Source organism: Polistes fuscatus, unplaced genomic scaffold, assembly GCF_010416935.1.
Source record: "Polistes fuscatus isolate 324 unplaced genomic scaffold, CU_Pfus_HIC Scaffold3, whole genome shotgun sequence".
Classification (NCBI taxonomy): Eukaryota; Metazoa; Arthropoda; class Insecta; order Hymenoptera; family Vespidae; genus Polistes; species Polistes fuscatus.
Genome location: NW_025113107.1, coordinates 11,457,440 through 11,579,335, shown reverse-complemented (window position 1 = coordinate 11,579,335; position 121,896 = coordinate 11,457,440). Strand labels below are relative to the sequence as shown.

Below are 121,896 nucleotides of genomic sequence, written 5' to 3'. Positions count from 1 at the left end.
ATTTGCTAACGAGTATTTATAGAAATTCAACTATCTCTTAATTTTATCATAAAATTAACTAGTCAAATGTGGAAAATATTTTCAATATATAAGTAAGCTTATAAACTAAAGCAATTCTCTAAGTTTTAATATTTATTGTTTTAATAAAATAGAAAGCACTAATGTTTAATAACAATTTTAGCAATATATATATATATAATTGATTGTATTTTAGATTCTTATATGTTTTTGCAGAAAAGTATTGAAATAATCAAATATCGTAAACAAAACAATAATCTTTATTTATTTGTAAGAAAACAACAGAAAATGAAAAATTGTTTGTCTCTATTATTTTTATCGACAAAGTATTAAATAATTAATTAAATATGATACTTTTTGGACAAGTATTTTTAAATGTAATTGGATTATTTGTCAAATTGCTTTTGAATCCAAAAAATTTGATAAAAACAATAGAATAATTACTATTATTAAAATATATAGTAGTAGTTTTGTGTAAATTTAAACATACACTCGCACAAGCAGAACAATACTACAGTTTTCATAACATATAAATACTAAAATTTCAATGTCTAAAACTTACAAATATGGTTCTTGCACTTTTGAAATAAATAATTTTTTTTTAATATAAAATTATGAACATATTAAAATACTTTTATTATACGAAAATATTTTTCACGTTATATTTTTCATAAAAAATATATTTGTATATAGAAAAATGTAATTGTTACTGTTATTAGAAAGTATATATATTTGAAATAAATAGTATATTAATAGATATTTTATAATCGATGAAAAAATAAAAGCGTCGAGCTAATTACAAGGATTACGATAGTGTTCTATTTTTAAACATATGTATATATAAAAGATGTAATTGAAGATTATATATATCAAGCAACTGTGGAGATACTAATATTCTGATAAAACTCTATGATGATAATCTACATATCATATCCAATAAAGTAAACCAAAGTGCAATATTCCATATTTGAAGATACAAATAAGTTCGTTTACAATATTAATTATGCGCACGATGTTATAAATATTCATAAAGATGACACAAATAGGTGAAACAACAATGCAGATAACAAAATATCTGATTCAATGAAGTTATCACGTGCTATGCAAGAAATGATGTGACTAGAAGGAATGTATGTTTATTCAACTTTGAAGCGTTTACTGAATTCTTCTTGTTGTTTTTCCCTCCATTCTTTCTTTGGTTTCATTCTTTTAAGTTGACCGTCCCTGATAATAAAATAAAAAACATACATTTTTATCTGTAAACTAAAACTTTTTTCTTCTACAATTAAAAATTAATTCATATTTTAATTGTAATTTTAATTTTATTTTACCATTGTAAATCAACAAGTCCACCTTGTCTTGCTATAACTGATTTTACTCTATTCGCAAAATCGATGCCAGTTTCTCCTTCATTTCTATACATTGGAGGTAAATACCAAACCTCGCAAACTATAGCCCAACTAGACATCATCATATATAAGTATTGTAACATTGAATAACGACTGCTATTCCAAAATGCATCACCGAATCGTGGATCGTACTATATAAAAAAGAAAATTCATGATAAAAATATTTAACATTTCCAAAAATGTCTATGAGTACATGCACATACATACAAATAAATTTATGCATTACCTTGATCGCAACGGGATAAATGACCCCACCTACTTCAAAACTACCTTTTTTGAATTGCATAACGGAAGTATTATTAATACATGTTCCTTCAGGAAAGATTAATATTGGCGGATTTGTGGGATCTGATACGTGTTCTTTTAATCTAAATATAATGTAACATAGCATATTAATTAATTAGATTATAATAAGAAAAATTATAAAAAGTAATGGAAGTATGTATATATTATTGTTTTACCTTCTTGCAACTGCTTCTCTATCTTTAACTTCGGAACGTTCAAACCATATATGCGGAGAAGCACGAGCAAGCGCTCTTTGTAAAACACCTAAGAATCCACCATGCCTCTGACCTATCTATTAGTCAGATTAATTAATAATAAAACTAATTATATTATAATAATTAATTATAACATTTAAAAAAGAAAAATCAATTATCGAAGTAAATGAACAAAAACATAAAACAATTGTTACAAAAGAACTAATTGTTATGTATCTAAACAATTTTAAATGAATTCAATATGATTAATACATAATTTAATAAATATTATTAATATATTATTTATGAACTAAATGTCTATACAAATAAAATGAACATATGATGAATGATTAAACGTACCAAGGAATAGCAATTATCACACATAAGTACAAGTACATCAATAGGAGACGTGTGATTAGCAACACAAATGCCTCTGACTGGTCGATTTTCTGGATGGTGGTATGTAATGACTGCAGATAAAGCACTGGATAATACGGCAAAGCACATTACGGAGACTTTGTAGTTCAGCCATCGTTTGAAGCTACCCTCTGGAACGTAGCCCACTACTGCTGTGCACAATGTCAGCCACATCACCTGTAAACCACAAGCTTTGCACCTGAGAAACGATGAATCCCTCTGAATAGTTGCTGTGTAGATACTACCTGTAAAGCAAAGTTACAGGATACTGTTACCTGTAACACTTACGAATTTATAATGACTTTGACAAGGTAAATTAGATATATCTTGAAAAGATTTGTACTCACAAATGGAATCTCTAGTAGTCAAATTTGAACAATTTGTTAAAAAAATAATGATTATGCTAAATAGGCAACGACAAATTATTCATTATTATAATAATAATATGTTGCCATTTATGTGCATAAATTATAAGTAAAAAAATTATTTTATATTAATTACTAATAAATAAAATATTTAGTGACAATATTCTGAATTATATTTTTACATTTACTATTTATTCTTAAATTTGCAATTCGATGTATTTAATTACGTTATATTACCTAATTAAAATTTCTTTGCATGCATAAGATACAAACGTTGACAATGGAGGTATGATTTAGCTACCTCCAGACTGTTTATTATGATCATTTCTCCAAATCGAAACATAAATCTAAATGTAATATGAAGTGTCTGATTATTTGTCCAACGCTTTTGAATATCTGTTTGGTAAGAATCCAAAGAAATATGTTGCATGGACAAAGTATAGTACCTACGAAACTTCATTATTAGTGAAGTTCAATCTTTGATATACATATAGCAAAAACGTTTAAAAAATTATAGTGTATGCAATCGTATAAATTGAACACTTTTATATAAAAATCTAATACTCGATCTATAATAAAATAATATAGAGAAAGAGAGAGAGAGAAAAAGAGAAAGAGAATTCATAATTATAATCTCATTATATAAATTTATACACAACTGAAATGTCATCATTTCATACCTGTAATAATAGCGATAATATTGCTTAGATTAAAAATGTATACAGTATTTTAGATCAATTTTCTGAAATATACACATTATTTCTTTTATATGTTATCATAAACATTATAAGGAATGAAAATATCAAATATATTGAACTTACTCCTATGCAACAGATAAGTATTCTCAAAGGTAGAAGAAAACAATATCGCATAAAAAATCCAAACACCCATATTACTGTTAATTTCCAAGATATAAACTCGTAATGCCTATTTGTTCGTGTGAGAAGATTCCAATTCTGGAAATATAAGGAAATGATAGATAAGCAATAGGTCATAGATATGAGAATTATCATCTTTAATTTTGTATAGGTATGAGAAAATATTAAAAAAAAAAAAAGAAAAGAAAAAGAGTTTACCTTTAGTTCTTCCGCTTCAAAACGTGAAGTTACTTCATCTTCGATAATGGCTTCTACTCCGGCTCTGATGTAATCTAAGCAAATCGCTGGTTCAAATGCTTTTTTGAGAGTTTCAAAAGAATTGCGTCGTATAAGAGTATTCTATATATATATATAAATATTTTCTTATGTTATACATTGCGACTCTTATTTTTTATTTTAATTGTTTATCGTGTAAATATAATAATAATAAAAAAGGAAAGCAATTTACCTCCTTACTACTATCTACTATATCCTTTGAAATTTCTTCAGTTTTCTCATTTGTATATTCATCTGTATGATTCTTATTATTTTGCATCTCTGGTTCTGGTAATAAAATCAAATCAGTTGATCTAGCTATGACTTGATTATTACTAACAATTCCATTTTGCATTTGACATTCCTTGTCCACAGAATGTTTGTCCAATTTTTTCTTCATATTTCTTGAAATAGATTCATATTCATCCTCCTCCTCCGAGGTATTATTTTTATTTCTTTCTTTTTCTATATTTTGTCTACCGAACTGAAATCAATTACAACAATAATTATTTGTTTGTATATTTGTTATATCAAATATTAATAAAAATAATAAAATGTGAAAAAGAGACAAGTAAAAAGGAGTCAAAGTATCTAACAACAAATAGATATTAATAAATAAAATAAATATTAATAATTAGAACAAAAATTTAATTACGATTTGAAAAAAAGTATTTGCTCTAATTTTTTTATTTAGTATTTTTTATCCAATTTCTCTATATGTGATTTAACACCAAAGGAAAATCATGTTTGCACACCAATACAGTATAAGCCATATCCATTTAAAATAAACCCACGAACAGTATTACCGTTATATTTCAAAGTAACCTTTGTTCATCACGTGGTAATGCAGATAGGTAAACTATGAAATATGATACATTGGATTTTCCTTTGAAGCGTGAATTAAAAATACAATTTCTAAGGCGTCCAATAAATGAAATTTAATCAATCTACATATTATCATTTTCCATGAAAGAAATAAACAACCAAATTTTTGTAATTTGTATAATTATCTTATAAACAGACTCAGTTGATTGGCACAATAATGCTTATCAATAGATTAAAAAAAAAAAAAAACAAAGAAAGGAAAAAGAAAGAAGTTAGCCTTGAGACAAGTTTTATCACTTTTTATTCCTTTTCTTTTCTCTTATTATTTATCATTAGAATATTATTATAATTCATCTTAAAAAAAAGAGACAATTAATAAAAGACGATTAGTTCCCGCTTAAAAATTGGACAATATCATTTAGTCATCTATTTTTAAAAACAGCTCGTTCCTTATACACGTGTTTCGCTGGAATATATTAATTATAAGTATATACATTTAGTATACTTATATATATATATATATATATATACATACGTACTTCTTTACCAACAACAAATTTTTTATAGAACTGTTTTCCTATGAATAAACATTGTTTTTGCAATTCAATCAATGTACCTATTTACATTGGTAAATTACATACTATTATTTCTTCAAATACGAATATAACATTTAAATATGAGTAAATGTATTTGTTATTCAAATCAAACTGACATAATGGTATTCTGCATTTTTTACTTTTGAAATATATTTTTTTTTTCTTTTATATGTCATAAATAAATGTCTACCAAACGGATAAAGAAAAAAACAAAGTTAACTTAAATAAATATTCAAGATAATCGCGTCTTCGTGAAATCAAAGTTTATCATTACGAATAAAAAATAAATCTTTCAATTGTTGAAACACGCGATGTGATTTCATAAGAGATATCGAAACTTACTAGAATAAGAAAATGACTAAATCTAACGATTTTTTGTTTATTATTTTATATGCAATTTAAAATAAGATTTTAAAAAAAGGACTAATATATGGAGTATTTGTTACAACAAATAAAAAATACAGATGATAAGCGTTAGTCAAGATTTAATTAAACAGTACTGGTAGTACTGATAACAGTATTACATATCAAGATAATAAAAGACATGATTACTTTTAAATTAAAAATAATAGGATATTTAATGTATCATTATTTCGAGATATAATTAAAATCGATTTACTATTTTAGATCATAAATTGTTTGATATGTTAAATTTTATGTACGTTTTCTAAAAAAGTTTTTCTTGCAATCGGTATAAACTTCGAAATATTTAAGTATGCAAATGAAATTACATATAGACATGATTGCGTACAAAATGTTTCTACAATCGGTGATAATTGAAGGTAAAGAATTATCATTTATAAAAAATTAAACAAAAAGTATTAATTATATAATCATAAAAATATAAACTAAAATATAGTGCATTCATTAACAACAATATGAATATTTTATTAGCTTTTATATTATATATTTTAACAGTTAAATAGCGCGATATTTAAAATAATATTAAATTATGTATTCATGATGCAGATTTGATTGATTTAGATATAAATAAAAATTGTAACATTTAAATATATCGATGTATTATCTAAATAAATAATATTTTTAAAAATATTTTAATATTAATACAGTTTTGTGAAATTCTTTCAATTGAGGTAAATGTATAAATCATGTTATAGTTATTTTTAGGTTAAATATGACGTTATATCTAAGATCACTTGAAAGAATGTACATCATTATTATGGGAGAGTATCATTAAATTTATTTATATTCAAGGTTAACGAAAAGAGAAAAACCCGCTTCTATACGTATTTCAAGATTTCTTGCTGAAGAATCACGAGAGACAAAAAAACAAACATAACCTTAGTAAGAAAAAAAAAAGAAGAATCGCGTGATATAAGATAATTATCTTTGATCGAACAGTGTAGTAGATCGATATTATTAACATAAAACTCGATATAAAATTAGTTAAGTTTCAAGATTCAAATTGGCTCACGTTAGAAACTTACTATTTAAAACATGATTCCTCTATTTTTACTAGTTGACTTACCTCAAAAAGTGCTAATAATAGTTTGATATATATTCTTCGAACACCGAGTGATTTGCCGATTGATGCCAGAAATATAATAGCAAGTAAAAACATAATGAACGGCGTCAACAGCAAAGAAAACGCGAATGAAATTACCACCCAGGGGAACGCCATTTTCCTAACTGTCGAGCACTGTCTAGAATTAAAGTTTTGCGGAGCTTATCTTCGTACATTAAACCGTTGGAAAGGGAAGTCAATACTCTAGATTGTAAACCCTAAGTTAGACAGGTTCTTTTAAAACAGGATTCTGCTCCATCTATCGAGTGATGATAAGAAATAAGTACTTAATAATGATTATCGATATTTTCATATTAATCTTATCTGTTTATCTGATGTTTAATATTCTCACACATTGTGGATGGTATAATTTTAAATTAATCTTATCTCAGTTCTCGTACATTTAAAAAAAATATATATATTATAAATTTCATTTTGTAAAGTTATGCAAATGTTTCATCATTAAGCAAAACTATTTATTATCACTATCATAATTGTCATTTTTATCATACTTTCAATATCATTTACCTATACGTACATTTGAAAATTTATTTGCAAAAAAACTTTCAGAAAACTTTTCAGATCAATGCTCTATTTTTAAATAATTATTTGAAACTTCATTAAGGATCTATAAAGTAAATAAAAAATGATATTAATTTAATATATATTATTTACACAGTACTAGTTTAACGCATACAAAATTTTCCTGCTGCGTAGACAAATGTAGGTTTATAAAATGTAAAATAGCTGAGAGACTTACGTTCCTCATTTAAAAGATTAAGAAATGCTGATTCATGTATTCCATTAATAATGTGTTCATGATAATAGAAAAGGAATTACAAAAGCTGTAAAATAGTGAAACTAATAATATTGAATCTATGAAATGTTTGAAAAATAAACTTCCAAACATATAACATTCACAATCAATAATTTGTCAAGAATTTGAATTAATAGTTATTAAATGTACATGTGTGTATAACATTATTTTAATATTTGCCAATAATAACAAAATTCATTTAATCGCTAGTGTTATCAGCTTGATTATCATCTTCTCCAACGCTTACTGAAGCACTCTCGGAATTAGATTCTTCATCAGAATCTTTAAGTACTTTCCCTTTAATATTTTTCTTCGGCCTCATAGTTTCGAAGTCCGAACCTTCTTCGTCAGAAGAATAAATATTTGATGCAGCTAAAGCAAAAGAAAAAAATTACAATATTTATTAAAACATACACACATTGTAATATAATGCACAAAATATGTTAAAAAGATATATACCTTTAGAAGTAGCAGCAACTCCTTTTTTATATTTATTTTTAATAGCTGCAAGAGAAATAGCCCCTTCATCTTCAGAAGCGTCATCGTGATAAGCATCGGCACCATATCCGGTCGAAGCTCTTAATGTGCTTCGACCTCCACTGGCAGATTTTTTCGTCTTACTCTGAACACGCATGGCCATTCTTAATTTCTCCTCTTCTTTCTGAAATTTATAATTAATTATTTATTATTTATATCGAGATATATAAAACAAAATTAACGATAAATTAACATAAAAAATAAAAATGAAAACATTTCATCCTGACCTTAATCATTTCATATCTATTTTGATCTGGATTCATTCCCACTTGAGAAAGAACTTTAATACCAGACGTTTTTTGTGATCTGTCTGCTAAGGACATAGTCATTTTTCTATGTGTAAAGGACTCAGTTGAATGAGGACGGAAAGTTAATTTTGTCCTAAACACTGCTTGTCCTTGTAGGCCAGTACCTTGTCGTATGTAAAGGTGATTATGATCACCTTGTAGGGGCTGCTTATATACATCAAATATTTCAGACCCCAAATGCAATGACATACTGCCATCTGACCATTTAACAAACCTAGCATTACTTTCATGCGCAACTCTTCCACTATCATTGAATACTTCTTTCCATCTTATTGTATTTTCAACTTTGAGTTTTAATCGTGCTCTACCTTCCTCATCTAAAGTTTCTTCCTCGTCAATCTCATCTTCATAAGTGTCATGATCAAATGGTCTAGTTTCTACTGATAAGAAATTAGGAAGCTTGACAAAATGTATTTCTCTTCCTAAATCTGTTGATATTTTAGGAATTTCCACATCGATTCTCGTTTCTGGCGGTGGTTCTGGTTCATCTTCTTTATCTTTCTCATCCTACAATAAGAATGTATAAAATATAGTTTATGACAATTACAAAATAATATTACATAGTATATATACGTCTATGATCGTAAAGAATATTCAATGAAATAAGTTTGTAATCATACATCTTCGATAATAGGTTGATGACTTGGTCCTTCCCCACCACTATCAGATCTTCCTCTACTAACACTTCTACTCCTACTTCTGCTACGGCTTTTACTTCGACTTCTACTTCGACTTTCACGTTTTTCTTTATCTCCAGTTTCTCTTTTTTCTTTCTCATCATCTGTACTAATATCACTTGCATCGCCAAACAAAGCATCTGCTGTTGGAGCTACGCTATCATCTTTATCTTTTTCTACATCTTCATTTTCAGAATCTGAACCTATTACAACTTTATGCTTTTTCGTAGTTTTTGTTTCTTCTGATTCATTAGATTTGCGTTTTTTAGATTCTTCTAAATCACTGTCATCAGATTTTGCACTTTCTTCGTTACCTAAAAGAGACAAGAGAGATAAATCAATATGACAAATAGAAACATATACTTTTGTGTTTTACTAACCAGCTGCAGTAAAAGATTTATCAGATTCATTATCACTTCTATCTTCCTTAGGGCTTTGAGACTTTCTGGAATCTAATATCTTCGACTCATTTTCTTCATCAGACTTTCTACTTTCTTCCGATTTTCTACTTTCTTCAGACTTTCTACTTCCTTCTGATTTTCTACTTCCATCTGATTTTCTGCTTCCGTCTGATTTTCTACTTCCATCTGACTTTCTGCTTCCATCTGACTTTCTACTTCCATCTGATTTTCTGCTTCCATCTGATTTTCTACTTCCATCTGATTTTCTGCTTCCATCTGATTTTCTACTTCCATCTGATTTTCTGCTTGCATCTGATTTTCTGCTTCCATCTGACTTTCTGCTTTCATCTGATTTTCTGCTTGCATCTGATTTCCTGCTATCATCTGACTTTCTGCTTACATCTGATCTTCTACTTCTATCTGATCTCTTACTCGCATCAGATCTTATACTCACATCCGACTTTCTACTTACATTAGATTTTCTACTTGCATCTGACTTTCTACTTGCATCCGACCTCCTGCTCACATCTGACCTTCTACTTTCATCCGATCTCTTGCTTACATCTGACCTTCTACTTGCATCGGATCTCGCTGACCTTACACTTGATCTTGATGATACAGAAGCGTTGTCAGAATCTGAACCTATTACAACAATTACAATTATATTCAGTAGTGTTTATTATACAGTAATATTTTATTTTAGTAAGTTATGAAAGTAAACGTATATACAAAATAATATAGTCTGAATACAGGTTTAATATTATATATTAATAAATTAACATATACAACATATTTATTTATACAACGATTATTGTGTAAACATAAATTTTATTTATTAGTTCTAATCAAATTCTTAAAATTGAAATACGTACCGGAATCTCCGCTCGAATCTCTTAAATTTTCCTGTATTGGTGACATATTTAATAAATAAACGCACTATAACCAAACAATTAAATTTCTAAATAGAAATAAATCACGAAAATATAGATAATATTATTAGAACTTTCAATCAATCATCTTTTCTATACATTATTTTATCAAATACTCTTAAAATGTTTAATTTAAATCTAAGAATTATTGAAATTAAAATAAACATCTACTACAAAAGTATTTACTGTTAGCTTTCACGCAGGAAACTGTAGGGTTTTTATTTTTTACTGATCTGATTTGTTAACAAGAAATATTTAAGCGATTAATGGTCACATGGTCAAGGAATATCAATATTTCATTTAGGAGAATCTTTTCAATGATGTGATATACTTCGTATTTATAAGTAATATCAAATGATACATAGACTAATATTTCTTAAGTATAGTCTCTCATACAAATATTTTATTCAATAAATCAATTTTTTTCATATTCCATTAAAATTGTCCGTATTATTGACAAAAGGTATATCACAAAAATATAAGCAAAAATAGGATAGAGTTGAAAGTTTAATTGTTGGTATCACTGATATTTGAATTGAAAGTTCATCGAAATTAGTAGAAGTAACTTTTTATTTGTTTTTGCACTTACAAGATGTACTTTAACAAGATACAACAACGTTCTAACCGAAAATATAAGAAATAATTAATGATAGTAAAACTCTAAATACAAGTACTTATCTGATAATAATTAATTTATAATTAAACCAGACAAAAAAAAGTCTATTGTAACTAATAGTTTAGTATCGATTATTGCCGAGGTCAACGATAAGTTAAAATCTAGTAACTTTCTGATGGTGTGCTTTTGTGCTTCCGCTTCAAAGCATTAGATTTGTAAATATTAGCAATGGTTGGATATTTACGTGGTTACATAGGAATGGTTTAATATTACTAATAGTTACTTGCTGGTGAGAGTAGGAAGTATTCGAGGATAGTACAGAAACATTATAGGAGAGACGTCAGTAACAAAATGTCGTCCTCTGTTGAACTTAATCCAAGACCCGTTCGGGTATCTCCTTTAATAAAGGTACATGAAAATAATTTTAATATCTGTGTTAACATACATTTTAGACGAGTAATAAATATATATCTTCATATAGTAACATATTACAATTTATTTTCTTATTACGTATTAATTGATAAAATTAATTTTCATTCAAAAATTGTATTTTATTATATAACTTTTATTTTATGATTGAAAAATTAAACAACAATACATTATTATTTGAAATTAATATTTCATTGTTTACAGTTTGTTCGAAATTCGTATGTCATTTGTTTTCTAACCTTTATATAATTGTTTTTAATAGTTCTATGCAATATTGATTTGAATTTATCTCTTTCTAATTGACATCTATGTTTTTCATTTTAAATAAAAATTAATTATGAATAAATAGAAGATATATAGAATAATCTGATAAAAAAAAACATGTATCTTAAAGGGATTACTATTGCATTGTTCTTAATCTTATCTGAATTTTTTTAACAATTTATTTGTATATATTTAAATATATATTGAATAAAAGAAGAGTTTTAATATCTGTGAATTTAATATTATATTCAGTTTTCACGATGGACATTTCTTACTGTGGGAATATTATATGGAGCTTATTTTCAACGTAAATTTAGTAGAATAGAAAATGCTCGTAGAGAGAAAGAAGAAAGAGAGAGACCAGCACGAGAAGCAAGAGAAGCAGTTGAAAGAGCGATGAAATTAGAAGGTAATTGTTCTTTATTATTTTACATAACTAATTATAATGATTTATATTTAAAAATATATAATTTTATTGGAACAAAATAAATTGTCATTTTAAAAAGTGCTTTCTAACATATACAATTTATGTATAATCTATACTTGATATATTGATATTACTAACTCTATTTATTTTTCTCTTTTCAGCTGAAAAGAAGATGATAGAAGACCTCCTAAAAACAAATAAGTAATTCTATGTATACTTACTAGTGTATTATTAATGGAAACTGTTTTCATGTAAATAATAATAATAAAAATATTATAATATTCAATATTCACCTATGTATTGCTCATTAAATTATCTTAATACATTAATAGGAAATCTTGTTTTGAAAGATGTAAAAAATTTACTTAATTATTGCGAGGAAAAGTTTTCTTTTTTATGGAAAAAATATATATATATATATAATTTATTTTATAAAAAATTATACGTATGTTATAATAATAGTTTTTATTAAATTTTTTAAGACACAGCATTGTATTTTATCATTTACATTAAGTACAATTTGATTTTTTCAAGTCATTAAGTTTAAAATTGATATTTTATTTAAGAAAATCTTAATGAATTAATATAGGTGAAGACTTTTTCTTTGTAAGATTTATTTCATATATGTATATTTTTGTATAAATTTACTGTTCAATTGTTTTATTAAATGTTAATTAAACTGTCATGAGAAAGAAATGATATTTGAAAATATTAATAATTTAAATTAGGTATAAAAATATTTTTAAAAATAAAAGAAAAGAAAATTCTATTAATTTCATTGGAAAACATTCATATAACGAGAAAAAAAAAATCGCCCGAACAGGGACTCGAACCCTGGACCCTCAGATTAAAAGTCTGATGCTCTACCGACTGAGCTATCCAGGCGCTTATACAGCCTGGCGAAATATAGGTACGTAAGCTAGAATTTTATTTATTAATTAAAAATCAATACAGTAATATTTACATTTAGCATCGAAAACATATACAAAATAATACTACTATATTTTTAAAAAGAATAACTTGTTTCCGGCTTATTTAAATTAATATACCAAAAATAAGTGAAAGAAAAAGGATAATACAATCACGATCTTTATTTAGGAATGCACTTTAATCATAAAATATATGTATAATAAGAATTATAATTATTTACAATAATATTTGTCTGTACAAATAAAAATAATTTTATCATTGTGGAATGGTTATAGGAGTAAAACTATGTAGAAATTAAAAGAAATATTAATGAAACAGACAACATTTAACAATATATTCTAACAATATAATATACTTGGATATTCACAGAATTTATGTCGAGACATACAATATTTTTTGTTCTTTATAATGATTAATTATTTATTGTCTTAAATGCTTTCAGAGATTTTTGTTCCCATTAATCTTTTTCCAGAATCTCATTTCTATTTTTAAGATTCTATCAATGTTGTCTTGTTGTCTTTAGTAATCAGCTGAAGAAGACTACCATTGGCAGGACGATCTTTATTTTGAGACCATTTCCAAAACAAGCTATTAATGATAAAAAAATATATTTATTAATAAATAATTTAATAATTTATTAATTTATAAAATATGTATATATTACAATATTTATTGTATATGTTATACATACTCTGATACAAATTCAAGAGGTGTCCATGTACTTTTGTCAGCCTTAGGCATCCACTTTCTATTCATTGGGGTGTCCAAAGTAACAGGTAAAATAGCGGATACAATAGAATCTTGAGGTAAACCACTGTCCTTAGAAGCTAAGGATTTGGTCAATTGATGGACTGCTGCCTTAGCCATCCCGTAACCAATCATACCTAAATATTTACATAATGGGATTTTCTCAGTCATTTGTTAAAAGAATTAGAAGGAATTCTATTTAAAGAATTTTTTAAAGACCTGGGGTTCCTTCTAATGCAGCTTTAGCACCAGTCAATGCAAGAAATCCTCCTGTCTTCAAATAATGAGATGCAATTTCAGCCGCAATAGCTGAACTCCAAACACTTTGTTTCCACATAAGATCATTATTTTTGATAAAATCTGAACTAGAAGCATTTCCTCCAGCCCATCCACCGGCTACGCAAATTACCCCATCTACTTTTTCTTCATTCAAAATCTTTTTCAGTTCTGATAGGATATCACTTTCCTAAATAATATATATAGAAATTATATTAATATCATTATTTCATATAAAAAATTAATAATAAAATTAAAATTAGATTTTTCAAAATTCACCTGCTCTTCCCAGTTTCTAGTAGCTTTTAGAACAATGTTAGCATCTGCATCTTCATTCGGTTTCATATCAATAGATCCAACCCACTGAAAAAAATATTTTATATTTTTTATAATTAAACAATTTAATATAAAATAAATCAAATACAAAATAATCAGATAAATAGCAAAAAATAAGATGGTTCTAATTTATTTTATTTAAACAAATTATAACAATTGTTATTAATATATATTAGCATATATTTAAATAAATTAGTATATATTTAAAAATAATAAATAATAATTATTGTTAAAAGATTAATAATATTAAATATTATATATAAAATATAAAACATATGGAAAATATACTGTCTCATACATATACATTTACACGAAAGGAATTGTTCCGATCTATAAGATAACATGCACAGATACGTGTTGCGCATCTTATCAATATACGTAAGTTTCATCCATTAGAAAAAGGATATCATAAAAAAAAAAGAATTTTCAAATCTTACTTCAAATGTTTTAGAATTTTGAGAATAAATTTGATTGATAAATAAATATCTACAATAAAAAAAGTGATTATTTATTTCGCAAGTGTTTTTTTAATATTATTTATCTATAAAAAACATAATTCATTAAAAGATATCCTCGGAAATAAGATTTTACGATGTCTTTTATAAGCTTTCGAATATTTTTTTATTACAATATTGCAACAAGTCATTCTTCATTAGAAGGAAATGCGTATTAGCCTCCGTAAACAAGGTTATCCTTTAACACAATTTCTGTGTCCTTGCGTAACTTTCCTTCATGTTTTTATAAGTAGTATGTTACGTGCCATAAACTTATCATATATAAAAAAAAAAAAAGAAGTAGAAAATGACAAATACTTCAGAGGAAAAAAAATAAAATCATCGGAATTCTTTTTCTTACGGTATTATTTAAATATATTAATAAAATTTCAATTTCCCGCGAAATTGTTTTCTTATCAATAAATCAGTTTAAATCAAGATTTCGATTAATATTTCGCAAAATCAAAAACAAGTTACTTATTAAACTCATACATTTAATCATTTTCATAAAAAGAAAAAGTAAAAGATAATATTAATTACATTATTTTTTATCTTTTATTTGAAATTATTCGAAATATGTTTAATATACTTCTGATTACTTTATGTTTAATTAACTTTTTTATTATTTTTTTTTTTCGAATTATAATATTGTATTGAAATATTTGTATGCTTACCCAATTCTTTGATTTAAATTGGGAAACACAAACAGAACCGAGTGCACCCTTTCCACCGTAAACGATAACACGTCCCAATACCGTTGCCATTGTTCACAAAAGATGCATAAATTCAGCGATTCGTGAGAATGGTCCGGGATTCAGCGATCGACTACGAAAGAATACGAATAAGAACGAACCTGACTTTCGGAAAATGTCGTGAGATTGCTAGATTGCCGGTTCTCGACATAGAATAAAATACTAGATGATCATTCGAGAAGATATTTTGGATTACATTATATTGTAGTAACATCTTAAAGGCCGACACGAAACATCATTTCATTCGTTAGAATAAGAAACCAAAACAATACAAACGATTAATTTAATTATTTTTTTTAGGTTATAATAAACTTAATTTATATTATAATTACAATTTACATACAGTTTTTATAAAAGATTAAGTATATAAATATATATATATATGCGTGTATATATATAGTATATATTAATTTTGACATCAAAATCATTTGAATAATGTTTATGAAATTCTTTAACTAGCGATTGGTCAATTTTTTTCACGATGATATCACTATCTGTAATTTGAAAATAATGAATTTAAACAATGATAATTATAAATATTGAGAATTTATAAAAGATAAGAATTTTATTGCAATGATGTTTAGTAAATATTATAAATATTTGTAATTATTATTTTTAGAGAATATATCTCATTATTTTAAATTGTATTTTTCCCGCGCTGAAAACATTAATCGTGGCAACGCCGCATGTGCAGAAAGAGAGGCCGTGCCCGTAATGTTCTCCGGGAGCGTAGGCTAGTGTGACGTCACGGTAGCCTAGTTGGGTTAGGTTTTACGCTGGAAATTCTAACGAAAAATTTTTGTTTGACGATTGATGTTTTCCTCGTCGCATTTAACGAACTGAACGACGTAACGAGCTGACGTAGTGGCGACCGGTGATCGTGTTTTATAAGTCGTGCGATCGCGAAACCCCGCGCTGTCGACGTATATGAAATTTTAAACGGAAAATGAGTCGACATGAAGGTATGTACGTGTGTGCTACCTTCTGACTAGCAAGTCAGCTTGGTCCTCCTCGTGCATCCAATCTAATATAATAATAGTAGACAAGATTTTCATATCTGATGGCATAATAAATATTCACGATAAATTTATATCGCATTCAGGGATAATAAGATGATTTTTTTTCATGTTAAATGTTTCTCTGAAACGTTTCTCTTTGAGTTCAAGACGGATCGTCCTAATGTCAGTGCCAGATGGCAGCACTGACACAAAAATTCACTCGAATTTTTGCCAATTTAGATTACACTTTTTTACCTATTAAATCGAATTCTTTTTAATATGGGCAATATTATTCATGTTTTCCAATTTAAAACGATCATTAATTGATGCTTAATGACAAATGATAAGTTGTCAGAATGCATTACCAGCTGATTACTTCCAGATCAGTTTTTATTCTCAGTCTCTTTTATCCCCTCGCTCACCCCCTCTTCATTCTTGAAGACAGATAATTTTACTCTTTTCAAACATATTGACATTATTTCTTCTTATTTCCGACATTTATCTATATTTTAGATCTTTTATTTATTGATACTAGCTTAGAGAAATTTTGTTAATGGTCTTTGTTGATTGTGTCTCAATGACATAATATTTGTTACAAATGTATTGAATAATTTTCTTATATATATATAAACTTATTTACATTTGCTAACGTAATTTTTGTAGATAATGACTTTGAATAAAATTTTGACTTTGGTGTTCTTAGTATGAAGATTTGGATCATAATAACTTTTGCATAACAAGATGTTCTTGTATAGATGCACATATACATGATATATAAATAACATTGATATTATCATGTCTTTTCTATATCGTATCTATTATATATATGTATACATATATATGTATATATTTATCTATTTACTTTTTGTAGTATATCATGATGCATAGAAAAATTAAAGTTCTAAAGAGTAATTGCATAATTAGTATTTGTATTTATATTTGCGTATGTTCTTTTTTTATATTTCTTTTTTATAAATATAAATATTTTTAATTTTTTATTAATTTCATTATAGGGGTAAGCTGTGACTCCTGCTTAAAGGGTAATTTTCGGGGTCGCAGATATAAGTGCCTCGTATGCTACGATTATGATTTATGTGCTACCTGCTATGAAGGTGGTGCAAGTACTACACGCCACCTTACCGATCATCCTATGCAGTGTATTCTTACAAGATCTGATTTTGGTTAGTGACTAATTTTTTATATAATAAATAGTAAAATAAATAGTGACTGTATTTTAATATAATTATTATTTTGCAGAATTATATTACGGTGGAGAAGGTGTCAGTGTAGAACAACCTCAATCTTTAACTTGTCCTTATTGCACAAGAATGGGTTTTACAGAAGCTACTTTGCAAGAACACGTTGCTGCAGATCATCCAGACACTTCATTTGAAGTTGTGCGTATATTTTAAGAAATATTGATTATTATAATAAAAATATTTTGTACTGTAGAAACTTTAAGATTGTTTTAAGACTATTCTTTTAATATCTTTGATATTCTGTATCTTAGGTTTGTCCAGTTTGTGCAGCCTTACCAGGTGGTGATCCAAATAATGTAACAGATGATTTTGCTGGTCATTTGACATTAGAACATCGTAGTGGGCCAAGAGATCTCATTTCTCTTTTGGATGAGCCAGCTACAAGTCGGCATGGAGTTAGACGAATACCACACCCAGCTAGAGGTGTAGGAGGGCAACGTCCGCGCAGGTATACAAAAATACCGTCTTTAATAATAAGGGATGATTATACAATTGTTGAATTATTTTTAACACTTAAGATTTGTGAACAGGAAAACATCCTTCTGCATTATGTTTCTCCTCCATCAGCATGATTTTTCATGAAATATGATACTATTAACCTTTAGTGGTTGTAAAATCTTTTTTATTTATGAATAGAACGTCCAATTATGTATGGTCGAAATAATTTTCTCTTGTATAACGATACTGTTTACTATCCTATCTAAAGTTTATCTTTTGTCTATATTTCAAAGGTTTATGTTCAAAGATACTAGAACGTGTTCCAATACAATCAAATAAATTTCGTAGATTTTTAACAACAATAATAAGAATGCGTTTCAAGAAAGATTTTAGAATACGAATATAATGGTAAAAGTGTTCTGCTGGGAATCCTATTCCAACGTAAGACTATAACGGTGAAAGTACTTTTGTAGGAATTTTCGTGACCTTTACCACTAAGGCTTAATAATCTTTCAGTGTTAAGGCACATTATCATCCTATTGTAGATAATGTTCATTGGAATGTCATTGGACCTTCAGGTCCAACATGCATTTCAGTTCGTCTGGGGGCTTAAGTCCAAGTAGTCGAGAGGGTATAGATCCAATAGCAGAATTGTTATCGCAACTGTCGGGAGTTCGTCGAACTGGTAGTGGAACTGGACAGAGTTCTTCTGCACCATCTCAGCTACAGCAGTTGCAAATGCAGTTACAATTGGAACGGCAGCAAGTTAGAGTATGTATAGTTTCCTAAGCTTGTGTCTCTTGAATGATATATTTTTGCGACAGTTTTTATGTTCGATAAAAATTGTTTTTCTTTTCTTTTTATAAGCATATTAGTTAATTTAAGTTGAATATAGTGATAATTAAATAAATCGAAAATAATAATTAACACTTTATCGAACAGATACTTCGCTCAACAAATATAATAATGTATCTAATATATATTAATGTGTAGTGTATTTACATTTTATCATTTAATTTCAATGAAAACAAATCTAATCTAAGGTTTCAAATTATTTGTGTTTTGCCGCCTAAAATTTACAATGTGAAGTCACATCAATGTCACTTTTAACAATATAAAGGCTTAGTTGAGCGAAGTGTTAGGAGAAAGTGTTAAGAGAATAGCTAATTAGTAAAAATATTTGGAAGTTATAAAATATTTATATCAAACACGTATTTTTTATTTATTAAAAGTTATCAATTTTGCAAACAAACTGAACACATTGTGGGACGACTAAATTTTATCTGCTGAATGTTTGAGTTTTAGAAGTTATATTGGCTGTTTACTGAGAATAGAAATTCAACATAAAATACTTCAATGATTTTTTACATTTTCCAAAATATTTTGTTTGATAAAAAAACGTTTGTACAAAATTGTAAGGTAGAATCTGTAAATAACGCGCAATCGACGTGCAATGTGTTAATACGCGTACTTCGAGTCAATCAAAACAAGATGATGTAGAATGGTGTAAACAATCAAATAAGAGTACGTCAGAAAAGTATCTATATAATATTATCTGTGCACTTGAGCGGAAACATTTTTCACCGCACAAAAAATACGTTAATATTGATTAGTGAAATATAAAATACGTAAAATTTGTAATTGCTTTATGTGGATAATAATTGTGTTAATGATAATATCTTTAATGTTAATATCATGTACATTTTAGGCTGCTAGGCAACAGTTGGAACGGTTGCCCAGGAGACAGACACAGGTTATTGGTACAGTTAGTGGAGGTGGTGGTACAAGTGGTGGTCACTCTACTACTATGGCAAGTGTAGTGGCAAGCAGTACAAGTAGTAACAATAATGCAACCAATGCGGCCAACTCATCTGTTGTTTCATCTACCAACTCACAGAACTCAATGTTTTTGTTGCCTAGGTAATTGCCATAAATTATTTTCTTTTTATTCTTTTTTGTAGTTTTTTAAAAATTTCATATATATATCTGTTTAATTTGTACAGATGCATTACAACTACACTATCTGATTCGCAATTGCAAAATATTGAACGCGAGAGTGCAAACAGAAGCCTCTTCGTACGTGAAATTACGCTTGGGACGCTTTCGCAAACATTGCCAGATTTGCTACAGCAACAACTGTCTATTGCACAGACCCCGATATCAAGTGCAACTACTGCCACGACAAGTCCTGAGACACCAAATGCTTCCACGATTTCCACGAAAAAATTAAATGTAACTCAAGAAACAAAACGAGATCAGACATCAAGTAAACATGTAACGCCACCGCCTGTGCAGCCACAACAACAATCGCACATTGTCCAAGCTGCAACTGGTAGTGTAGTAGGAACAGGTCTGCAAACTCAAGCATTATCTACAAATTCTACTAGTATCACGTCGCAGAATCAACCTATGGTTCAAACGTTGATGCATACTGTACTACCCCAACCACTGGTAAGTCCTCCTTAAGTATATGGATAAAAATTCTGGAATTTAATTTTCGAAAATGTTTTATTTATTTATTAATGAAATAAAGATTGTGCTGATGTAAACAATATGTAATTAATGATTAGAAGAATATATATTGTAGTTTCAGATGTCTGATTATTTAAAGCGAGTATATATTTATATATATATATATATATATATATATATACATATATATATAAAGATACATTGAAAAAATCTAAAATGATTATTAATTTACTTTCGATATCGATTAATGAACTTATAAAATACGAATTTTAGATAATAATGTTATTAAATAGGTACTGCAGCAGCCACTGCCTCCACCAATTAGGAATACCGGTACTGGGACCATCAGAGAACCCATAGCAAGCCCAGCACCTGCATATATGAGAGGTGGAGTGGGTCCGGTTGGTGTTACAGGTCCTTCACGTAGAAAGCCAGTTAGAGCTGTAGATGGAAGAAACCAATCTACGGAACCTCCACCCCCGCACTAACCCCTCCTTAGCCTATACCCATCCACCCAGATTCCTCACAGGACCCTCTAGCACTAGTCCTAGCACTGTTTAGAACACCTCATCATTATTGTTATTATTATTATAATATTATATATTAATAATTATTCAAATGTCCCCTCTCTCTCTCCTGGTCCTCTTTGCCCTTCTATTTTCCAAACTCTAATCTCGTTACCTTTTACCATTATGTGACATGGAACAAGGGCAAGGGCTAATTTCATTGTTGTATGCAGAAAATGTATATAACTTCTTGCAGTTATGCTCGGGATATGATTTCTTTGTTTAATTTCCTTTTTTTCGATTACAGCAAGTCTTGCCACGTTCTTTTAAATAACTAAATGAATTTATCAATAATTTAATTTCATTCAAATTAATGGATTCCTTTTTGAAAAACAACAACAGTATATGTTTAACGGTTTCGTATATAATGAAATGATGGATCTTTAAAACATCAGCGGAAGAATATTTGGTACCCGATTATTTGAAAATTACGATACCATGCGTGTCATATTATTTAAAAATTACGATACCATGCGTGTCATATTATTTAAAAATTACGATACCATGCGTGTCATATTATTTAATTATTTCATTGCTTCTTATGAAAGTAGCAAAAATAAGTTTTGGGTCAATTAAAACACAATTGACTATTATTTTCGAGTAGTAATATGTTTATCTACTATTTACTCAAAAAGATACAATATATTTATAAAATATTCATAATCAATATGCCTGGGTTGGTCCGTGATACTACTAATTTTTTAATTTATCATTTTCCGCTCCTTTCTCCTTACGTAATTTATCTGTAAAGAGAAAGAATTTGTGTCAATATTAATATACTAATCACTGCTCATATATTAGGTTGTTCATTTAGTTATACATTATTTCTTTTGCGATTTTTAATACTAACTATATGTTTAAATTTAGTGTTACGTCTTACTGTAAAACTTGAAATAAATTAATTTAGGTTTCAATGAAATTATAGTTTTCAATAAAAAAAAAAAAAAATACACACACAATGTATTTTGCATATATCATTAATTAAGTCACAATCACAAGATTAAATTTTTCATATTTACGTGTGTTATCGCTAATAAACAATAATTCAAAGTTTGTATCTCTGTGCGCGTAAGGCATGTTAAAATAGTTTCATGATGTTTTCAGTAGCATCAAGGTTGAGTTTCATTGACCAGCCCATCTAAAAGAAAAAAGGAGAAAAAACTTAAAAAAAAAAAAGAATAAATAAATAAATAATAAAAAACCAAAAAGCTTAAAATCTTTTTTCGCTAAAAATGAATAAAATTCATTCTAATATCAAATATCAAGATTATCATAGAAGGATTATGAAAAATATTGCTATTGAAAATCAGATCGGCACATATATTTATTAAAAATATAATAAGAAAGATTGTAAGCAGTTCAACATATTTTTTATTTCTTTATTGAATCGTAGTAATTACGTAAGTACATACATACATACAATCGTTATGTCAATATTGACCCCCCTTCCTCTAAAGCATGCCCTTGTTCTTGAACTTCTAATCACTCCATTTTAAGCTATACTTCATATAATGATAATAATGATAATGATTAATTAAGAATAGTAACGATTATAGTACTGTTTGTACGCGTGTATTATGTCGAAGCCAAGGAAAATAACGAAATAGGGGCAATAATTTATTGCTTTTTCTAGAAGAAAGATACGGCAACAATAAAAACAAAAATAACAAAAATAAACAAAAAATATCGAAAGGATTTTTCATGATTATGTCTAAAAAAGAAAAAAAAATATGAGTTAATAATACAGAAATATTCTATATGTGCTTATTCCAATATTCGATTTAATAGGACTGTGTTAAAATTGCTAAATCAGAATTTACATAAGACGTATATAATTATGCAAATGCATTCGATACAAGTTTACAAAAGAAATATTATAAATAGAATCAAACGATGCTTCTATTATTGAGCAATTAATGATATGTCGATGATTGGCCCCCTCCTCTTACCTCTCAATCCTAGTTTTTACGCATGTTTTATTTGTTTCTTTCTTTTCTTTTAATTTTTTCTTATAATAACCCTTTACCTTACAATAAGTTTGCCGTTATTATTATTTTTTATTTTATAATTTTATTTGAGTGCAAGAAATGTGGATAAAAATTTAAAAACAGGAAACGCAAATAGAAAAAAAGAAAAAAATCTATACAGTAAAAAAAAATTGAATATAAGGAACTTTAACAAGGAAGAAAACAAAATTAAGAAATAAAAAATAAATGCATACATGTATATGTGCGCATATATGTGTGATGTATTTACGTAAATGTATGTATAAATATATTAAAACATTAACAAACGCATACGAGCGTGCGTAAGTTTGTGAACAAAAAAAGAGAAAAAAAAGTAATGAAAAAACTAGTAAAATATGTAGTATGTGATTTGATTTTTCCTTATACTTTGTCTAGTACCTTTTTAAACACTAATTATCTCTCTTATCTATCTGTCTAATGTAATATTGTTTAAAAATAACTTTTCAATGTTCGATGCACTTAGAATAGCTGTTTAAAGGATTACGCCTAAAAATTTATGCTTTTTTCTTTTTTATTCCCCCTAACCGTACCGCAATAATTTCTTTTCTTTATCTATTTCTTGTAGTTGTTATCCATATAGAAAAGTTATATTTATTCAAAAAAAAAAGAAGAAAAAAAGAAGAAAAAAAAAGAAAAGAAAAACTTCACATTCTGTGTTTAAAATGCAAATTACACGCCTATGTAAAAGTACAGTAGATTTACAATAATAGAAAGATAGAAAAGAGTTGCGTACTGAATTTATCTATGAACAATAACAATGGGAGAAAAAAAAATATCAAGGATTATTATCCTATGAGCTAATGTTTTCATACAATTAGCTAAAAACAAAATAACAAAATAACGCTGATGTATTTAAGGATAAATCAAAGAAAGAATATACGTATATATAAACCGGTCAAGTAATATAGAATGTGGCTCATCAAAATGAGATTCAATTTGAAATCGAGTATATATATTATGATAAAACTGATTAATTAAAACTAACGTGATGAGGCTTATCGTTAGAACGAAGCAAGACTTTTTTGTAACGATTTGATACACCAAACAAGAGTTGGTCCAAAGATGTTAATGACATATAGACGGAATTACATATATATTATTTTTCGCAAATTATAATAGATATCTATAATATTTTTATTTTCTTTTGGTTTTTTTTTATTTCCAGTATTATGTGTTAGTAAAAGATATGTATCCTGTAGCATACGAGTGAATTCCTCACATTTTAAGATTAGAAAGAGATAGAGAGAGAGAAAGACAGAGTGAGAGAGAGAGAGAGAGTGAGAGTGAGAGTGAGAGTGAAAGTGAGAGTGAGAGTGAGAGTGAGAGTGAGAGTGAGAGAGTAGAGTGAGAGAGTGAGAAAGAAAGAGAGTGAATACATGTGAGGTTCGAAGTAATTTTCGTTCGAGTAGGAAAAAGAAAAAAAAGAAAAAAAGAAAAAAAAAACACACAAATAAGAAAAAGAAAATAAGATTCTTTCCCTTGTTATCCCTGTCACTCATAAGCCCCGAAGACTATCCCATTCCTATTCAGTTTCTACCTGCTAATGAAATTAATAGTAAGATTATTGTATAACTCTCAATGCAATTAAGTTCCCAATTATTTGACGTAAATATGAAATGAACGATATATATATATATATATGTACATGTATGTATATATCCATATATATATACGCTACTTACTTGAAGAAATAACACGATTGCTTCGATATATCATTACCACAGATTTCTACAGTTACAGTTTTGTTCGTTGCAGCTTTGAGAGTCATTCGTTTTACCAATTAACCTTTGGCTTGCCGTACATACAAATTGGGATACAACTGGAAGCAACCGGGAAAAATAGTTACATGCATAAATACATAAATACATAAATACATACAATACTACAATACATACATACATAAATACATAAATAATACTTTTTATCATACGTGGCGAATTTAAAAAAAAAAAATAAAATAAAATAAACATATTTTATTAACGTTCCCGAAAATACTTTACGTGAATTCTACAACGAATTTCTAGAAGATCGAAATTCGAGTAGCGTCCAATTACATTTATAGCCTCGAGAAAGAACGTAATCTTGATGAATATGTTCGAGGTATGTGTTTTCGTTTTCTCCGATAAAAAGTAAAACACTTTGGAAAATTTTGGAAAAGAAAAAAAAAGCTTAAAAAAAAGAAGTAAGAAAAGAAATTAAACAAACAAATAAATAAATAATAAACAAACTAGAAAGATGAGATAAATTTCCTTCGATTACACGACTTCTATCTGGATTTAACTTGTACTTCTTCAAGCGACAATGCCTATCGCATACACTTGCATAAATATGTGTACATGTTCGAAGACTTCTCTAACGTTTTTATGCGTGTATATGTGCAAAGTGCATAGAAACAAGTGCATAATACCTATATTCTTTGACTAGTAACAAAAAGATTGATGGAATAATACTATAAGAGACAAAGTAAGAGATATACAGCTTTTTTTGGCTTTTAACACCTCAATAATTAATTTGTTTTTAAGCGAAAATAAATTTCTTTAAAAATAAGAGTGAGTGAATAAAAAAAAAGGAAGAAAAAGAGAGAGAGAGAAAGAGTGAATGAGAAGGGACAACAATAAGTGCAGCGAGTACTATTTATTGTATACAACACAGTGACATACTTTCAAGTATTTGTTCAATGCAAATACTTCTTTTTATTAAATGACGTCCACATGAACGTAAAATGCACCTTTACTGTTATTTAGTATGCATTCAAGAAGGTTTTGATCGAACATATTGCGAATGTTACGTGTACGTGCGTGCGTGGCGTGCATGCGTGTATATGTGTGTGTGTGTTTGTATGTGTGTACACATACCAGAAATGAGTTTGTAAACAAATAAAAACAATATGATGATCGAGAGAGAAGATCCATAATTGTGACACATACAACTCGACGTAAAGAGATGAAATTATTTTATCTTTTATGGAGATTTAACAATTTTTCTTAACATTATCGCACGAAAAGCTGTTCCTTATTTTCTTATCTATTTTTGAATCTTGATTTAAAGGCTTGTATCTCTAGATAGTGAATAACTACTGCGGATAAAGGCCATTTGTAATATATATATATATACATACATACATACGTACGTACATATATATAAGTGATACATCGATGATTTCAATCGATGTTGTGTGTATATGTTGCGTAATAAGTCACAGTTATAAAAGAACAAAAAAATCATGTAATGAAAAGAAACCTTTACTTTTACGATCACGATACGTCTTCATATTATTGAAATACATATTTTATATCCTCGTGAAAGAAAGAATAATTAATTGAGTATGTCTTGTAGTATTTTTTCATACGAACAAATTATAAATCTCACATAACTAACATAAAATGATTGATGATCGTGATCGCCAATCGTTGTTCCAATTGTCTCTTTCATTTCCTTCGAACAACGTGCGAACGTAAGGATTCTTTTTACGAATAAACTCTTTGCATAAAGAAGATAAAATAAAAGAATAAAAAAAAAACGATATTTGATTAGATTGTAAATGAAGATATTTGGAAGAAGATACTACGTGCAGTCACTGGGAAATTCTAAGTGATTGAAGTGTATCGTGTTATGTAAAATGAAATTGATTTTTGAGAGTGTTTTTAAATTACGTCGAGTTACGAAAATCGGTTTAACGTGTTTTTTGTCGATTTTTACTTGAAATAATTTTCACGATATAAAAGAACTCGAAGAAAAGAGGATGGGGGTAAATTTGTTGTTGTTCTTGTTGGATATTCTTTTTATTTTTCAATGCTTTCCGCTTTTCTTTCGATTCGTATTTTCGAGGCGAAATGAGAATACTTTGAAAACTTCGAAACTTGTGAATCCGTATTGATTTATTTTTTAGTGGATTTATATATTTTATGCTTTTGGTTTTTTTTCTAAATTTCTAAACAGAATTATAATCGAAAGTTACGTACGTATACATATATATAATAAATAAAAGAAATGTGAAAGTATGCGAACTATGAAGAAGATACTGTGGGTGATCAAGAAGTTTATTGTGGAATGGTGTTTAACGAACATTATTATTAAAAGTACTAATAGAGAATTCAAATGAAATCTTATACATAATAAGTATTAAACTGTACATTGTGTTTGATTGTACTTTGTGTTATATGCCTCTGATGCTGAATATAATGGAAATTCAATCGGTGCACGTGTCATTATTGGTTTTACCATATTTTGATTACATTTATGTAGATTACTTGTTTAATGAATATCTTTTTCGTTTTATCATTATGAGTTGTGGAACCACCGAATATCCTCAGTTTTGACGATCAGATTTAATCCTTTGCCTCATTGATTCATTTTCAAGTGTATTGTAATAACCGTCTGAAATACATTTCAACTAAAATTCGAATTTAAGAACCTTGCAAAGTAACAATTATTATTGTACATAATTAATAAAATTACTTACTCGCATATATTATATATATTCTTGTTTTAAAATTAGCGGGAAAAAAAATAACAAGTTATAAAGAGAAATAAAATATTGCGTTAATTAATTTTTATTTATATTAAATGCCGATATATATATACGTTTTTAAAGAATTTCATTTTATAAAAATAGTATTTTAAATAAGAATGTTAACATTAAAGCGCGCGAAACATTTAAGAAAACAAATTTAATTGTTTGAATATATTGCGAAATTCGATATCTCGTAGAGCGCCATCTTGAATCACGTGATTTGAATCGAATGATAAGACGAAGCAGATCGTCTTTGACTACGGTGTTGTCTGTTTCAGAGTGATTCTAACCTAAAAACTAGTCATGGCTGATACAGATCAAGATTTAGGAGATCGTGGTGATGGTGATAATGTTAAAAACGACAAGTTATTTACTTTGAAGAAATGGAATGCCGTGGCTATGTGGAGTTGGGATGTCGAATGTGACACATGTGCCATTTGTCGAGTACAGGTTATGGGTGAGTGTATTTTTTTTTTAAATTTTTACTTCTTTCATTTTAGATTATTATATTAAAATATTATTAACAATTATGTTTTAATAACTATTAGTATAACAATTATAGATTTTCCTTTTCAATTTTTGTTTCTTTTCATGTGTCAATTACACATTCAAATACGGTCTTAAATTACAATTAGAATAAAGAATATGAAATGTTTTACTGTTCATTAATCATTTACTTTATGTTGTGTGGTAGTTTCATAGAAAATACATTTTGAAAATACATGTAATTGTTTGTATAGGTAAAATCAAGTTATTTGTACTGTCGATGGATAATTATTGAGCTTTAGAATAGAAAATGACAGCGTTATACTTTTACCTTTTTGACAGAAGCAGATTGGAGTCGTGTTGGGTAAATTATATTAATATTACTGATGTTTATTATTTACATATTATATTGAATATTATTATACTTCGCACTAAACATAGTGATGCTTTATGTATACCTATTTCTACCACAGCGGATCAAATGACTCATCTTCAAAAACTGATATATTTTATGATATATATATATAGCAAAAAATATAACATTTATGTGATAATAATTCTTGACTCAATAGATAGCACTATAACTTGTAAAAAATGGTACCAAAAATTTCATAATTGATCATTTGACTGGTCATAGTATATGTAGTGTTAAAATCATAATTGTAATATATGTAGCTATTTATATATAAATTATTTTGTTAAATTTTGTCTAATAATATGAAATATTTACTCTAGTAACTGAAATATTATTTTAGGTATTGATGGAATTATTTTATAAGGAAAAGGAAGTCATAGAAAAGATTAAATATGTAAAGAAATATTTTTCATTATCTATTAATTGTTTCAATATTTTGTACAAACTTAACATGAGTATTAAATTATCAAAAATCATTTTATTTACTTTTTGTTACGGTTAATGATAATAAGGAATCATTTTTTAATAGTTATTTCAACAAGTATAACATTTTTTGTTCCTAAAATACAAAGTTTTTTACATAATGTTCATGTGGCAAATAATTGTGAGGTACAATAGTATTCTGCTCAAATGAGATTCTTTTTAATTAGGACTCACATTGTTATAAATGTACATTGGAATAATTAAAAAATTAAGCACCCTGATCATCTTATAAAGATGAAATGTATTCAAACTCATGATTATGTATAATAGACTTTGCGTCATTTATATTAGCATAGCAATTATTCTAAAATATCAATTTTAATAAGATCAATAATAATCTACTTAAAACGGTTTTTTGCACCAATTTTTTTTTTTTAATTTTAATTATTATTTGAATTTCTGTTACTATTTCATCTACTTTTTTTTCTTTACAAACTAAAGATATATACATATATATATATATATATATATCTTTCATATATATATATTTGCTATATATTTGCTATTCCTTTAATTCTATTTTATATTTTAATTCTTATATACATATGTTTGCTTATATAAGCTAACGGCTATGTACAATGTTGGTAACTCGCATTAATGGAGCACCATAAGGATACATTGATTTGATTTGAGAATTTATTGCCATTAAATGAGACAATTCGTCCTTCCATGAGTACTTATTTTAAAATTATTATTTGTGCATTTGCATAGAATGCATAATATAGATATACTTCTGTAATGTATATCATTTATCAAATGCTTCAAGAGCATTTCTGCATTCATAGAAAATTTCTATTCTAAATATATTTAAATAAATCGTAAAATAACTATCTTGAGGTAGACCTTGCAACACTATAAAGTAATAAAAACAAATACTATATACCTAGTCAACAGCAGATTTCTTTCACGCCACTTTACGCATGTTACAAATTTCTAACTAATCGACTTGTTCGAAAACAATAGACTGCTCATTTACTTAAAATGAATATGTTCGCTAGTAACGAGAACAAATCTTCAATAATTAAAATAATGAATTAATCTTACAATGATTAACAAAAAAATGTTCAAGTCGAAGGGCGTGCACTTAGTGCCAGCTCCTTCGATTACTCGTATCTAATTAATGACAATTAATTAAGAGTAATTATCAGAAGAATTATAAGAGAGAAAGAGAGAGAGAGAGAAAAAAAAAATAGAAAAAGAGAAAAAGAGAAAGAGAGAGCAATCACGCTTCATCTCAAGAAGAATTATTCTAAGATCATTTACCTCATGCTTAAGCTTGGATCGCTATTGCGCGATAGTTGTTTGTCGATAGCTTATTCATTCTAAATTGATCATCAATAAAAAAAAAGGAATAATAATAGATAATATAAAACGGATAAGAAACTTACAAAAAAAGAAATTAGAAAGAAGAAGAAAAAAAAAACAATTAGACACCCATTGGGGTTGGTTTCAAGTTAGCTACAGCGCTCATTCTTCTCACTGGTCCTGCAAATCTCTTTTCAATTTCTTCGAGTGACCTACCACGTGTTTCTGGTACCCATATATAAACGAAAAATACACCGAGCGCACAAATGATACCGAAGAACCAGAATGTTCCGTGTGCGCCGGTCAATTCTTTGAAGTCTTCATAAGTTTTCGTAACTACGAATGTACACGTCCAGTTGAAGGCCGTGGCGATACTAGCTGCTGTACCACGAATTCTGGCTGGTAGGATTTCACCCATCATTAACCATGGGATTGGACCAAATCCTAATGAGAAACCGATCACGTAAATGATCATGCTCAGCAATGGTATCCATCCGAAATTGGATACGTCAGTATCACCCATTTTTACATAGAAGTAAAAACCAAGAGTGAAAAGTGTTATGGACATAGATATCCCACTGGCATATAGAAGCATTTTTCTGCCAAGCTTATCGATCACCACTGCAGCGATGAAAGTTGATAAAAAGTTGACGATACCAACGATTATGGTCGAGATATTTTCATCGATTGTGCTACCGGCATCCTGTGTATAGAAAAAAAAGAATATTAGTAGATACATATCTCATGGTTATAAAAAAAAAAACTAATAATACAAGGGACATATGATCGATTAGATACGAACCTTGAAGATTTGAACGGTGTAAAAGATAACAGCGTTGATACCAGACATCTGTTGGAAAAACATCAGACCCAATGAAATCAAAATGGGTTTGATGTGGCTTGGTTTAAGTAATTCTGATAATCCATTTTGCATATCTTTCTCGCTTTCTACATGTAATTCTTCGATCATTGTCAATTCTTCGGTAATATCTGCATTTTTACCGCGTAGCCATTGGAGAGATTTGCGTGCGCGTTTCGTTTTACCCTTTGAGATGTACCATCTTGGAGTTTCGGGAATCAAGAACATCAATAGGAGGAATGGTACTGGAAAAATACTACCGAGCAGCGCAAGATATCTCCAATTTAAATACATGCCGGCTATGAAACATGTTAGAATACCTAAAAGAACAATTCAAATAAATAATGTTAAAAGAATTAATTTTCCATTTATGTAAGATCAGAACGTGTTGCGTTAAATTTATTATTTATTTAATTAAATTTATTTATTAAACTTACCGGTGTTACCAAAGACCGTAGGCAATAAACCTAACGATCCACGAACTTCAGGTTGTATCGTTTCACCCAGGTAAACCGGAAGTGATAGGGTAGTTATTCCTACACAAAAACCGCAAATAGCACGTCCGGCAAGTATCATAGGAATATTTTGAGCCAAACCGATGAGAACCCAAGCTGAAAAGAAAGAGCAAATAGAATATTAATTATACTTTAATGTATTTAGTGTGGAAATAAACCGAACGTTGTTATTACGTGACAAATGTCGTGATAATTGACGTAACGTATTTAAAAATACAACGTACTTTATTATGCATGAATACAGTTAAAGTGGGGGATGGGGAGGAGGGTAGGAGGAAAAAATGTGATATAATAACAGTTAGAAAGAAAAAAAAATCTTTACATTAATTAACGGATGAACGGATAGATATTACGTTATTTCAAATTCTACGCGATATGCTGTTTGTTTGCCAAAGTGCCACATCTTTTAAATGATCGTAAGCATAACTTTGCAGATTTATTACGCATATTAAATGTCTCTGCACGTGGGAGCGATAATGTTAACTATATATACGCACGTAAACGAGAACTCGTTCGAATCATTATAAATATACTAAATTGTTTAATCTTTTCATTTCAAGGCCTTTCGTAGCCGAACGTAAATCTTGTCATATTAATAAACAAGAAAAAAAATTATATTAATACAAAAAAAAATAAAAATAAAATAAAATAGAATAATAGAAACGAGATAGGGGCGAATTTTTTTATGATTTCTTTTTCTGACAAAGAAACAACTTATTTACTTTGTTGATTAAGTGGCGACAAATCTCGAGAAAGTATCAAGGTTTCTAATCGATATCTATCACGGGTTTATAAACAAATATTTAATTAAGTCTTAATTTAAATATTTAATTAAGTAAGCGAGGTTAAAAAAACAATACGATAATGACTCTGTTTTGTAATCATAAATTTAATGAAATGATTTAATTATTCGCGACAGTGTGCCGAAGAGAAATAATTCATCGATGTGCGAGTTTTATCATTGATGAAATTTTTAAAGTATTATATTATACAAATCATAATATATATATACGTAACGAATGTTTGTTCTTTTTAAACATCTTATTTCACAGCGCGGAAATAAGGTTGTAATCCTCTATAACACAATTATTTCCGGGTTCAGGATAAACAAATTTTTCAAAAAAAAAAATACGAAAATATTAAAGAATATAATGCAATTCGAAATATTTACCTACGATAAACGGCACAGCAGTTCCAAGAATAGTATTTCTTCTTCCTAAATATTCAATGAATGGGCCACCAGCTATACCTCCGATAAGTGCACTCAGAGGCATGATCGATCCAATCCACATACCCTGTAAAATGTCAATGACAAATATTGATTAGTTATATTCGTGTTTGAAAATACCGAGATCGTTTATTTAAAATGGTCATTCACATTATAATATGAGCATTCAGATCGTACCACACATAAGAAATATTTGTGCGTTAGATTTGTCGTGCGGTGTAAGTAAAGTAGTCACGTACGCACGTGAGATGACGAAGAGTATAGGATCCAATCATTATATCGTCCTTCGAATTTAAATGAAGCCGAAAGAAGAGGGGTCAAGGAAGCAATCCCTTGAGATTATTTATTACGAGTCATTGCCATTCTTAATTCGATTCTTTTTAAAATTAAAAAAGGAAACACGATGATTTTGAAGCTCGAAGTGAGATAAAATAATTCGAAAGTGTCATCAAACAATCCATCGGGTTGACTAATAAGTAATATCAGAATACTTGATAAATTATATTTAAATTAATAATCCTAGTATTTTGTATTAAAAATATTTAAATAAATAAGTCTATTGCATTTGGTATCGAAATAAAAATTTAGCATAGTTATATAATTATATAATTAGTATAGTTATATATATCTTTAAATAATGTTTAATATTTTTTAAATTGATTAATTATTAAAAAGTTTGATATTATATTTATTATAAGAAGTCAAGTCAATAATTTATTTCGACGGATAATCGCGAACACGCAAAAAACCATTTGTGATTGTAAAAGACGTGAGCGTAGAAGTTAACTCGTGGTGTCATTGTTCATTGCAAATAGTCATCATCGGCTTTGGCGTGTCCATCGATTTGACCAATCCGGTTGGACATAAGCGAGGTTCAACATTCGTTCGACCAATCGAATTGTAATCAGGCCATCGCGCCCCTGACCACGCACCAATGACGCACTTAAGGTTAAATTTTTAATCATCTATTGACCTTTCTAATATTGAAGATTATACGTATTATACCTTTTGGAGTTCTCTATAAGGTTCTCCAAGCGTAACAAATCATTCGTCTCGTTAATAATCTTGAAGAAAATTATATCGATATATATTGAGTTGACCAATAAGTAATATTGAAAAAATTACACTCTTGTCTAAAAAAAAAATGTCACTCTTGTTTATTTAAATATTAAATACTATGTGAAGTGTTTCAGTAAACAAACTACTTAACTATTATGAAATAATAAAGAGATATTTTTGTAATAAAACAATACTATTAACGATAAGATATTAAAATATATTTTTATTTAAACATATTCTGCTTTTATTTAGATATAAAATGAGAAAAACGTCTTAATAAAAAAAAAGTAAAATATATTATTATTTATTTAGTTATCAAATACCAAAGATATTCATTAAAAAATATTAGTATTATTTACTATAATATATTAAATTAAATTGGTCAACCCAATATAATCAATATATATTGCTCGTAATCGTAACTCATCAGTATCGAATTTAGAATGATTCCCGATTGCACCACACGTTTCGTCTGGAATAGATTGCTTAGGTATAAATCGATCAATTCCGTATCAGTAAACGCAAGTGTTGCTTACGTTAAACAAATTAACAAACAGTAGTTTTAATTTTATTAAGAGAAAATGTATGAGTAAACCGAATTCTTTTTTTTTTTTTTTTTAATTAATACTCAATCTTTCACTACTCTAGCGTCAAACTTTTTATTTTAAAAATTTTTACGTTTCTGGTTTACTTTATTCTTCTTGGAACGATTAAATTTAAATTGATCACGGTTATCGGTACTTGATATTCGAACTCATAAAATGCGTATGTACTCATATTAACTTCAAATTCTTGTTAAATTAATTTTCCACGATCCATTATTAGAGTATTATCATTAAAAAAATGTTGTAATCAGGGAAATATCCGAGAGCATGCGAACCGGTGATATATATTCGGCAACCTTGAGTGTTGGACATTTACGAACGTAGGATAATGCTTAATGTAAGTTGTATTTCGAAGAAAAATATGTTATTAAAAAAGTCTTTATCGCAGCACGTACGTTTAGAAATATTTTTTTATATGAAGTTATTTTTTCTTCCCCATCTCCCTCTTTACATTTTTTATGTTCCTTGGAATAATACAATTTTTAACGTTTTCTAAGAGCTTCTGTTTATAAAAGAATAATGACAAATTAGCTACTATGATTGTTCTACATCCATACATTAATCGTTCAATGTATAATACGTACTTGTTGAGATAGATTGATAATTGTAACAATAATCGAATGAAATGACTATGTAATAATAAAAAAAGAAAAGAAAATAATATTAGTACTCACCATTTGTTTGGTAACCTCAAAGTTTGTATCAGTTGCATTGCTTTGCATAGAAACAAGGGCTGGCGACGTATAGGAAGAGGCAAAACCCACAACGAGGGAACCCAATGAAAGTGTTAAGGCTGCCAATACCTTTAAAAACACAAATGAAATAATATTTATTTTGTTCTATATATGAATCATTCATATCCACACACATACACACACATACACAGACGACACAAATGCATATACACGGGGGGTGTACACTAACGTTTCTGTCGGTTTTATTTTTTCTTTTTGTTACTTCATTTTGATTTATTTCTGCTCTTTTTAGACTCGCGATCGTTGACGGTACGATCGATGAAGACAAAACACTAAGAAACACATTAGAAAGTAAATTGTTCATAATACTTCGTAACTTCCTTCTCGCGTATATAACTGACGATTATAATGATCATCTTAGGATGTTGCAAACGATAAGTTCCTTTTATCAATCTCGAGATCATCATCAACATTATAATCATCACTATTATCATTTCCTACATTTCCTATTCTCTCGTACCTGAGTAAAACATGCCTTAGGCGCTGGTTTGTTTCCCGGCACTTCTATATTGATATGAGTATCTGCTCGCATTAAAATCTTCATGATTATGGTTATTAGATTTCTCTTCCAGGTTTTCAACAACGTTTCAAAACCGATTCAAAATCGGAAAATTATAATAAGTCGACTTGTTAAATAAATACACTCTCGTATTTTCTTATTTGCAGTTGTAATAATAATAGTAATAATAATAATAATAAAAAGATAGTAAAAACAATAATAATATTATTAAAAAAATTTAAGTGACACAAAAATATATCCCCGAATGTAAATCGTTAACACACTTTAGACGAAATGAAAACTTGTTGAAGTTTGTCGGTGATTCAAAAGAATGAAGTTAGAATTTTACTACTATTCGAACGGAAGTTATCGGTGTCAACGGTATAATATAAGCTATTGACACTCATGGATTGCCGGGTGGTTCTCCTCGTTTATATAGAGGCAATATGCTCTCATGGGGGGGCAACCCATCCCTTCTCTTTTACAATAAGTCACTGCAAGGTCTGTCGCGTTCTGTTCGCGATGTTTAACAAGTTAGACGTAAGTATAAGTATGTACTCGTTAAAATTAACTTGATTCACGATTTATACAATCATTCGTTTGAATCGTCCTTAACGTAGGATCATCATCATTTTTTTCGCTTTTTTTCTTTCTTTTTCCTCTTTTCTTTTTTTTATTGTTTCTTTTTTTTGTGATTGAAAATGTGGAAGTGGAAGTATTCTATCGTTCTAACGATAAATGTCACGTATAGAGTTTAGTTATTAAAAACTTTTTTTTTTCGAAAAACCTGTTTTCTTTCGAGATTTATGTATAGTTGTAAATAGTAGTAATAGTAGTGGTAGTAATTCTTTGAATTCAATTTTACCGACAGTCAAACTTTCGTATACGCAAATAAGTAAGTAACTAGTTTCTTACGTGGAATAATTCAATGAATGTTATTTCGAAAACAAGGATAAGGTTGTTTCCTTCGAATTTTTTTACTTTCGCTTTCAATATTCATACCGTTCAATCTTACTACTTTAAGAATAGTATTCAAAGAGATCACTGTTACATAATTATTTAATAAAATAATTTCTATTCGTATAATTGTAAACTCGCGATACAATACACAAAATAGGATAATAATTAACTTTCTATTGTATCTTGAAATTTTTAACAAAACTATAAACGAAATTATCGATAAGATTTATCATCAGTTTATTTTTTTTTTTTTCTTTTCTATTTTATCTTATTCTTTTGTTCTTTTTTTTAATCAATTGATTTGTTTAATCGTTGAGGATTTTCCAAGTAAAAAAAGAAGCGATTATTGATTTGACATGTGTATGGCATATTTAAAAAAGATATCTTGAGAATTATCATTATACTGTTCAAGCAAGGTCAGCAGCGGTAACACAAGGTGATATTACAAACGACGAGTCGTTTTGTCGAGAGACAGTGCTTCTTTTCTTAAAATTTTCATTGTATCATCTAGTTATTACAAGAATAGACATAACATGTGTGCAAAAGTACACTAACGGAATAATTGTAATTAAGTGATTAAAATAGACAAATGTAAAAAACAGTTGTACACTTCTTTTTTTTTTTCTTTCTTTTCTCTCCAACAAATTATCTATCTTTTTTACGTATGTCAATTTCTTTTTTCTTTTTTATAATTATTTTTTCGTCCTTTCTACTCTATACATACTTTTATTAACCGTTAAATAGAACACGAATCAAATTAAGATAAGAAAAAAAAAGATAAAACGTTTATATATATATACACGGATAACGAAAAATCTTGTTCATTTATTTTCGTGCAATATTTCGCCTAATTATATCTTTTTTCCTTTTTCTTAAATTGATTTTGATTTATTAATTGTTTATCGTAATTTTTGTTCCATGAACTTTAGTGTTTGCGGTAACCTCGTGTGTCGGTCTATCTAAGCGAGAAGTTGAATGAGTAAATGAAAAAATGGATCAAGGATTGCGGCCATCCTTGAAACTTTGACGTTGAATAGTATGAGATCGCTAAAGGATTAATGGGATATTATTTCAAAGACAACAAACATGCCGCGAAAACTATGGAAACGACTACGTTCTTGGTACAATTTGCAAATATTTATTGTTAGTGGGGAATATGTAAAATATTTCATCTTCTTTTCTTTTTTTAAACCGAATGACCGTGATATATAAGATCCATAAAATGTTAATTTAAAAGCATTAACATTGTAGGAAATTCCTAACTCTCTTCTGAGACGTATGTATCATTGGCGGACCACGTTAACGTTCGTACTACTTGAAGTTATTCGATTTTTCTCTTCGTATTTAGCTCGTATCAAATTATCTATGTATGTTTTTTTTTTTATAATTATTATTATTATAATTTTTCTTTTTTATGTTTGTCCAGTTGTACATAGAATGAAAATTAATTGAAAAAAAACTCGAACATTTATAACGATCGGTCTTATTAATTTAATAACATTTTCACTTCGAACAGCGCTGAACAAAAATATCAGTTGGCTCAAATTTTATACAACATTTTTCGTAAATCTTTAAAAAGTACGTTTTTTTTTATTTATTTATTTTTCTTAATGTATATATATCGAGTAAAAAATTTGTGTATATGTTATTAATCATTAAGAGATTAATTAGGTGTATAATAACAAAAATAAAGCTTTAATAATTAAAAATAATTTTTTTTTAAGCTAGAAATGGAACTTTATATATGCTTCCTATTATTTTTTTTTTAGTTTATACCGACGTAAGTTTCGTAATTTACAATATATTAATATTTTAGGCTCGGTAGATTAAATAAATAAATTAAATATAGAATTTTTTCTTTTAAAGATTTACTCTAACGAGTATGCTATAAAAATAATATAATTTCTGCTAATAATTTTGTTCAGCACTGTTTATACGCCATCAAATAGTGGACACTCGCAATGAGATACGAAGAACACATGTATACATATACGTCATCGAAATATTGACGATCAAATACGAATATCATATCAAGCATCATAATTCATAAGCGTTTAGTACGTCAGCACCAAACACATTAATTCATAAGTGCACCGGAGCAGAAAGGTTAATAGTACATTAATCAGTAAACCGTTATCAATATTTTAATTTGCACACACGTATTTTTTTATACATATATATCGTTATATCATTAACAAAGAAACCCCCTCTCCCAAAATGAATTTATAATTTTATTTAAAAAAGAAGAGAAAAAAGAAAAGAGAAAACTAATTAATTAACGAATTTATAATATTGAAGAAAATTGACATTTGCGTATATATGGTAACTATATTTAGGTATATATAGTTTGTATTGTAGATTCAATCTGTTATTTGTGGTGTACGGAATACGTAAAAAGATACTTTACGCGAAGGCTTCTTGTAACGAGAAAGCTTTATCTTGATTAAATAAAATCCTATTATAAAACTTAGTAGTTCGATCTTATTACTTATTTCTTATATTCATTTCATGCGAGATTAAACAAAAAAATAATATATTATTTTACAATTGCGAATATGAGTGGTGAAAAAATAACGCGATATTGTACGATAAAGAATTTTGTTGTGTGTCTCCATTTAACATATTTATAAATTGTATTGAAATTTTCTACAATCATTACATATATAATTATGATAATTACATAATTTAATATACATATATTGGAATGCCCGATAAGTTCGTATCAATTTGCAAATCTTCACTTTAAAACTGAATCATCTCTTGAACTCAGCTCTGATCATTCACCCATAATAATCACATACCAGAACAAAACCTATCCTATATAAAAAATCACCAACTCTGTGCAATGGAAGTACAAATTGGATGATCTTTAAAGAAATCTTAGAATCCAAATTGAACTGTAATATTCCGCTTAAGACCTCTTTTCAAATAGAAAAAGTAGTTAATAATTTAACAGATGCTATACAAGAAACAGCCTGGGCGTCTACATCTCAAAATGTTTTATCCAGAAAAATCCCGTCATATCCTAGCAATATTTTGCATAAAAAAAAATTAAAAAGGCAAGCTAATGCTAGGTGGCAGAAAAATAAAGCAAGTAGTAATAAAAGACTACTAAACAAATTAACTAAAGATGTTAAGCATAGCATACGGGATCACAACAATGCAGAATTTGAAAGATACCTGACATCACTTTCACCTCACGAAGATACTAACTACTTTCATTCAAATTTATTCCAATAATTTCCAAATTTTCAATTCTTTTCGAGATAATGCTTTTCTCTAATCACTTTATAATGAACAAATTCTTAAGTAGTATATTTTTTGTTCAACGAACATTACCAAAAATATCAAATAAATATAAATATCGATTAGGCTTTTATTCTTTTTTAAAAGAAAATGTTAAATTTCATTTATGTCCTTAATAATTTTGTTTCTTTATCTTTTTTTTAAACGAGGTTAAGTCTAAAAGTTCGTTATCTTCTGAAGGAGAAACTAATGATAACATGAAACATGAACTAATCGGAACAATAGTGTGATTAATCATAAATAATATTTTTTTCCCGCAATAAAAAAAATGCTTAAATCATTTCTACTTAAAAAAAAAAATAAAAAATAAAACTATACATATATCAGAATAATTTAAATATTACGTAACATTAACAGTTCTATTTATTTGGTCAGTATTTTTACATAATAAATGATCAGTATATATAAATATTTTTGTTAATATAAATAATAACTTTAAAGTATTTTAAATAGATGGTCAGTAGATGGATAGATAAATAGATATTTATTTAATTTATAGCCTATTGACCCAATAAATGGACTTGATTACAATTGGCCAGTTTTTATAATAAGGGCAAAGTTGATTTAGGGTTATCTATTGATACAAAATATATACGAATAATCTATGCTCAAATATTATAACAGAATAATATTTTATAATACTATCTACTGATATCTCTGATTACACATATTGATAACAAAAAAATATTGGATAATATTAATTATCTATTTTTTAAATGAAATAATTTAATATATAAAATATTTAAATATAACTCTGATCATTATTAATATATCCATCGCTATTTTATTATAAATATTTGATTAATAATGTTACAAAATACAGACGAAATAAATAGCAGACTAAGAATAACGTGCACACCATTATACACAAACTTACCTGTCTGATAAATCGTTTCGGTGATAAATCTTGATCCTTTTGAAATTGTGATGGGGGTAAACGTTCGACTTCTTGCGTCGCATCTTTATCCTTTTCTTCCTGATTGATACTCATTAGCCCTTTTATCGTAGGCTCGTGAAGATCCTTGGCTAGCAACGGATCTAATTGTTTGTAATCAACGTCGAGACCCTTGTTTAAAGGATCATAAATCCTTGAACCAGCAAGGGTTTTCTGCGATTGTTGATTGTTGAAAAGTTGGTGATTGTTTCTTAAATTTTCGACATAATAATGATTGGTTGATGCGCTGTTGCTACCGCTCGGTGATTGTTTCTTCTCCACGAGAAGGGCTGTTTGACTGTTGAAAGGACTTACGTTTGTTGCGAGAGTTGCGTTCGAAGCACAATCTAATGTTATGCCTGAACTTGTTGTTGAAGATCTCGCGATAGACGGGACTCTCGTATAGTAATTTGGTAAAACACTCCGCTCCTATGAAATATACAAAAAACAAAAAATATAATCGATTAAATTTGTAGTTTTAATTAATAGAAATGATAGGATTATAACAAAAATGCTAATGACGAATCTCGATAACAGTGGCATGTTTCTCATAATAGAAGATTCATAGATATTTGTTTAGACATTATGGTCAATTTATAAATTCGTGCTATTTATTGCAATAATTTAAAATTCTGAATTGTTAACAAACAAAGTGTCTACAAGGAATAATATAATTGTGTGTAATTGTATAGTCATTTGAGTGATAATAATTTAAAAGAAAATTATACTCTTTTCTAAAATTTAATAATGTTGAATTGTCGTGTAATATTATTCCTATCTTTTTTTTTTTTTCATTTTGACGAGATTACAGTTAAAATCTTTTTATCATGCACAGATATACTCGTAGGATTAATATTGGCCATATTCAAATTAATTTCATTGATTTTATTACGCATATCAGGAATGAAAGAATTATTATTATTTGTGTACCGATGTAGTTAAAACTGGAAAGAACTAGAAGAAATTGATCGTACTGGACGGTACTGGACTTGAACTTTTTCCTTCATTTTGTGATAAATTCTCATGCTTAACAGTTTATATGATGTAAACAGATTTATATAAAATTGGACATTACATAACAATGGACGTAAAAAAAAAGAAAAAATATCTTTACGAAATATGAATACCCTCACGAAAAAAAATACAAAAAAGACTTAAGATCTCATAAATTTGCTCAAATATATATTTTCCTTTTTTTTTCTTTTATGAAAAAAAAGAAAGAAAAAAAAACAAATATTAAATTAGTATAATAAGAACGTGACAATAAGAACATGCCGTGAAATATACATTTTTTTAACAATATTATTACCCTCAATGTTTCTATTTAAAAAAAGATTATTTAAAACATTTTTGTTTGTTTGAATGATTCACAATCTTTAAAGTAAAGTCCAAATAAATTTAACAATAAAACAATAAAATTTAACAATAAGGAACAATATGAAGTATTCAAATACCTTTCTAACGTTTTCCTAAATGTTCAGATTCCAGATAACAGGAAATCCAAAATTAGATGTTTTCGAAACACTTTTCAATCAAATCTTTTTTTCCTTTTTGAATGATTCACAATTTTTGTTTCAATGGAATTTAATTACCTTGAATTTGTTTTTATTACACGACGAGAGAACTTTTTACTTTAAAGAAAGAAACTAAGGAAAGAGGATTGAATTTTGGGTGTGCATTCAATGAGCAAGTACTTTGTTGAGGGGTTGGATGGTCAATGTTTCAGTATTTATATACTAGAGCTTTATCAAGAATTTTATTATAAAAGAGGGAAATAAGAGACAAAATGAAATAGAAAAAGAAAGAAAAACAAAGTGGGGAGAAGAAATTGATGTCCATTATCAACTACTAACATGCAATGACGAAGAATAAATGCTTACTTTTTAAGATTAGATGACTTTTAGCCCGGCTATCGATAACCTTTTAACGATCTTTGTAATTAAACTTTGAATCTTATACTTTCGCAAATTGTTTGTTCTCGTATTTTCTGTTTCTTATTATTAAACATGGGCTATAGATTCTAGTAATTAATTTATGAAAATTCGTCACGTTGTTAATACCCCAAAATTTTGAAGAATAAGTTTCAAAGCATAAACTTGAGAAGACTAACAGTGATTAGTTAGAAATTATAGTTTATATAACATAATATGACGAGTGTAAAGAATTTAGGACTTTTCAAATTTTTCTTAAAAAAAAAAAAAAAAAAAAATGTGTCAGACAAATTTTTCTTAATCAGGGTTATCCGATTTCAAAAGGAAAATATTGAATTAATTTTTTTTCTTATTTGTATTTAGTAAAAGTTTTCCACATTCTTTCGAGGTTAACATGTTTTGTAAGATTTTTTTTTTTTTTAATGCTGATATATTCCAAGTGAAAAAGCAAGAAAAATTTGTCAGGAAAATGTTTTTATTCCTAATCCCAAAAAAAAGAGAAAAAATAATTAGAGTATAGAAAGTTAATCACGCAGAGAGGAGCAAAGTGATCACGTGGATTACACATTGCCACAATTGTGTTTATTTCTTGATAGATTTCTCGAAAGTAATAAGATATAGATGTCAATATGGCTGCTCTTTTATATCGGCCCATTTATTCATTTGATGCTATGAAATATATGTATAACGACAATAACGAGCTTTTTTTTTTCTTTTTATTATGAAAAGATGATAATTTTATTCTTACACGATATATCTATAGAACGTTTATAATCAAATCTATTGCATCGGCGAAGAAAGAAAAAGAAAAAAAATAATCTTTCTTATATAAACTTAATCGTTAATTTCAAAACTATGTCGCATAAATTATTTAATTATCATTTGTAATAATAATTGACATCGTTAAACGCTATTTTTTTTATCGTCGTGAAATTTATATAATTTTTTTTTCTCACTTTTCGTACTGTTTCAAAATTAATTGAAAGCGACAAATAAGATAAAATTATTTCTATCCGTTCGAAATAGTTTAGTAATTATATATTACATGGAATAAAATTTACAATCGAGTTTACAAAATATTTACTCAATGATTCACGGCTGTTATTTGAAATGATAATATAAACATTCAATCATATAATTGTTTAACGAATAGTTCATTAAATGATTTTACGGGTATATATATATTTACGGAATAGTTTCAAATCACTGTCTTTATTTCAATGTAAAAGAAAAAAAAGAAAAAAAAAATCATATTGTAAACAGGCAAAGCGCAGTGATTCGAAATAAATCAGGTGTTTGCATTTTAAAACATTCGCATACCTAAAAAAGAAAAAGAAAAATTGATACTTTATTACGAAAAACTACACATGTAAACATCTGTGTAACGTGCAGTGATTCGAAATGAATTTTTTTACTTGCCATTTTAATATTCATAAAATGATATATCGAAAAACTACGTTTTATATAAAAACACGTCTTTACACGCAGTGATTCGAAAATGAATGTATGCTTGATTTAAAAAAAAAAAAAAAAAAAAAAGAAGAAGAAAACGTTCGTTAAAATAAAATTAATCGTTCCGATAATATCATCTAAAAATACTCATCGATCTTATGTTTATTCATATTTTTTTGTTATCGTACACGCGTAAGTACGATGAAATTAATTACAGAACGAGACGATTTCTTGTGTTTGATCATTTGTCGTCAAGCTCGAGCTACCACCTTGATTGCTCTTTCCAATAATAATGGCTATATCAATCCTTTACGTTAATGATAGTGTTATCTAAATAGCGTGGTTTCATTTTTGCATATTAATTATGTGTCTGTCTGTCTGTACATTGATCGAAATAGTAGCCGCGATAAATATTGAATTTTTGGATAAATTACGTCTTTGATCGTAGAATGCATCGAAGTTATCTCTCTCTCTCTCTCGTTCGAAGGTCGAATAAATAGAGGGAGTATTCGCTTTTATACGAATCAATGGATAATCGATAATCGATGATCGATAGACCGTAGTAAATATATCGTGATTTAAAACTCGCGCGTTTCTTGTCATATTGTAAACATTGACAAATATTGCGTCAGATCAGCTTATATTTTTTATGGATTATATATAAGTAAAGTTATTATTAATATAAAAACCTTCATCTTTATGTATGTATTTGTGTGTGTGTGTGTGTATGTGTGTGTATGCTTTGTTGTTTAATTTATTTTTATTCTACACTTTTAATTCGTATTTGATAAAAATAGTAGTAGTAGAGAGAGAGAGAGAGAGAGACAGAGAGAGAGGAATTTGTAAAACAAACAAATTACAAACTTACAAATTAAGTTTTGTAATTATTAATAAGATATAAAAATGAAAAATTTCTTCCTGTATGTTTGTAATTTCCTTATAAATACAATTGAGCTTTGTCTTATCTATGACGTAATGTTTGATGAGGGAAAAATATAATAGTATTAATAGTATTAATGTATCCATATATAATACTATATTTCATAGGAGACTTTCTAAATAAATATCAAACTTGTTAGACAAGTTAAAGAGTCAAGGTAATATCTTTGCTTATCTCGGTTGACGGGTATGAACTAGTAAATTGGTTATAAAATCTGTAAATAATACATCAACTACTTTCACGCCGCGATATATAGTTTATATGTAATAAAAAAGAAATAAAAATCTCATAATGGTTGATTTTTTTCGTTAGAAACTAAATGGCTCTTTTTAAATCGATTTATACGTGTATATAAATATTTCTAACGAACAACATGAACTGTTAGAAATCATTTCGAAGAATTAGACGAGTTCAAGATGGATCATGCGAATAATCATAAATACAATATACATATGGTTTTATGTGAGCAAAAAATATTTTACCAGAAACGAACTATCAATTAATGTTTGTTATTATGGAAAAAAAAAAAACAACTAATTATTCTTATACGATTTATTCTCGTCCGATATCGCATGAAATCAAATAAGTACTTAATTATATAAATATATGTTACTACAGTGAGAACACATAATCACGCGGAAAAGTATTATTTATTATTCTATATTTATTATTCTAGTTAGAGTTTAACGTTAATGAAATAAACGAGACTCATTGTTTTCTTATCTTTGTCATTAGATTTATGATAGATCTTTACCGAGTGTTCATTATAGAAATGAAAAGGCAAACGGTTGTAAGCCCCTGAAAACGAACTTGTAACGATTTCAACTTCATGTTTCATGTTCCTTGGCACGCGTTATCCAAGCACATTACCACGTGCTACGATGCATGATACTTTATGCTAGTATATTTCTTTTTTCCACCTCCTCTCCCTTTCTGTTTCTGTCTCTCTTTCTCTTTTTCTCATTTTGATATCTTTGTTTGTTTCGTGTTAATCTAATTATCAAAAGTTGAACGTTTTATCTATGTTTAGAAATAAATCGTTAATTTAGTATTTCTTTTTTTTTTCATTTATTTTTAAATCTAACAACAAGTTATAGTATAATGTTACTAAGTTTTTATAAACTCTTAGAAATATTTATCTTAAGAACATGGTGTATTTGTTATCGTGATAATTTTAAAAATAATTTGTTGTTTTTATTTAGTGACAGTTTCAAAAGTATTTCGAGGTCGACTCGTTTTTTAAGAAATTAGATTTTTTAATGATATCTTCTTAAAAAAAAAGAAAGAAGAAAAAAGAAAAAGAAGTAATTTTTAGTCGGAAACATTCATTCATCTCGAACCCGAAAAAAGGATAATTGAATTATAATATAGAGAGTTACAAAGTATTTAAATTTATTTGGATATTGTTGACAAGAAATGACGTTATTTTGAAATGATTTATGTTTAAAAACGTGCGTGTTTAAACTTTAATTAATTTATATTTACTCATATTTCTAAATATAGAAAGAGAATATCGGAAATATCTGAAACAAATTTGAGCAAATGGTTGATAAAAATATAACGTCCAATTATAATTCGCGACGTATATACCAACATATGTATTTACATATGTTACAATTATGTACATACAAGTGTTATTAAAAAGTGTAGACAGATTGAAATTATTAAATACGAATTAATTTTAAACGTGCTACTGTGGTAATATTCTTAAATAAAAAAAAAAAAAAATTATTGACATACAAGAACACGACGAACTACTATCGATGCATAGAATTCGTAATTTACGATTTAGCTTACTCGAAGAATTTCATTCTTATTAGTTTCAATTCTTTAAGCACGCAAACTCGTTTTGAAACACGGCATTTTGAACAGTGCAATTTTCTTCTTTTTTCTTTTTTTTTCCCCTCCCGTAAAAACGGAATTTATCGTGAATTTATAATGACCTTAAAAAAAAGAAAAAAAATTGTTGACACGAAATCTCGCGTGTTTCGTAGCAAGGCAAGTGACGATGGATGGTAATGATGGTATAATTGCTTTTGTCTTAACAAGCCAAGGTTCCATCGAGGTAAATCATTTGGAAAAAGAAAAAGAATGAATGAACGAACGAATGAAATAAAAATTCAGAACAAACAAAAGCAGGAAAAGATAATGTACTACACCCTGTGTGCAGGCTACAATGGTTCTAGTTTGTATCCATGCTGCAGTGCATCGGTCAAACGTTATTATTTTTTTTCCTATTTTTTCTCTCTTTTTTTATTTTATTATTTTTATTATTGTATCATAAATAGAGAAAGAGAGAGAGAGGGAGAGAGAAAGATCGATTTTATTTATAAAACACCCTATCCGCGATAAATATAATATTTTCTTATAAAAAACTTTTATCTTCAATCTGTTCATCAATACATTACAATATTTCACCTTGGTACCAAAGACGACGTTAATCATTATTAATTTTATTTGCTTCCTTTTTCTCTAGTCTATTATTAAATTATTCCTGTGTGTTTTTTTTCTTTTTTTTTTATATATATTATATGTATATATACTATATTCATTATCGCAGCAGAACAATGAACTAGTCGAATGATTTCTATGCGCTGAAGAAGCGGGGTAAATTTGATTTAGACATTAGAGCAACATTGATGACGTACCAGCGACGTAGATGCTTGTGGCCCTTGAAGCATTTTAGCGCTGCGTCCATGACAGTCAACAACGTAGTCATGAGTTGGTTGCACTGACCTCATCTTCGAGTATAATGGTTTTTTCTATTTTTTTATTTTTTTATTTTTTCTAATTATTTTAAAATATATATATATATATATTTATCGTTAAAAGATGATTCAAATGATTCTCAGGATATAGGAAATATCCTATCCGTGTCTAACAATCGTCGCGATCTAACTGATAAAGATTCCGTTTGAAAATTTTAGAGAAGCCGAATATGTACGAACTAGTCTCCTGTTCTTACTCTATGTATTTGGAATATCGAAAATTGCAGCCATTTATGATCCCTTGTTAGTTGACTAATCACCGAACAAAAAGACTTAAGACCCGTTTTGTTTGTATACTCAATCTTTAACGAAACGAACAATATGTCTACGAATGCAACGGCTTTGATTTATTATGTTGAAGGAGCATAATAACTCGTGTAAGAGTGTATGTATTCAACGATAAGTTTCATTCTCGGAGAAACAAACGCGTCGAAAAAAAGAAAGATCAGATAACTTTGTAACCTATTGTACATCGCTTTTCTGTTCTTTTTCCTATCCTATTTTTCTTTTTTAATTTTTTGTTTCTTTCCCTTTTCTCCCCCATTTTTCATTTTAAACAGATAGATCATGGAACCGGTATAATGCGGATCTAACCAGAAATGTTCTTAACTCTCAATTTTTAAAACGTTAAAAATCAAGTAAACGGTTAATGTCAATTTTCCCCCCCTTAATGCTAGGCAACCCATCGTACAAGCGTGTGAATGCATGCAACCAGCTCTTACCATTAGCACAATGCGACATTGCAATGATCTATGATAACAATTGTACTTGTGATTTAATCTAACAATAAGAAAAAAAATATCTTCGTTAATGAATTTTGTTGTAATACGTGATAAGGAAAAACATTATAAGAGATAAGGCTAATGATTTGACAATAACGATAAATAAAGAATCATTATCAAAAGTTTTAACAATCAAATAGAATCATTTGACTTTTCGAACTGAGCATGATTCTAACAGGTGATATGCTAATCGTAAATCGATATGCGGTACATAATTAAAAACATAAGCGGATGAAACTTGAAAAAACGATCACTTTGAACAGATAAAAAAAAAGCATTTTACGAATTTGTTGTTAAATATAAAATAAATTTATAATTAATAAAAATATTTATGCGATAGATGAGGTGATTGGTGCTTTCGAATCCGTAAACTTCATTCTCGTTTGCGACGAATGTTTCCCTTTTTCTTTTAACTACCTACCGTCGTTAGAGAAAAATAAAATAAAAATAGTAATAGACATATAAAATAAGTGGAAATAGGTCCGAAGAAGATATATCGATAAAGCTAATGGATAACGGTCACACAATAATGTTTATTGCATTTTTCTTTTGTGTTACATGTATGTATGTATTGACTTATTATTTTTTTTTTTCTTTAAAGGAAAATAAAAAGGAAAAATAATGAAACATAATGATTTTGCGAACGACGACAAGTCTGCCGCAGACAGTCTCCTGTAAGATTAGTCAAACTTTGAAATTTCATTATTGACACATTTACGATTAAAGAACGTTTGCTGTAATTCACCTGTAAAAATTTTATCTTATTTTGTTTTTTTAAATTAAGATCATAATATTTTTTACATTTTCTATAAATCGTAGTTACATGTAAGCCGAATTAAATTAACTACCAAAAAAGAAGTTTCTTTTTTCAACAACAATAATCGAATTTATATAATAAAAAATACAAACAAAAAAAGAGATAAACGATTGTTAATAACAACAATAGAAAAAACGACAAAGAACAGGATCAAAAGACAACAAAGTACGGAACTGATTCGATGAATTTCTTTTTCTTTTCGAACAAATTTCATACAATATTATCTTCGTTTTCCCATACACCTGCTAAACCACCTGCTAATCAAAGAAAGATTATTACGATCTTGGAAAAATTGTATGTACAAACGAAACGAATTTTGTTAAGTCAACGTAACTAGAAAATAAGATAAATAAAAATATATTGCAAGAAAAAGTAGAAGGAAGAAGAGAAGAAGAAGAACAAAAAGAACAAGAAGAAAAAGATATGAAAACGTAGAAAATCAGAATAAAACGGAAGAACAAAATTTGTACGTGGTCAAATTTTCGCGGGGTTTTAATACGCTCTTGTTAGTTTCGAAAATGCCGCTAGAGGTCATTGGTAAGGAAAAAAAATGAAAAAAGAGGGAAAGAGATAAAGGTTCGAAGGTCTCGTCGGCGCGAGAACAAATAGAGCGGGCTTTTCGTTCAAGTCCGCGCATGCGCATAATTTATATCTATCGACAATAATCGATATTTCTCATGCGCATACGTAGTAAAACACACATCGTGTATTTACGTATTTATATAATATATATGCTCTGTGAAATGAGCATGACGAGTTATTGAAGAATAACGGGAATGAAAAAGAAATATGAAAGAAGTGGGTAGGGAGGAGTGGAGGAGACGAAGGGAAAGAGGGAAAAAAAGGTGGAGACTAGATAAAATACACGTCGAAGAGAACGCATAATATTATCAAACATGCTGTATTGCAAATTTTAAAAAGTGATAAAGAGAGAAGAACGAAAAAAGAAAATAAATTCCTCGTGAAAGGTAAAAATGAAATTTAGTTATTAGAATGTGCGTCATGGGTTGTATAACTAACGCTCGGAATAGTTCGGCTTAATTCGTTTCAGAATCGTGTATGTAGCATGTTGCTTTCATGTATTCGTAAAAATAGAATTTACGATAAGTTAGCCGTACGAAAGAAAACGTAAAGAGAGAGAGAGAGAGAGAGAGAGAGGAAGCGAGAGAGAAAGAGGAAGAGGAAGAGAGAACATACCGAGTCATTGTGTTTCTCTATCTGGTATACGTTCGAGTTTTTAATCATTTTTCTTATCAACGATAGCACGAAAAGTCGGGGATAAAGATAATTCGTATATTCTTGCCATAATTTTGTTGAAACCCGTTGAGACTGCTGTTATCATAATTATGAAAAGGTAATATTTGACTTGTAATAATGTTTGTTTATTTAAAAAAAAACCGAAATCAATGAAGGTAAGATAAGAATAAAAACAACCGTTAAGATTCGCTCGTTGTTAAAAGTACAAAATAAAAGATGGTAATTAGAAATAGAAACGAAAGGAAGGGAAATTTAAAATAGAAAATAGAAGTTAAGAATAGAAATGAAAGAAGTGGAAAAGATCATGCGTGTGGGTGTGTTTATATATGTAGGATATGTTAAAATAAAAGGATGCACATGTTGTACGGACTCGAGGATGCTGTATGAACATGAAACTACCACCATTGTATCGTTGTCGTCGTCGTTCATCGTCGTCGATGTCGTCGTTGTGTCAGTGGCCGAGTATCATGGAACTTTCCAGAGGCTTAGAGAGGAGAAGGAGAGAGAGGGAGAGAGAGAGAGAGAAAAGGAGAAAGAAAGAAAGAGAGAAAGAGGAACGAAGATGGAACGCTAGCGCCAGCCGTGAACCGATCAAGGATAAAGGGAGAAGGAGCAAAATCAAAACGAGAAATGCCGGGTGTGTTGCATATAATGTAAACTAGAATAAATATATATATATTTTTTAGAAAATCGTATATATTACCGTATGGAAAATAAATATGAAATTTTCAATGAATAATTACAAGGAAAATAATAAGGAGTAAAGAAACAGCCACTGTTACGATCGATGAACATAAGAAGTGAAGCATTGTGGACTAACAAAATGAAATGGAAAAAAGAAACAAAAAAATAGAAATAAAAAGAAAAAGGACATATCGTAGGGTAGTGTAAGCTTGGCTTACCTTCGTTTTTGCGAAGGGCACAAGGCACAGGGGCCATGGTTGCATGATCTGTCTCCTTTGCGTGTTAGACGGCATCGTGTTTTGCGTTGTAATGCCGGTTCTCTCTTTTTCAAGTATCAATCTGTCACCTTTGCACCGCCGTTGTGGCCTACAATCAAGGCTAAGTACCGGTGAACGTCGTTGATAGTTGTCTTCTTTTTTTTCTTGTTCTTTTTTAAAAGATTCCTTGATGATCGTTTTTTAATGAAATAGAAGTAATTTGATATTGGTTATCAAAATTGAACTCCTTATTCTTGGTATGTATCCTGTCAAATAGCAGGTGTTACACGTAGAAGTAAATATAAGTAGGGATTGGGGTGGTTGGTACGTGCGCAGAAACTGGCAGGATGCCTCTGTCGGCCCAGGATATAACTACTTCCGTCGATTTTTTTTCTGTTTTCTAACCTTGGCACGACAGAGTGTGCGCGTTTTACTCGACACACGTGGCTCTGTTATGACAACAGAATATAATCATTTACTGTAACTACTGTCCCTGTAACTAGCAGCTGTTTGATGTCTTCCTATCGAAGAGTCCACTTTCTTCTTGATTATAATCAAATTGTGTGATCTCTGTACTCTAATCACAGATGAATCTCAGGAATTTCTTTTGAGGATACTTCTGATGACGATGACGAGATTATGATATATATGTGTCACGTTTGATTGGTATATCACCGTTCAACCCTTGTGACGCGATTCCAGGAACGTCTAAAGTCTAAATGACGCCTCGTAGCTCCTATACCGTGGTAACTACCTCTTTTTACCACCACCACTACAACCACCACCACCGCCGCCACTACCACCGTTCGTTATAGTCGCCTTATAGCAACGGTTGCTTCCTTCCTCTATACTTTACTGACGTCTGCACACCTCTCGACCAGCTGCTACTGCTGCTGCTGTTGCTTTTATTATTCCTACGTTTGTTGCTTTTCTTCTTTAATTTTTCTTTATCTATATATTTTCTTTCCTTTTTTTTTTCTCTTCAACTTCTTTAAATTATTCTTTTCTTCTCGATTAAAATCGAGTAATCTTCCCTTCTCTACTGTCTTCCTCCTCCTCGTTAGGATTAATTATTCGTCAATGAAATTCTTCGATGAATAAAATTCATTGAAATAATTTAATATAAATTAAATATACATACGACTATTTATGATTTAATCAAATATATGATCGATCAGTAATCTGTCGTACTTGTATATTTAAATTTATCGTTGTGGTCAAGGTAGTATCGATGGTGAAAGGATACGCGTAGATGCACGTGTTAATACTCGTGGGTTTTTGGAAGGTTTGCTAATCAGATCGGAGGGTTTGTCTCTTTTATATAGACGCCGTTGCGGACGTAAGCACCGCCCACTTCTTTTCTCGGGGCGCGTTCCTGACCAAGTGGTGGGGATAGAACCAAGCCAGACGGCGACCCGACGTAGTCGGTGAGTCGCGTGAATTACCCGCGGATTGGAAACCGTCTTGTGTCGATTAGATGTTCTTACACAGATATATGTATATGTGTGTATACAAATACATATATATATATGATATGCGACATTTATAAGTAACGTTTGATCCGATCAAAATCATTCTATCCAGTAAATTCGTCAATTATTAAAACAGTTACTATTTACGAAAAAGTTGCGTCACTGATCGAAACACTCGTATTTTCTTTAATCATTTTTATCTTTTTTTCTTTCTTTTTTCTTTTTTCTTTTTTCTTATGAATTTGCATTATTTATATGATCATTTGTCGTTAAGTGTTACAGGTTTCATATATATAAGAATTTTGTTATTTAACGGTTAAACGATTTTACGTTGGTATGCGCACGATACTCAAATTCTCATCCTTTTTCTTGTCCTTCTTTATATTCCTTTCATCCCCTCTCCTCATTCTTTAAACCATTCTATTTGAGTTTGAATGTATTCAGCTGACCATTTTTTCGTCTAGACTTGACTGTAAAGAAATGTGCCCTTTGGCCGAAAGAAAAGGAAGAAGTAGATACGAATGAAATAAAAAAGAAAAAGAACAAAGAAAAAAAAGAAAAGAGTATTATATGATCGCGTGCTATGGTTGGTTTATCTAATCGTGATGCAACTCTATATCTATTTATCTATAAAGATATATTACATGAGACCTTTTTTTTCACCGCTCACACACGTACAGTTTTACTAGAAACTTCTATCATTAAATAAGGATAAATGAATGAAGTCTTGTTCTTTCTTTTTTTTTCCTTGATAAATCATATCTCCATTCATATATTTTTTTTCCTCCTTTTTTTATTTTTGAAATAAGAGAACTCTATAAAATTCGAAGTCTGTCATCATCGAAGTATGCATTTAATGAAGAACAAAAAAGTTAAAAAATTTCCGAACTTTCGTTGACGATAATTTACGATTTTGTATCCAAATGATAACGGAGACAATTATTTCAGCGATACATCAAAGATAAGCTTAAAATTAATATAATATATATATAGCCGTTCATTTGCCAAATTGATTAACATCACAAAACTCTAAATGTAGAAAAAAACCAAAATTAATAAAGTTACAATACACCGCCGTATAATTTATTATTCGACATTAATAACAAAAATCTTTGTTAAATGAAAAAGAAAGACAAATCTAAATAATGAGTGTTAAGCATAATTCTACAAAATTCCAAAAGTGAAATCAATCATTTTGGTTTGTTTTAATGACTTGATATAAAAAAATAAAACGAAATTAATTTCAAATATACAAAATGAAGCTAAAATGAGAAGAAGAAAAAGAAAGCAAATTTTAAAAGTCAGTCAAATATAAAAAGACGTCAAAAGTAAAAATAATAAAAATAAAAAAGAAAATTAAAATTTTAAATATAAAAAGAAATTAAGCATAATCGGTAAAACAGTTTTGGCGGTAAAATGAAAAAAAAAGAAAAGAAAAGAGAAAGAATAAAAGTCGTATTAATCTTTCTAATTTGTAAACAGGTAATATATATATATATATATCCGAAAAGCGTATCGCGATTATGAGAAGAGACAAGCAAATCCATTTGAATGGTGACGATAGTAGCAGCAATACCTCGGATCTCCCATAGAAGGTTCGAGTCGTTCGACCTCGTTCGGCAACGCACTCGTCCGTATACAGTCGTCAGACTTGTCTTTCTCTTTCTCCATCCTTTTTCTTTCTTTTTCTTTCTTTCTCTTTCTCTCTCTCTCTCTTTAACACACACAGAGACTTTCTGCACACACGCCTAACCGCACGTACGCCTTCTTGGCATCTCTTTCTCCTGGAAGTCTTATTACCGCTTCTTCTTTCTTCCGTATCTTTCTCCACTACAAACTTGCCTTCCCCAAGTTAATCCGGATGTTGGTGTTAGTAAGTGCACTTTCTGTGTGTGTACAATACAAGTACACGTACGTCCTTTACAACTCCTCGTACACGTATAGGTATGCGTGTAAGTGTGTCTATGTATGAATCGCCGGCAATCCCTTCAAAGGGTACTCGGATCTTTTGCCGAGCTTGCATTCTGAGGAGAAAGAATAGTAATGGGCTGCATTCGAATGAAATTTTCTATTCGTCAAAATTTCTCAAAATTCTCCATGATTTTTCGATAATGTCGGTATCGAATATTATAACGAATTGGTATTGAAAGAGCTGTTTTATTTTAATTAATGATATCTCATTAATGAACAAATCATATTGTGACACGTGTGTATGTTTAATAATTATTATAACATAAATCTTGAATAGTAGAGAATGTGTTTATGTGTTATGTGTGTGTGCATATATATATTTATGCGTGTGTTTGTGTGTGTGCATATATATATTTATGCGTGTGTTTGTGTGTGTTTATGTATCGTATCATGTCACGAGGTTTTTAAAGGAATCCATGATTACGAAATTTCTTTTGAAGGATATATATGTAGTACTACGTTGTTCACAATTTTATACATATAGATACATCAAACGTAAAATACATGTATGTAGACGGCTTTGAATTCATTTTGGGCGGGAATACTTTACTCATGACGCTAAAATTTGACATTAAATATTTTTAACCAGATATATATATATCTCGATAAGATTAACTCTGACGCAAAAAGTTCAGTTCAATTTTATGCTTGACGTGTCTATACAATATTTATAATATATATTTAATTCGACAGATTTGTTACCGAGTTTAAGTCACAAAATAACTACATATATTTTTAGAAAATACATATGAAACATTTTGATACATTGAAACCACCCTTAAAATATTTCCCATTAAAAAATACTTCCCCATATATATATTTACACGTAAATAAGCATTAATGATATATCTTCATATTTTCTTCTTTTTTGGTTTTTTTTTTTACATACGTACAATTGTATCAATTCGCAATATTATACCATTTCATGGTAGAAAATATGCAACTACAAGGCATTTATGGTAGTCATTAGGTCATATCAAATTTACAATATAATCGCATCTTGTTACATACCGATTACCACACGTTGAGTCTTAATTTGATTTATATAACTTAAGAAATAAACATCTCTTGTTTATCGTTCGATCACGCATTGAACATTAAAAAGTTCATGTAAACAAAATCCTAAACTACCACATTATAATATATTATAATTATGTACATGCAACGGTATAAACAAACATACAAATCATACGAATTACAATCAGTTGGATCACAGTTTTTGTTTTTCTCATTTGAATATTATTTTCTTCACTTCATTTTGTTTATCAATTTTTAATATTTTTCATCGTTCAAGATTAATTACTTTTTTTTCTACGCAATAGTAATAGATGATAATATTACGAGAAACATTCCAATGCATCATCATCGATTGTCATTTTATACAATACATACATATGTATTATATGCCAATGAGAAAAAAAAGAAAAAAGAGAAAAAAAATATGTTTAACGTTTGTCGCGTCCATAAGAAAAACTCTAACGTTGTTATACTAGCTTAGTATAAATTGTACATTTTGTATTATTTATTTTTTTCTTTCACATACAGAAACGTGCACGCATGATTATATATTCATATATGTTGGAAGGTAAAGATTTCGGTAAAATTTATCTATGTTAATTATCATATACATCTTCCCCCCGATTATGATAAAAGGCACAGGACTCTGTTTCGTAAAAGCACTGATAACAACGTTTGTTGTGTGCTATGCAAATGATTATGAGTAGGAAAAAGAGAAGAATGAAGATTAAAAGAAAGATCATATTGTTAGAATTTGATTGTCATGAGTTTTTTTTTTAGAAGATTCAAGAATAACGAATTATTTAATATTTCTACAAATTAGATAATTCTTGTATTTTCTAATCGTAATTATAAAAACGAAATTCCTCCTCCTCTCTCTCTCTCTCTCTCTCTTAATCGTTACCGGTTTTGCATTATTGTCGCATATGCAAAATGTCGCAGGAAGGTATAGCGTTATCTATGTATGCGCGTAAAAATACCTACACATATACAAACGTGTTATATATCAACTTTGAATATTAAACGAATGGTTGAAACGACTTCGTTTATAGTATTTTTCCATCAACCTCCGTAATTATCATATGATTATGCTGTGAGGCATAACTAACATTTAAAGTCGACTCAAGTGAATAAGTATAAAGTACGTAAATGCATATATAATCAAATTAAAACGCTGGCGAGAAGATAATCAGATATTGTGATAGTTTTTAAACGAATAATCAGTCAACAGAAAATCATTTCTTCGATTCGTTATTTTTTAACGTAAACTTTTAAAAAAGTGTGAATGGATTCTAATCATTTTTTCCTGCCTTTTGTTATTCTTAAAATTACGTTACGATAATTCGTAGAATGATTATTGATAATTTAAAATGATCAATATAAAGCCTGATGAAATGGTAACGATAATTCTTATCATAAAAGTAATGCTTGGCCTTGGTTCATTAATGTTAACGTATTTGAAACTTACGTAGAATATTACGCATATATATGTGATAGGAGTTATCATGATTAATAAAAATAATATAATTTCGATGATACATGAGTAGATATGTCATTGTAATGGATTAAGTTTTATTTATTAATCTTTTTATTTTTTACTAGCTCGATTGTACTTTTATTATTCGTTACAATTCTGTATGGCAAAAATTATCATATTTATTATTTTTATGCTCGAAGTAAAGTACATTTTGTTGAAACCTTCCAAACATTATCAAATTTTATTGTCGTTCGTTAGCGTACAGTCCAAGACAGTAATATAAATTTTTACTATTTTTTGCGTATTATATTGTTATATAAAAAATATGTAGGAATGTAATTATATCAACAATATCGCAGACATTTTTTTTTCATAAAATATTATCTTATCACGATGTATAAGTGCGACAATGCATTTACTGAATTAACGATTTCTACTACTCTGTATTTATTATATTTTATTGACGATCAATAGAATTCTTTGTATCAGTGAATCGGATATTTTATGCTTTGCTATGACATATATATGCACACACATATATATATATATACACGTAAACTTTTCATATCCTTTGAAATTTTTTTTACCTAATGAATAATAAGTAACAAACAAATGTATCTAATAAACAACGAATTGTTTTTACTTAACGAGCAAAAACAAAAAACTAAAACCCATTTATAAACAGTCAATCTTTTGCAATATGTATGTATTTAAACGATGGTTAACGCGTCATAATCCTAGGAGATAAACATTAGACCGGCACATCATACGTATATGTGTATGTTTATACTATGTAGAGTGTATAAACTGTGATAGCAGGTATATTATCGCGTATATCATCGGAAATTTGTTGTCATGTTTAATTATGATTTCATTTACCGAAAATATCTCTGCATTTATATGTATGTATGTATGTATTATATGTATGTATGTATATTATATATATATGGCAATATTTATTTATCCTTAAATAAAATAAACGTTTATAATCGTCAATGAGTAAGTTAACATTTAATTAGATTATAATGATTTATTATATAGAACCAGGAACTTCCTGAGAACATTAAAAAATGATATTAAAAAAAATAGACAAATATACGAAGCATTATTTATTAAAACAATCAGGCAATTGGGAATTATTTTAAACATAGAAATGAAATATAACTTTAAAACAACGTTTAAAATAAGAATAAATTATTTCTACTAGTTTAAACTAAAAAAAAGAAAAACTGGTTCACATGTATCGATGATTATATCAAAAATTAAAATACACATATATTCGTTAAGAATTCATCATTCTAACAATAAGATAATTGACCGAAATCACGTAAGATTCGTTTGGTAATCTCAAAATGATTTCACGTCATGTCGGAGGCACGAGTCTTCGAGTTTATAAACCAAATGACTATGCGTGTCAGAGACATATCAAGGAACGCATTGAATAATGGCCATTTGTCCGTACATTGTGCTCGAATGCTTAAGTGTTGTTCTACATGATGCTTACGAATACGAATTAAAGTAGTTCTAATGTGAATGCGTACTGACACCGTAATTATTACGCGTCATTTCAATTTATTGATGTTAAGAACGTTTTAAATAATTTCGTTTAAAAAAAAAAATCGAACCAAATAAAATATTAATCCACCTATGCAATACAATCAAGGTCGATTTTATTATATGGGATGTGAATCGTTAGCTTAATTGGAAATAATTGTTGTTATTATATGTGAGTAATACGTAAAATATTTCATTAACATATGAGAACCACTGTAGGAATAAAAATGTGACACAATAGCAATGAAATATATATTTATGCAAGCACGTGTGCTCTAATTAAAATTGTTACAAAGTTCTATTTTTGTGTTACAATAAACTCTTAAACGTTTTACTCTTTTATGGAAAATGTTTTAAATAGTCACTCTTGGATCCGTATTAACAAATAATGTTTTGTATCTTCTGGAAATTTCTCAAACTTCTTTTATTTCACACGTTCTATCGATTGTTCTCTTTGTTATAGGTACTCAATGCTATTCTAATTTTCAAATATGTTAGAATCTATTTATAAGTGTACAATAAAGGAAATAAGAAAATGAAAATAGATATTTAGATTTTTATTTTGGTACTTATTTAATTGAAAATTCGAATAAATTGCATAAATTTTTGATACGATAAACTTCAAATTAACATATTTTCATTACGAGAATAGTGACCCTCTCATTTCGGGTACATTATACGAAGGTAAAAACAATTGCGAAAATTATTCCACCAGACAAAATTATACAACAAACATACTTGTATGTATTCTCAAAAAAATCCAACATATTATGATACACCCTGTACACGTGTATTGATTATTTTGAAATAATCACACAAGTTGTATAGAACAACAGTACACGCGTCACATATCTCATTGACGTGCCCTTTGATTCTTTTAACGTCCTTAAATCTATATCGAATCTGATTAAAGCCAATCAATAGGAGTCCCGTTAAGTTAAGTAATTCGTTACGTACGCAAAATAAAAGATTAGATATTATCGGCTCGTGCAATATAGTAAACCGATGAACCTACAATTAAAAGGCTAACTGGGCGCAACATAAGTACATATACAATATATGTATCATCAATAGCATCGTGTAAGTCCCGACAGATTAACCCATCGAACTAAAACTCTCCCTAGAGTAGTCCTCTCCTCCCCCCATTCTCCACCCCCACCCCCAACCTTCTTCATTCTCGAACGTTCGAATGTCAAGATGATTAATGCATCTATGCACATTATATATATAATATGAACACACATACACACACGTATATATACACGTAAACTCTAGCCAACTTAATTAATGAACGAATTAATGAGTGATCTTCTCATTGGTGTTGGTTCACTCTCGAATGATATACGCGTATCTTTTTCGAGCCATTGGATATGAGCTATAATTCAAAACTCGTTCAATCGAGAAATAATAATTTACTTCGCGGCAGTAATATCTTCTTGCATTCGGTTAATCGTGAAACTGTTCTATTTCTGTTAACGTGCTAACGATTATGAGATACATATCTCCACGTATGAATGTTCTCCAGCCTGGATGAGATTCGTTTTACACGCATGAATGATCTGAAAATGTGTTTGATGTACTAACACATTATACTACCCACCACGTGTTATGTAATACGTGTTTGTCTATTTAATACATCGAAGAAAAACTTCCAAGAAAATTGGCTTCATGGTAAAACGTCGATATTTATTAACTTCCAACTATGATCATTATTTTTAATAACTTTAAATATTGTTCTTATAATAAAAGAAATTATTATTATTCGATCTAAACAATTTTAACACATTGTCTTGGATGATTTTATTAATTATTGGTATATTATTTAAGGTATTTCCCCGTAAAATGCGTTAAATTGTTACAGAGAAATCAGAAATGCACAAAGAAAATGAAAATTTGTATTTTATTTTAATTATTTTAATTTATAAATAAAGCTTTTTAATCTCCGTGCGTAAGTAATTTTAAAAGAGTAATTTAAAAGTATTCAACTTTATATAATTACCCTTTATTATCCGAGAGTTTAGGCAACATAATTTAAGGAAAATGTTAGCTGCTTAAACGTATATTCAAATAAATTGCAAATGAATCATGTGAAAATTTGTCATTAACAAAAAAATATTCTCTAATTTATTTAAATACAAAATGCAATTAAATTCTTTCCTTATTCAAATATTTAAATATAAATCGTTGAAAAATTATCATCATTATTTCTTGGAAAATCTTATAATAATGTTAAATTTACAATAACGATCAATTTCACATACATCAGTATATCTACCATAAAAAAGAACAAAATACACCTTGTATCAAAAATCAATTCGTCTACACTCCACTTTTCGATAAATTATCATTCTAAAAGATAAACTTACAATTTTTTATAATATTTGTACGAACAAATAAAATACCATTCTACAGGGGAGGTATTTCTTCGAGTGAATTCGAAGAAATGCATAATACCGATATATGATTACTATTCGTCGAAGGAAAGGGTAACCTCGAAAAGAATAATGGAGAAGTTTATTACATACGATTCGATCGTATATCGATACGTACTATGCTAATGTCTCAACAATAACAATGGAAACGATAAAAACGATGACGATGATGAGAAGAAGACAAAGACAAAGACGAAGATAACAACAACGACAACGACAACGACGACGTTAATTGGCCCAATCGTTTCCTCGACTCTTGGAGGCACGTCTGGTGTGTGTGTCGTCGGCAAAATCCCCCCCGGTGGGGGTCAATAAGAGTGTCAACCCTCGATTGCTGAGGATTAATAGACGAAGCGCCAGTAGCCGACAGATAACAACGAATAAAGACGCATGGAAAGTTCTCTCTTTCTTTCTCTTTCTCTTCTTCTTCTTATTCTCTCTCTCTCTCTCTCTCTCTCTCACACACTCACTCTCTCTTTCTTTCTCTTTCTCTTCTTCTTCTTCTCTCTCTTTTTCTTTCTCTTTCTCCTGGTTTTTTTTTGCCCTCTCTTTTCCTCTCATTGATTCACTGAAGATAACGTTCGAAGAAAGAAATAGAAAGAGAGAGAGAGAGAGAGATAGATAAATAAATCAAAAAGGGGACAACAGAAAGATTCGACCGAGTTTAGGGTCTATGGAATTTTTCCATCGACTACTTCACCAGATACTCTTCTCTTATCTTTTTATCTTTTCAACGTTATACAAGAAACGCCCCAGCGCAAATTTATTGTTTCAAACATTTACCAATACAATTCCACTCAATGAATTTAATTAATATCGATCGATCGTTCGATCGATTTGCCCTATCGATCTACGTGATCTTTTATAATCCTAGAGAGGATTTCTTCATACTTCGCAATCAATTTTTGCGATAAATCAATGGAATTATTTAGTAAACGTTATTATTATTCGCGATTATTATTTTCTCTTATTAATTACCTTGTATCGAGAATATAAAGTCTAAATTGGTAGAATTTTTTTAAAGGAAATAGATTATAATCGGGGTTGGGGTGAAGGTGGAGGTGGAGGTGGAGGCTTTAGAGAGGACTGCAAATATTATATTTCGATATATTTTCGTAGATATTCGGATTATTGAGTATCGTGATTATTTTTCTTACAGTTAAATATTTCTTCTAATGGCTTTTTTTCTTTTTCTTTCTTTTTTAAGGCTCGACTCGTTTACAATCGTATACGATAATAAGTGAATTACAGGGACTGATAACGAATATAGTTTCCTGTATGATGAGTCTATATTCAACCATAAGTTTGAAACTATGTGAAAAAATGACTTTTTTAAATTGAACAGCCATTACAACGTGAAAAAAGTATCAATAGTGATGTAAATAAAAAGTAATGCATTTAACCCTTTGATGTGCTATAGATGCGTATATGCGTTTTTGTTTTTCAATTTTGTCAACCTCCCTCGCGTTTGAAATTCTTTTATTTTTTTGTTTATTTAATCAACATAGTTACACATTAGCAAGAAAAGTATTACTTTCCCAACTGTCGCAACCATTAGGCACGTGCCATCTATGCGAATTAATTTCACCCGGTGTTTTTAACACATTCAAAGGATTAATTAAATATGTGTAATTTATATACTTTTATATTTATATTTTTAAATATATAGTATATAATATTTATATATATTTTAACAATAACTCATGGCAGATAAACGTTAAGTTAGCGACTTTTGGTTGAACATAAACGATTTTCTTTTCTCGTATACATATAAAATATATATATATATATATACATACATACATACATACATACACAAAAAGGAAAGATGTATCGGAACGATGTTTACTGGTAATCGTATGCAATAACGTTACTCTTAGATTCGTGTTAGATAAGAGAGTGGAATTTTACTGACCGTTGCATATATATGCGCGCGTGTGTGAGTGTGTGCATATATATATATTTATAACATATGTGTACGTAAATCGGTAACGAGACAACGTAAAATGATATGTCTCATTCAACGCGAGCAACAGCGACTTGAGAGGATCGATGATCACGAAGATGCTTATATATCATAGTTACCATCGAATAACCAACTCCCCCCCGTTCCCCCAACTATCATATATATATATATATACCTATTTTTACACCGCAATAATAAACTTTCTAAAAGCGTTTCTCATTACGTGTGAAAACGTTATCCTTTTGCGTGTATGTCTTATCTGTCACGTATTTTAATTATTGTCTTTCAATAAACCTTCGAATTCTTTTCAAGATTTTTATTCCTTTTTGTTCTTTTATTTTTTACTTTAAATATAAAATAATACATTCTCACGTTCTTCGTGAAATAAAAAAAAAAGAAAAGACCCCCCTTTCCGTCGCGTGTTACTTGTAAAATTTATAATTTTTTGTATATACGTATTCAAAAAAAAAAAAAAAAGAAAAAAAGATTATATATATAAAAATAAGGAAGAAAGATTAATTAAAAATACGCAAATATGCATATACGATGACGTTATAAATTATCGCTATCAGTTTAGAGAAATGTACGATGAGTGCATTTTAAAAGAGACGTAGGTAAAAGATATTTCTTTCGTTTCAATTATTTTATCTTACAAATGTGTGTACGAAGAAATGTATTCAAAAATATATTGAAATAATTATGCGTGCTATAAGCGAATAATTTAATTAATTCGCAAATAAAATGATTAATTTTGTTACTTTTTACTTTTATTGCATTCTTTTTTTTTTATATCTCTTTTTATTTATATCCTTCTTTTGTTTCTATATCTTCCATTAATTATATTACTCTGTCCTGTTCTTTGTCTATTATGAATTGTATCGCGATAATCAATATTTCATTGTTGAATCATAATACGCCATTAGTTCTTCGCGATAGTAGTATTGAATATAAATAATAATTGATCAATATGTTAAATAAATAATCAGTATTTATATTACTTTCCTTTTTTTTTTCTTTCTTGTAATCTCTTTTTTTAAAATTGTGAAATGGTTGAACGTGACACTAGTTGAAAATCTTACGTAAACGTAAAGTTGACGAAGAAAAGTTGCAAGAAATCAACAGATGGTTATTCTATTCGCGTGCACGAAAACACAAAATTAGGATCGCCTTTAACTATTTCCTTCCTTCTACTTCTTCTACTACTTCTTCGATTATTGTTTTTTTTTCTTTTTATTTCTTTTTCTTTTTTTTTTCTTTTTTTTTTTCAAATTTTCTATCCATCACTTTCAACACGATGGAAAAGAAAAAAACAAACACAAATTAGTATGATCATTTATTTAGATAATGATCAAGATAAATTATTTATTCTCTTATTTATTATTTTTATTTTTATGTGTAGGTATATATGTATATATGTAGATTAACAAATTTCGTATCGGTTAACAATTTTAAAACTCTACGTATTAGCATGTTTTTTTGATTATGAAATTGATATATCAAGGTTCTACTCTTCCTATTGACATAAACGAGCTGATGCAAATTTTAGTCTCTTGATATTCATTTGATTCCATTGTGTGTGTGTGTGTGTGTGTGCGCGCGCGCACACACTTAAAAATGCTATATAAATTTAACGATTTTAAATGTATAGTTTGAAAGACGTAGAAAATTTCTCAATTAAAGGAGAACAAGATACTGACCTGTTTGCTTCTGCGCAAGAAATAATTAATGAACGGTAAAATACAACGTCGTTTTCAAAAGTACGAATTAAAACAGTGAACCCTGTGAATTAAGAAAAAATAATAAAAATTAATTATTTTTTGCACTAAAATCTCGATAAAACACTGTGGCCCTGAAATTGGAATTTTTATGATAAAAAAAAAAAATAAAAATTGATAGAATAAATAAAAAAAAGAATTAATTATTATTTCCTAAGACATTTTTATTTTATATTTTACAGATGCGTGCCTACGTTGTCAAGCAGAAAGTAAAAAGGACTTTTATGGACGACAGGATTGCGTTGTTGTATGGGGCGAGTGTAACCATTCGTTTCATTATTGCTGCATGTCCTTATGGGTGAAACAGAACAATCGTTGTCCATTATGCCAACAGGAATGGTCCATCCAAAGAATGGGAAAGTAACAACAACGTAAAAATAGGATATTTATTCTTTTAACGTTGTTGTTCTTCTTCTTAATTTTTTTTTCCTATTATAAATAAATACAATTTTTGTCGTTTTAAACATTTTTTTTTCCTTTTTTTTTCGTTCGGTCTAATTTCGACATTCCGTTCAATTTTATCAAAATTACTCGTACAAAAATTCTGCATTAATCGCGTTTCTCGAATGTAACCAGATAGATTTCGCAGGATATCAGTTGAAAAAACAAAAAAAAACGAAAATGTTAGCAAAACGAATATTCTCTACTTTTTTCACAATTTGCCTTCCTCGTGAACGTCCGTTTACGAAATTTCGAAGAAAAAAAGAAAACCAACTTGATAGTTTTTTTCCAAAAATAATTCTTACATATTATAAGCACGTTACGAAGTTATTTTATTTTATTTCTTTTTCCTCGTGTTATCTTTTTTTCTTTTCTTTTATCTATATCATTTCAATATTCAAATCATCGCGTTCTTCACTCGAATACGAGATCGAGTCTTTCCAACGTTTTTGCTATAAGGCGTATGAAAAATATGTATACTAATAAATAAAAATACAGAAATAATGAACAAAAAAAAAAAAGAAATATGTACTATGACAAAAGAAAATACAATTGTAATTAATCAATAAACTCCAATTGAAACTGTACTGAAAAAATTGTTCTCCCGTTTGAAAAGTATAACGTCGGTGAATTGTAAAAAAATGCTACCTCAGCGAAACCACAGACTCGTGTGGATTTTTTTTCCTTCAAACTTCGAGCAACTTCGACTGATATATTTAATTCGTCTATAATCCGAGAAAATGATTAACGCGATTACAAAAAGTGTGTAATATTCAATAATAAAAATAATAATCATTATACTAATCGTATTAATTTATCATTGACAGTCATTTGATGTGTCATGTCGCGTAAATTATTGACTTTTTTATTCTATTGGTCTTGAACTAATATAAATAAAGTTAAGAATCAATGAAAAAAAATTTAACGGGTGACTAAAGTCATCGGTGGTAACGAAAAAGGTTAATTATATTATGAAACAATCAAATTACTTATTTGAAATTATTAATCGAATTAATGATTAACAATTGAATATTTCATCGTCCTGAAATAAACATATATATATATTTTTTTTATTATTTCCTTATTAAAATAATCAGAATATGTGATGAATCAAAAGTAGAAATATAATTGGACGGTATAGTCCGTCAATGTGAAAGTTTCGATCGTTTGACGAGCCTCCACTTCCTCGTGAACGCACTGCGAATCTACGCAGTAGTAGTCGATCTATAAAAAATATTTGTTTCAATCATTGACGAGCCGTATCTTAGTTCGCATCGTGAAATTTACGCAGTAGATTTTGTCAATAAGGTGTCAGTAAAGATTTTAATAATTTCAAATTATCGCACTAGACCACTTCTCATTAATCTCACGATACAGTGTGCTTCACCGATAGGAAAGATTACAAAATATTTTCATTATAATCGTTGATGTTTAAATACAATTATTTCCCAAATATATAGGCGTGTCGAATGAACGCGCTGTGATACGTTGAAATCAAAAATGACGGATTAGAAAAGAAAAAAAAAAGTAGATAGGAAGAACAATAATAGATTTCGAACAGCGATAAAAAAAAATTTTTGCACACCTCCTTTTCGATTGTAAATTGGATCGTAGTATATATTTAAAGTTGTTTACAATAAACGATTTCGTTATACGATTTTAATGATACTTATCGCGAATACTTGTCGCGAGAATCTCATCATAGATTGCGTCACTTTTGAAAGAACAAATTCCACAACGAGCGAACAGAGCGGTGGCGCGGGGTGGTGCTCGTTAACTTAACACAAATTGCATAATGGTATAATTTATTCGCAAGAACCACGCGAATCGAATGCGATCGAGATATTACATAGTTGAGTTTCGTTTCTTTGGAATTATAATTATGATCAGAGTTGTTGGTAATATTAATGAACAATTCAAATTATTCGTACGATTGATTAATTCGCATAATCTCACGTTAAGCGAGACCATTTATTTACCTTCATTTCAGTTAGATAATAACAGTGAGAAGAATGTTAAATTTGTTATGTTAAGAAATCGAATTAAATCTATAGTAAATATCTATTCGATTAATTCTAGACGATAATTATTTTATTAACAAATTTACGTCTCTACAAATTAAAGTTTTGTTAGTAAATTCTTATTAATATTAAATCGAATTAAAAAAAAGAAAAATACATTGTAACGATAACCACGAACAATATCACGAGGAATAGTATTATCGAATAAATATCGTGTGTTACAATTCTTCCTCAATTGACACGACATCTTTATATCAACATATATACATAATACATACATTGTTTCCTGACATTACGAATAAAGGTCAAATGAGAAAGACCGATGCCAATCGAAGAGCAACCAACTAACAAAAATTTCAATGAAAGAAAAGCCCAATTGTCGTCTGCCATGTGTTTTTCTTTTATTCATTTTTTAAACATTAGATTAGATCGATACGTGATAATCATGATACGTGTTAATTGCATCAATTTCAATCCCATATTTCACAACTAAACAACAAAATTACTAAAAGTCTATAAGACAAGTTTAAAATATATTTTTCCTTGTAGTATAAATAATTATCAATCGTTTATGTATCATCACATGCAGTAATTATACGTAATTATTTTTACAAACTGTAGAAAAAAAAAATTTTTTTTTAAATAAAAATTTAACAAAAAAAAAGCAACAGTCGTTAATCGTTAAACCTTAATTATCGAAGAATTTACTCTTTATCATTATTTACTATGATGCTTCAACTAAATTACGAAATATCATCGTATACTTTGCGGGTAGACGCAGTCGCGAAATAAACAAAACTATTTGTTTTCATTCCTGTCTGATTGCTTTTAAATTTCCAGCGATATGAAAAAGAAAAAAAGAACAAAATTATAATAATAATAATAATGAAGAAAAAAATGTATAAAAAAAAATATCATCACGAAGATATAAGTATAAACGCTAAGAATCATTAAATTCGAGTCAATTAAGTTAAACTGTATACAGTCGATTGTTCGTGGAGTCGTTGCTACTTATTCGTGATTGGTCAATTCAGATCGCGCGGTGCCACCATTCGTTCATTTCCTCGCAAATAGCTGAAGGACATAAATGCTCCCTTCTCCTTTCTATCTATTTGTTTGTCTCTCTTTTTCCCCCACTCTTAATTCTGATCGTGTCCTTTGGTGAAACATATGCATTCTCTTTTCCGCGTCATTAGGTCATTTACGATGGAGGCTCGACTAGAGGCTCGACCAATCAGATTGTGAGAAGAATCAAGAGCCGGCACGTTGCTCATGTTAGTCCTTTACGTGTACATACTGTTATCTACAATTCCATTCGTTTCTTTTCATATTTATATAATTCATTGTAAATTACGTTACGTTGTTATACGAATAGATAATATTTATGCGTTTTAGCATTTAGGTTATGAACACTTCAATTATAATTTTTTATATCGTAACATAATCAATTGAATAATCGGTTTTTAACAAAATTTATCTTTTTTTATAATTGAATGTAGATAATGATAAATTTTGGTACTAGGTTGAATAGTAAACATATAGTACTATCTCAGAGTTTAGAAATACCGTTCAAATAAATAAACACGATAAAGCAATTAATAGTTGCAATCGTTATAAAAGTCTAATAAAAAAAGAATTGTTATTTTTAGTTCCAAAATCGATCATTTAAAATTACCTAATCGTAACTATCACGATAGTTAATGTTAAATTTTAAGTTTAATGTTAAAAATTTAATGTTTAATGTTAAGTTTAATGTTAAAAACAATAGATATGATTTTATCCTAAAGTTCGCAATTTCTTATTAATCCAACCTTGATGTTTGGCCTTGAAGCGAACGCGATAGAATCTCGTAATATACCTTAGGAATATAATTTAATGATGGAGGATAAAAATGATCTGTTGCACGCGACAAGTGACCTTTTAAAAATCAATTTGATTTTTATATTCAGTATCTTCGTACACAAATTTTGTAAAAGTGAACAAAGTGCTAGTCATTTCAGCAATATTATTATCGGTTAAAATAGTCATATATTGAACTTTGATCGGTTATTTTATTTTTTTTAACTATGCCATTCCTATTTGCTTGCTTATTTATGCATAGTTATATTGAATTGGCCAATAAGTATTTTTTAAATTTCTATTAATATATATTTAAATAAATAACTTTAATATATTTTATTTAAAATGTTTAATGTTTTATATTTTAATAATTAACTTGTATTATTGTATTTTATATTTGTAGAAAAATGTATAACATTCTCGATATCTCAAAAATATAAAATATATCATTATTCATTGACCAACCGAATCTTGACCACAATTTTTATCTTCTAATGACCTTGACAGATCTACTTAAAAGAAAACAAATTTAGAGGCGATATTTCTCACGAAACCTTAAAATTTTTCTTCGAAACATTTGTAGATATTTCGGTTTGCTTTGAAACAAAATTAAACCGATCATTGCAAACAGTTCACCCTGTATAATTTTATATTTATAGCACTGTGAAAGACACTACGATAAAGAGGCTCGGCTAGAGGCTCGACCAATAGCAACGTTGAAAGTTAAGGATAGATTATTCGTCATTATACTGAATCGAACAGAAATACCGTACAAGATATAATCAATGCTTTCCGATAAGAAAAATATGAAGAAAATAATATTGAAAATAAAATAAACGTACTACTGTGCATGTAAATAATTACATATAATATTAATCAACATTATTTAACTATGTAGAAAAATTGATACATTTTCGTAACAGGTATATAAACAAAAAATAAATCGCTTATATTAAAAAACCTTACGACAAAACAGGCAAAACTTACAGAATGCTTAGAAAATATTTTATAAACTAGATTGAATAATTTTAACCGATAGTTTACATACTTCGATGGATGCTTATTAGAAAAATTGATTTTTTCTTTAACACTAGTTAATTTTTAAAGCAATTCCAATATAATTTATAATAATTGTATTCCAAGAAGTAACTAATTTTAGATATCATTTATCGTACCAATTCATATATCTTTGTAAACATCTACAGATGTGTGTTATCTCAAAATAACGGGGGGGTTTTTCTACAAAAATCTTCTTTGATGTTGAATTACGAATGACTGATATATTGATATCGTTCGAATAGACGTGTAAATAAATTGAAATTAAAAAGAAAATTATCAAATGCAAGTGAGGAGGGTCAGGATTAGATATATTATATCTCCATAGAAAAATTGAAAAACGTTTTAGTAAAAAAAAGAAAAACAACAACAAAATTATCTCAAATAAATAGTCTCGTAGAAGTAAAGAGAGAGTGTTCCATTAAACTTTTTTTTATAATCTCACCTGAGCGTGTAAAAGTAATATAAATCACGTGTCAACTCGATCTTCCTCGTTCGTTTTCTCGGACTCATTCGTTTACCATGATACAAATGTAACTGAAGATCATGTAAACCTGAGATGTATTGCTGTCGTGAAATATATATTTTTTTTTGTTAGCACACTTGCTGCTCCTAGAATACAGTTAGAATAGAACGCCTATCTATCCTATAATAATCGAAGATCGAGTTTCTCTTATATAAAACGTTAGACGTTGAGCCCATTATCTCGCGAGCTTCATACTTTTCTGATTCCAAGGTTAGTTATACAAGCGGCAATTGATAATTTGAAATTCGATAAAAATGTTATAAATGATTGTGAGAATCCCTGGTTGGAATATTTTCATAGAAAATTCTATCCTAAGATGGATCGTGCGAAAAATCTTCTTCTATGTAATCTAACAGTAATAAAGAGAGAGAGAGAGAGAGAGAGAGTGAGAAAAGTAATATAAGAGAAGGAAGAAACACGAATTCTACGAATAGAAAGCGTGCCGATCGAAAATTACATCTAACAGGAGGATTCCGTACGAAGAGAGAATACGCTTTTACGAACAGGCTCGACTAAACACGGCAAAAGATTCGAATAATCCTAGTCTCCTAGCCTTTCCACCAACCGTATTGATTGTGAGAAAGAGAACGTTTATTTTGAATGTGTACATCTGTACAGAAACATCTGTTTATGTAGTAGTAATAGTAGTAGTAGTAGTAGTAGACGAATTTACGCAATGTGCGTATAGAAATTATTTCGTTGCTCAGAAAGTACATACAGATTTAAATTTTTAATAAATCTTCAAATATTTAAAATACATTTTTAATTCGGCACGAACTTTTCGGATAATCCAATACAAATATATATATATATATATATATATATATATATATATTTATATATGTATATTTACTTACTTAAATGCTTACGTATTCGCCGGTCAATTTCGAATTGATACATTCTTAGAACCATGCAATGTGTAAGAAAATTGTTTGATATTTTAATAAGGATGATCTGCAATTTCGAGAAAAATAAATTTAATCTAATTTGCAAGAATTCGAAGGAAAAATTTAGACAATTTAATTGTCGAAATTAAAACGAAAACCAAAAAGAAAAAAAAAAGAAAGAAAAGGAATTTTTATTTTGATCAAAAACGTTCGTTTATTATTATTATTACTACCTGGATTATCCCGTAATATATCCCGTGTAATATATTCGAGACGAAAGTTAGACAGACGCTGGTCGAGCCCCTGTGAACGGAGCTTTCTCATTGGCTCTATCTTCTTGCCTACGGTTTAAAACGTAAACTAAGAATCAGTTCTTATTGCGTCAGTCTATATTATGACGAAAATTTTTACATATATAATTCAATGAGTAGTATCGCGTGAGATGACTTCATTTCATTGATTAGTCAATCCCCCGTTATCTGATCGTTAAAAAACGATTAGTTAATTATGACGATATTATAATAATTGAACAATTAAATATGAATAAACAACTTTTGTTTTTTGTTTCTTTTCTTTTTTTTTTTTGTAAAAATTCTTTCTTTCACTTTCTCATCAATTTAAACTTCTTCAATGAGTAAGAAGAATTAGTGTGTCGTATGGAAAAATATGTAGTTCAGCATTTCTTTTTTTCCTCAATGATAAACTTATCAGTTTGTTGGATGCACGTGCCGTTTCTCATGTTCGCTGTTTGTTCCAGCAACGATCCGCGATTTACGTCATTTTACATATGAACGTCAAGGAATGATAATATGTATAGTATATATGTAAATGATCTATCTTGGCCAAGAGCCAATAAATAAAGCAAAACGAGAGTAAGTTAGATCTTCTACTAAAGATAGAATAAAGATCAGATAGGTGATACTTAAGAGACTTGCAAATCATCTATACCTAATAGATGTGTATATATTGGGTTGTCCAATAATTACGTACTGATATATAAATACGAGAATCGATTAAAAATTCTATAGTCTATTATTTTCTACAAGTTTATAAAATTACGTTGAAAAATACAAAATTAATTCGATCGAGAACAAATTGTTTTTATGTTAAACTCAAAACTTTTCAATCTACTCGCGTATATATTTTACTTTTTTAAATTTTTATTATCAATTTTTCTCCAAAATCCACGAACAACCTAATACGTAAGTATATTCATGACTATTTTAAAAATTATTTTACGTATTATATATTAAATTAATAGATTATTGTAAACTTCCTAAGCAACCCAATATTATACCGATATATAGTAATTCGTTGTTATTTTTTCATCGTGTAAAAGAGATCAAACTTCTTTTTGTAGTAACTTATTTTTAAACAAAAGAGTTAAAAGGATAATATACTATTTACATATATAAAAGCAATACTGTTTTCGTCTCGGAATGCGTTTATATTTAGTGAGAGTCTACGCACTGGAAAGCGAAGAACTAAAGTACATTGTCGGACCAATGTAGGTATATACTCAGTCCCTAGATATTTTTCATCATCCAGGATGTTTGGCCAAATGCGTCTCTGCAATATTTTTTTTTTTAGTTAAACGAAAAGGAAATTAAACCCTTTTATAATCACACGTTAATTTTGAAAGTAACGTATCTATAAATATATATTTTATATTTTTAGATTTGACTGTCATCATCTTTATTCGTAAATAAATTAATTCTTAGTGTTTATTTAAAAATTATAATTATATATAATAATGATTAATCTAGTACGGTTGTGTATTTTAAATTATATCATATTATAATTAAATAATTGATATTGTGTGTGTGTGTGTGTGTGTGCGCGCGCGCGCGCGCGCGTGTGTGTGTGTGTGTGTGTAATATATATTATCTATATTATTATTATTTTTACATATTACGTCTTTTCCTTTTTTTTAACGCCAAGGAAACGAAATAACACTTTGCTTTATAGAAAATTATCATTCGAATGGATTTTTCTTTTATCTTTTTTTTTTTGCAAAAAGTATTTTTTCAAATAGAATTTACGACGATAACAGAACAACAAATTCCGCGATACGTTCACCGAGTCCAAAGTCATATTTTTACTGACGCTAGATTATAAAAAAAAAAAAAAGGAAAAAAAAGCAAAAGAAAAAAATGATTGAGAAGTATTTACGTGAGTTTTGAATCTACGTCATCGTTTCAACGTTCAAAAATGCCGATGATCTTGACCAACGCTATCCAACCTCTCTTATATTATTAATCTACAGGTCATATTTTCTTTTGTAAAAATTTCAAGGATCAAAAAAGGGAAAATAATCAAAAAGTCAATTAAGGTCACGTGAAAAATTAATGCATAAGCAAATTTTAGAACACCATATAACATCATAGCAGTCGTTGTTATAAGTTTTCTATATAAAACCTGTTACTTTTCATTAATAATTATTAATTTAATTTGACATAAATGTTCATTTCTATTTTTATTTCAAAACGCTAATTTTGACCATTATTCTACCATTATTCTACCTTAACTAAAAAAAAGAGTTAGATAGTAATTGGAAGTAACTACTGTTGAATCATCTGTTTTGTCTTTGATAAATTTTTAATAAGATATTATTTCTTAGGAATGCGAATATAAGGAAAGAAAAGATCGTTTGAGCCGTTAAAAATGATTCAACTACACGAGACAAACGTTAAAAAAAAAATTGATAATTTTAGTTTTTTGAAGTATAAATTAATATTTTCTTTTTCAGCTTCTTACTAGTTGGTAGCCAAATTTTAAAACTTTCGAAAAAGTGGAGTTAATTAGTTCTTTTTCCTTAGAACTGCACGTGTTGTCCTGACATGATGCCATATATACAGTGGCAAACAAAAATATTACCAGACTCAAATTTCCTAGAACATCCTCTATAAATTTGTAAAAAATAAATATGATTCATTATAATTTGTGTATTATTCACAAATCTAAACGTGGAAGATATATCTTTACAAAGAATTAAATAACACTAATATATTTTATTGAAAACGTGTAATATTTAATATCTAAATAAATAACCCATCCTATATTATATATTAAATTACAAAAAAAAAGATAAAATAAAATTATAAAATGTTTAAATGAGAATAACGCGCGCGATCTAGTATTTTTTTGATTTGATAATATTTTGACAATGGTAAGTACTTTGAACAGATTTACAGCAGATGATTGGAAAAAATAAAATTAATTTTTGCGTATACTTTTGTTTGACGCTGTATATGTATATAACATTGTGTGCACGTCACGATGAGAGAGCTGATGAAATTTTCGAGATCGTCCGTTACATCCTACGTGACCAATTCCATGTGCCTTACAAGACACGCCTACTTCGTCATTCTGTCGGTTTTTATAAAACAGTTCGAATACGACGACCCCTTAGTCGAACATACACATAAGTATATATATATATATATACACACCATGTACAAATGTATACACATTTTCTAACATGTACATCGTTCTTCGTAAGTGACGTATACCTCGTCACGTTTTCTCAGTGTAGAACCCAAACGCGATTTATCAGTGGCGTGGCCACACACTTTTCATTTACAACTCATCAATATAATTTTATACGTTACACGATAACGATAAGATAATATATTTATTTCATTAATTATTAGTATATTTCCTGACCACTCTTAAGATCATTTGTTCGAGATTGTATGTTGTTTTAATATATGACAGATCTTGGCAAGTATTAATAGATAGTACTTAAAAATGGAGATTTCAATGCTGGTAATACATCTATACTATTTTCTGTATTATTCTCAAACTGATCTGTGATTAGATATCACACGTATTTTATATCAACGGGATCAGAGTTTGTCTTATTCTTCAAATTTATGATAGAAATTTTATTCTTACTGATTACGAATACACTTTTATCGAAATTTCCAAGTAAAATTCCAATGCGAATTCGTTGCTTAACAACGAATTTCGCATTGTTCGCTCGCACAAATATCGTATATATATATATATATATATATACGATATATATAATATGCATTTATATATTTTATTTCTTTTTTATATACATATAAATTTGAAAAAATATTATTATTCCGAACTAATCGCATTTCAATTGGTGAGTACAATTTTTGTACGAAAATAAAAATGTCGTATATTCGAGATAAAAACTTGTAATTTGCTACGTACGTTTATATATTGTAATAAAATTAATTATTAAATTATATTAAAAATATAAAACTTCGTCCTATGAATTAACACAAATAATTTTATACTGATAAATATAAATAAAAATACGCATATGTATATATCCTTGAGTTGCATGAGTAGAAATCCAGCTTATAGTGGGTCAAGCGTATAGCATCAAGAGAAATCCAAAAAAACTTTTGATTTATACTATATTGCATCATTATTCAGCGAATAATTCGATCCTAAGAAATACTGAACGATTGATTTCCTCGAACCAACGTGCATCAACGAACGAGTCATCGTGTGGCGCCTATGTCGCAGGTAGAATGTGAAGGTCATTCCGGTCGAACAGAGGCTCGTCGCGTTCAGCCAATCAGCTGCCCGGGCTCGCTAGAACCGCCTTTCCTTTTGGTATGCTGAGTCCGCATAGTAACAGCGCTCTGCTTCTTTTTACCATCACCCTCTTCGTTTCTCTCCCTAATCATTCTATGAATGTTATTTCTATGAGTAGGTCCCTTCCAGCAAGTTTTTAAAGATATTAATGAATTATTGTTAAATTAACGTTTGATCGCGTTAATTCCATATACTAATAGATTTTTAACAAAAAATCATGAATATCGAAAAATTAATTTGTTTTTTCATTCTTTTTGTTCCTAGTCATTATCGTTAATTGCGACACACGATAGTTAAAACAAATTATTAGAAAATAACTAATTTTTAACTAACATTAACTAACATAATTATTTTATTTTATTATATTTTTTATTTTATCACGTAAAATTTAGGTAAGAAGATATATATATATAATAGTTATACATGTTTGTTTCTTCTACGATTGATTTAGCTCATAGTTAAGATGATGTAGAAGTATTACGAATTTTGTAATTAATCTGTTAAACCAAGTCCATATATTGGCCCAATAGGCCGTAAATAATTAAATATATCTATCTACGTATCTATCTGTAGTTATATACAGTTAAAAGAATTATTAATAGAACGTAGTTTTCACTCTATATCTTTATTACCTAGAAATAGATTTATGTATACATATAATATCATTATTTTAATACATGGTTTTGTATATCCTCAACACGGGAGCTCTTCGCTTATTTTAATAAAAATATAATCATTAAGTACAATGGCCTTAACTATCAATTAGTACCGTAATACGGAGTAAAAAGTATTATTTATTTTATGTTTTTAATTATACTTTGTTGAAATCATTAACATTTGTTTTTTCTATTATTTTTTTTTATTTTTTTCCTGAATCTTTTGAGGTTTTATAATAGAATTGATAAAATAGCTCGCTTAACTTTGTCGTAATAAAATATTGTCGATTTTCTTTACTAAACGTAATTAAAACTAAAAAATGATAAAATTTCACTATCAAAATGATGTATTCTGATCTTCCATTTTGGATAATTCTAGTACTACAATATTACATAATATCACAAAACTGCAATCATTAATTATACAACAAATAAAACTGTACAAATAAAATCATTATCGTTGCAATATAGCCTTAGATAAAATTAAAAAAGGAGTATCCCATTGAAAATTTAAAAACAAAATTGATACTTTTGGTTAATTCATTACATTTTCTGTATATATGTATTTATAATGCTAGAATGTGATTTCATTATTCTTATACATTCTTCATTGCAACCTATGTATTTATTGTTAATTTATTTCGATATATTAAAAAGAAAAGTTAACAACAAAACAAGTAACGATTGTCTGCATAATGTAAACGACAATTTGTTTACTTAAATTAATTATTAATTGATAATGTATTATTATATAACTATACAAATTAAAAGGTAATTTTTATTAGGCTAAGTAATCCCAATAAGTTTAGTTGCTTAAACTAATGTAAATATTTGATTAAAAAATACTTTTGACTTTTTAATCATTTCTAAATAAATTGTATTTTACATTATAAATAATGCTTGCTATCGATCTTCAATATCCATACATATGTATTTTTATGATATACCGTACATAACTTTGACATTGATCTTTTTATGTCGACGAATGCAAGATAATATTGTACAACTTAACATACATATAAAATGTTAATTAAAAATGCGAGTATTACATTTTCTTTATATTCATCCTGTATATCTTCCAAAAATATTTTTTAAACGTGAAGATTTTTTTCTTAAATGATTTTAAGGCATATTTTCTGAAATCTCTCTTCCGAATTAATATTTGAATTTATATATATTTATTGACTCTCTATATATTATCTTTTATCATTGAATACCAATAAAAAAAATATTCTACAAAAGTAAGTCATAGCTATTTTATACCGTTGTTATAATTTAGGAATGTTCTGTTAGAATGTTGGAATTTTATAAAAATATTGGATAAAATAGCATATTGTATTACGCTACACAATAATAAATAATCTACCACAATATAAATTATGATAAATATACGTGTATATAAAACAAATTAAATTAAAAGTATTTCATTGTAATATACATCTTATCAAAATTATTTTTTCAAACTTTAAATATTAACGTTTCAGACGGCACATTTGTGCAAACAATAATTTGTGTACCATTTTTAAATCATAATACTAATTGTTTTCTATTACCAAATTGACAATACGTGATTTTCGAAGAATATAATATCCTGTGACATCAGAAATAATTGTATCTACTAATATTTCATAAAGACAATATTAGAAACATTTTTTTATAATTTATTTGAACGTGAATTTTTGCTGCCATTAAATTGCAAATAAATTTTTATAAATTTTTACAAATTTCACGTTCAACTACGTTTGATTTATTTCATATTTTAATAAATATTTCGTTATATTTTTGATTACTAATTAACACGTATAAATTGTTAAAAATTCAGTAATAAATACATGAAATATTAATAATATCATCTTATGTTATATGTATTTGTTATTTGAAAAATTTACTTTTTAGTAAGAATAATTATTAAAAATACAAAAGTATTAAAAAGCATATGTTAAAATCTTCCAACACATTAATTTTGTGTAATACAAATTTATAAAAGTTTAGCAATTCTTAAAATAAAAAGGCATACGTGGCACATTATTCTTATCAACAATTTGTCAATAGACTAAATAATCTGTGTTGTATACATGATTCTTTAAATTATATTTAATTAATAACTTATTGGACATATTGTGTGATACTTGGTGAAATATTAATTATATTATTAAAACATAAAACGACAATTGCTATTTTCTTTTAAATTTACACATTCACCGCCACTAATACTTTTTATAGAAAAATACATTTCTTATTTTGAAAGTTAATATTTTTTATTTAACAGCAAAACTTAATTCAATAAGTCAGTCAAAGTATTCTTTCAATTCATGTATATAAATTATTTTAAGAAAATATATTATGGCAGTGAATAAATCATCAAATATCAATGTTTTGAATATCTTTTTATAGCCAAGGCACTTTTTTTATTTATTCTACATGAAGTAGATATAAATAAATAAATATCTTGTAGATTTGTCCAATATTATTATCAATTGTGTGTATGAACAAAATGATATATACAAGTTCGTAAATTGTTCAGTAACTATTTAAAAATTGTTTCGAGAACTATTACATGGCTTTTAGAAACATTCTGTTTTTATAACATTAATATTATTGGCAAACAGTTCATATATTTTTATATAAATAATATGTATAAGCTCAAAATTAATTGGAATGTTCAAACTTCTTAGAATAAATTGTCTAAACATTATTAAACTTTACACGATCTACAATATAATTATGACTGTATACATAGGGTTCCATCAAGGTCGTCTCAGAATTAACTGGAATGTTTAAACTTCTTAGAATAAATTGTCTAAACATTATTCCAACTTTACATGATCTACAATACAATAATGACTGCATACATCAGGTATATTTTACATTCTTCCACTTTAGTGTCTATTATTGCAGTCATTAATGAAAAATTTAATAAAATCATGATAATATCATCTCACCTATCAACAATTTGTATGTCTTGCACCTCTCATTAATGGAATCAAAATACTTGGACTTTGAGCTTGCCTAAGAAATGGATGTTGTAACAATTCAGCTGCTGTTGCTCTTTGAGCTGGGTCACGAACAAGCATTCTTTCAAGGAATCCTTGAAGACGTGGACTTACCTATAATTATTATATATATTTTTTGAAATTATAAAATAAACAATAAGTTATATTTTATAAGAATGCAATATTTACTTTATGAGAATTTTTCAATTTTGGAGGTGGCATATCTCTTATACGTCTCATGGCTTGTAAAGGAGGTTCGTTAAAAAATGGTGGCTCACCATCGACCATTTCAATGATCATTATCCCTAATGACCAAATATCTACTTCGGGTCCATATGGCAATCTATAAAACATGATACCGAAGTTACAATTACAACTTTCTAATGTATGTACAAAAATAACATAATAGATATAATATACCTTGAAATAACTTCAGGACTCATCCAATACGGTGTTCCAACCAGAGATTTTCTCTTTGGTAATTCTTGGGAGACTTGAGCACAGAAACCAAAATCAGATAATTTAACTCTTCCATCTGCCGTAAGTAATATTGAATCAGACTTAATATCTCTATGAATAACTCCTTGTGAATGTAGATACGCTAGTGGTTTAAGACATTGCGAACACACCGTCGCAATTTGACTCTCATCCATGCGCGAATGTGTTACAATATCCGTTAATGCGCCACCTTCTAAATATTCCATCACTACCCAAAGTTCATCATCCACTAAGAAACTATCATACATTTCAACTATATTAGGATGATGATAATCCCTCATGATAACAACTTCATTAAAAAGCAATTCTCGCCTTTGCTGTTTCCTCAAGTCCATCTTTTTAACTGCAACTTGACGATTTGTACTTTTATCTGTTGCTATACACACAGTTCCTGTACTACCCTCTCCAATCTTCAAAAAACTTTCTAAATTTTCTCGAGGATCACCTCGACTCACCTACGATTTTGTTAAGTTCTATAGAAAAATTATAAATTTATATAAATAAGATTTAGATTCTTTTTTACTTACCACCATTTGTAAAGCTGCTCGAAATTGTTCATGAGTTAAACGTTGTTCAGCAGTCTGCTTATTGGAACTATTCGAACTTGAGCCAACTGTTAAATTACCTGATGATAAAGCGTTCTTCATATTTTGATTTTGATCCGGAGTTGGAGCAGTTCCAGCAACTGTCGAAGGAACATTTGACTTTGATAAGTTATGCATTGACTGCGATGTTTCCATTGGTTTTTTCAAGTGAGGTTGCATCACAGTTGAATTTTCACCCATATTATAATTTTGAGGATATTTATTAATATTATGAGAACTCAGTTGACTCAGAGGTCGTTGTGAAGCTATTGATCCAACTGGCGATATTTTTGGTTGCAATTTCTGTAGTAACATATTCTGAGCAACTTGATGATCTCTTGTAGATACTTCATTCATTGGAATCTAAAATATATTTTTTGTCAGATTATATCAGCTATAATTAGCTCAATACAAATTTTTATTTTTTAAAAATCATTTACCTGAAGATTGCCATTATATTGATTCGATGCAATTGTCATTTGCGAATTTAATCTGTGAAACTCAGACTCTGGAACTTGCGGAGTAGTTGGATTTGATGTGGAACTTTGTGAATTAACAATTGGACTTAAATTTTGAAAATTAAGAGATAAATTAGGAGCATTTTGTCCAGTATGAGTTAAATTTGGTGAAGACTGCATATTGGGATTTAAATTTTGAAGATTTGGAATCATATTTTGAATGTTAGGATTTAATCCAGGTGTAACACTTGGCGAATTTTGTCGTATTTTTTCAAGGTAACTATGTGGTTTGCCAAAGTTTGTAAATCCTTGTATTTGACTAGTATTTGAGGGTACTTCTTGTCCTTCGGGTACAGAGGGCGGAAGATTAGTATTATGCCTATAAAACAAAACAAAATGCTAGTAATAATATAATACATTGATAGAATAGAAAAAGTATACGATTACCTATAATCTCTCCTAAGTCGTGGCGGACTTGAAGAACGAAGCGAATTTGATCTTGCAACTGTACTGGTCTTGGGTAATCCATTCTCCGTAGTCTTATCATTTATTAATACTTTAACTCTAGGATCATTATGTCCTCGCACTATAGTTTTCAAATCGAGAATCTCCGTAGGTGTGATTTCACTTGGATCTACTAGTGGTAATGGTCGATTGGTTGATTTAAGGATCTGATTATTGCCCACTATTGAAGCCCACTGTAATGGTAATCCAACAAATTTGCCCTCTCGCTTATCAAATCCTGTATGTACTCTATGTTCAAAGTTTGTTGGTGTAGATATTTGCGGTTTCTTCTTTTTCTTAGCAAACATCGTTAGCCCCTGCCTTTGCCAAAATATATAATAAATGAGTTCAAGTTTTATATAATAATAAATATTAAACAAAAATAGAAACTGAAATCAATTGTATCTATTAAAATAAAGTGAAAAACACGTTAAGAAAATATTCTTATTAAAGTTATCTGTGACTTTGTAAAATATACAGAAAATAACATTAAAACAAATGTTTCTTAAAATCATGAAAATCACAATAATTGCGGTAACTTTCGAATTTATTATAAAATAGTATAATACAGTATATGTAAGGTAAAAAAGAAATTATTAAATCATAAATATATAACGAATATCGGAAGAAGCCTAATGACAGTAAAGCTTACCGATTCGTGATGCAGTAACTTCGACGGGGCTTCTTTGATACTTTGGCTACACTTTTACAATATAACACTTTTTACTGTAGTTGGAATGTATTAAGGAAAACTATGTTAATTGTATGTACAGTTTCTCGACTCCACCTGATGTTCACTATAACACTATACTCTTATATTACCAATACTAACGTACATAATACTACTTTTAATGTGTAAGCAGAACAACTGAAACTCAGCTACTTCATTCGAGATAGCGCTGCTGTATTCAACCATACGCACATCTGCTATGAGTATGATCAGTGTACAATGTATGAATTCATTAATGTACATACATATATGGCACATACATATAGGTATTATACATTCTTATATATAAATATATAAAACAAAATTATATTTATTGATACTTATATATTCTTATTTATGTGTCACTTTTTTCTATATTTTTATTTATGTTTTAATCTTCACTTAATCAAGTCATTTAATTTACTTATCATGATAATTGCAGGTAAAAAGATAAAAACTATTCCCAAGGTACTGCATAAACCCACGTAAAGGAAACCTAGCAAAAAGAAATAAGAAACTTATTTATATATTAAATAATTATTATTATATAAAACAATAACTGAGTATCAATAAAATTAGTTATTTTTTAAATTAATTTTGAAAGTAATTATGGAAAAAATCACAATTATCAGGTACGATTTACTTCCATAAGAAATTATTTTATATAAAACATAATCTTATTTTATTAATTAAAACATTACGCATTGTCGTTAGGTTACATCATAAAAGTGAGCTGTCATAATAGAAAGTGAATTGAATAATTCTTACTTAATACTTTATAATGATCCAAATATAAATAATAATAATAATAATGGATGTATTAAAACCAGAATTAATATGGGTAGATGGAAGGTGTTATAGATTTTTTGAAAGTGAAGCTTGGATAAATAAAAGCAATATGGATTCATATGTAGAAGAAGATTATCAGGCAGATTATACAGATGAAGAATCTTCTGATCTTACTTCTGACATAGTACCTCATGGAGAAACAAAATTCAAGATTTCGTTCCATGTTCCAAAGTAAGTATCATATTTATGATTAAAAGTTTTATTTTCAAAAAAGTATAACAATATAAAACTCAATAAAATATATTAAGAAATAAACAATAATAAGAATTTTATGCATTAGACCATTTTTTTCATTCATTGTTGGTTCCAAGAATGCAGTACGTAAGAGAATAGAAATTGAAACCAAAACGAGTATACAAGTTCCTAAACCAGAACAAGATGGAGATATAGGTGGGTTTATTATAATTAATAATTATTTTACATATAATATTACTATAAGTGATTATATAATTTAATAAAATAATATGTTTACATTTTTCTATTTAAAGTTATAATCGGATCAGATCATAGAGGCATTTTATCAGCTCGGCGTCGAATTGATTTAATCGTAGAAGTGTCTAGGAAAAAATTAACTTCCACGCATTTTCTGTCTATACCATTAAATGTTCAGGGGATTACTGAAAATTTTAATTCGTTTAAAAGTGATGTCATTCAAAAATATGGGGGAATTGCTACAGGCATTGAAGAAATTCTTTTCCAGAAAGCAAGTAAATTGCATCTTACTTTGGGAATGCTTACTTTACTAGATGAGGGAGAAAGAAAGCAAGCAGTACAAACGTTAATGGATTGCAAACAACATGTTATTGAGTATGATAAATATTATATTTTTTTTATTTGTTGTAGACAATTTAATTAACGGATTGATGGAAACAGAAAATTCTTTTCTTTTTTAGCCCTTTCATTGAAAAGCATGGCTTATTTACCATAGAAATAAAAGGTGTTGATTGCATGAATGATGATCCAAGTGCTGTTAAAGTTCTTTATGGAATAGTATTTACAGAAAATGATGCATTGCAAGAATTATCTAATCGAATTGTAGACTATTTTGCGGAAAAGGGTAAGTGAATTTATATTACATATAGTTTATATTTGTTAAATATGTATAATAAATTGATAGAAAAATTAAAAAATATTATTTTACAGAATTAATGCCAAAAAGAACTAATGATGTTAAACTACATGCTACGTTTATGAATATATCGTACAGAAAAGATGAAAATAATGTAGCAGCGGATAAAAATATTAACCAATTATTTGATGCCACGCAAATTATGAAAGTAAGAGAATAAATGTTTGACTAAAATTACATAATTCCAAACGTTACATAAACTTATATTCTTTTTATTACAGGAATATAAAGATAAATTCTTTGGTAAAACAGTTTTAAAAGAAATTCATTTGTCTCAACGTAAAACAGCTACTGAGAAGAACTTTTATCAAGCAACAGCTAAAATTACATTGGGGTGAGAGACAATTATTATAAAAAAGTAAATTTTATATAATACATGTAAATATGTTTAATATATATAATATAGTTTTTGCCTCTTTCTATTTTTGTCAAATAGTGTATAAAATCTATTATCTTCAAGAATAGGTAACCGTTTTAGTTTGTTGTAAGTTTCATCTGAGCTTTCCATAATCTGATGAAGGAATTCTGGACGAAATTTGAAATGATCAGGATCATCTTGTACTGGCATGTTCTCATAATGTTGTTTATATAAGACTATTCTCCTTAGATTCAATGTATTTATGTCCAATTTATCTTGAAAGGGGCAGTCGTAGCAATGTAATTTTCTATTCTCACAATACAGACAATTGGTATTTTCAAATAGCATTAAATCATATGGATAAGTCTCGTATACAGCATTGTTAGAATTCCATATGTGTTGTACAAGTTCAATAGCTTGTCTCATCGAATTTGGTTTATACTCCTCTAATGTCATCTTTAATTCGTTACTTTTCCTTATTTTTCTTATAAAATCACTTATAGCTATTTGTTCCACAGTCTTCAATTCCATATATGGCGTTTCTCCAATAACTTTCAGTTTGTGTATAGTTTCTTCTAAGTATCCTAATATATTTAATAATCTTTTCCCGAATCTCATAGGATTTTCATACACCTTTTATTTGTGACTAAAGAGTTCGTCGATTATAAAGGTCTGTTCACGTTTGAGTATAAACACTCGCTTCAATTCAAACATTAATTCATCGAAATTTAATTCCGTCTGACTTAATAAACCTTTAATTTCTTCACCAATTTTAGAACGAATAAGAGTAGTCAAACTCTCAACTTCTAATGGGTCTATTTCTTCATAAGCATCTTGGCATAATTTAATAAAGAGAAACGGATTCATATTTTGACCATCCAAATAATTGATAGATTCTGTTGCTTTCTCTGGCGTAAGGTATCTGTTATTAGAAAAACTAATTTTCTCAATAAAACTTGTCATAAGATATGGTGGCTCTATATTCATACACGTATTATGCGCTCGTGCCATTTTAACAAATAATTAGTTTATATTAATAAGTTTCGTAACTTATATTTGTTATCTCGAATATTAGTTTTATTTCTTTCAACACGCAGAATTCAACTAGATGGTTTTATATACACGACTGGTTGATCTTTTTTGATTCGACGTCCAAATAATTATCCACACGAAATATACAAAATTCTGTTAATAACAAAACTTTATACGAACACTACGATCTTATAATCACTGTATAACTTATTTCACACTTCGCAATATAACTTTTAGTTGTGTGTGTTTGTAAAAAGAATATATAATTATAATAAATAATATTCTAGCAAATGTAAACAAATTAATTTATTTATTTATTCATGTATTTATCTTGCACATTTATATATAAAGCTATTCAGCCATACAAAAAAAAGTTTATAGAATCTTCTTACAACCATCGGATATGCTAGAATTAGCATAAAATTAAACAAAAAATAGAAAGCAATGTATTTATAACAACAGTTAATTAAAATTGGACAAAAAATCTCCACTGGCAATGATCGATTAGAAATGCACTATCAGGTAATTACTATCATTTATAATTGTTATTAATTAATGAGTTTTAAGAAGACTTTTGACAAATTCGAATCTTTTTTGTAGGAATGATATTCTCGATGACGGCGCTACTGTCGTGACTTGCGCCTTACTATAGTTTTATAATGAAATCATCATTGCATTACGTTTTATCAATCAGAGATGGGTAACTTCTCCTCCATCGCAGGCCGCACGGTCACCACTATGAATTCATCTGTTCCCCCACTACTTAAAAATTGTCAGCACGTATTTAACAACAAAAAACATGCGTCATACAAGACTATGACTAAGACTGGACTATGCAGGTATAAGTATGGCTGGCCACTTGTTGCTCATCACTATTATAAAAGATAACAAAATGGCAGTATAAGTTAATCTTTTTCCAATAAATTTAAAAAATAATTTGAGAAAAAGAATGCAAATAAGATTCAAAGTTTAATTATCCAATTAATAGAATTAATTAGAAAAAAGAGTGTAAATAAGATTTTTAACTTTAATTATCAGGTATGATATATTTTTATATGAAATTATTTTTAAAAATAATTTTATATCTTGCCAAGTAAAATAGTAAATAGGTATTATCAATAGTTTACATGATAACAATGAATCTTCATAATATAAAATTAATTGTATATTTAATAAGGAGTATAATTATGATAAATGTATTAAAACCAGAGCTAATAATAAATAGACAGAAGATGTTACAGATTTTATAAAAGTAAAGTTTGGATAAGTAACAATATGAATACATACATAGAGAAAGATCAGGTAGATAACATGGATGAAAAGTTTTCTGATTCAGATATTAAAATAGTACCTTATGAAAAAAACAAATTAAAACATTCATTTTATATTCACAAGTAAGCATTATACTTATAATAAGTTTAACTATTTACAAAGTATCGAATTATAAATCTGAATGAAATATGTTGACAAATAAATTACAATAATTTCATGTATCAGGACATTTTTTCCATATATTGTTGGTTCCAAAAATAATGTACGTCAAAAAATACAAATTGAGACTAAAACGAGCATAGAAGTTCCCAAAATAGGACAAGATGGAAATATAGGTAGAATAATTATAATTACTTATTGATTTTATATGTTATCGAAGAGGTTATTTTATTTAAATGAAATAATTATTTTAATTCATAATATATTTACATTTTCTAATTTATAGTTATAATAGGATCAGATCGTAAAGACATATTATCAGCTCGACATCGAATTGATATAATTGTAGAAGCATCTAGGAAAAATATAAGATACACACATTTCCTGTCTATACCATTAAATGTTCAGGGGATTATTGAAAATTTTAATTTGTTTAAAAGTAATGTCATTCAAAAATATGGGGGAATTGCTACAGGCATTGAAGAAATTCTTTTCCAGAAACCATATAAATTGCATCTTACTTTAGGAATGCTTACTTTACTAGATGAAGGAGAAATAAAGCAAGCAGTACAAACGTTAATGGATTGCAAACAACATGTTATTGAGTATGATAAATATTATATTTTTTTTATTTGTTGTAGACAATTTAATTAACGGGTAGACAGAAATAAAAAATCTTTTCTTTTTCAGACCTTTCATTGAAAAACATGGTTTATTTACCATAGAAATAAAAGGTGTTGATTGCATGAATGATGATCCAAGTGCTGTTAAAATTCTTTATGGAATAGTATTTACAGAAAATGATGCATTGCAAGAATTATCTAATCGAATTGTAGACTATTTTGCGGAAAAGGGTAAGTGAATTTATATTACATATAGTTTATATTTGTTAAATATGTATAATAAATTGATAGAAAAATTAAGAAATATTACTTTACAGAAATAATGCCAAAAAGAATCAACGATGTTAAACTACATGCTACATTTATGAATGTATCGTACAGAAGAAAAATTAAAAATTTCACAACAGTCAGAAATATGTACAAATCATTTGATGCCACGCAAATTATAAATGTAAGAACAAATGTTGATTTGACTGAAATTATATTATTCAAAAAGTTACAAAAACTTATGTTTTTTAATTGTAGGAATACAAAGGTACATTATTTGGTAAAACAGTTTTAAAAGAAGTTCACTTGTCACGACTTATTAGATCTACTCCAAGTCAGATGAATTACTATGAGGCAGCAGGTAAGATTACATTGAGTGAGGAACAACAATAATAAAAAAAGTAAATTTAAGATTTACTCCCTTTCACGTCAATTTGGAAAATGTACGTAAATATTTTAATTATACGTATCTCAAAGTAATACATATCAATAACGAAATAATATTTTAATAAACTTACATATACACGTACCTTTAAACGTACATTTATTTGTGTATTTATTTCATCCAAACTTGTAAATTGACATAAAACTATTTACAAATATTAAATATACTTAATTTAGTGTGTAATAATTATACTAAAAAGTAGAAAACAATGTATATATATATATCAACAATTGGTTAAGATTCACAGGATGTTTATAATTAATCGATTCGAAATGCACCAATCAGATAATGACTAATTTAAATCGTTTACCAATTGGCGCGTTTTAAATCGATTCGTGACAAATGCAAGTATTTTACGTAGGGCAATATTGGCGGTGGAGGCGTTAGTGTCGTGACATGCGCGTTACTACAATTTTATGACAAAATCATCGTCGTCATCGTCAAATGCGCGACGCTCGACATAAGAGGATAGTTATCGTAGAGCAGATCTAATAGTACGTATTTTAACGGGGCGAAGTCTAGTTTACAAATGTCGTTAAAAAAGATCCTTAACTATTCTGTACGATTAAGTAGTGCTACATAACGGATCTTTTAATCCAGGTATTTTCATACGTTGGTTTACATTGATGTCATAGTAAAAAGGTAAAATATCAATGTTCTATTATAGTTTATCCGGTCTGATCAACGTACATACCATGTTTAAATTAAAAAGTTCATGGATAGGTAACTGTGATATACGCTCCTATATATCGCATAAATTGTAGTAGAATTATATTAAAAGAAAATTACATGCGTCTCTGATAAATTATTACACCATGGAGAATCATTCGCAGGAGAGTCATGTAGTAGCAAAGACAGACGAAGAAGGTATGTTTAAATCTAATAATTTAAACCCTTATAATTGGTATGTATATATTTTTTCTGATAACATTAAGTCACAATAACAGTAAAGTCCTCTTATATACGAAACTTTTGATCGAATTAACGATCGTATGATAACTTTAACGAAGTTATTCTTTCTTTTTTTTTTCTTTTTTTTCTTTTTTAAATGTTATAGGCTATATATATGTTTTCTTCATTAAAATTTTATTTACTATAATTCAGAAACTGTAGAGAAAAAGATTACTCGTTTGGAAGCAGAAAATAATAAAATGAGGGAAGAATTTAATATGCAAAGAGCTAAAATGAAGGAATTATTTCTTCAAAAGGAAGGTACGTTGAGAAATAATTTACACGAAGAATAGTTAGATAACAGTCAATGGTCAAGATAAAAATGTTTTTGTAATTTTAAAAGATACTTAAGTATACTGACTCGAATATATTTGCAGAAGAATTAAAGAGAAGATTAGAGGATAATGTACGCTTGCAAGATGAAAATGGGAAATTAAAAAATGAATTGGATGAAGCCAAAAGCCAATTAGTTATTTCAGATTTAAAATTACAAAATGATATTTCCATCGAAAGGCGGAAAGCACAAGAAGAAATAGCATCGTTGCAACAAGTTATTCATGAAACCGTTGAAGAGTCATCCTGTGTGCGTAAACGACAGGATACAGAAATATCTAAATTAAAGTCATCAATTGTTAAGTTACAAGAAGAAAATGTAATGTTAAAGTCACAATTACCGCGTGAACCACAATTGGATGGGCCCCAAATATCATTGTCAACTGTTAAAACATTAGCTCGTAAGGTTGCATCTCAACTAGGGGCGGATGCTTTATCCTTGGGCCCAGATAATCTTGAGGAAAGCATGCGCAAGGTAAATCCGTAAGTAAGCGCATTCGAAAAATTTTTATCTCATTTTCTAGTACAGTATAGGAACTGTATTAGAAAACTTTTTTATTTTAAATTATATTATTGTCATCTTCGTAATACTTTACATTCACTAATAATTGATTAATATTATGAAATTAATATACTATAGGCACAAGAGGATGCAGAAGTGTTAAGATCACTGGTAGTACCACTTGAACATGAAATAAAGGCTTTGAAAGAAAAATTAAGAACAACGGATGATGAATTGCAAAAGTTTAAGGAAGGACAGCTGCAAAAGAAACAACAGGAATCTGGAAACTCTCAAGAGGCATGCGACATGTGCCGTAATTATGAGGCGCAACTTGTTAAAGTTCAAGAAAACGTCAAAGATTTAGAAAAACAATTAATTGATTCAGAAAGAATGTTAAATGTACAGAAAGAAGATTTAGCAAAAGAGGTAGAATTTCGCAATGAAATGGAACTAAAATGGAATGAAAAAAAAGAGGAGCATAAAATCAAAGTAGCTGAGCTTGCAGACATCTCGCAAACAGCTCATAAAACGCTATCGGAGACAAAGAAAAGTTTTGAATATATTCAACGAACCATTACAGAGGAGCTGTCTAGATTAACTCGAGAACGGGAGGAAGTTCAAAAACATCTTCATGCGTAAGATTACTTTCAATATTAAACTTATTCTTCTCAATCTTAAAATATATTTTGATACATTTGAGGCTAATAAATAAATGCCTACACTATACTGTGTTCCAACCACCAAAAACATTTTATTGAGAATTCAGTTAAATCCTTCTAGGCTGCAGAAACAAAATGAGAATCTTATGGGAAAACATAGTAAACACTCTCATCAATTACAAAGTGAAAGCATTAATATGCCAAACAATGTAGAGGACCTACATTTGAGTTTATTAAAAACTCATGAAGACTTGATAATGGCTAGGGTTGCTCAGGAGGTTGCAGAAGAAAATGAAAAAACATTAAGATCGGAAGTCAATCTTCTCAGAGAAGAAATGATGCGAGAAAGTGCTGCTAAAGAACAACAAATTTCGATGTTAAAAAATGACATAAGTGAATTTAAGTAAGTATATTTTCTCAAAATAATTCTATAGATGCGTCTGTGAAAAATGTTCATGATTATGAAAAAAGATATCATAGTTTAATCAGTAATGTAAAATGTATAGGCTTCAGCTTGACAAATACGCAAGAGAGCAACGGTCATTTACAGAGAGAGAAGAAAAACTTGATCAATTAGAAAAACGATTGGAAGAGGTATCAAGGGAAAAGGAAAAAGCTGAATCAGCTATGACTGAATTAAAACAGAGAGTTATGAGTCTGCAGCAGGAATTGGATAACAGTGAAGTAGTTCAAAAAGATTTTGTACGATTGTCTCAATCGTTACAGGTATACAAATAAATATCTAGATATAATTAAAATGAATTTTTGTTTTAATAATAAAATAAATATCATATTATGTTAATTTATATAACATAGGTGCAATTAGAAAGAATTAGACAAGCTGGAAGTGAGGTAAGATGGCAACACGAAGAAGACGTTGACGAGTGTCCGACGTGTCATGTTACTTTCACAGTTACAAAGAAAAAGGTGAAAATACGATGATATTTTAATAAATGTTATATAATTAAACATAATTAAAGTAATAAAACTATAAATGTATATTTCATATAGATACACTGTCGTCATTGCGGCCATATATTTTGTCAGTCTTGTCTTTCGCACGTTGTGAATAGTGGTCCTAAGCAAAGACCATCAAGAGTCTGTGATGTTTGTCATACTTTATTAGTGCAAGATACTGCACCTTACTTTAGTAAAGAACCACCGCATACGCCTGATTAAGCATACTTGGATATAGCATTAATTTTAAAATTCACTGGGTTGTATGAACGTGAGATATGGTAATTTATTACAAACGATTATAATTTTCTTATTCATATTCAAAACAATTATTCTTAATTATACATTTGTTCATACATTTTATTTCAGAAGGATCTAATCCTTGTATGAGAATGGACTAGATAGAATAAAGCATAGTCTGATAATTGGAGCGATCTATAACTAATAAAATGTAAATACAAAATTATATACTACTACTTAATGTTTATTGTAATTTAAAAGATTAAAGCTTTGAAATGCATTCATTTACTACATTTTTTGTGGACCTGTTTATATTTTTCTAAATGATTACACACTTGTAAAACACATATATTTAATGATCTGTTGCAATGAAAATGAAATATAAAAGATTTATTTATAATTTTTATAATATATGAGAAAGAGAGAGAAGAAAAAAAGAAAAAGAAAGGTTCGTTAATATTTATGTAATATGTGCATATACTGCTGCGTAATAGGTTCGGATTAACTTAGGACGGTCATGAATGTGCGTATTCTACGAAACAAGGCGGACTGTGACGTCATATGACGTATAGCGTCGGTGTGTCGGCAGCGTCGCGGTGAAATGCGCTGTCGCGAGGTTGCAATAGGAGAGGAGAGAAGAGGGAGAGGGTAAGGAGACATAGATGTTGTCAATGCGAGCGCGTCCGTTGCGCTGTCGCCGTTCTCGTCGTCGTCTTTATCGTCGTTGTGGTTATTTTTAAGAGAAATGTTGGTTAAACACTCGTGATAATCATAACTTCGCGTAAACGAAAACAAAAGCCCCAACATTTTTTCAAAATGTATTCTCTCGTAAACGAAGTTTTTTAATAAGTGTAAACCTGTTCTACAAAGTGAACAAGGAGAAAGAAGAGGAAGAGAGAGAGAGAGAGGGAGAAAGAATATAGACGCGAAAGCAGAAGGTGGTGGTGTGACCGACGATCGATCGGGGAACCTCTTTCTTTCTTTCTTTCTTTCTTTCCTATTTTTTTTGTTTTTATTAATCGATTCCTTTTTTACATCCCGCCTAACACTTGAATAGTCTTTTTATTTTGTATTTGAAATTTAATCCCGCCGTAAGATAGTAAATAATTTTTCAAATAATAATAATAGTAATAATAAAGAAAAACATAAAATATAAATAAAAATGGGATCGATTGTATTGAAATCCTTGTCCGTGTTACTCGGTATATTTTTCGTTTTTGTCGGTACAATGAAATTAACGTCCCACATTAGCAAAGATCTGCATAAAGATTTGGTAAGTCCCTCAGTAAATCAATCAAATCCCTGTTTAACTTTCCTTTTATATTTTTTTCTTTTAGCAATGATCATTATAAAATAAAAACTCTAATATTATTATATAATTCCTGACGACTATGATTAATGGATGGAGATGGTTCCTTTCAAACTTCTATTAAAAAAAAAGGATAACATGCGTTATATTTATTGATTTATTTATTTGTTGTTTTTGTATTTATACTTTCATTTGTAATATTGCTGCTAACGTTGCGTAATATTAAATATTAAAGTTTTGTCATCCATGATTATTCTATTCCCTTTCTTGTTCTCTTCCTCGAGAATCGTGGAAGCGTGCGCAGTTTATCGCTGAATTGTCTGACAATGTAGGCGGGATCGATTTCATGTGTACCTAGCGCGTGTGTTACACTCGAAAACGACACGATGGATCGAAATTTGCTGATATCTATTTTTATATCACCTATGTCGCCTGTCGCTAGTAGTACATTAATTCGTTCGTTTGTGTGATATGTGATCTTGGCCACTCGTTTTGAACGTGGAAAGAGTTGCGCATCCTTTTATCTTCTCTTACGAATTACGAAATAACGGGCATGCAATTTCAAATATATTTTAAATTCTGACAGAAAACGATTAGATTTCTAAATGTTATCCTCTTCTAATAAACATTATTTCTTTTTTTTTACTGCACGGCCAATTTAAATATTAAATTTTAAATGTGGTAACATGTTAATTTTTGTTTCATTTATTTTGAAGTTATTCGAGTAAATACTGTTTGACAATAAATTTAATGAAACAAGTTATTTTGTCTTGCAAAGCATTAACATAATTATTTAAATATTCATTTAAAAAAAAAGAACAATTTACGAATAATAAATCTATTCTTTTATTTGTTTGAAAGAATAATTTGTATAATTTATAATGCATTACGAGTTATCTCGAAGACAATAGACGAGCGTAAATTTAATATTTTAGTTTCGTAATACGCCGTGAAGATGGAGTAACAAGCGCATTTAAAAGTCTTTTAAATTACGCGCCCTTTAATAAAGACATTTAAATCTTTGAAATATTCTATGATGGTATTAGGAAAGTAGATAACGCTAATTCATTTTCCTAATTGTATATAAATGTTTTAAAAACAAATTGTTTTAATCCTGAATTAAAAGTATTCTTTTTTTTCTTTCCTACATTTTTCATATTCCTTCTTATTATTTTATAAATATATACATACATAATATCGTCGATAATTATATGAGTATTTAAATACATGTATATTATTAATTCAAAGACAATAACATAAGCGTTTTAAACGAAGCACCAAGCTGCTCAATGTAATTTTCGCATTCAAGGCGTTTTCGCTTCTATTTTTGCTGCTGGACTATCCTCGTCGTAATCATTAATGTATATATTACTATCTTACAAAAGCAGCTGTCCGAAACATTCAGTTGAGTCAATGCCAAATATCCATTCGCCAAATTCTCGATATTTACCATTTATTCACTTAACCCAATCATTAAATTAATAAATTAGTCTGGATTAAACTAATTGAGAAATATTACATGCATAACAAAAATATCTCATGTTTTTAACATATAATAATTTAATATATATATTTACAGGGTAAGACATTTAAATTAGAACATTTAAATATCTGTTATTTATGGTTTCATTAAAAAAAATTTTTTTTGACGATTTGAATGCTCCACCCTGTATATGCATGCATGATAAGTATATATATATATATTCTATAGATGTATTCATTTGTGGTTTCTTTTCAGAGAAAAGAATACGTCAAATATGCTAAAGTATTTCCATTATCTACCACGTTGGATTTCAAAGTTCCGAGCAAATGGTACAGAAGAGTGGTTGGCTCACTCGAAATCATCTGCGGTCTTGCCATGGCAATAATTCCAAATTGTATATATAAATATAATAATTATAATAATAATAATAATAATAATAATAATAATAATAATAATAATAATAATATTTTTTTATTTATATATATAAAATTAATTTAATAAAATTAATGTAATAAGAGTAATATTTTGTAAAGAATTTATTTGATGATTATTTATAATGTACTATTCTTTTTTAGACAAGATAAAAAATTTATCAAATGCGGTATTACTGTTTTTGATGCTAATGGCTGTGTATTCTCACTATATGGTAAACGATAGATTTGAAAGAATTGCGCCAGCTTTGGTATGTATAATAGTGAATATTGTAATTAAATGAATAATGTGTTTCCATTAGATAAATGTTTCTATTTTAATTTGTATTTTTTTTCTTTTTTTTTAGGTATTCTTCTTTATGCTGACGGGTCGATTGGTGATAGATTGGCAATTACGACGAGAAGATGCACAACCGGTTGCAGCTAATGGGGTAGATGATAAAACTAGAAAACAAGACTGAATTTATTTATTTGAATATTGAACCTGGCGAACTCAATCTATCTCTTTCACACACTTTGCAAAGGAAGCAAATTTAAAGTCAAGATAGAATAATATTTTGTCGATGAGAGAAAAGAAAATTTAAAATACTAAAAATAATTATTATACTGAACGTGTGTGTGCGAACAAAAAGAAAACTAAATAGATAGGATGTCGAACGTTTATTTCTAGTATTCCTTCCGTTTTGATGGACAGGATAGAATATTTTCGACAGAGAATATTTACAAAAATATATTACGTTCTTCTTTTTTTTTAGTGTAGACTCGAATACGTCCGACAACTTAAAGTGAGTAATATCTCATATACATCTTTGTATGTAAATGAAATTTTTCGGATATAAGAGCATAATTTTTTTTTTTTAATTAATATTACCATACGTACATTAAAAACACAATATACGATTTGTATTTGCGGATCCAAGTTTATGCTCCTAAACATAACGTATGAAAAAATGTTTACGTTAATATAAGCGTAAAACGCAAGGAGCTTGTTTAAATAACTCTATTTCACCAAAGTCTGCAAAATATGTTAATTAAGACACAAGTTAAGTAAAATTTTGTTCCATCTATTACATGACATTAGAATGCTTCTATATTAGAAATTAATTAGATATATACCTATAATTTATTCATTTACATCGTCCAGCAATGAAAATATGAATATTAGTTAAGCACAATTAACTGCCACAGAAAAGAAATGTGTTCTCCTTTAATATCGTAATTGAATGTGTGTACATAATAACGTATAAATCTGCTATACTCTACATAAATATATCAAGTGCACGATTTAAAATATATATGCCTACTTTAAGTAGTATATACATATATAAAAATAAAAAATATATATATGTATCGAATTTATTCGACAAATATGTAGAGTTATAAGCAACATTACGTTCCATCAAAAAGTTATGATTAAGAAAAAATTAATCACAGTACACTTTTTTGTAAACACATTTTGAAAGGAATCTGATCGTTATTACCAAAAAGAAAAAAAAATAAATTGTGACTACCTGTGTGTTTATAAAACTACTATTTGTATGATATATCATAAAAATTTAAATATACAGAGTGTTTTAACAACAAAATTCATACCAATGATACCAAAAGTAATTAATTTCATTTTTTAAATCCTATATCACGTGCTTTGTAAATTTATTTATTCCTAATATATAACTTAGATAAGTACAATGTAAATATTTATGAAAAGGAGCATGCTAATCATTATGGGGGCCAATTTTGAGGTCTTAATTTATTGTACATGTACTGTATAAACATCTTACTTGAAAGCAAAAAGGAATAAAAATGCTAAGGAAAAACAAGACAGAAATGTTTAAATATAAATGTATATGAAATGTAGATAAATGATAATTACATGAAATTAAGAATATTGTATGATCTATATTTAGTTGATGTAATGAAATTTGCAGCACACAATTTGAACTAAATTTTCCGTGAAAACAATTATGAGTATTTGTTGAACTTACAATAAGAAAGAAATTAACAACATATGCTATGTACTACATTGGGTTACATGATATATAAGAAAATTTATATTAAAATTTATTTATAGACACTCGCGATATGCTTAGATTTTATGATATAGTAATTTGGAAATAAAAGGACTGAAACTGCAATAAATAAAGAAGTAATTATAATATAATATAATCTGCTATCGTGCATTATACAACATGCAATAAAAATTTACAATTATGTAAAGAATACTGCTAATACTAATCTTCATAGAAAAAAATGTGTATATAATATAAAATATATTTAGAAAATTGTCTGTTTGTGGTTATGCATTTTATATTTCCAAAACATGAATACAGGAGAATTATAGCATATGCAAATGTAAGATGCTTTTAAATAATAATAACTTTTAATATAAAATAAAAAGAACTATACGATAAATACATTAAATTTTTCTATACATAATATCAGTCAATATTTAAACCTGATCATTTTACTGCAAAATAATGCTGTTATGTTTTTAAAGCTGCAATGTGATGCAATTTATTTATTTAAACAATTGAAATCGTTAATTACATTTATTCAGAAAGATATTCTTAATCAATTTATATTGATAGTTCGTTTAGTCTTTCTACAATTATTATTTAACACTACATTGCAATTTATATGTTATCAAATTAATAAGCAAGTAAAGAAGATTTGTATACTAAAATAATAAATTTTAAATTTATACATTAGAACCTAATGAGTAACCAGGCACTTGCAATGAACATTTTATGCTGGATCTTGTCCAGTTGTTAATAGATGTACTGCCTTTTGAAGATTTAAAACTGAAGTAGGAACATCATCATAATTTAAAGCACTTCCAGCCCATTTAATATATTTTTGAGCTTTAGTTATTTGTTCCGTAGATAAATCAATTCCACCTATAAGATATATTATTCGTAGAGTGATATATTGTCATTAAATATTCGTTAAGAATTATGGTATACAATTAATTCGTCTTACCATCTACTTTTATAGTTGGTTTGAAATCTGGAATATTACTTGTACTCTTTCCATTTCCTTCATTTTCTGATATAGCTGGTGTAGGATTAAATATGTTGACATTAGTTGGACTAGAAGCATCCAAATTTGAAGTATTGTCTTCATTATCAGGTAGATTATTACTTAAATTAGAATTATCTGAAATTTTAGAAAAATTAATTATATTCCTCGTTAAAGATACTTTAATAGAAATTCTTATAGAAATAGAAATTATGATATAATTAACGTACAGTATTTGTATTAAAATACATTAGTATACCTTTATTTGAAAATTCATTTAAATTATCTTCACCGTCTTCATCTTTTAATGGCCCTGGTACAGGAGTTTCACCATTCTTTATACAATTGTGTAAATAAGTAGCCTTCCATTTGGCATATTTTCTATTTTGTGCCGCCTCATCTGTAAGCTCTCCAAATACCATTAGAACATCATAAAGTAATCCTGCAGTATAAAATGATTGTATGATATTTTTTCCAAAGTTCGAAGCCCTATCATTTTGATCCGCATATAAAAACAATTTCAATGCCCAATTTTCTAAATGTGCCTGCGCACAAACATCATTAGTAATAGCTTCATTATCATGTAATTCTTTCTTAGTTGTTTCTAACCAATTCATTAATTTCAATAAAAAACTTGTTTCTTCACTAGTTTTGGTTGACAATTTCAAACCAGTTTGAAGAGCATAAAGACGACCTATAACAAAATTAATAATGTAGACTTTAATATATTTAACAATTAATCATAATAAAATAATCAATACGCACACCAATAACTGACAACGCAATCACGTTGATCATGTGTCGTTGCTACTTTTAAATATTGTTGAATGTTTTTTAAAGGTGCTGGAACAGGTGGCAACTCTGGGCTAACAACCATTATGTCTAAGCAATAAAAAAACTTATTACTTTTTATTATATTTTAATTTTTTTAATATATATTATATATCATCATTTTATATATAGAACCTCTTTCGTTGTTTCTTTTTTATTTGCTTTTTCTTAACAAATAAGAGTTTTAAGTAAATGCTTTCGAGTGTATCGTTTTATCTAATCTCGTACACTTAACAAATGTTAGGATATAACAAAATTCAGTTTCGTTTAAAAACCAATCACGTCTCTCATTGAATTATAACATTCTGACAGTAATTCATGAAGTTTACTTTAAAACGCAAAATATTATCGCATAATATTAACAAACCGTAAAAGTGATACTCTCTGGCGGTATTCGTCGTAAAATAAAAATTATTTAAAAATATCTATGAAACAGTTTGTCAATGATTCGAAGAGTATCTATGAAGAGGACTGTCAATGAATTTATTTTATTAATATAAGATTTTCTTTAGCCACGTATGAATCATTGATGTACTATATATATATACTATCCACACACACACGAGATTATTTTTACTTTATTTATTTTTTTAATTAATTTTTTAATTATATTAACGACCACGTGCAGCGTAGCGCTGTAGTCGCAACATTGAGGTAAGCTATATTTCTTTAGACAGTTACCCTACCTAGCTAGTATATTTTAGATTTTAAGTGAGAGAGGTTATCTGAAGAAATAAAAATATGATTATTTAGTTTTAAAAGCGTTTTTAAAATTTTTTCTAATTTTAAAAAATTCATATGAATTGTGTGTACAAACAAAATTAAACTAACCATTACAAAATCGCATTAGAAATAATAATTTAATAATAAGTTTTTGTTAGAACAATGTAAACTTAGTTATTCAAAGACAATCAAAATAATTTGCATTTTTTGATAGAAAAACGCGGATTGATGGCTTTTTCACAACCAAATTCAAGAGGTATATGATTCAAATAGATATTATTTGTTTATGTAATATATAAACATAATATTATTTTTATAGAATTGCAAAATCGAAAAATCTTAGAAGAATTACAGTTAAAGAAACAAATGCTATTAAAGCAGGGTGTTGCACCAACCTTAAATACATCATTAGCTGTTACTTCTACTGGCTCTGCGTCTACTGTGGTGATTAATTATTAATTTTATTTAAATAAATAAATTTATCATTTTGAGTATTCCTTATACTTTTTCTAGCCTAATACGCAATCTACTGATGGTGTAGCAATGAGTGCATCGCAAAGAGCTGCTTTACATAATGCGCATGCAGCATCTACGGGTTACTTTGTTACACAAGACTCTTCTTTTGGCAATTTAATTTTACCTGTTCTTCCAAGATTTGACACTAAATGAATGCTTTTGGGTGCATTTAATTTAGTTGTAATTAATATCTAATAAGAGACTGTGTATATAAAATAGATACCAATGAAAACACAGAAATACAGACAAGATTCAGGTCTTTTTTAATTTTTTACATATTAAAGAATTTTCATCAAGTGCTAAGTAAAAGTCAATAAGTGGCAAATATGATTAGTCTTCGTAAGCTCGAGGAATATCTACAGCAGATCGATGGATTTGAGAAACCAAAGATAAAACTTGAACAATATACTACAAGTGCACATATCGCTTCGCATATGTTATATACTGCCCAGTCTCAATTTAATGATATAGAAGGACGTGTCGTAGCTGATTTTGGATGTGGCTGTGGTGTTTTATCATTAGGAGCTCAAATGCTTGGTGCAAGTCATGTAATAGGATTTGAAATAGATTCCGATGCACTTAACATCTTTTACAGAAATTGTACTGATTTAGATTTATTTGTTGAATCGATACAATGTGATATACTTCAATATTTACCAGGTATGCTTAAAAAGAGAACAATCTTTTTTTATATATGTAACGAAAATTTAATTAAAGTAATATTTTATTTATATTATAATACGTTGTAGGAAAATTTGAAAAATACTTTGATACGGTGATCATGAATCCACCTTTTGGAACTAAAAAAAATTCAGGAACTGATATTAAATTTTTAGAGGTTGCTATTAAAGCAGCTTCTAATACCGTGTATTCTTTACATAAAACCAGTACGAGAGATTACATTCTTTCAAAAGCTACACAACTTGGTGCAAAAGGAACAGTAATTGCCGAATTAAGATATGATTTACCTCGTATATATAAATTTCATAAAAAAGATTCTGTTGATATTCAAGTAGATTTTATACGATTTGAATTAAATTCTTGAATATTTGTCAATTTATTAATGAAATTTAATTTATTTATTCGAACTTAATACCCTGAGCAAGAGGCAGTTCATTTCCATAATTGATAGTAATAGTTGCACGTCTCATGTAATGTTTCCAAGCATCGCTTCCACTTTCCCTGCCTCCTCCTGTTGCTTTTTCTCCACCAAATGCTCCACCAATTTCAGCACCACTGGTACCGATATTGACATTCACTATTCCACAATCTGAGCCATGAGGTCCAATCCACTAGAAAAAGTTTAAGGTAATAATTAACATTTTTATTGATTGTAAATATAAGTTAATTTAAATTTAATCGATATATATATATTTACCTGAAATATATTTCCAATATTTTTAGTAAAAAGAGAGCTACTTAAACCTTGCTCTACATCGTTATTAAGTGCTATTGCTTCTTCCAATGAGTTTGCTTCCAAAATATACACAATTGGCGCAAATGTTTCCTTTTGTATAATCTTTGCTTTAGGTGATAAACCAGAAACTATTGTTGGTTCAACATAAAAGCCAGGTCGTTCCAGTTTTTTGCCACCAAACTCTATTTTACCACCACTATCTTTTGCTTCTTGTATCGCTGCCTATGAATTAATAATTTATAAACATAGTGTATCACAAGATTATAAATCTTATTGCAGTACCATATATTCATTAACAGCTTGTTCACTATGCAGTGGTCCATATAATGTTCCATCATCCAGAGGATCACCAATACGTTCCAATATACTCTTATATGCTGTTATGAGTCTTTCTAGAAACAAGTAAATACATCATTGTAATAATTTACGATCGATATAATTCTCATATTAAGTACTTTTGAAGCATATTTTCAATTTACCTTTAAACTCCTTTTGTATTTTACTATGAAGAATTAATCTTCTCGTTGTAGTACATCTTTGTCCAGTTGTTCCCACACAAGAAAAAACTGCAGCTCTGATTGCCATTTCCAAATCAGCATCTTGTGCAATTATTAAGGCATTATTACCACCAAGTTCTAATAGAGATCTTCCAAATCTTTCTTGCACTTTGAGCGCTACTTGCTTTCCGACCGCTGTACTTCCCGTAAAAGAGATAAGTGAGATACTAAAAATACATATGATTAATATATCTAAAAATATTTATTTATTTATTTACTTGCTTAAGACATCTTACCGTGGATCGTTTACCAAAACCTGTCCAATTTCTGATCCACCTGTTACCATAGATGCAACAGAACCTGGAATACCATTTCTTTCTAAAACATTAGCAATGATTTTAGTAGTCGCAATGGAGACAAGAGAAGTGCTGGGTGCCCCTTTCCAAATAATTGTATTTCCACACACCATTGCTATTGCAGTGTTCCAACCATATACCTAAAATATTTTACTGTGTTCATATATTATATAACATACAGTTTTTAACTTAAAAGATCTACGTACTGCGATTGGAAAATTAAATGCAGATATAATACCAACAACACCCAATGGATTCCATTTTTCTAATAACATATGATCTTTTCTCTCAGATGGGAAAACATTACCAGGCAACATTCTAGATAACCCAACCGCGTAATCACATATATCTATAAATTCTTGTACTTCTCCGATACCTTCTGGTAATATCTTGCCTAAATATAATTCAAATTAATTGTTAATATAATTTTACTTAAATCTATATTGTTCATATCTAATTTTGTTTTTCTTTTTTATTATACCCATTTCTAAAGATACCAATCGTCCTAAAGGTTCTAAATTTTTTCTTAATTCAACACCAATTTGTCGCACTATTTCTCCTCTTGTAGGTGCTGGCAAGGATACCCATTGAGGCCATGCTTTTCGTGCTTCCGTAACAGCGTTACTGGCTTCCTGAGGTGTAGCTTCTCGAACTTTAGCTATAACTTTTCCATTAGCTGGAGAAATGGATTCAATTATCTGCAAAACATTATTATATAGTTTGATAATATATTTATGAAATGAGTTCTCAAATCTTAATTTATTAACATATATTATTTTACATACTTTACCGGAACCTCCCCATCTTCCGTCAAATAAGCCTGAATTTTCAGAAATAAGCCCTAATTCTTTTAAAAATCCATACCTAGGATCAGTTACCAAGTACCTTGCCATTGTTATTCTAGGAATGTATATACTTTTTGCCAGCAGATGTAACATTCTGTATTCTGGTGATAGTTAATTTACTAACTAATGCACCAGAGAAGTAGAGATCTTAAGGTTATCTGAATGATATTCTTTATCAAGAATAAATAAGTAGATTAAAACATTCATATGTACTTATATTCATACTTTTATCAGTGTTTATATATATGTAACAGTAAAAATATCACAGTAAGATAATACAATTATTTCTACTATTGAGATTTGAAAACACAATAGAATAATTATTCTTTAAGTAATTTTCTATTATTATTATTATTATTATTATTATTATTATTATTATTACATAAAAAATATAGATGATTCATAAGATAGAACATATAAAAAGACGAGTTTTATTAATAACAATAGTTTTGATATACATTAAAGTCGCGGCAGTGACACACAAGATAGTAAATATTACAAAATGTTTTAATTTATCTTTTTGTGAAATGAAAAAATTTATATTTTATCTCTAGGCACTGGAAATAGTCTTAAGGAATAATGATTTTTTTCAAATGCTATTTATAAAATATTATCAAATGCAATCATTTTATTATTTAAATACTTATATGTATTTAAGCTGGCCTACACAGTTGATAACATCGTAAGTCAGAAATAAGTTGAAGAACAGATCTTGTTAAAGTTGGTTGGTCCTAAAATATTTGTTCATTCCTTTATGTATTTATCAATCTTTTAAATTATTAGTTTCTATTTTATATTTGATTTTACTTACAGTTGATTTGTCGAAGTTCTCTAATAATGTAGCTCTTTGCATATCATCGACACCTTCACAGCTAGTTAAAAATGTAGGAAGAAAGTGTTGAAAGAACCATCCTATATTTACAGATGCTAAACTATGTACAGCAACTGCAATTTCATCAGCTAATAGATTGTGAGATCTAAAAATGAAAAAGAAGAAATATTTTAATTTCATAAATTTAATTACAATGATTATTATATACAAATTAATTATTATTAAGCACACTTACTGTTGAAATAAAACTGTAAATAGGGCCATTAAGAATCTTTCAAGTAGATGGACTTTAAATATGGATCTCTGATATAGTCGCCACCTTGCATTAAGTAGTTCAAGACTTTGCAAACTTTGGCGAAATATATTAACATCTGGCTGCAATAAAGCTTGACCGAAAGCTTCCAAAATTGCAACTAATTCTTCTTTATGTTCAACGGGTTCATCCTCATCTGGATGACCAAGTGTCCGTAATACTGATGTATTATAAAAGTATTGCCATTGATGTGTAATAATGCTAAATAATAAAACTAATTATTATTACTAATATAATTAATATAATAATTATATTATATAATTAATATAATAATTATATTATATAATTAATATAATAATTATATTAATAGAAATCTTTGTTTGTATAAGTACCCATAAAAAAGTTTTAATAAAACAAGTGTAGTATCAGGAAAAGCACTAAGATCATTTCCAACAGCAGGCCATACGTGACCCAAACATAAATTGATTACAGATGGAATAAATGCTTTGGATGCATTTGTAGGTGCTAATATTACTAATATTAATATTTCCAATAATTGATCTAATGCAGGTCCAACAGAAATGTTTTCTCTGTAAAAATAAAATAATTATTTCTCATAAATATCATTTCTCTTATAATACATCAACAACAAATTTTAATAAAGTGATTATTAATTTTATAATATAACTAAAATTAAAACAAATCATATATTTAAATATACCTGGTATAAATTTGTAGCATTTCTTGTACTGCACTTTGTGTAAATTCAGGACCTAATTGTTGTTGCAATACTAAAAATACTGAATATAAAAAATTAAGTACAACTTCGCATATATTATGATATCTTATCAAATATGGTAGAAGTTCTAATGATCGATCGATACTAGGTTTTAAGTTAGAGTGCAACATCTTTTTGACAGTAGTTGATGAAGAAGAACAATCCTCTAATAATTGAGTTAATGATGGTACAATCGTTAATATCGTTGAATCAGAAGGTAAAGATTGGCCTCGTGCTCCTAGAGGTTCTGTTAAAGATCCTACCATTGTGCCTATTTAAATGAAATTTGTAATTATTTAATAGAATAGAATTAATTTTGTTAAAGATATATATGAGATACTATAAAGATATATATTTACCAATCAGTTTTTCTCTTATAGTTCCATCTCCAGTTGGTAAAATAATACCATTAATTAATGCTCGTCGTAATACTTTGATAGTGTCAGGTTTTAAAGATGGATATGTTCTCATAGAAATTAAATCTCTAAAAGTACCATTATCCCACAATATAGGTTTCAAAATGGCAGTAATACTTTGAAAAAGATGAGTTGCAGAATGAACGAGATTAAAAGGTGGTACATCACAAGATGCAGTATATGTTAATGCCCAAATACACGAATTAACACAACTTTGACATAACGTGTCTTTTATTTTTTCAGGTCTTTTTGCTATCCAGTGACACCATGCCTGAAGTGATGCTAATAGTTGTGAATGACTAATAGAATACAATCATCAATTAAATATATAAAAAGATATTTTATTATTATATCAACTTTGATATCAAAGTTATACTTACACTTCAATAATATCTAATACTATGGTTGGTGGTTGTAATGCCGCTTTATAGAGTTGATTATCTCTAGCAAAAATACATGCATCTAATGTTTGCGAAACAACTTCTTCTGCGAAAGATTGATCTATAGTTGATTGATCCCCTTTAACAAAATATATATCCTTTATATAGAGATTAAAATATTATTATTTTCAGACGATTATTAATTAAGACTTACCAATAAAAATAGAATATAATCTAGCTAAGGCTTGAGTTGTAGAAGCCAAATCACGTAAATGTACATGAGCATTAGAAGCTTCTGTATCATTTAGTAAAATAATTTGATTATTACTTATTGCGTTACCTAATTCTCCGAATATTATTAAATTTCCTTTCCAAAAACGATACTAAAAAATAATCAATAAATTACTCTTTTTCTTAAACTAATAATAATTGTATAAAATTTATTAATTACAATTAATAGTATACCAGTAATGTAAACACTGGAATAGGTGATACATCTGCAAGTTTTGCTAAGCATTCTATATTGCACCTTAAAAAATGTTGCCACTCTGTTTCTTCCTAGAAAAACGGATATAAATTGCATAAATTTATTTAATTTTTAAGCTTAGTTATAAATACAGATTACTTACATTTTCATCTAAACTTTCTGTATCAAGTTCTCTTAACGCTTGTGCATTAAATTTAAAACACATTTTTTGAAGTACTCTTTCAGCTAAACCTAATGCTACTGACGAATATCGTGATTGTGAATTTTCTAAAAGAACAATCCAAATATCCAAACGTCGAAGATACTCATTTACTGTAGAACATCGTTGAAACGTATGCTGACAAAGAATTTCTAATAACATATTCACAAGAGTTCTAGGACATGATTCAACTTGCTTTAGATGATTTGTTACAAATAATTGAAAGAATTCTGTTATTTTTCCCATATAACTAAAAAGATATATATATTTATATATATATTTACATAGATTTTATTTTAATATAAAACATGTTAAAATAATAATTACCTTTCATCCACAGAGTCTAAACGTCCCACGTGTTGAAATATATTTATTCCATTTGTAAATATATCTAATAATAATGATTTTTTAACATTTGGAATATGCAAAGGCCTGTATAGGAGTTCATTTATAGTAGTCACAGCTTGTACAGCCATTTCTATTTGTTTACCGTTCTATAGAGAACAAAGAATAAAATAAATGAAACATACAACTTTTTTTAATAAATTGTTATTTTTGAAATCTGAAACAATACCATAGTATCATGATATTTAGCACAGGAAAATATAGCTTCCAATAAACTATTAGAAATATGATCTGCCAAAGCAATCCAGCTAAACAAATGTGCTAAGACTTGAAGTATAGCAATGGAAACTTCACTGGTGCCTGTAGCTAAACCTTCTACGTCCAATACCGCACGTACAGGTGGTACTGTTTGACCACTAGTAGGAGAAGGTGGTGGTGTTGCAGTTCCTGATCTATTCCTTAATTTTGTTGTTTTTTTTAAAAGTGCTGTATTCCAAATAAAAATAAATACAAAGAAAAAAAGACAATATATATGTAATACACAGGATTACGAATATTTGTCAAATATAAGGTAATTGATTAGTATACCAGTTAGTGTATCCAGTGTCAGAGGCACTTGAGCACTAAGTAATCTTAACAGTTCATTTTTTCTTTGTACTGGTAAATCCTCTCGTGGTGTAGCTAATTCTTCAGAAGCAGTTCTTAAGTATACCAAACCTAGCAACCTTGAATGCTTATGATCTAGTAACTGTTAAGATAAGATATTAAAGTATAATTAAATTATAGTTAAAAACTATCAACATTTTATATAAACATATAAATTTATCAAACCTGTAAAATGTTGGAGTAAAAATCGGGATAAAAATGTGGCCAATCGTGTCTTGCAATGTCAACGACTAACTTTACTACTTTATTTCTAACAAATGGCACAACAGTTTTTTCCAATGACAACGTGTATAAAGTTGATCGTGTAAGTGCTCTATCCTCCCAAGGAAGAATTGGCCATCTTCTACCAATAGTTGTCTAAAATAATTAAGTTAATTAAAGTAACTAATTACTTGTATATAACATATATTATAAATGAATAACATTTACCTCTAACGTTGATAAAGCAAACATGCTAACATAATGATTATTTGTAGATGACAAAAAATGCAGACATGGTCTCCAAGAGTCAAGTCGTCCTGCAAATTCTTGAAAACTATGTTCAATCGTTCTCTTACGTTCGTTAGTTGTCTCTGGTGAAAAAAATTCTGTCATTAGGTGTTCCAAACTCTGAAGAGCAGCTGCATCATCATCCTAAATAAATTTTAATAGTAATTTAACTTAAATTAAATTAAAGTCAATAAATATATGATAATTACTATGCATATATTATTTTATTAATTATGTCGATTTCGTTAAATCAGTAATAAATTCGTTATTTAAAATACAATATAAATAATAATTGTATTCTACTCACCATGTTTGTTACTATAAGTAATAATTTATTGATATAAATATAATATAAACATAGATTCAATGAGGTTAACTTTTCTATTATATTTCATGTCAAATTGAACATATTTTGGCGAATATGCATGTAAATATATACAATAGGAAGTTGCAGCTCTGCATATAATAATATAGCAAATAATAATAATCACTGTTTCTAAAAGATGCACATAGTTGGTTAATTCAAAATAAAATCAACCAATCAAATTCGACCATTGGATAAAGATGGTTGCGATTTGTGTACTAAATTAAAACTATTTCTGAAATATTTAATACTCCGAACCAGTTATTGACAATTTTGAATGTAAATAACAATACTAATTAAAATATGTACACTGACGAACTACTTCGTAGAATATCGCAAATCATTGAAGAACCAATTCGTAGATATGCTATGTATCATTGACGAACTACCTGGTAGACACAACATTTACTATTTTACGTATGATTACATATAATATCGAAAAGGATTTGATTTCTCATTGAATGAAAATATAAAACACGGTAAATAAATATTTTTTAATTTTTTATTTTATTACTAATATTAGTTTTGCCATAATTTTAAAACTTTATCTTTTCCACCTGATGCAACACGAAGACCATCAGGAGACCAATCCACAGCATAAACTTCATCGGCATGTCCAGGCAAATCCTCGTATAATTTATTAGTTTTCATGTTCCATACTATAAACATCATTCAAAAAAATACAGTAATACATTTAAAATATATAAAATAAAATAATTATTATTGCATGGTATACCTTTCAAAGTTGAATCAGCACTACCGCTGAGCAATAAACGTGAATCTGCACTCCATGTAATAGAATAAACAGCTTGTACATGACCTCTTAATGATGCTATGTAATTGCCAGTATTAGAATCCCATAATTTGATTGATTTATCAAAGGATGCTGATGCTATTATACGACCATCCGGTGAGAATTTGACATCATTTATTAATTGCTGATGGCCTGTCATCCTTGCTGAAATAATTCAATGTTAACTGATGCTTTCTTAATTTAAAAAGAAAAAAATGCAATAACTATTATTTCGTAGTACCAATAGGCTTCTTTTCTTTTTCTGGCTTCCATAAAAATAATGTAAAGTCGTCTGAACCAGAAACGAGCTTTTCTTCGCCTATTGAGGTATATTGATTCTTTGCATATTGTAAGGGATCCTTTATTTTGTCTTTTGTATTACTCATTTGAAAAGGACCAGTTCTTAATACATAATCTACATTCAATGCTAATGTATTTACCCAATGACCATGACCTTCGAGTGTTCTGCACAGTATTCCCTAAATTATATTTTACTTAAATATCAATGTATATCAATTTTTATAACAGATAAATCTATTTTATTAAAAACTCTTACATCTTCAGCTCTCCATACTCTGATAGTTCTATCTTGAGAAGCAGAATATATGAGACCGCTACCTCCCCATTTAACACAGGTAACACTTTTTGTATGACCGGAAAGAACACGTACTGTTTGACTAAATGTTATATCCCATATTCTTAAGTCGCAATCTTTAGATGCACTTATTAAATATCTACAATCTGGATTTCTATGATAAGGCTCCCAACTTATAGAAGTCACCCACATTTTATGTCCAATCATTGCCTTACCTACAAATTATAGATTAATTTAATTTAAAATTATTAATATAAATATTTTTTAATTTATATAAATTAAATTAAATTAAAACTTCCAAGTATTTACCAACTTGTTTTCCTGTTTTTGGATCCCAATGTAAAATCATACCATTTTTACAAGCTGAAACCAATTTATTACCGCATGGTGACCAAGAAATACATAAAACCCAATGTTTATGTCCTTCACATGTATAATATGGAGTTTGTGTATAAATATCCCAGAATCTAACAGTGGTATCTCCAGAACCACTAGCCAAATATTTTCCATCGGGTGAAAAAGCAACAGATATAACAGCTTCCTTATGCCCTGAACAATATAAAAATAAAGTTATAATAACTTCATTATATACAATTGAATCTATATTACCTTCTAAGGATCCAGTACACCGCGTTACAGCTTTAATTTTAAAAATTGCTTGTGGTTGATACACAATTTCAAGAACATTTTCACTTATATTAAAGTTCTTTTCTATATTTTTTTCCAACGAATCTGTAATTTCTATGTTATTAACATAGAATGCCAGTGGGACTGGGTCTTTGTGCTGAAGTAAAGCATTGCAAATTGCTTGAAGTTTATCAACCGTTACATTAACTGGTAAATCTAATAGACCACCTGGAAGAGTTTCTCCAGTATCAGATTTAAACTTTGATAAAACCCTGGTAGGTTTATTATCTGTTTCGTCGTCAAGTTTTCTTTTGGTCATTTTAACTGACATTTCTTTTTCTATAAGATATTATATTTACATATGATTTTTATATTATAGGTTAATTCTTGTTAATACTTGTTATTTCTCTATAAGTACATTATATAAAATTTATATAATTATATTACGACAGAGTAATCAAATTAATTTAACATAATAATCAAAATTAAATTGATATTGATAATTACAAAATATATACAAATATTTGAGTACATATACAATACCACGTGCTTGCTGAATTTATTAAGACAGATTTTCATAAAAAAACAGAAGAAGCATTTAAATACAAGGTTAAGATTTTAAATCAATTTCGCGCCTTTTTTAACCAATGACTAATATTATTTATAAAATTAAATGATTCGTTGTGAGTACTCGCCTTATTAACAGAAATGTTTGGTTTTGAATGTAATGCCTTAAATTCAAATCGTTGTAATCAGTTTTGAAGTTCGTTTTAAATAAAATAATAACAAAGAAAACAAAATTGTGTGGGAGGGAAAGAAAGAAAGAGAGAAATATTTTAATTAGTTAACTAGTTAATTTATATATAAGAATGGATATTGTAGAAACCTTAAAAAATATTTTATGTGAAAATTCATTGGTAACAGTTAAGAAAATACGTTTGTCGTTTATTGAACGAATTTTTCCTGAGTATAAGAATTATGTCGTTATTTTTAAAAAAGTAAGTTTCAAAAACATTTATAATATTACAAATATTTAAAATAATAATAATAATAATAATATATATTAATCATATATGTATAAATAATTTTATTTATTTTTTAATACTTTGTTTAGTTCACGAAACACAGTGAAGTGGATTCATCTTTTTATGGTATGACATAAATTATATGTATAATTATATAGGATTTCATAATCTTAATTATATTTCAGATTTAGAAGTTACTGGTGATCCTTTAGTATATTCATTTAATGATGAATGTATAAACAGTACTTTAATAACAGAAAAATATTGGGGACAAGATGAAGAAGGATATATTCCTCTCACAAGGATCGAAGCATGGTAATATATGTATATATACAAGGTGTCCTAATTTAATTTTTCCGTAAAATTTTTTATCAGTATACACTATAAAAGTAAAAATAAGAAAAAAATATTATTTAAACATGGGCTTTTAAATGTTTTATTAAAAGGCTATAACATATTGATTAGCAAAGTAAAAAGTATGTTTTAATATTCGTATTTTACTAAATGTGTTATATAATTAAGCATCTCGGTATTACTAATGTGTCTTATAATTATTTATAAAAATATTATTTTATTTTTACAGCACATTGCTGAATTTTTGTCATGAAAAATTGCATATTGATGATGTCATACCGATATTCATACTTTGTGATGGGAAAGATCATAACAAAACTCTTATATTAGGTGGTATCGTTGAGAAAAATTGGCTCAATACAATAGAAGTTACAAGTAATAGTATGAAAGAACTTGATTTTGTAAAAAATGTTTCTTCCAAGCTTTTATCGAAACATCTTAAATTATCATTTTCAGAACAAAATGATGTGCGTGTTTTATATAATTTTTTTTTCTTCCTAAAATATAAATATTGAAATTAAGTCATGGTTTTTTGTATTTTTTAGGTATCAGTGTTTACTTTGAGTACCTATAATTTATTTGGATGGAGGTATGAAATGCAAGAATTATCAGAAATTGAAAAATTGAATTTTGAAGGAAGTATAACGCTTAACATAATAGCAGATAACATGTTATTTGATCCGCCTACAAGATCATTCAAAAATAGCTTAGTAAGTTTATTACAATAAATATATATATTCAAAAAGTAATATTTAAATATATATTTCCTTGCAGATTCTTGAAATTATCACTGGAAGAAACGATAGTGTTTTGGCGAATTTATGGCATCAATTGTTATTATTAAATCAGTATCTAACGATATTAGATATTTTCAAGGAAATGAATGCAAAATTATACAATAATCCGAATTTGTTAGAATACCCAGATAATTTTGTAACTCCATACGCAAAGGTATTTTTATAAATATTTATATAAAGTAACATACGTGCTTATATTATACTTACTATTTATGTAAATTTTGAATAATAAAATTTATTTTTGTGTATGGTTACTCATCATAATGTAGGATCAAGATCAAATAATGGATGATGTGAATCTTCTACTTATCAATAATTATAGCTATAGAAAATCTAATTATAATATAATAGAACAAATATGCATTGAAACAGATGAAAATAATATGAAACTAAAACAGTGCATTGAGGCTGCAGTTTTTAGACCAAATCTAGATTTTACTGATTTTATGTGGGAACTACTTATATGTAAGTATATAAATAATTTTCAAGATATTAATTAGTTAACACTAATACATAATATTTTGTAGGTTCTTCTACTTATACACAGATGACAGAATGTATGCATAAAATATTAAAAGAAATTCTAGTCGGTGATTACCAACCACAGGTATTAAATATATTTCAACTATATATATAAATATATTGCAAATAAACTATAACACATATCTTACATTAAGGGTTTATATTTTAGTTAAATATAACTAATAGTACAAAACTTGCTAAAATTTTGCCCGAATTATCTCATCAAAAAACGGTCACGCATCTATTAATGGAAAGTTTACCACTAGAAACTTTAATAGATATAGGATTTGAAAAAGTAAGCAAGGATTATAAATATATTTTAATGAATACGGGCATTGTTGCATTCAATAGCATATACAAGAACTTTGAAAAGAAACCGGAGCAATTCGACACGAATTTCTATAGGTAATATTCTTATAAATGTTTATACATACTTATTTTTAAAATCGTATAATTAATCTATTAATTATTTTTTTATTACGGCTCTCATAGGAAGAAATTGATTAATATGATTCAAGTTCATATTTGTTTGGAATTTATGCTGCTTTTGCAGGAACATATAAGTTGTGAAACAGATGTTCTACAATCATCATTGGAATACATTATAAAAGAAATGGCAACTACAGAATTTTCGATGAATACTTTAGAAGATTTATGTAAAAATAAAGTATATACTTTGACCATTCCCGCACAAGATATTCTTATTAACGAAATTAATAAAGGGTACGTATAATCTGGAAATATTTTTCTTATTTATATATTATAATTTTTATTCTTATCAGCATTCCCGCAACATGGAAAGTTGATCTTTTTTCTGAATCGGAATTATTGAAAACCAAGACAATAACTTATTTTAGTGATTTTCCCATATTTCCTCCTAATTTGTATTCTACAGGTAAAAAATAATAAACAATTATGAATTATTACAATTAAAAAGAATTTATGATGTACGTAGATAATGTTCATTTATTTTTTAGATCAAATAAATAAAGTAAATGAAGCATTTCACATGGTAACAGCTTTGGTTTTCTCTACTAGAAGTGCTCATATGTAATTTGGATAAGAAAAAAGTGTATATAAATATTTAATAGAATATATGGGTAATGATTTATAATGTAATTGTTAAAATATATTTAACTAATTGCAGTATTATTTCTGTGTTATACTCAGATACATATTTTTTAATAATTACTTTTTAACGCACATATTATAGATAATTAACGATTCAAAGGAAGAAAATATAAATTACTTTCTTTTTTGAAAGATGGCTCTTATTTAAAAATCGCGCCAGATGTGTGATTGGAAAATAATTCCTGATATAATTACTAGGATCGTTGACGTGTCTTTCTTTATATTTTATTATATTAATATTTATACTAAAAATGTTGAATTAATATTAAAACATTTTCTTTTTAATTTTTTTAAGGTTTATACTGATTGGTCACTTTGATTCTATTTAGGTCAATCATAAATTATTCGTTCGAAGGTTTCAATATGACGATACAAGTTAAAGAATTACCGTGAGAAAATGAATCAGATTTATGATATAATACGTTCAACTTATTATTCATGAGCTACTTTACGTTGTCAGGTGAATTATTCTCACTTGAAATATACTTTGATCCATACTCATATTTCTTTATTATTATAAGGTTTAACTCGGTTAAAAACGAATTCGACGTTATTCTTTGAATACTTTACACAACACAAGTATTTTTAAATAATAATGGAACGCAAATATGGAAGTGAACAACAATACTGTACAGAAACATATTTGAATAAAAATATTTCAAAAGATAATTTAGAATTCTGGATGACACAACTTCCGGAACTATTAAAAAATACACCTATAATATATCTCGCCATACCCGGTAAGTTTAAATATTTTTGACGTTTATATAACATCGATAAAAATTATAATATTATATAATAAATTTTTTAGAAATTAATTTTCATTCTTTATTATTTTGTTTTATTGTATCTTCTTCTTCTTCTTCTTTTTTATTAGGACTTGGTCCTGTTATAGCTTTTACTGCTATTTCCGGGAGCGCTTTATTGTTTTTACCGAGGGTAGGTTGCTAGCCTCACCCTTTTGTTTTATTATATAATATATAATATTACGTATTTTAGTAGCAAAAGAAAATTTTGGTACATCAATTATTTCTTTTTCTTTGAGAGTTAATGATAGTGCATTACAACAAAATTATTTTTAATTGCCAATAATTAAAAATAATCTATAATAATAATAATGCAATAATGCATGATACTTTTATATATTTAAAAAAAAATCCTAGAATTATTTCCAAGTAAGGAGAACTGTGTTGGAAAGAAAGAATATTTTCAAGGTAATTCATTATTCATTTCAGGTTCTCACAATACGATGACTTATACTATAGATCGACGTAACGATGTAGGTCCGGATGAGCCTGCATATATAAGAGCATTGGGTCGTTATTGTTCGATTTTGTCAAAGCCTATTATTTTTAATTGGTCTGTTACACAAAAAGATAGTGTAAAAGAACAATTAAATGGCGGTATAAGATATTTGGATTTACGTGCAGCTACGAAAACAAGGGACAACAATATTTATTTTCTTCATGGTTTGTACGGATCAGAAGTAATTAAGCCATTAAAGGAGGTTGTAAGTTGGTTGAATGATCATGCGAATGAAATTATCATTATTGATTTTCAACATTTTTATCGTTTTACGGAAATGGATCATAGTCGTCTAATTGCCATAATAAATGATATTTTTCGTGGAAAATTATGTCCAATTTTAGTAAATTTCGATCACGTTTCTTTAAATTGGCTTACTTCGAGAAAGTATCAAGTTATTGTCATTTATAGAAACGTTTGCGCGATGAATCATCCGTATTTATGGCCAAGTGTTTTTTGGCCGACACCTTGGCCAGATACAGTGCGTGTAGATCAACTAGTTAATTTTTTAAATGATAAACTTAAAAAACGTTCTACCAAGATCGGTTTAATATCGCAATGTCTCTTAACTCCTAATATATCTTACGTTATGAAACACCTTTGTGGAGATTTACATTCAAATTTGACGCCAACGTGTCAAAAGGCGATTCTTCATTGGATAAGTCTACAAAAATCTGGGCCTAAAGGGATAAACATCGTTATAACTGATTTCATATCTGAACAAAATTATTTATTCCCAAAGACAGTTATTCAAACTAATCTTAAACTTTTAAAAGATTCATATAGTTTGTAATTACTCGTAGAAAAATTATTTCAACAATTGGAGGGTCTTGTAAATTTTGTATAATATTAGAAATCCATTGGAAATACGTGTATTTTCAAAAGTACATACGTATTATTTATATAATTACAATATATGGTATTTACAATACTTATAAAATGCATTCAATGCTAATATCAGTTAACGTATAACAAATATATAAATAATGAGCAAGAAAGGAGCATGATATTTCAAGGAAATTGTATTAAGTAATGTAGAGTTAGTTTTGTTTTTATTTTTAAATTGTATATTGGGACACGATGATACAACACGGCGGTAGAAAAAAGTTACTTACATATTTTTTTTCTTTATATTTAGGAGTACTTATTTTTCAGACAAAATGCATACACCCCTTTCATGCACCTTTTATTCTATTAATAATATATGCTTTTAATCTCTTGAATTAATGAAATTAACTTTTTTTTTTTATAAATGATTCAATAAAAACAGTCTCTTAGTTATAATTAAAATTCAGCCTTATAGTTGGCTGTATTAGGTAAAGCATATTCAAATGGAATAATATGCGTATTCAAACTTCAATTCAAAAACTTCAATATAGATTTGTTGGTTAAATTTTATATATATTAATTTTTTTCTAATTCTGATTTCAGCATGAAACCATTGCATTTAATTTGCTTAATAGAACTATATTTATCGTATCAAAGTTTTTCAGTTTTAATTTCTGATATCTACAAAATAAATAGAAATACAATTAATATTGTACATATGAGGAACAAAATATAATTTACAAATAATTGTATAAGTTGATGGATACTCTTATTAATTGACGAGTATAAACATTAATTTGTTCGTTTCTGACTTTGTATAATTAAGGAATCATTTAGGTATATTTATATCGCCTGTATTATTATTAATATCGTATTTCACATATTAATTACATTCAGAATATTTTTAAAATGTTATCGAGACAAAACATATCACTGATACTATATCATATTTTAGATTGCTTCAAAAAACAAGTAGCTCAAAATAACTTTTTAGCACAAATAAGATAAAAAGATGTTTGACAGATATATAAATAAAGTAAATAATATGACAAGTAAATATATTATTATATATTAAAAAATAAATTTGTATTTTCTTATGATGAATTGTTGATATGATGAAATAATAACTCTGAATCATGTTAAGTATATATGCATTTTTTTGATAACGCATATTTTAGTTTTCTAGTTTATCTGTCTAATATGAAGAGGAGGATGCTGTTACAAAGTTCTTAAAAACAACGCTAATTAAGCAAATCACTTAAACAATTTACTTACGGCTGCCTAGAGCTTTCGTCACATGCAACAGTGACATCCGCATCGGGTCACAAAGCTTTAACTTTGAGTTGTTTCATTCTTGGTGCACGTTTTTTTGCCAATCTACGTTGTTCTTTTTCTTCCCACTTTCTTTGCTTATCAGGATCTTCTTTCTGAAGCATTTTTTCTTTTTCAGCTCTTCTACGTTCTTCTCGTTTCTGTGCTGCGGCTTCGGCTCGTGCCGCGTGCGTTGTTTTCAAAAATGCTTCCTCTACTCTTAGCCGATTTTTATCCGCTTTATTTTTACCCTATATAACAATCGATAAACTGTTAGTAACATCGAATGAAGTTTTTACTTTTATAAACAAAATAAAGAGAAAAATTAGATACCTCTTTGGATAATTTGAAACGTCGTAATTTATCCAATATGTAAAATGTAAGTTGAAGAAGAAGTTTTAGTTTTTCTTGACACTCTGGGCTAGCTGTACGTCCTTTTATACTTATGTTTAGTCCAACTAGTAATACTTTTTTTACCTCAGGCATTGTTAATTGAGTAGTTTCTCTAAAAATAATTTCATTGTTAAGTTTAATATAAAATATTTATTATTTTTGTATTTATCTATATTTGAAAAATGATTTTAATGTACACACTTACGTTTGTTGTTTAGGTCCACTATATTGATCACTGATGTGGATATAATCTATATATTGTGCAAATTTGGCAAAAGCTTGAAGAACTTTGGTATCTAAAATAACTGAAGCTGTTTCAGCTATTTCCGGCATAACATAAAAGCCTGCTGGAAGTCCATATTTTTCTCCAGGTCGTTTTTCAGGACAGTAAACGCTAATATCAGCCATGTCTCTTGTCAAATGTATTGCAGTTCGTTTTGTAGCAATTGCTAATACAAAACTATCAACTTCATCTTTGGCAAGATCAACTCTTATATGCGCTTGGTCATTTTGAGGTCGTACTAATTGTGCTAATACTGCAATTAAGTCTTGTCTCTTAACTAATTTCAATTCTATTAACATCGAATCACAGCCAACTCGACCTGAACAATATAAGCTATATTGCGACTCGCTTTCTTTGACCAAACCATTTTCAGATTCATTTTCCGTTAATTTTCCTGTATCACCTACAAGAGTAAAATTTTCTAACAAAAGTTGCCTGTGTTCTTGTAACCAACATTCTGCTATACGTCCATTTTTAGCACGTCCTGCGATATAGTTTATGCAATATACTAAAAGTCCAGCCACCATCAATATTTCCAAACAAAAACTATCCCATCTCGCACGCAAATGCAATGGTACTTTAGTAATAGTAAGTGTTGATGGTTCATCGCTTTTAGAACCTGCATTTCCACCAGTTACATCTAATCCTTCAAATTCTTCCTCATCTTGAAAGTGATCAAATTCACTATCTCCATCAACAATAAGAACGTCATCTTCTTCAAAATCTTCATTTAAATCTGCTTCTTTATGATGTTCCGTTATATGATCAGAAGAAGCTGCTGAATTTGGTTTATCTTCTTCAAAATCTTCAAACTCTGCAAATTCATTATCTTCTGGAAGTTCTTCGTGGAAATGTGCTGTGACCCATATATTTGTAGCTACCAAAACAATGTGAATGATCACCAACCACAATTTCATTTTCCCTGAAATTATAATATCACATTAAATCTCAGTATAAATTTTACTTGATTTCAACGTCTAACAAAAAGTATGATAATATTTTTCAATATACACGTATACATAATATCGACAAATATTAATGAATATAATTAGACAGACTATTATAATATTTAACATAAAATAATGTAGACGAGATTATCAAACAAAAAGAATCAAGTTTCTGTCATTCTTTAATTCCATTTCACTCACCAACTTGCTCATAAAATAAGAAAGTATCAGTGGACTATGTCCTATATTGTTTTACAATTTATCAAGCTTTCGAACGTATAATTATTTACCTTAACTTGTATGCCGTAATCCGTATACTTATATAATAAATCCCTGATTCTTCGACATCGATTTGATTAGTCAATTACATACATATATAAGACAAAATCTTTCATTCGGTTTTTTGCATTAGAACTTTATAATAAAATACAGGTATTGGTGGTTATAAAAGGTAAGTGACTTGCATGCCACGAATATAGCTGTACAATATTTAACGTCATTTCCTCGACGCGTTTAATATGTATATAATACTTACCAACACACAGTGTCTACTTTGCGGGAAGACTTGTCCTTTAAATTTGTTTGGATTTTAAAACGTTAGAGGGAAGAAGCTACTCGAGCTTCATTGGCTGTTAAAGAACATAACAATACCGTGTTGGTCGGTAAAACAGTTGAACAGTTTAAAAGTATATCCGTAGATTAGAGAAATCAATTTTGGCGCGTAAATAAAAGAGATACTACTGCGCATGCGTAAGATATCGATTGGGTAACTCGAATGAGTCGGAAGGAGGTTCAGTGCGCAGGCTCAGTATTACGAGTATACTAATCTATTTTATATACTATATCTATTGCCGCTGTCAGTTGTGTATTTCTTGAAAGC

At 28.2% G+C, this 121,896-nt stretch overlaps 22 protein-coding genes, 2 long non-coding RNA genes and 1 other non-coding gene across 46 annotated transcripts in view; 13 read left to right on the top strand and 12 right to left on the bottom strand.

Annotated features, from left to right (window-relative positions):
* Positions 1-1,154: 1,154 nt before the first annotated feature.
* LOC122519259 (glycerol-3-phosphate acyltransferase 3) lies at positions 1,155-6,991 on the bottom strand. Its single transcript, XM_043638603.1, has 9 exons — positions 6,732-6,991; positions 4,015-4,305; positions 3,765-3,905; positions 3,510-3,644; positions 2,267-2,500; positions 1,889-2,004; positions 1,654-1,795; positions 1,350-1,558; positions 1,155-1,242 (listed from the first exon to the last, which is right to left on the bottom strand). The coding sequence occupies exons 1-9, from the start codon at positions 6,882-6,884 to the stop codon at positions 1,155-1,157; spliced, it is 1,509 nt and encodes a 502-aa protein (XP_043494538.1). The 5' UTR covers positions 6,885-6,991.
* A 431-nt stretch (positions 6,992-7,422) lies between these two features.
* On the bottom strand, positions 7,423-10,821 carry LOC122519258 (another transcription unit protein). Of its 2 annotated transcripts, XM_043638602.1 has the most exons (7): positions 10,623-10,821; positions 10,380-10,443; positions 9,487-10,149; positions 9,050-9,420; positions 8,349-8,936; positions 8,044-8,245; positions 7,423-7,956 (listed from the first exon to the last, which is right to left on the bottom strand). In XM_043638602.1, the coding sequence occupies exons 2-7, from the start codon at positions 10,423-10,425 to the stop codon at positions 7,784-7,786; spliced, it is 2,043 nt and encodes a 680-aa protein (XP_043494537.1). In that variant the 5' UTR covers positions 10,426-10,443; positions 10,623-10,821; the 3' UTR covers positions 7,423-7,783. The 2 variants fall into 2 exon arrangements, with proteins under 2 accessions (XP_043494537.1, XP_043494536.1); XM_043638601.1 differs by lacking the exon at positions 10,623-10,821 and having other exon boundaries at positions 10,380-10,603.
* Positions 10,822-11,325: 504 nt separating this feature from the next.
* Positions 11,326-12,458, top strand: LOC122519260 (ATP synthase subunit e, mitochondrial). The gene is made up of 3 exons (XM_043638604.1): positions 11,326-11,460; positions 11,998-12,154; positions 12,334-12,458. Exons 1-3 carry the CDS (start codon positions 11,404-11,406, stop codon positions 12,375-12,377), a joined length of 258 nt encoding a protein of 85 aa, XP_043494539.1. The 5' UTR covers positions 11,326-11,403; the 3' UTR covers positions 12,378-12,458.
* Positions 12,459-12,984: 526 nt separating this feature from the next.
* On the bottom strand, positions 12,985-13,057 carry Trnak-uuu. Its single transcript has one exon. It is a non-coding gene; the product is annotated as a tRNA-Lys (tRNA).
* Positions 13,058-13,412: 355 nt separating this feature from the next.
* LOC122519906 (dihydropteridine reductase) lies at positions 13,413-15,864 on the bottom strand. The gene is made up of 5 exons (XM_043639704.1): positions 15,630-15,864; positions 14,405-14,488; positions 14,069-14,315; positions 13,794-13,986; positions 13,413-13,690 (listed from the first exon to the last, which is right to left on the bottom strand). Exons 1-5 carry the CDS (start codon positions 15,717-15,719, stop codon positions 13,591-13,593), a joined length of 714 nt encoding a protein of 237 aa, XP_043495639.1. The 5' UTR covers positions 15,720-15,864; the 3' UTR covers positions 13,413-13,590.
* A 477-nt stretch (positions 15,865-16,341) lies between these two features.
* Positions 16,342-27,664, top strand: LOC122519904 (E3 ubiquitin-protein ligase KCMF1-like). Of its 3 annotated transcripts, XM_043639703.1 has the most exons (9): positions 16,345-16,669; positions 17,719-17,886; positions 17,963-18,102; positions 18,216-18,412; positions 18,981-19,173; positions 20,111-20,322; positions 20,406-20,853; positions 21,168-21,275; positions 25,223-27,664. In XM_043639703.1, the coding sequence occupies exons 1-9, from the start codon at positions 16,654-16,656 to the stop codon at positions 25,226-25,228; spliced, it is 1,488 nt and encodes a 495-aa protein (XP_043495638.1). In that variant the 5' UTR covers positions 16,345-16,653; the 3' UTR covers positions 25,229-27,664. The 3 variants fall into 3 exon arrangements, with proteins under 3 accessions (XP_043495637.1, XP_043495638.1, XP_043495636.1); XM_043639702.1 differs by lacking the exon at positions 25,223-27,664 and having other exon boundaries at positions 16,342-16,669; positions 18,999-19,173; positions 21,168-22,359; XM_043639701.1 differs by lacking the exon at positions 25,223-27,664 and having other exon boundaries at positions 21,168-22,359.
* Positions 22,029-22,585, bottom strand: LOC122519905. Its single transcript, XR_006304395.1, has 2 exons — positions 22,460-22,585; positions 22,029-22,183 (listed from the first exon to the last, which is right to left on the bottom strand). It is a non-coding gene; the product is annotated as an uncharacterized LOC122519905 (long non-coding RNA).
* Positions 27,665-28,205: 541 nt separating the features above from the next.
* Positions 28,206-69,244, top strand: LOC122519902 (RING-box protein 2). The gene is made up of 2 exons (XM_043639700.1): positions 28,206-28,437; positions 66,124-69,244. The coding sequence occupies exons 1-2, from the start codon at positions 28,284-28,286 to the stop codon at positions 66,303-66,305; spliced, it is 336 nt and encodes a 111-aa protein (XP_043495635.1). The 5' UTR covers positions 28,206-28,283; the 3' UTR covers positions 66,306-69,244.
* On the bottom strand, positions 30,776-53,628 carry LOC122519901 (facilitated trehalose transporter Tret1). 4 transcript variants are annotated; one of them, XM_043639697.1, is made up of 8 exons: positions 52,239-52,318; positions 48,361-48,400; positions 41,333-41,818; positions 35,610-35,738; positions 33,215-33,338; positions 31,966-32,139; positions 31,472-31,848; positions 30,776-31,372 (listed from the first exon to the last, which is right to left on the bottom strand). In XM_043639697.1, exons 2-8 carry the CDS (start codon positions 48,391-48,393, stop codon positions 30,791-30,793), a joined length of 1,905 nt encoding a protein of 634 aa, XP_043495632.1. In that variant the 5' UTR covers positions 48,394-48,400; positions 52,239-52,318; the 3' UTR covers positions 30,776-30,790. The 4 variants fall into 4 exon arrangements, with proteins under 4 accessions (XP_043495632.1, XP_043495631.1, XP_043495630.1 ...); XM_043639696.1 differs by lacking the exon at positions 48,361-48,400 and having other exon boundaries at positions 52,239-53,628; XM_043639695.1 differs by lacking the exon at positions 52,239-52,318 and having other exon boundaries at positions 48,361-48,468.
* On the top strand, positions 48,474-51,864 carry LOC122519903. The gene is made up of 2 exons (XR_006304394.1): positions 48,474-51,047; positions 51,131-51,864. It is a non-coding gene; the product is annotated as an uncharacterized LOC122519903 (long non-coding RNA).
* A 10,575-nt stretch (positions 69,245-79,819) lies between the features above and the next one.
* LOC122520201 (serine/threonine-protein kinase PAK mbt) lies at positions 79,820-83,801 on the bottom strand. Of its 3 annotated transcripts, XM_043640239.1 has the most exons (8): positions 83,638-83,801; positions 82,929-83,306; positions 82,464-82,860; positions 81,967-82,386; positions 81,362-81,894; positions 81,131-81,284; positions 80,891-81,055; positions 79,820-80,716 (listed from the first exon to the last, which is right to left on the bottom strand). In XM_043640239.1, the coding sequence occupies exons 2-7, from the start codon at positions 83,291-83,293 to the stop codon at positions 80,894-80,896; spliced, it is 2,031 nt and encodes a 676-aa protein (XP_043496174.1). In that variant the 5' UTR covers positions 83,294-83,306; positions 83,638-83,801; the 3' UTR covers positions 79,820-80,716; positions 80,891-80,893. The 3 variants fall into 3 exon arrangements, with proteins under 3 accessions (XP_043496174.1, XP_043496173.1, XP_043496175.1); XM_043640238.1 differs by lacking the exon at positions 79,820-80,716 and having other exon boundaries at positions 80,821-81,055; XM_043640240.1 differs by lacking the exon at positions 79,820-80,716 and having other exon boundaries at positions 80,821-81,055; positions 82,929-83,302.
* Positions 83,802-83,807: 6 nt separating this feature from the next.
* LOC122520203 (activating signal cointegrator 1 complex subunit 1-like) lies at positions 83,808-86,377 on the top strand. Its single transcript, XM_043640242.1, has 8 exons — positions 83,808-83,981; positions 84,137-84,326; positions 84,409-84,714; positions 84,824-84,933; positions 85,032-85,350; positions 85,437-85,600; positions 85,687-85,820; positions 85,894-86,377. The coding sequence occupies exons 3-8, from the start codon at positions 84,506-84,508 to the stop codon at positions 86,008-86,010; spliced, it is 1,053 nt and encodes a 350-aa protein (XP_043496177.1). The 5' UTR covers positions 83,808-83,981; positions 84,137-84,326; positions 84,409-84,505; the 3' UTR covers positions 86,011-86,377.
* Positions 86,378-87,718: 1,341 nt separating this feature from the next.
* On the top strand, positions 87,719-89,924 carry LOC122520204 (activating signal cointegrator 1 complex subunit 1-like). Of its 4 annotated transcripts, none has more exons than XM_043640245.1 (7): positions 87,719-88,100; positions 88,304-88,456; positions 88,560-88,669; positions 89,020-89,098; positions 89,184-89,347; positions 89,434-89,567; positions 89,642-89,924. In XM_043640245.1, the coding sequence occupies exons 2-7, from the start codon at positions 88,338-88,340 to the stop codon at positions 89,774-89,776; spliced, it is 741 nt and encodes a 246-aa protein (XP_043496180.1). In that variant the 5' UTR covers positions 87,719-88,100; positions 88,304-88,337; the 3' UTR covers positions 89,777-89,924. The 4 variants fall into 4 exon arrangements, with proteins under 4 accessions (XP_043496180.1, XP_043496178.1, XP_043496179.1 ...); XM_043640243.1 differs by having other exon boundaries at positions 88,780-89,098; XM_043640244.1 differs by having other exon boundaries at positions 88,295-88,456; positions 88,780-89,098.
* Positions 89,925-90,232: 308 nt separating this feature from the next.
* On the top strand, positions 90,233-93,763 carry LOC122520202 (rab GTPase-binding effector protein 1). The gene is made up of 10 exons (XM_043640241.1): positions 90,233-90,428; positions 90,496-90,695; positions 90,933-91,040; positions 91,157-91,587; positions 91,753-92,249; positions 92,395-92,676; positions 92,780-92,999; positions 93,090-93,200; positions 93,285-93,511; positions 93,600-93,763. Exons 2-9 carry the CDS (start codon positions 90,644-90,646, stop codon positions 93,450-93,452), a joined length of 1,869 nt encoding a protein of 622 aa, XP_043496176.1. The 5' UTR covers positions 90,233-90,428; positions 90,496-90,643; the 3' UTR covers positions 93,453-93,511; positions 93,600-93,763.
* A 361-nt stretch (positions 93,764-94,124) lies between these two features.
* On the top strand, positions 94,125-98,832 carry LOC122520200 (novel acetylcholine receptor chaperone). The gene is made up of 4 exons (XM_043640237.1): positions 94,125-94,743; positions 96,518-96,656; positions 96,838-96,944; positions 97,041-98,832. The coding sequence occupies exons 1-4, from the start codon at positions 94,633-94,635 to the stop codon at positions 97,152-97,154; spliced, it is 471 nt and encodes a 156-aa protein (XP_043496172.1). The 5' UTR covers positions 94,125-94,632; the 3' UTR covers positions 97,155-98,832.
* Positions 98,833-99,274: 442 nt separating this feature from the next.
* Positions 99,275-101,078, bottom strand: LOC122520198 (vacuolar protein sorting-associated protein VTA1 homolog). 2 transcript variants are annotated; one of them, XM_043640236.1, is made up of 5 exons: positions 100,910-101,078; positions 100,477-100,593; positions 99,971-100,405; positions 99,673-99,849; positions 99,275-99,590 (listed from the first exon to the last, which is right to left on the bottom strand). In XM_043640236.1, exons 2-5 carry the CDS (start codon positions 100,586-100,588, stop codon positions 99,439-99,441), a joined length of 876 nt encoding a protein of 291 aa, XP_043496171.1. In that variant the 5' UTR covers positions 100,589-100,593; positions 100,910-101,078; the 3' UTR covers positions 99,275-99,438. The 2 variants fall into 2 exon arrangements, with proteins under 2 accessions (XP_043496171.1, XP_043496170.1); XM_043640235.1 differs by having other exon boundaries at positions 100,678-101,077.
* Positions 101,079-101,342: 264 nt separating this feature from the next.
* On the top strand, positions 101,343-102,030 carry LOC122519715 (SOSS complex subunit C). The gene is made up of 3 exons (XM_043639374.1): positions 101,343-101,521; positions 101,585-101,709; positions 101,779-102,030. The coding sequence occupies exons 1-3, from the start codon at positions 101,494-101,496 to the stop codon at positions 101,932-101,934; spliced, it is 309 nt and encodes a 102-aa protein (XP_043495309.1). The 5' UTR covers positions 101,343-101,493; the 3' UTR covers positions 101,935-102,030.
* Positions 102,031-102,094: 64 nt separating this feature from the next.
* On the top strand, positions 102,095-102,841 carry LOC122519714 (rRNA N6-adenosine-methyltransferase METTL5). The gene is made up of 2 exons (XM_043639373.1): positions 102,095-102,441; positions 102,531-102,841. Exons 1-2 carry the CDS (start codon positions 102,108-102,110, stop codon positions 102,824-102,826), a joined length of 630 nt encoding a protein of 209 aa, XP_043495308.1. The 5' UTR covers positions 102,095-102,107; the 3' UTR covers positions 102,827-102,841.
* LOC122519710 (alpha-aminoadipic semialdehyde dehydrogenase) lies at positions 102,820-105,041 on the bottom strand. The gene is made up of 8 exons (XM_043639363.1): positions 104,837-105,041; positions 104,533-104,749; positions 104,258-104,445; positions 103,992-104,191; positions 103,678-103,922; positions 103,481-103,590; positions 103,160-103,420; positions 102,820-103,073 (listed from the first exon to the last, which is right to left on the bottom strand). The coding sequence occupies exons 1-8, from the start codon at positions 104,987-104,989 to the stop codon at positions 102,861-102,863; spliced, it is 1,587 nt and encodes a 528-aa protein (XP_043495298.1). The 5' UTR covers positions 104,990-105,041; the 3' UTR covers positions 102,820-102,860.
* A 270-nt stretch (positions 105,042-105,311) lies between these two features.
* On the bottom strand, positions 105,312-110,095 carry LOC122519707 (exportin-6-A). The gene is made up of 16 exons (XM_043639355.1): positions 110,049-110,095; positions 109,682-109,885; positions 109,418-109,609; positions 109,175-109,334; positions 108,816-109,072; positions 108,569-108,735; positions 108,185-108,491; positions 108,021-108,113; positions 107,770-107,938; positions 107,556-107,694; positions 107,119-107,474; positions 106,703-107,030; positions 106,374-106,571; positions 105,964-106,242; positions 105,708-105,873; positions 105,312-105,627 (listed from the first exon to the last, which is right to left on the bottom strand). Exons 1-16 carry the CDS (start codon positions 110,049-110,051, stop codon positions 105,550-105,552), a joined length of 3,096 nt encoding a protein of 1,031 aa, XP_043495290.1. The 5' UTR covers positions 110,052-110,095; the 3' UTR covers positions 105,312-105,549.
* Positions 110,096-110,246: 151 nt separating this feature from the next.
* On the top strand, positions 110,247-116,369 carry LOC122519709. 5 transcript variants are annotated; one of them, XM_043639360.1, is made up of 14 exons: positions 110,247-110,584; positions 110,679-110,790; positions 111,463-111,533; positions 113,235-113,271; positions 113,331-113,460; positions 113,729-113,966; positions 114,045-114,209; positions 114,274-114,450; positions 114,566-114,761; positions 114,824-114,903; positions 114,988-115,223; positions 115,311-115,541; positions 115,601-115,713; positions 115,796-115,932. In XM_043639360.1, exons 3-14 carry the CDS (start codon positions 111,504-111,506, stop codon positions 115,870-115,872), a joined length of 1,710 nt encoding a protein of 569 aa, XP_043495295.1. In that variant the 5' UTR covers positions 110,247-110,584; positions 110,679-110,790; positions 111,463-111,503; the 3' UTR covers positions 115,873-115,932. The 5 variants fall into 5 exon arrangements, with proteins under 5 accessions (XP_043495295.1, XP_043495296.1, XP_043495294.1 ...); XM_043639361.1 differs by lacking the exon at positions 110,679-110,790; XM_043639359.1 differs by lacking the exons at positions 110,247-110,584; positions 110,679-110,790 and adding an exon at positions 110,927-111,015.
* Positions 110,594-112,836, bottom strand: LOC122519711 (notchless protein homolog 1). 2 transcript variants are annotated; one of them, XM_043639364.1, is made up of 6 exons: positions 112,628-112,836; positions 111,803-112,528; positions 111,455-111,708; positions 111,140-111,377; positions 110,842-111,063; positions 110,594-110,764 (listed from the first exon to the last, which is right to left on the bottom strand). In XM_043639364.1, exons 2-6 carry the CDS (start codon positions 112,449-112,451, stop codon positions 110,625-110,627), a joined length of 1,503 nt encoding a protein of 500 aa, XP_043495299.1. In that variant the 5' UTR covers positions 112,452-112,528; positions 112,628-112,836; the 3' UTR covers positions 110,594-110,624. The 2 variants fall into 2 exon arrangements, with proteins under 2 accessions (XP_043495299.1, XP_043495300.1); XM_043639365.1 differs by lacking the exon at positions 112,628-112,836 and having other exon boundaries at positions 111,803-112,042; positions 112,103-112,594.
* Positions 116,318-118,079, top strand: LOC122519713 (PI-PLC X domain-containing protein 3). Of its 2 annotated transcripts, none has more exons than XM_043639370.1 (3): positions 116,318-116,409; positions 116,471-116,689; positions 117,185-118,079. In XM_043639370.1, exons 2-3 carry the CDS (start codon positions 116,545-116,547, stop codon positions 118,045-118,047), a joined length of 1,008 nt encoding a protein of 335 aa, XP_043495305.1. In that variant the 5' UTR covers positions 116,318-116,409; positions 116,471-116,544; the 3' UTR covers positions 118,048-118,079. The 2 variants fall into 2 exon arrangements, with proteins under 2 accessions (XP_043495305.1, XP_043495307.1); XM_043639372.1 differs by lacking the exon at positions 116,318-116,409 and adding an exon at positions 116,827-116,888 and having other exon boundaries at positions 116,602-116,689.
* Positions 118,080-118,289: 210 nt separating this feature from the next.
* On the bottom strand, positions 118,290-121,718 carry LOC122519712 (PAT complex subunit CCDC47). Of its 4 annotated transcripts, XM_043639367.1 has the most exons (5): positions 121,307-121,536; positions 119,992-120,991; positions 119,727-119,898; positions 119,358-119,644; positions 118,290-118,763 (listed from the first exon to the last, which is right to left on the bottom strand). In XM_043639367.1, exons 2-4 carry the CDS (start codon positions 120,984-120,986, stop codon positions 119,405-119,407), a joined length of 1,407 nt encoding a protein of 468 aa, XP_043495302.1. In that variant the 5' UTR covers positions 120,987-120,991; positions 121,307-121,536; the 3' UTR covers positions 118,290-118,763; positions 119,358-119,404. The 4 variants fall into 4 exon arrangements, with proteins under 4 accessions (XP_043495302.1, XP_043495303.1, XP_043495301.1 ...); XM_043639368.1 differs by lacking the exons at positions 118,290-118,763; positions 121,307-121,536 and adding an exon at positions 121,552-121,718 and having other exon boundaries at positions 119,224-119,644; XM_043639366.1 differs by lacking the exon at positions 118,290-118,763 and having other exon boundaries at positions 119,224-119,644.
* Positions 121,719-121,880: 162 nt separating this feature from the next.
* Positions 121,881-121,896, top strand: part of LOC122519708 (kinesin-like protein KIF3B) — a 3,795-nt gene continuing 3,779 nt past the window's right edge. Inside the window, exon 1 of the mRNA XM_043639356.1 lies at positions 121,881-121,896. This exon is cut by the window's right edge and continues 372 nt beyond it. The gene's annotated coding sequence lies outside the window, so the exon portion shown is untranslated.

Coding starts and splice junctions, on each gene's coding strand:
- LOC122519259 (XM_043638603.1), bottom strand. CDS start 6,884: ATGGCGTTCCCCTGGGTGGTAATTTCATTCGCGTTTTCTTTGCTGTTG. Junction 4,306..6,731: donor TATTATTAGCACTTTTTGAG/GTAAGTCAACTA, acceptor AATTGATTTCAG/TTCGGTAGACAAAATATAGA. Junction 1,243..1,349: donor GGACTTGTTGATTTACAATG/GTAAAATAAAAT, acceptor TTTTATTATCAG/GGACGGTCAACTTAAAAGAA.
- LOC122519258 (XM_043638602.1), bottom strand. CDS start 10,425: ATGTCACCAATACAGGAAAATTTAAGAGATTCGAGCGGAGATTCCG. Junction 9,421..9,486: donor TAAATCTTTTACTGCAGCTG/GTTAGTAAAACA, acceptor TGTCTCTTTTAG/GTAACGAAGAAAGTGCAAAA. Junction 8,937..9,049: donor ATCAACCTATTATCGAAGAT/GTATGATTACAA, acceptor TTCTTATTGTAG/GATGAGAAAGATAAAGAAGA.
- LOC122519260 (XM_043638604.1), top strand. CDS start 11,404: ATGTCGTCCTCTGTTGAACTTAATCCAAGACCCGTTCGGGTATCTCCT. Junction 11,461..11,997: donor GGGTATCTCCTTTAATAAAG/GTACATGAAAAT, acceptor TATTATATTCAG/TTTTCACGATGGACATTTCT. Junction 12,155..12,333: donor AAGAGCGATGAAATTAGAAG/GTAATTGTTCTT, acceptor TTCTCTTTTCAG/CTGAAAAGAAGATGATAGAA.
- LOC122519906 (XM_043639704.1), bottom strand. CDS start 15,719: ATGGCAACGGTATTGGGACGTGTTATCGTTTACGGTGGAAAGGGTGCA. Junction 14,489..15,629: donor AATTTAAATCAAAGAATTGG/GTAAGCATACAA, acceptor TATTTTTTTCAG/TGGGTTGGATCTATTGATAT. Junction 14,316..14,404: donor CTAGAAACTGGGAAGAGCAG/GTGAATTTTGAA, acceptor TATATTATTTAG/GAAAGTGATATCCTATCAGA.
- LOC122519904 (XM_043639701.1), top strand. Junction 18,103..18,215: donor CAGACACTTCATTTGAAGTT/GTGCGTATATTT, acceptor TCTGTATCTTAG/GTTTGTCCAGTTTGTGCAGC. Junction 19,174..20,110: donor TGGAACGGCAGCAAGTTAGA/GTATGTATAGTT, acceptor TGTACATTTTAG/GCTGCTAGGCAACAGTTGGA.
- LOC122519902 (XM_043639700.1), top strand. CDS start 28,284: ATGGCTGATACAGATCAAGATTTAGGAGATCGTGGTGATGGTGATAAT. Junction 28,438..66,123: donor TTGTCGAGTACAGGTTATGG/GTGAGTGTATTT, acceptor TATATTTTACAG/ATGCGTGCCTACGTTGTCAA.
- LOC122519901 (XM_043639695.1), bottom strand. CDS start 48,453: ATGAGGTCAGTGCAACCAACTCATGACTACGTTGTTGACTGTCATGGA. Junction 41,819..48,360: donor CACAAGCATCTACGTCGCTG/GTACGTCATCAA, acceptor TATATTTCATAG/GAGCGGAGTGTTTTACCAAA. Junction 32,140..33,214: donor TGCTGTGCCGTTTATCGTAG/GTAAATATTTCG, acceptor CTTTCTTTTCAG/CTTGGGTTCTCATCGGTTTG.
- LOC122520201 (XM_043640239.1), bottom strand. CDS start 83,293: ATGTTTGCTAAGAAAAAGAAGAAACCGCAAATATCTACACCAACAAAC. Junction 82,387..82,463: donor AATATAATGGCAATCTTCAG/GTAAATGATTTT, acceptor AATATATTTTAG/ATTCCAATGAATGAAGTATC. Junction 81,285..81,361: donor AGTCCTGAAGTTATTTCAAG/GTATATTATATC, acceptor CATGTTTTATAG/ATTGCCATATGGACCCGAAG.
- LOC122520203 (XM_043640242.1), top strand. CDS start 84,506: ATGGATGTATTAAAACCAGAATTAATATGGGTAGATGGAAGGTGTTAT. Junction 85,351..85,436: donor TGCAAACAACATGTTATTGA/GTATGATAAATA, acceptor TTTCTTTTTTAG/CCCTTTCATTGAAAAGCATG. Junction 85,821..85,893: donor ATGCCACGCAAATTATGAAA/GTAAGAGAATAA, acceptor TTTTTATTACAG/GAATATAAAGATAAATTCTT.
- LOC122520204 (XM_043640243.1), top strand. CDS start 88,338: ATGAATACATACATAGAGAAAGATCAGGTAGATAACATGGATGAAAAG. Junction 88,670..88,779: donor AGGACAAGATGGAAATATAG/GTAGAATAATTA, acceptor TCTAATTTATAG/TTATAATAGGATCAGATCGT. Junction 89,568..89,641: donor ATGCCACGCAAATTATAAAT/GTAAGAACAAAT, acceptor TTTTAATTGTAG/GAATACAAAGGTACATTATT.
- LOC122520202 (XM_043640241.1), top strand. CDS start 90,644: ATGGAGAATCATTCGCAGGAGAGTCATGTAGTAGCAAAGACAGACGAA. Junction 91,588..91,752: donor TTGAGGAAAGCATGCGCAAG/GTAAATCCGTAA, acceptor AATATACTATAG/GCACAAGAGGATGCAGAAGT. Junction 92,677..92,779: donor AATGACATAAGTGAATTTAA/GTAAGTATATTT, acceptor TAAAATGTATAG/GCTTCAGCTTGACAAATACG.
- LOC122520200 (XM_043640237.1), top strand. CDS start 94,633: ATGGGATCGATTGTATTGAAATCCTTGTCCGTGTTACTCGGTATATTT. Junction 96,657..96,837: donor CATGGCAATAATTCCAAATT/GTATATATAAAT, acceptor ATTCTTTTTTAG/ACAAGATAAAAAATTTATCA. Junction 96,945..97,040: donor AAAGAATTGCGCCAGCTTTG/GTATGTATAATA, acceptor CTTTTTTTTTAG/GTATTCTTCTTTATGCTGAC.
- LOC122520198 (XM_043640236.1), bottom strand. CDS start 100,588: ATGGTTGTTAGCCCAGAGTTGCCACCTGTTCCAGCACCTTTAAAAAAC. Junction 100,406..100,476: donor TTGCGTTGTCAGTTATTGGT/GTGCGTATTGAT, acceptor ATTTTGTTATAG/GTCGTCTTTATGCTCTTCAA. Junction 99,591..99,672: donor ACCAACTATAAAAGTAGATG/GTAAGACGAATT, acceptor TATATCTTATAG/GTGGAATTGATTTATCTACG.
- LOC122519715 (XM_043639374.1), top strand. CDS start 101,494: ATGGCTTTTTCACAACCAAATTCAAGAG. Junction 101,522..101,584: donor TTCACAACCAAATTCAAGAG/GTATATGATTCA, acceptor TTATTTTTATAG/AATTGCAAAATCGAAAAATC. Junction 101,710..101,778: donor CTGGCTCTGCGTCTACTGTG/GTGATTAATTAT, acceptor TACTTTTTCTAG/CCTAATACGCAATCTACTGA.
- LOC122519714 (XM_043639373.1), top strand. CDS start 102,108: ATGATTAGTCTTCGTAAGCTCGAGGAATATCTACAGCAGATCGATGGA. Junction 102,442..102,530: donor TATACTTCAATATTTACCAG/GTATGCTTAAAA, acceptor AATACGTTGTAG/GAAAATTTGAAAAATACTTT.
- LOC122519710 (XM_043639363.1), bottom strand. CDS start 104,989: ATGTTACATCTGCTGGCAAAAAGTATATACATTCCTAGAATAACAATG. Junction 104,750..104,836: donor GATGGGGAGGTTCCGGTAAA/GTATGTAAAATA, acceptor AATGTTTTGCAG/ATAATTGAATCCATTTCTCC. Junction 103,591..103,677: donor AATACAAAAGGAGTTTAAAG/GTAAATTGAAAA, acceptor ACTTGTTTCTAG/AAAGACTCATAACAGCATAT.
- LOC122519707 (XM_043639355.1), bottom strand. Junction 109,073..109,174: donor GACACTGGATACACTAACTG/GTATACTAATCA, acceptor TTTGGAATACAG/CACTTTTAAAAAAAACAACA. Junction 105,628..105,707: donor AGAACTTCGACAAATCAACT/GTAAGTAAAATC, acceptor CAAATATTTTAG/GACCAACCAACTTTAACAAG.
- LOC122519711 (XM_043639364.1), bottom strand. CDS start 112,451: ATGTCAGTTAAAATGACCAAAAGAAAACTTGACGACGAAACAGATAAT. Junction 111,378..111,454: donor GAGTATGGAGAGCTGAAGAT/GTAAGAGTTTTT, acceptor AATATAATTTAG/GGAATACTGTGCAGAACACT. Junction 111,064..111,139: donor AAAAGAAAAGAAGCCTATTG/GTACTACGAAAT, acceptor GAATTATTTCAG/CAAGGATGACAGGCCATCAG.
- LOC122519709 (XM_043639358.1), top strand. CDS start 112,990: ATGGATATTGTAGAAACCTTAAAAAATATTTTATGTGAAAATTCATTG. Junction 113,461..113,728: donor CTCACAAGGATCGAAGCATG/GTAATATATGTA, acceptor TTATTTTTACAG/CACATTGCTGAATTTTTGTC. Junction 114,451..114,565: donor TTGTAACTCCATACGCAAAG/GTATTTTTATAA, acceptor ATCATAATGTAG/GATCAAGATCAAATAATGGA.
- LOC122519713 (XM_043639370.1), top strand. CDS start 116,545: ATGGAACGCAAATATGGAAGTGAACAACAATACTGTACAGAAACATAT. Junction 116,690..117,184: donor AATATATCTCGCCATACCCG/GTAAGTTTAAAT, acceptor TATTCATTTCAG/GTTCTCACAATACGATGACT.
- LOC122519712 (XM_043639368.1), bottom strand. CDS start 120,986: ATGAAATTGTGGTTGGTGATCATTCACATTGTTTTGGTAGCTACAAAT. Junction 119,899..119,991: donor AGTGGACCTAAACAACAAAC/GTAAGTGTGTAC, acceptor AATTATTTTTAG/AGAAACTACTCAATTAACAA. Junction 119,645..119,726: donor GTTTCAAATTATCCAAAGAG/GTATCTAATTTT, acceptor ATTGTTATATAG/GGTAAAAATAAAGCGGATAA.